The sequence below is a fragment of the Solanum lycopersicum genome, chromosome 12 (assembly GCF_036512215.1).
Source record: "Solanum lycopersicum chromosome 12, SLM_r2.1".
In the NCBI taxonomy this organism is placed as follows: Eukaryota; Viridiplantae; Streptophyta; class Magnoliopsida; order Solanales; family Solanaceae; genus Solanum; species Solanum lycopersicum.
In genome coordinates this window covers 6,554,994-6,691,464 of record NC_090811.1, presented here as the reverse complement: position 1 = coordinate 6,691,464, position 136,471 = coordinate 6,554,994, and the positions used below count along the sequence as shown (strand labels likewise).

The 136,471-nt window shown below is 33.9% G+C and overlaps 2 protein-coding genes, 1 long non-coding RNA gene and 3 pseudogenes across 3 annotated transcripts; all 6 read left to right on the top strand.

Annotated features, from left to right (window-relative positions):
- The first annotated feature begins 475 nt into the window (after positions 1–475).
- On the top strand, positions 476–1,301 carry LOC109119143 (uncharacterized). Its single transcript, XR_002026359.2, has 2 exons — positions 476–570; positions 663–1,301. It is a non-coding gene; the product is annotated as an uncharacterized lncRNA (long non-coding RNA).
- A 13,888-nt stretch (positions 1,302–15,189) lies between these two features.
- On the top strand, positions 15,190–25,670 carry LOC101246696 (serine/threonine-protein kinase STY13-like; annotated as a pseudogene).
- A 6,217-nt stretch (positions 25,671–31,887) lies between these two features.
- Positions 31,888–35,801, top strand: LOC101246407 (serine/threonine-protein kinase STY13-like). The gene is made up of 2 exons (XM_069292593.1): positions 31,888–32,013; positions 34,890–35,801. The coding sequence occupies exons 1-2, from the start codon at positions 31,919–31,921 to the stop codon at positions 35,143–35,145; spliced, it is 351 nt and encodes a 116-aa protein (XP_069148694.1). The 5' UTR covers positions 31,888–31,918; the 3' UTR covers positions 35,146–35,801.
- LOC101246114 (serine/threonine-protein kinase STY13-like) lies at positions 35,171–44,513 on the top strand (annotated as a pseudogene).
- A 14,596-nt stretch (positions 44,514–59,109) lies between these two features.
- On the top strand, positions 59,110–72,945 carry LOC101245823 (serine/threonine-protein kinase STY13-like; annotated as a pseudogene).
- LOC104644863 (serine/threonine-protein kinase STY13-like) lies at positions 72,332–90,644 on the top strand. The gene is made up of 3 exons (XM_069292644.1): positions 72,332–72,353; positions 82,342–82,777; positions 90,111–90,644. The coding sequence occupies exons 2-3, from the start codon at positions 82,436–82,438 to the stop codon at positions 90,642–90,644; spliced, it is 876 nt and encodes a 291-aa protein (XP_069148745.1). The 5' UTR covers positions 72,332–72,353; positions 82,342–82,435.
- Positions 90,645–136,471: the final 45,827 nt, after the last annotated feature.

The following is a 136,471-nucleotide window of genomic DNA, read 5'->3' as shown; positions in this document are numbered from 1 at the left end:
AAACTAGCTTTATTGTGGTAATTATGATTATATTCCTGAAATCAAAAGTGGAAAAATCATTAAATCTAACCAAATACATTCACATTTGTAGTATGACTTTTATCTACACTCATAATTCTCATTTGTAGTGTGAACTTATTGCCTGATTAACTAGAGTTAAAATAAAGGAAAAATCTCAGGCACATGTATTTTCTTTGATGTTTACTAAGCTTATAAATAATTAAGAACATTTATAATAATTATTATTGCCTGACAAAGTAATTCTTTTTCTTTTAAAATTTGAACTAAAAGTATATAGTAAAAACACAATTTCATGTGTTTGGATGTTCAATTGAAATAAACCATAATTCAAGGGTCAAAATGAAATTTATCGAACAATTCTAATACAAGTAGTCCCTATATAAACTCGTACTCACACATGTAAATCGTACTCATACATTACTCTCTCTATGTGTTCTTTTTTTTCTCATGTTACTTCTCTTAGTTTTTACTTCGATCTTTGGTCAGATCTCCAGTGGTCTGAAAATTGATCGGCGTCGGAAAACAAGTAGAGTCATAATCACAATCGAGGTAAATTAATTTTTACTTTTTTCTTCCTTGATTTTGCCTTTGATCGTTCATTTTTATGAATATTCTGTGTTTTAATTAAAGTTTAATACTAGGTGATTTCTTCCCATCTGTCCTAGCCTTGGTAAAGAGTTGCTTGGTACATGTTGGTGGAGGAAAGTGACTGGTAACCCCCGGAATCAGTCGAGGTGCATGCCAGCTATCTCGTCCTGCACTGTGTTTGATCTTGCGAAGGCTCACTTTATGGATCAGCAATTTTAGCATTAGGTCGCGATTTTGGCAAATTTAAAGCATCCAAATATTATACGGTGTCGTATATTTTGACTGAATATACAAGAGGGGGATCAGTGTGTCAGTTCCTGCAAAACCAAGTTGTGCCATTGAAGTTAGCCGTTAAGCTGGTCTTGGATGTGGAGCATGTGCATGGTCTGAATTTTATTCATCGAGATCTAAAATCCGACAATCTACGGATTGGTGCTGACAAGTCAATCAAGATTGCAGACTTTGATGTTGCTCGAATTCAAGTGGACAAGATGCTCGAGGCAGCAGGGAGACAGAAATCATGACTGATATCAGAAAGGCGCGTTCAGGTGCTGCCCTCGTCCTACGGCTACAGAGAGAGGCAAAAGACGTTGAATTGGCAAAATCTTTTTTTCATAGGCGATTAGTAATCATACATACAAAAAATATGTGAAGTAAAACATGTAAGATCTTGATAGAGTCGTTTTCTTCTATTTATATTGTGAATGAGCATAAGAGATTATATTATGAAATGTATATAAGAGATTATATTGTGAAATGTGTATAAGTTATTATGCAATCCCTTTTTCATTTATCTAAGCTTTGATGAAGAAAGTTACACGAAGATGGCAAATAGCTAATGAAATAGTTGAGGTGTGTACATATTTGCTTAATCAACACTATATTTTACATAAATATCATAGAGTAGTGATTATAAATCAGGCTTTATTTACAATCTGTTCTTAGACATGATTCTAAAATTCGTATTAGATTAATTATTTACTAGCAAGTTATTCATAATAAAGTGAGACCGACCTTCGTGAAGAATAAGATGAGAAAAGTGAGATTGAGATAATTCAGATATATGAAGAAAATATGCACAGGTGCATGCCCCAATGAAGAAGTGCGATAAGTTGGCTATAATGAGTTTAAGGAGAGATATAGGCCAACGAAGTTTTGAGAAAAAAGTGATTACACATGAAAAATAGGGAAATTTGGTCTATTCTTAAAAAAAGGTTTGTAAATACAAAAATGGGCGTTAGAAAATGGGGTGAGTATATGTGAATGTTTCCCAACTCATTAAGGAGGTCCTCATAAATTTTTTGATGAAAAAATTTTGTGTGCTTCGTGCGCCAGATCCATGGGTATACACACGAAAAATTGCGAAATTTGGACGATTATTCAAAAAGGGCTTGTAATGCGGTAATAATTATTAAAACAATGGTGTGAGTGTACTTTAAGGTTTCCTAACTAATAAAGGAGGTCCTCATAATTGTTTTGAGAAAAAAACTTCAGATGCTCAGAATGCCAAATCAATGGGCTAATACACACAGAAAATTGAAAAATTTAGGATATTCTAAAAAGGCCTGCAAAAATGAAAATGGGTGTTAAAAAATAGTGTGAGTATACGTAAAGGTTCCCAACTCATAACAGAGATTCTCATAAAGTTTTTAGAGAAAATTTTTTAGGTGCTCCAGCCGCCAAATTCATGAACTATAGTGCATAAAAATAGGTAAAATGGGATATACCTACTTCAGGGCTCGTTTGATCTTGAACATGAGTCGTTTTGGCCATCATGTCCAACTGGATCCATAGTTAAAATCTTAACGAACATCCACAAAAAATTTAGGCAAAAAAGACGACGGAATTTCGGATCACCAAAATTTCATGGACTATACATAAAAATCGATCAAATGGGGGGGGGGTTACCTGCTTTGAGGCTCGTTTGACCTTCAAAATTGATCGTTTTGGCCATTTAGGGCCAACTTGCTCCATAGCTAACATCTTAATGGACGTTAACAAAAGCTTTGGGCAAAAAAAGACGTAGGAATTTTGGATCATCAAAAAATATTGTGGACTATAGCACACAAAAATTTGTAAAATGAGGGGTTTACCTGCTGTGGGGCTCGTTTGACCTTGAAAATAGATTGTTTTGGCCGTCAAGGCCAAGTGACTCCCTAGATAACATCTTAACGAACATGCACAAAAAATTTGGGCAAAAGAGACATCAAAATTCTGGATCATCAAAAATTCATAGACTATACCACAAAAAATCGATAAAATCAGGGGTTTACGTGCTTGGGGAGTTGTTTGACTTTCAAAATAGGTCGTTTTGGCCGTCACAGACAACTGGCTCCTTATCAACGTCGTAACAGACGTCCGCAAAAGATAGGGCAAAAAAGACGTCAGAATTTTGGATCAGAAAAAAAAAAGGACTATAGTACAAGAAAATTGGTAAAATGAGAGGTTTGCCTTCTCGGGGTTCATTTGACTTTAGAAATGAAACCAATTCATCCCACAATGAAAAATAGTGCATTTTCAAGTATAAACGAGTCACAAAGCAGAAAAAGGAAGATTTTATTGTTTTTCGTATGCTATAGCCCATGAATTTTTTTAATCCAAAAATCTCATAATAAAAATTCCAAAATTTTTCCAAATCAGGCAAATACAAATTTTACCATTTTCATGTATTATAGCCTGTCGATTTTTTTAATTTGAAAATCTTGAAACAAAATGGCCGAAATGTTTCAACTACATCTATAATACCTTAGGAATGGAACTAGTTAGTTCCATGAGAAAAAAATGATGCATTTTAAAGTTAAAAAACGAGACCAAGCAGGCAAAGGTAGATTTAACTGATTTTCCTGTACTATAGCCCATGATTTTTTTTCTGATACAGAAATCCCAAATAAAAATGGCCAAATTTTTTCATGATTTTCCATTAAGACCTTAGAAATGAAACTAGTTCGTCTCACTATGAAAATGATGTATTTTCAAGTTCAAATGAGCCACAAATTAGGCAAAGGCAAATCTTACCATATTTGTGTGCTATAGCCGATGAATTTTTTTATATCCAGAAATATTAAAACAAAATAGCCGAAGTTTTTCATGGAAGTCCACTAACTTTAAAAATGGAACCAATTCGTCCCGCGGAGAAAATTAGTGCATTTTCAAGTTTAAATAATCTCAAAAAATGGTAAAGAAAGATTTTACCAATTTTCATGTGTAGCCCATGAATTTTTTTATCTAGAAATTTTGAAATAAAGAGGCCAAAAAATTTTCATGAACGTCCGTCAAGACCTTTGATATGAAACCAGTTCGTCCCGCGAGAAAAATAATGAATTTTCAAGTCTAAAGGAGTCTCAAAGCAGAAAAAGACAAATTTTATCAATTGTTATGTGGTATAACTCATGAATTTTTTAATACAGAAATCCCAAAATAAAATGACCAAAAATTTTCATAGACGTCCGTTAAGAATTTAGAAATGGAACAATTTCGTCCCGTTGGGGTAAATAATGCATTTTCTTGTTCAAACAAATCCCATAACAGACAAAGGCAGATTTTACCATCTTTTGTGTGTTATAGCCCATGAATTTTTTTAATTCGAAAATCTTAAAGAAAATGACCGAAATTTTTCATGGTTGTCCGTTAAGATCTTAGAAATAAAATCAGTTCATCTTGCGGGGGAAAATGGTGCATTTTCAAATTCAAATGATCCCCAAAGCAGACAAAGACAGATTTTATCGATTTTCGTGTGCTATATCCAATAAATTTTTTTATTCGGAAATTCCTAAACAAAATGACAAAAATTTTCATGGGCTTCCGTTAAGACTTGAGAAATGGAATCAGTTCGTCCCGCGGGGAAAATGATGCATTTTCAAGTTCAAACGAGCTCCAAAGCTGGCAAAGACCGATTTTAGCCTATCGAATATTTTGATATGAAAATCTCGAAACAAAATGACCGAAATTTTTCATGGACATTCGTTAAGACCTTAAAAATGAAACTAGTTCATCTTGCGGGGAAAATGGTGCATTTTCAAGTTTAAACGAGTCCTAAAACATGCAAAGGAAGATTTTACCAATTTTCGTGTGTTATAGCCTATGAATGTTTTAATCTGGAAATTTGAAAATAAAATAGTCAAAAATTTTCATGGACATCCGTTAAGACATTAGAAAGTGAACCAGTTCGTCCAACGGAGAAAAATGGTTCAATTCCATGTTCAAACGAGCCTCAAAGTAGGTTAAAATATATTTTACCAATTTTCATATGTTATAGCCCATGTATCTTTTTATCATGAAATTCTAAAACAACATGGCCGATAATTTTCATGGACGTTCGTTAAAACCTAAGAAATGGAACTAGTTCGCCCCGCGGGAAAAATGAGTGCATTATCAAGTTCAAACGAACCATACAATAGGCAAAGACATATTTTACTGATTCTCGTGTGCTATAGCCCATTTTTTTTTATCCAGAAATCTTGAAATAAAATGGTTTAAATTTTTCATGGACGTCCGTTAAAACCTTAGATATGGAAACAGTTCCTCCCCCAAGGATAAATGGTGCATATTAAAATTCAAACGAGTCCCAAGCAGGGAAAGACTGATTTTACCAATTTTCGTGCTAACCATGAATTTTTTTTGATACGGAAATCCCTAAATAAAATGGACGAAATTTTTCATGGACGTCCGTTAATACCTTTGAAATGAACAAGTTTCTTCCCCGGGAAAAAATGGTGTATTTTCAAGTACAAACAAGTCCCAAAAAAGGCAAAGGCAGATTTTACCGATTTTCGTGTGCTATAAAACCCATTAATTTCTTTAATGTGAATATTTCTAAACAAACTGATGCAGAAATGAACACTAAAAAGTGGTGTGAGTATACGTGAAGGTTCTACTACTCATTAAGGAGGTCTTATAAAGTCTTTTGAGAAAGAAATTTTGAATTCTCCGGGTGTCAGATGTTGAATTTATGACCCCCAAATTCGCCTTAGGAACAGGTTTATTCTATATGTTCCTTTGAGAAATTATAGCAGTTACGTTTTGTGAAGTAAATAAAATAATGACACAATATTTTATCGCGGAAAACCCCAACTCACAAGGGTAAAAACCACGACCTACACCTCTGTAGGATTTAACTCCACTTTATTAAATTTCAAGTCTCAACAAAAGATTACAAAGTTATGTAACCTAAGGAATTATAAACTCTAATTCCTAGAGGAATTATAAACTCTAATTCCTAGCTAAGAAATTATAAACTCTAATTTCTAGCTACCCAAAGACACAAAACCCCCCGATTTAATATCTTCCAATGTTCTTCAAGTTCTACAACTTGTTGAACAACTCCTACTCACAAAACTCAGATTGTAAACAAGACTCTTGAATACAATCTTACAATTTTTCCTCACAAATTGCTACACTCCCAATAAATCTCAAAAGTCAAACTTCTTGATCGTGTTTTGATATTCTCTCTATGTAAGTGCACACTTTTTTTTGATGCAAATAGCTCCCTATTTATAGATCAAAACTTCAACAAATCCTTGTATAATTAAACTTGTATTTGCCTTCTACAAATCCTTGTTGACTTCTACTTGGACTCCTTTTCTACAAAATTTCCTTAATAAATAAGAATACACAATTTCCTTAAATAGGAATTAGTTTTCCTTCTTTCACTTGGCTTTGAACTCCTTTATAAAAAGGAAACTTTTTGTACTTGTTGCTTGTCAAAAAAATAATAATTCCACAGCTTTATAACTTCTAATTCACATGGTTGACGTTCTCCTTATTCAAGTCGGATTCGTTCTGTAAGAAACACGTCTGTACAACCTGTTTCTTTCATCTGTTTCTGTATTTGTCAATTATCAAAATCATTATCATTCTAACAAATTCCCCCTTTTTGATGATGACAATTATACATTTCGAACTCAGCAAATAAGACACACATCTTCCTTCTTTTGCCATGTTACTACTACAACTCCTTAACTTTTCCATACTTCAAAACAACAATACTTTAACAAATTCCCCCTTTTTGACTATGACAAATTTTATCTGCTTGCATTGAATAGGTACACATAACTAATATGCAGCTACTTCCCCCTTTTGACATTAGGCAAATTCGATACTCTTGGCCACTGGGCTATCACTTACACAAACACTTAAAAATCAAGAACCCAATGAGCTAAAACAAAGCATTAGCATAAATATAGGAGATAGACAGTAACCTGAAACTCAAACCCAACATTAGCATTAATCAAAAAGCATATACACCACAAATGTAATCAAAATTAAACATAGAATCAAGCACTTGTGATGAAAAAAAATTGGAAGTCAAAGGCTAGAGTGGTTAGGTAATATCAAAAGATGAGAGGATAAATAAAAGTCATTTTTCAGCAGCAAAAATAGCTTTTGGATTAACAAAATTAGCAGCCTTCTCAATTTCAAAGTTAACCTTTGTCGATGCACGCTCAATCCTTTTTTTTTTCTCACTTTTGAGCAACTTGTTCAATCAATCATGTTCTTTTTGCAGAAACAATAGTTCACTCATCTTTAATTTCAATAGAGTCAGTAAGAGGAACAAATTTTCTTGAATATCACTTGTAAAAGAACATGTTCTCACAATATGTTCCTTCGACGTGTACTATCAACTGCAGCACCAACTATAAATTTTATTTATATCAATTCGAAATCCCAGTTTATATGGTTCCCAATAGAAGAACTAGGTTCGACAGATGTATCTCTCATCAATTCCCTTTTACTAGATGCACCCAAGTTGATCCTAACAAATGAACTTTGTTTAGGTATAGGGTCTCCAAATTATTCCCTCTCACAATGTAAATCCTCCAAGACTTTACTCAATACAAAATATTCCCCCTAAGAACCAGCACACTCTATTTTCTTAATCTGTATTTATAAGGCCCCAAGTAGGGGTGTCCTCCATCAAATTCATCTCAACCACAGACCATCACATTGGGATAAGGCTTTTTAAGAAGATATTTGTTTTGGTAGTATTTAGGGCATGAATATATTTTGGGATAAGTGGAAGAAATAGGTTCAAGTGCATTGACTTTATATTTAATCATGAATAATTATAGTGCACACACCTTAGATCTCTGGATAATGCTGAATTTTGCTTCAATTTTACCAAGTCTCTCTCCTATGCTAGATGCAAATACAATGTTATAGGGCATGAGTAGCATGACTTTAAAAGTGGTATAGAGACATACAACTTAATGTACAAAACTGAGCATAGAATTCAATATTAGAGGGCAGTATGCGCAATGTTCATTAGCCATTTTTGGATACTTATGCAACCTTAATCATCCCCAAGTTTCAAATTGTTCCTTTTGAAAGTGTTTTCCTTGGCTGATCATATTTTTGATTGATTGATCAACTTCGTACGCATAATTGTTAGATACTGCATAGATTGAACCTGTTTCCTTCAACATGTTTCTTCAGTCTTTCTCCATTTTTTTTCAACCAATTTTTTTCAATTTTTTCCGTTAATGTTATTCATCCATTCTTCTTCTCTTTTTTTTTTCAAGTGAGAGGATTTTTTTTAAGTTACAATCATGCATCTGAAACAACATGTTCAATTGGTGAATGTTGTCTGCTTCCTCTCACTTTTCCTGCAAATTCAAATGTTAGATTTAGGAACCCAGACTAGCTTGGGCCCTTTGTATTGACAAAAAGGATGAATAAGATCTCTATAAGCCCACTTGGGCAGATTATTTTTCCTTTGAGTATACCTGTTCCTTTGAACAGTTTTATAAGTTCCTCTTGCATTATTTTCTGCACTAGCTTTGTATTTAGGACAATATTGTTTAGAGTGACCTGAGATACCACAAATAATACAAAACATAGGATTCACATTTATGGATTGTTCATACCCTATTCCAGTTTTAATGTTCCTATTATTGTTACCTAGATGGGTTACTATCATGGAGGATTTTGTCCACTTATTTGCTCTTTCCAGATCACTTCTCATCCTAGTTAATTCAAAATTTATTCTTCTAGATTTTTCCTTTTCTAGTTTTAAAATATTTTTGAGTTTGTCGACCTCAAGTGTTTGGTCAGGCAGTTCACTCCCTTTTTCTTTACCAAGAACTTTTAATTGTAGATTCTCAGTTCTTAGTTCCAGATTGTAAGATTCAAGTTGCTTGATTTTCCCTTGAAGGTCATGTTTGTTCTTATTAAGATCAATGTGCTCAAACTTTAAGCTAGATAAGGAAGCAAGTAGTTGGCTCTTGGTGTTAACAAGTTCTTGAATTGTGTCTATGGAAGCAAGTAATAAGAATGAAAGTTTTTTCTTACAGAACTTTACTAGCTTATCTTTTAAGTTAAGAAGATTTACCTCAGTTTCTTCAGAGTCTGATTCAGGTTCAGCATCTGATTCTTCTATCGCCATCAAAGCAATGTCCTCATCATCTTTTTCATACATGTCTGAAGAACTTGTTCCCCAAGCTGCATACATTGCTTGTTCTTTTTCTTTGTTTTTCTTTTTATTAAAGAGTTCCTTCCTTTCTTTTTCAGTTTTTTCCTTTTTCCATTCTAATTCCCACATTGGGCAATCCTTGATCTGATGATCTGTCTCACCACACTTGAAGCAGCCTCCGCTCTATAGTCTCTCCAAATTTCTTTCTTTTTGGGTTGGTGATTTCTTGCTAGCATTTAATCCCCTTTTTAAGAGTTTCTTGAAGTTCTTACTTATCAGATCAAGATCATCATCATCTATGTCAGATTCATCACTTTCAGTTGCTTTAAACCCAAGATTTTTCTCCTTTTTTCTTTCACCTCTTTTGTCAACATTCATCTCATAAGTTTTGAGATTTCCTACTAATTCATCCAAAGTCATATTGGTTAGATCTTTGGCTTCTCTGATTGCAGTAACTTTTATTTCCCATGATCTAGGCAGAGTCCTTAGTACTTTGTCTACCTGTTCCTCAGTGGTATATACTTTGCCTAAGGATATTAACTCATTTACAACAGTGGTAAATCTGGTGATCATATCTTGAAGTAATTCTCCGGGTTTCATCTTGAAAGATTCATATTCAGAACAAAGTTTGGCAATTGTGAATTTACGAACTTGAGTTGTACCTTCGTGAGCATTTTTTAAAGTGTCCCATATTTGTTTTGCAGAGGTACAACTAGAGATGCGGTTAAACTCATCAGGTCCTAATCCACATACCAGAATGCATTTAGCTTTTGCATTCTTTCCTAACATCTTGTAATCTACTTCTCCATACTTTTCTATAGGTTTAGGTATCTTATTCCCTTAACTATCAGTAATAGTAGGAATTAATGGCCCATTAGTAATTCTAACCCATAGTTCGTAATCTCCAGCTTGAATGAAATCTTCCATTCTTGTCTTCCACCAAGAGTAGTATTCTCCATTAAATAATGGTGGTCTGTTGATGTGTTGCCCTTGACCATACCCAAGAGGAGGTGCAGAATTCATTATGATCTTATCTTGAGTTGTTAGACTCTTCAAAGATAACTTGCTCTGATACCAATTGTTGAATTTCTGACCCCCAAATTCGCCTTAGGAACAGGTTTATTCTATATGTTCCTTTGAGAAATTACAGCAGTTACGTTTTGTGAAGTAAATAAAATAATGACACAATATTTTATCGCGGAAAACCCCAACTCACAAGGGTAAAAACCACGACCTACACCTCTGTAGGATTTAACTCCACTTTATTAAATTTCAAGTCTCAACAAAAGATTACAAAGTTATGTAACCTAAGGAATTATAAACTCTAATTCCTAGAGGAATTATAAACTCTAATTCCTAGCTAAGAAATTATAAACTCTAATTTCTAGCTACCCAAAGACACAAAACCCCCCGATTTAATATCTTCCAATGTTCTTCAAGTTCTACAACTTGTTGAACAACTCCTACTCACAAAACTCAGATTGTAAACAAGACTCTTGAATACAATCTTACAATTTTTCCTCACAAATTGCTACACTCCCAATAAATCTCAAAAGTCAAACTTCTTGATCGTGTTTTGATATTCTCTCTATGTAAGTGCACACTTTTTTTTGATGCAAATAGCTCCCTATTTATAGATCAAAACTTCAACAAATCCTTGTATAATTAAACTTGTATTTGCCTTCTACAAATCCTTGTTGACTTCTACTTGGACTCCTTTTCTACAAAATTTCCTTAATAAATAAGAATACACAATTTCCTTAAATAGGAATTAGTTTTCCTTCTTTCACTTGGCTTTGAACTCCTTTATAAAAAGGAAACTTTTTGTACTTGTTGCTTGTCGAAAAAATAATAATTCCACAGCTTTATAACTTCTAATTCACGTGGTTGACGTTCTCCTTATTCAAGTCGGATTCGTTCTGTAAGAAACACGTCTGTACAACCTGTTTCTTTCATCTGTTTCTGTATTTGTCAATTATCAAAATCATTATTATTCTAACAAATTCCCCCTTTTTGATGATGACAATTATACATTTCGAACTCAGCAAATAAGACACACATCTTCCTTCTTTTGCCATGTTACTACTACAACTCCTTAACTTTGCCATACTTCAAAACAACAATACTTTAACATCAGATCATATAGGCTAATACACACGAAAATCAGAAAATTTGGGCGACTCTTAAAAAAGGGCATGTAAATGTCGTAATTGGTGCTAAAAGTTTGTGGGAGTGTACGTAAATGTTACCTAAATCATTACGAAGGTTCTTATAAAGTTTTTTGATAAAATAATTTTGGGTACTCTGTGCGTCAAATCCATGGGCTAATAATACACATGAAAACTAGGGGAATTTGGGTGATCCTTTAAGGAGAGCCTTTAAATTGTGGAAATGAGCCTTAAAATGGTGCGAGTATATGTGAAGGTTCCTCTACTCATTAAGGAGGTCCTTTTAAAGATTTTTGAGAAAGAAAATTTTAATTCTCTGTATGCCAGATCATGAGTTAATATACACGAAAAATTGAGAAATTTGAACGACTCTTAAAAAAAAGCTTGTAAATACGAAATTGGGTGTTCAAAAAATTGTGTAAGTGTACGTAAAGGTTCTCAACTTATTACGGAGGTCATCATAAAGTTTTTTTTTATAAAAATTCAGGTCATTTGGACGTCAAATTCATGTGCTAATATACATAAAAATCAGAAAATTTGGGCGATTCTTAAAAAATGACTTGAAAATATAAAAATGAGCGTTAAGAACATTTATAATAATAATTATTGCCTGACAAAGTAATTTTTTTTCTTTTATATTTTGAACTAAAAGTATACAATAAAAATACAATTTCATGTGTTTGGATGTTCAATTGAAATAAACCATAATTCAAGGGTCAAAATGAAATTTATCGAACAATTCTAATACAAGTAGTCCCTATATAAACTCGTACTTACACATGTAACTCGTACTCATACATTACTCTCTCTGTGTATTCTTTTTTTCTCGTGTTACTTCTCTTAGTTTTTACTTTGATTTTTCTTCAAAGCTCCAGTGGTCTGAAAATTGATCGGCATTGGAAAACAGTAGAGTCATAATCACAATCGAGGTAAATTAATTTTTACTTTTTTTCTTCCTTGATTTTGCCTTTGATCGTTCATTTTTATGAATATTCTGTGTTATAATTAAAGTTTAATACTAGGTGATTTCTTCCCATCTGTGCTAGCCTTAGTAAAGAGTTGCTTGGTACATGTTGGTGGAGGAAAGTGATAGGTATCCCCCGGAATCAGTCGAGCTGCATGCAAGCTATCTCGTCCTGCACTATGTTTGATCTTGCGAAGGCTCACTTTATGGAGAAGCAATTTCAGCATGAGGTCGCGATGTTGGCAAATTTAAAGCATCCAAATATTATATGATCTATTGGCGCATGTCGTAAAGCCAATGTGCTGTGTATTGTGACTGAAACACAAGAGGGGGATCAGTGTCTCAGTTCCTGCAAAACCAAGTTGTGCCATTGAAGTTAGCTGTTAAGCTGGTCTTGGATGTGGAGCATGTGCATGGTCTAAATCTTATTCATCGAGATCTAAAATCCGACAATCTACAGATTGCTGCTGACAAGTCAATCAAGATTGCAGACTTTGGTGTTGCTCGAATTCAAGTGGACAAGATGCTCGAGGCAGCAGGGAGACAGAAATCATGACTGATATTCTGAAAGGCGCGTTTCAGGTGCTGCCCTCGTCCTACGGGTACAGAGAAAGAGGAAAACTGGAGGCAGAAGATGTTGAATTGGCAAAATCTTTTCTTCAAAGGAGATTAGTAATCATCCATACAAAAATATGTGAAGTAAAACATGTAAGATCTTGAGAGAGTCCTTTCTTATATTTATATTGTGAATGAGCATAAGAGAATATATTGTGAAATGAGTATACGAGGGAAGGGTAAGGTCTGCTCTCTCTCTACCCACTAAAGTCACCATTGAGTGGGAGTTCACTGGGTAATGTTGTTGTTGTTGTAGCATGCTGGATTCCCTTTTTGGAACAAAACTTTTTAGAACTAAAGTGAAAAGTATGGAGGTTGATGGGCTCAAGTCCTGAATGTCCTTTTGATGGCACCTCACTGATTGTGATTATATTTTCTATTGTATACCTGCTGTTGCTAAGAGGAGAAATTATTTGTTCCAGTTAGCTTTTTAACATAGTTATGTGCCTGTTAGTGAAGGTTAAAGAGTTGATCAACTTTATTTTTTCTTTCAATTTATTTCAATCCTTTTGATCTTCCTTCTTGTCCGTGATTTGTAACCTGATTCAAGTTATTCACATCCAAGGATGTGGCTTAGCTTTCAATGAAGTAGGTGCAAATCGCGGAGATTTGAGTTGAATCACACAAGTAGTGCTTTATTCCCATATGCCTAAACCTTACACCATGGTGGGTATCTATTCATGTCTGTTTATTGATCCAAATAAATGGTAAAGTGCCTTAGTTGATAACTCTCAGCATCAGCCACATCATATTCCATGAACTTATCAGCCCAAAGTGATTATTAACAGGAAAAGAACTAATCTTTTTTTTTTTAAAAAAAAGTTCTTTTTCTATTAATAATCACTTTGGGCTGATAAGGTTCATGGAATATGACGTGGCTGGTGCTGGGAATTGTCAACTAAGATACTTAACCATTTATTTGGATGCATTCTCCTGATGAAGATGATAAGTTCCACATTGTGGTGGAAATTTTGGTCTTTTAGAGAAGCATGGGAGACTTTAGTTCAAATCTTAGAAGAGGCACAAAAACACTAGGTGATTTTACCTGATACTTGTGTTAGTGGGGTATATTGCAAGTACTTCACAAAATCATCATCGACATGCACTAGTGATCTTCGAGGATTTCTCGATTATCAAAAAGAAAAATCTAAATAAGTTCTATGCTTAGACATAATTAAGTTTAAACACTTCTATCCCTCCGAACTTGTTTATGCAGTTGTTATATTTTAGTTTCTTTGCTAGCTCTGAGTTGGAAAGAAGTTTGTTCTTCTTTGGCTGTTTCCAAAAGGAATTCCAGGAGAGGCCTTACGAAAACTAGACTCTACAATGATAATGTTGATTCTCCACTGAGTTACTACATCATAAGACCATCTCAATCTCTACTAAAATTTCACTCAATCTTTCATTAATTTTAATCATTTGTTGGAACCTTTTGTCATTCTTTACGAAGAGACCTCATTTTAAAAGCATAAAAAGCGTCTAGGTGATGTTTTGTAGAATCTACAATGATTATGTGGATTCTCTATTGAGTTGCTACATAAACTTGTTCCATCCATAAGATTATCTCAATTTCTACGGAAACGTAGAAGTGGAGTACTGACTCTCATGACCCTAAATCATTCGTTGTAACCTCCGAGCATTCTTCGTGAAATGAAGTCTTTTTAAAAGCAAAAGGCGATTCGTGGAGTTTGGTGACCTAGTGCAGTGCAATATAGTTCTTCTCTGTGTGATAATAGGCTAGTATGCATGTTAGACTTTCCTTGACTAAATAGACAGATGAATCTGTTTGCATTTGTTAATTTGATGTGATAATGAATGATCTTGCCAAAAAGAATATGATATTGAATGATCTTTGCCAAAACAGGTGGAGAGCGGATCTAAATATCTGGTAAAACTCTGTATACGTGCAGAGACTACAGCCAGTCGCTGACACTACGTGCAATTCTAGTATACTCAAATTTTGATTCTGATTAACTGAGAAATGAAGTTACTTTTCAAGTTTACTCTTGAGAAATTAGTCATTCACATTCTGCAGATCCTATCCTTTATAACAATGTGAATTTTCTGGCAATTGTGTCTGATTTCTTCTCTTTTCAGAAAAAGAAAAACGATGTTCAAAGTTGTTAACAATAGCATCCGTGTTTCGTTGTGGACCGCTAATGTTTGACTTTGTTTTGTAGGGAGATGATCCAGCACCGGTCATACACCCAGAAAGTTGATGTTTATAGTTTTGGCATTGTTCTGTGGGAGCTCATAACTGGGTTGCTTCCTTTCCAGAACATGACTGCTGTGCAGGCTGCTTTTGCTGTTGTCAACAAAGGCGTCCATCCAACAATCCCCATTGATTGTTTGCCTGTCTTATCTGATATCATGACTAATAATAGGCCAACTTTCTCTCAGTTTGTCAAGATGCTGAGACAGAAATCATGACTAATATCAGAAATGCACGTTTCAGGTGCTGCATTCATCCTACCGCTACAGGTTGATTCAGGAAAGAGGAAACTGGAGGCAAAAAAATGTTGAATGGCAAAACTGAGTTTGAGTCTGCCATGTGTATCTATCCGGCACAATTTCTTTTCAGATAGAAAAAGGGTTATAATTATGAGAAAAAACTAAACATTTGTCCTGTATTTTGTATCTTTTCCTTAAAACGGTGGATTTAAGACAGCGACTCGTTGTTAATACAGGATATCTGATGTGCATCTACGCATGTCAGATTTTGGCTGTGTTTGCTGAATTTGTTCAAATATATATCAGGTTCTGAATTACATGAAAGGCTCATCTATGCACGCAGCCTCGGTTTTTTGTGTTACACTCTGATAGTTGTATCAGTACAGCAGATATATAGGTACAGGAGAAATACAAATTGCCTCCAGAGCAGTATGGCATATCTAAGCCTCTGGCAAGTGTGCAAATTTGCTGTATTGAAGTATGGTAGCTTTTCAGATTGTATTGTTTTGATTTTGGAGACCATAACTTCCTCAGAACTCTTTTTGAAGGATGAATGTCACTCTTTTGCCTTGTTATTGAAAAATAGTCACTCTTCTAAATCTTCAATTATCTTATTACTTTTCTTCATTATCCTATTAGTGTATTTTCTTTTCATATCTTTTGTGATATGGTTTCCTAAAGTCGAGGGTCTATCGAAAAAAGTTACACTACTTTCACAAGGTAGGGGTACGACTTTATACACACCACCCTCCTTCTGACTCCACTTTTGAAATTTCACTGGGTATGTTAAAGGCTTGGAAAATAGTTATTTTTACTTGGTATTATACTCATCGAAGATAGTAGATAACTAATAAAATATTTGAGGTACGTACAAATTTGATCGAAGACATAGAATGGTTATCTATGTTTTGGGATTTTCTAGTTCCATACATCATGGCAAGGATCTATTATTTTAGTGTAATGCGGATATGATTAGACTGTAAAATCGGAAATATAAAATTATGAATGAAGATATTTGAAAAAAAATATTAAGTAATTTTTTATAATAGATGAAACGAAGAAAGTGAGATTAAGATAGTTCAAACATATGAAGAGGAGATGTGCAGATACACACACCATTGATAAAGGGAGAAGTGATTATAGATAGGACGAAATGTATTTTTAACTTATAGATCACATGATCTTAGAAACGAGGTTATGAAGGTCATAGATATTAGATCAATAAAAGGTTAGTATGTAGTTTAACGTCATCTCACTTTCTTACGGAATAAGTTTGGTGGTAATTTGGTGAACCATATATGTTTCCTCGTTCATTGGCAATATCATTATTTTTGTTAATCCTCCTTGTCTCATGCGCTTCAATTATAACATTATTTGACTGTTATTATTGTATTCCTTGTTTCTCAAATACAATGCAATGCTTTTTTTAAAAAATTATTATGTCCTGTTTACTTTCGTAGTTTTTTTTAATCAAATTGCTTTTACATGTATTGTTTGAGTCGAGGGTTTTTTGAAAATGATCTGTCTAATCGGTGTGTGTATATTTTACCCTTTCCGAACCCCCAAATTACGATAGTATGCGTTAATTGAGCCAAAGGTCTTTCGGAAATAACTTTCTACTTGGTATATGTACGTTTTACCTTTTTCAGATCCCATTCGTAAAATTACATCGAATATGTTGTTGATGTTATCGTCATAAAATTTAAGGGGTCAAAATGTATAAGAAAATAACTTAGGTGGATAATACATTAGAATGCAAAGAGGTCTAAAAGCAAACAACGTCGTTGAGGTGAAATGCTTTTGGCTATAAACGGTGGTTTTAGCACGGCGATTCCTAGGGTTTAGGCCGTAGAAGACGACGGAGTAAGATGAAGCCGGTAGTAAGAACAACAATGTCGAACGGACCTCTGATTTCATGGCTGATGATGATAAGGATGAATGCAACATCGGCGACCATGTAAATATTCTCTCTCTATATGAAAACTTGTCGATTATGTTATTTTGAGCAATATTAAAAATAGTTGATCTTCGATCTTTGTTTCAATGCAAATTAAAAAAAAGCACCTAAAATCATTGTAGATATTCATTTCATTTCGTCTGTTTGTTGGTACATGAAGTTAGTTGCTGATGTTATTTTGGTTTCTGAATTCAATTGTTTTAAAATATGGGCGTGTAAACTAGTAATATGACTCCAAAATGACTGTTTATGTCAATGAAGGATAAAGAAGCAACTAAAATTATGCATCCCTAGACTCGTTCTGAGTTTCATTTTTATCTAAATTCTTAGTTGGAAATGTGTTCCTATCTTATGTGCTTGTAAACTGTTTATGACGATTACATGAATTGGTGAATTCTCCTTATTTTCAGTTGAAACTTTGTTAAGATGTTATTACCCAGTCTTAACTATGGAGTATGGAAATAAAAGGGGTTTATGGTAGGTTATGGTCTATAATTATAGCTAAAATAGGTTGTGGTTGATTCTTTAATTGCATTTCAAATTATATTTGGAAGTGTAATATAAGTTATCATGAATTTGGGAAAGAAGGAGAGTGGTGGGATATAAGTTTTCATGGTAGGTGAAGATGTGCCAGTTCAAATATAATGGTGATTCGTCCAAATATTAATTATGTTTGTTTTTTTTCTTATTATTTAATTAGTAATGTCTAAAAATCAAAGTGGAAAAATGCATTAAATCTAGCTTAAGATATTTGATTCATCCATCTACCAAAATTCATTAAATATAATTATGTTATTTTGATTCGTCCAACCACCAAATTAGCCTTTTTTCTTCTTCTTATTTATTTGTATTTTCCCTAAATTAAAAGTGGAAAAAATCATTAAAATCTATTTTACAATATTTGATTTATCCAACCTCCAAAATTGTCTTATGTTTCTTCTTATTTATTACTTTTTTCTTGGATTCAAAGTGGAAAAATTCATTAAATCTAGCTTACAATATTTGATTCATCCGACCACCAAATTTCTCTTGTGTCTCTTTTTATTTATTTCTACTATCTTTAATTCGGAGTGCAAAAAATTATTAAATCTTGCTTTATTGTAGTAATTATGAGTATATTCCTTGAATGCAAAGTGGAAAAATTTATTAACTCTAACTTGTATCTACAACCAAATCACTTTTTTGGTGTGAACTTATTGGCTGATTAACTATAGTTAAAATAAAGAAAAAATCTCAAGCACATGTATTTTGTTTGATGTTTACTAAGATTTTAAATAATTAAGGACATTTGTAATTAATAATTGGAGAACATTTTAAAATTTATCCTCATATTTATTAGAGTCAAAATGAAATTTATTGAACACTAAAATAATTTTAATACAAGTAGGTCCCACATAATGTCTTACTCACACATGTAACTTGCGATTGAATACACCATATGCAAAAAAAAAAAAACATTATAGAGATTTTCTTTTATTTTAGCTAAAGAAAATTGTTTTCATACATCAGTCTCTCCTTGTTTTCTTCTTTTTTATCGAGTTCACTTCTCTCAGTTTTACTTCGATTTTTCTTCAAAGATCCAGTGGTCTAATAATTGATCTGCATCATTAAACAAGTAGAGTCATCACATTCTTCATATACCTCATTTCCAAGGATAGAAGTGGTTCATTTTCTTTCAATCTCAATTCAAATCGAGGTAAATTTATTTTTTTCTCTTTGACTTTGCCCTTGATCGTTCATTTTTATGAATATTCTATGGTTTGATTAAATTTTAACATTGGGTGATTCCTTTCCATCCGTCCTAGCCCTGGTAAATAGAGTTGCTTGGTACTTGTTGCGAGTGGGAAGTGATAGGTATCCCCTTGAATTAGTCGAAATGCATGCAAACTAAGCCTAAACACCACTCTTACTAAAAAAGATTTGAAATTGGAGTAATGTTTTCTCGTTCGTCCTTTTAAATCTATTTTTTTGGGACTAGTTTAGTCTTTTTCTTTATTTCTACAATGTGGAGTTCTGCTGAAAGTTGTACTATGTTTGAATTTTGGATATTTTTTTTGCCTTCGGAAGTTTGATATGGAGATAAAATTGCCGACATTTTTTCCTCTTGCAAAACCCCCAATAATCGGAAGAAAATTGTAGTGGTGAAAGTTGAAGTTGGAGATAATTGCTTCCTACCTCTAGTATGCTTATCATTAGGTTATTCATCAAAGAGGAAACATGATTACTCAGTTTCACAAGCGTTTGACCTTCTAAGTCTACATAGAAGAATTGATTTTGATGAACCTAACCGTTTCAATTTTTATGTTTTTCAGAGTTGTTGAGGTACGGCTTGATTTTAGAAATCTTCATGCAAAACAAATAAGCGGGATTGAAGCTCTTCTGCTGTACCTTATTTAACAGAAAAACTACCGCAACTCCGACATTTGTTGGACTTGTAGATTTGAATCAGAACTGTCGCAAATTTTTTATCATAAGCTTGGCGAGGGGCAAACATGTCTATTCAAGGTTATGGGATGAACAATGCTAGTGGTTCTGGTTCAATGGCAGTGGATAACAGCAGTGTTGGTTCAAATGGTTCTCACACTGATATTCTAAACCAGCAGGGTAATCACATCCACAACAACTATTCTGTTGCTGCTAGCGTAGTCGGGGGGAGAGTTTCTAGGTTGAGCGATGATGCCCTTGCTCAAGCCTTGGTTGATCCTCAATTCCCCACCACTGGGCTTGTGATTTGTGATGAGTGGACAATTGACTTGAGTAGGCTTACCATTGGACAAGCATTTGCTCAAGGCTCTTTTGGGAAGCTCTATAACGGAACTTACAGTGGTGAAGATGTTGCCATTAAGCTGCTAGAGAGGCCAGAACATGCTCTTGAGAAAGCTCACTTTATAGAGCAACAATTTCAACATGAGGTCAGGATGCTAGCAAATTTAAAGCATCCAAACGTTATACGATTTGTGGGTGCATGTCGTAAAACCATGGTGTTATGCATTGTGACTGAATATGCAAGCGGAGGATCAGTGCGTCAGTTCCTCGCGAAGCGACAAAACCGAGCTGTACCATTGAAGTTAGCAGTAAAGCAGGCCTTGGATGTGGCAAAGGGGATGGAGTATGTTCATGGTCTAAATCTTATTCATCGTGATTTAAAATCTGACAATCTATTGATTGCTGCTGACAAGTCAATCAAGATTGCGGACTTTGGTATTGCTCGGATTGAGGTGCTGACTGAAGGAATGACACCAGAAACTGGCACTTACCGCTGGATGGCTCCGTAAGCATCTAGACTCTATAGCAGCCTTGTTGTCTTGATCTTGTTTGAGCTTATTGCCAAATCCTATATTAGAGCTCTTAAGCTTTTTATCCTATCCTTTTAGGCTATTATTTTCTCTGTCTGCATTAATTTTTGTATTTAATTTTTTTAAAAATAACTTTGTTATGTGTTTCTTTAGCCAAACATCTTCCAGACACAACCTCTCTTCTTCTAGGAGGCAAGGGTAAGGTCTGCTTTCTCTCTACCCAACCCAGACCCCATTGAGTGGGATTTCATAGGGTATGTTGTTGTAGCATGTTGGATTCTCTTTATCGAATATTTTTTCTAAAAACTGTAGTGAAAAGCATGGAGGTTAAAAAGTTGATTGACCTTACTCTCTTTCAATTCCTTTCCATCATTTTCCTTTTCCTTCTTGTCCATGACTTGTAACTTGATTCAAGTTAGACACATTTAAGAGTGTTGCTTAGTTGTCAATGAAGATTAGGGTTCAATCATCCCAGTGACAGAAAACACCAAGTGTCTGCAAGTTGGATTGGATTCCATTTTCAAATAGAGTAATGTTTCGTTTGTCTGAAAAGGGGTCTAAGACATTAATTACCTCAGTGAATTTACTTATTGGATGTGTCTGAGAGATATAAACCACAATTCTATTCTTGTCAAATATGTAAATGGAAATTCTATTGGAAGTATATTAGAATAATGTATGGGTAAGAATGGGTCCCTGGCCTATGCAGTGGTATTAGTTAGGGTTTCTAAGTTAAGGTTTCTGACTAAATTTGCTGGAAAGGGTGAAACTTAAAAATGGAGCTCAAGGATGGCGTTACGAGCATTGTCACGACGCGCTAATGTTCCATTATATTTAATGAACACTAGATCATTAAGGCGTGTCCACTCAAGCCTATTTCTCTTTTTACTATGAATCTGCACATAGTAGAAAGTAATTAATAGGAGGACTTGGGATAATTAAGGTATGAATTAAATTAGTAATAATGTATTAATGTAATATGGTTTCTCACATGTTCATACACGCTCCAATTTCTCTCACAATCGGATGCGCTACAAGTTAAACTTTGCATTCTTATAGCAAACTGTTGCAAGTTTGGGACATTATGACCAAATTGCATCCACCATTCAACTATATAAGAGTAATTTTAAAATATTCATAACTTAAATGTTGAAGCTTTAAATACAATTAAAAGATGAAATTCTCACCTCGTGACCTCAAGGTTCTAGCTCTAATGGCTGATTCAATTCCAAGTAGGCCATCCGCTTTCATGTACACACCAAAACCAACAAAGTTCATGGAGTAATTTGAAGCAAAACGTGAAGCAGAATGGCTATAAGAAGTAAGTGAAGCGGAATGGCTATTAGATTCTTTCTCGCTAAAATCATTTTGCGCGTCATTTTTTAAAGTAGAACTAATCCGAAGTGCATGGCTTCAAGCAGTAATCCCATACTTCAAATTTCTTTAAGAGATGGCTTTGAACAAAAATGCGGGAGCTATGTGACACACGAGGAAATCAATGCCCGTCCTCAATGCTTGATAAGAAGAATGGCTTATTTGGTATTAAGTCTTACAACACAAGTTGCTACACCCGATTTGACAAATGCCTTATATATGTTGAACTAGATCTTTTGAAACAAAAGGAGCATTAAAACCCCATAATGATCAATCAATTAGTATAACTTGTTGAGTTAGCGAGATCGTAAATGAGGCCGATTATGACTCAGTATTCTGACATCTAACTTTTCGTGCCTCACATGCTATGTTATATTGATCCTTCGCATTACATACTTATTGCAATGGGTGTGTCATTGTTGTATGTACTCTTCAAAATACACAAATACTTTACAATAAAAATGTGCATACCTATAATGATACTTAGATGTAATTAAATTCATAGTCAATCCATACGAGAAGCGGATTTAGGATTTAAAATTTATCGGTCCCAATGATACGGGGGATTAAGCCTTCAATGAGGAGGGCAATAAAGCTTAAGCAAGTTCCCATTTATATCGTTGGACCAATAACTTACTTTGTAGATCCCAACAACTAGTTTTTATATATTTCTTACTGGATTCCACAGAACCTATACCCAATACTCTAGGGCCGCTCCGTGCAACAACATAATTAGTGCAATCCCACTTGTGGGGTTTGAGAGAGTAGCGTGTATGCAATGTTTCCCTTACCTTGTTGTGATAGAGCTTTCTTCTTAAAAGACCCTGAACTTTAAATAAACTTGCTAATTAGGAAGCAAGAGCATGCTCAATTTCCAACAAACAATTTACCTTAATACGTGACCTTTATACTCTCTTATCAAAGGCCATTTTTTCTGTGAGATCTAGATGCACTTCATCTAATCACTCCCTCACAATACTTCTTCGGCCTGACTTTACCTTTCATGAAGCCCTCCACTACAAACATCTCATACCTCCTATGAGGAGTGAGGCTTCTATACTCCTCCTCACATGTGCAAATCATCTTAGTCTCATATTCCTCATCTTGTTTAATATGGAGGCCACTCCTACCTTGTCCAGGATATCTCCATTCTTAATCTTGTCTCTCTTAGTATGCCCACAATATCTACCTCAATACTCTCATCACAACGATTTTCTTCTTATGAACATAAGATTTCTTAATAAGCCAACACTTTGCCCCATACTCGGTGGCGTATGCAGGACTTTTTCGTAAGTTGTGTCACCTTTTAGTTTTATATATATATATATATATAAATAAAAGTGAGAAAGGAGAAAATAATATAAAATGGTAAGTAATACTAAAGTAGAGAAAGAAGGAAAGAAAATAGAAAATTTGTATAAAAAATGAGGTTAAGCAGGTTCGCACACACGAGGAAATCAATGCCCATCCTCAATGCCCGATAAGAAGAATTGACTTATTTGACAACACATGTTGCTACACCCGATTTGACAAATGCCTTATATATATTAAACTAGATCTTTTGAAACAAAAGGAGCATTAAAACCCCATAATGATCAATCAATTAGTATAACTTGTTGAGTTACTGAGATCTTAAATGAGGCCGATTATGACTCGGTATTCTGACATCTAACTCTTCGTGCCTCACATGCTATGTTATATCGGTCCTTCGCATTACATACTTATTGCAATGGGTGTGTCATTGTTGTATGTATTCTTCAAAATACACAAATACTTTACAAAAAAATGTGCATACCTTTAATGATACATAGATCTAATCAAAATTCATAGTCACAAACAAGTCCATACGAGAAGCGGATTTAGGATTTAAAATTTATCAGTCCCAATGATACGGGGGATTGAGCCTTCAATGAGGAGGGCAATAAAGCTTAAGCAAGTTCCCATTTATCTCTTTGGACCAATAACTTAATTTGTCGATCCCAACAAATAGTTTTTATATATTTATTTACTGGATTCCACAGTATCTATACCCAATACTCTAGGTCCGCCCTGTTTAATAGTAGCAAGAACGTACTTAGTGCAATCCCACTTGTGGGGTTTGAGAGAGTAGAGTGTATGAAATGTTGCCCTTACCTTGTTGTGATAGATCTTTCTTCTGAAAAGACCCTGAACTTTAAATAAACTTGCTAATCAGGAAGCAAGAGAATGCTCAATTTCCAACTAACAATTTACCTTAATACGCGACCTTTATACTCTCTTATCAAAGGCCATTTTTTCAGTAAGATCTAGATGCACTTCATCTAATCACTCCCTCCCAATACTTCTTCGGCCCGACTTTACCTTTCATGACGTCCTCCACTACCAACATCTCACACCTCCTCTGAGGAGTAATGCGTCTATACTCCTCCTCACATGTCCAAATCATCTCAGTCTCACATCCCTCATCTTGTTCAACATGGAGGCCACTCCTACCTTGTCCAGGATATCTCCATTCTTAATCTTGTATCTCTTAGTATGCCCACAATATCTACCTCAATATTCTCATCACAACGATTTTCTTCTTATGAACATAAGATTTCTTAATAAGCCAACACTTCGCTCCATACTCGGTGGCGGATGCAGGATTTTTCGTAAGTTGTGTCACCTTTTAGTTTTTTTTAATATATGTATAAAAATAAAAGTGAGAAAGGAGAAAATAATATAAAATGGTAAGTAATACTAAAGTAGAGAAAGAAGGAAAGAAAATAGAAAATTTGTATAAAAAATGAGGTTAAGCAGGTTCGCACCCGCGATCTCAGGTTTGGAAAAGCTAAGACTTACCAACTAAGCTACACAAATATGTAGAGTATCACTTTGTACTATATATCTTTTTTATCTGTTTTCCCTTTTAATCACAATTTTTCCAAGTAAGCAAGCAGACTACTCTTAAATCCGCCCCTGCCCATACTACAGGGTCGGTCTAACCACCACTCTGTAGAACCTACCTGTCCATACTCCATATAATATGGATCACATGTTACCTTTAGTTGATGAAGAATAAGTATATTTGAAACCGTTCGGGTTTCTCCACTAGAACTCATCACCTCCAAGAATGATAAGAAAAACAAAAGCATTAAATCTATTTAGGGGGCAGGGGTGTCCACATGGGCTTGATTTGCCAAGTCTGTTCATATGTATTATAAAATGCCATCTGTTTATATGTATTATGATACGCCAAACTAATTTTAGATGTTGGTATATGGTATGTAAGAATATATTTTACAGTTTGTGTTATGTGTAACGGTGCTTGCTTGTATAGGCTGACTGTTTTATTAATTCATGCGTTAGTACCTGATTGTCATACTATTGAAAATTTATTGATATCGATTGGATGATCACCTTGGTTGGCACAATCTGATTCAAAAAAAGGAAAATGATGTTCAAAGTTGTTAGCAATAGCATCTGTGTTTTGTTGTGGATGTCTAAGCGTTTGACTTTGTTTTGTAGGGAGATGCTCCAGCACCGATCATACACCCAGAAAGTTGATGTTTATAGTTTTGGCATTGTTCTGTGGGAGCTCATAACAGGGTTGCTTCCTTACCCGAGCATGACTGCTGTGCAGGCCGCTTTTGCTGTTGTCAACAAAGGCGCCCGTCCAATAATCCCCAATGATTGCTTGCCTGTCTTATCTAATATCATGACCTGCTGCTGGGATTTTGACCCCGATAAGCGACCAACTTTCTCTCAGGTGGTCAAGATGCTTGAGGCGGCTGAGATAGAAATCATGACTAATGTCAGAAGGGCACGTTTCAGGTTCTGCCCTCGTCCTACGGCTACTGGGAAAGATTAAACTGGAGGCAAAAGACATTGAATTGAAAAACTGATTTTGAGTCGATAATATCTATCCGGCACAATCACTTTTCAGATGCAAAAGGGTTATAGTTATGCGAAAAAACTAAACATTTCTATGTTGTAGTTTGTTTCTTTTCTTTAAACTGTGGATTTAAGATAGCGACTAGTTGGCTTGCTGAATTTGTTCAAAGTTGTATCAGGTTGTGAATTATATGAAATACTCATCTATGCTTGCAGCCTCGTTTTCTTTGTTACACTCTGATAGTTTTATCAGTGCAGCACACATATTGTGATATGCTTTAGGGCTTATCAGAAGTAACCTCTCTACTTTTACAAGGTGGGGGGGGGGGGGTAAGACTGTGTGCACAACACCCTCTTCAAACTCAACTCTGATCGGTTTCGGCTGGAGAAGACGACGGAGTAAGATGAAGCCGATATAAGAACAACAGTGTTGAACAACGCTTACAATCGATATGTCAAATAGACCTATATATTCGTGGATCATGATGAGAAGGATTAATGCAACATCGATAACCGCGTAATATTCTCTTTCTCTTTTATATATATATATGTGTGTGTATATATATAATATTAAATCATTTTTCTTGTCAGTTTGCTGACTATGTTATTTTGATCTTTGATTCTCTGAGAAGTTTTAATTATGAGCTTACTAACTTGCAATTGGCTTCAACATAGTTGTTTCTTTCAATGCAAATCAAAAAAGCACCTAAAATTAAACATATATACTTATTGTAGAGATTCATTTCATTTTATAATTCTTGTATGTTTGTTGGTACATGAAGTTGGTTAGAAAATAGTTGTTGTCTTTATGTTGGCATGTTGTTTCTGATGTTATTTTGGTTTATGAATTCAACGGTTCTAAATTATGAGCTTGTTAACTCGCAACAAGACTACACAATGATTGTTTGTTTCAATGAAGTGTAATGAAGCAACTAAAATTATGCATCCCTAGGCTTGTTTTAGAGTTCCACTTTTTTTTAATCTAAATTCTTAGTTGGTGATGTGTTTCTATCTTCTGTACTTGTAATCTGTTTATGAGTACTTGATATTGGTGAAGTCTCCCTAATTTCAGTTGAAATTTTATTAATGATGTTATTACCAGTTCCAACTACTGATAACAAAGGGGTCTATGGTAGGTTATAGTCTGATTATGCTAAGCCTATGAAGACTAAGTTAGAGGTTGCCATGGTTAAGAGGCTTTCCATTCAGACTGTAGTTACTTTGGGATCGTGCGTGGTTTTTTTTTAATTGCATTTCGAATTAAACTACACCTTGAGCTATACATGATCAGAGAAAAGGGTAGACTTTCCTTGTGAGTATTTAGAAGTATGATATACGAAATCCACCTCTAATCGTGAGTTGAGAAACAAGGCGGGTGGTATGATATGAGTTTTTAGTGAAGGGGAAGTGTGTCAATTCAAATATAACCGTGATTCGTCCAATCACTAATTTTATTTTGTTTTTCTCTTCTTATTTATTAGTAATTTCTAAAACTCAAAAGTAGAAAAATTCATTAAATATATCTTAAGATATTTGATTCGTCCATCATCTAAATTTACCTTGTTGTTCTTTTTTATTAGTGTTTTACCTTAAATTGAATGTGAAAAATTCATCAAATATCACATACGATATTTGATTCGTCCAACCACCAAATTTGCCTTTTTTTCTTTCTTATTTATTAGTATTTTCCTTAAATTCAAGTGGAAAAATTCATTAATTCTAGCTTGCAATATTTGAGTTGTCCAACCACTAAATCGGTCTCGTGTTTCTTCTTATTTATTTCTACTTTGTTAGATTCAAAGTGGAAATACTCATTAAATCTAGCTTATAATAGTCAAACCACCACATTCATCTCATGCCTCTTCTTATTTGTTACTTCTATCTTTTATTCAAAGTGGAAAAAAATATTAAAACTAGCTTTATTGTGGTAATTATGATTATATTCCTTAAATCAAAAGTAGAAAAATCATTAAACCTAACCAAATACATTCACATTTATAGTATGACTTTTATCTACACTGATAAATCTCATTTGTAGTGTGAACTTATTGCCTGATTAACTAGAGTTAAAATAAAGGAAAAATCTCAGGCACATGTATTTTCTTTGATGTTTACTAAGCTTATAAATAATTAAGAACATTTATAATAATTATTATTGCTTGGCAAAGTAATTTTTTTCTTTTATAATTTGAACTAAAAGTATATAATAAAAACACAATTTCATGTGTTTGGATGTTCAATTGAAATAAACCATAATTCAAGGGTCAAAATGAAATTTATCGAACAATTCTAATACAAGTAGTCCCTATATAAACTTGTACTCACACATGTAACTCGTACTCATACATTACTCTCTCTATGTGTTCTTCTTTTCTCGTGTTACTTCTCTTAGTTTTTACTTCGATCTTTCTTCAGATCTCCAGTGGTCTGAAAATTGATCGGCTTCGGAAAAAAGTAGAGTCATAATCACAATCGAGGTAAATTAATTTTTACCTTTTTTCTTCCTTGATTTTGCCTTTTGATCGTTCATTTTTATGAATATTCTGTGTTTTAATTAAAGTTTAATACTAGGTGATTTCTTCCCATCTGTCCTAGCCTTGGTAAAGAGTTACTTGGTACATGTTGGTGGAGGAAAGTGACAGGTATCCCCCGGAATCAGTCGAGGTGCATGCCGGCTATCTCGTCCTGCACTATGTTTGATCTTGCGAAGGCTCACTTTATGGAGCAGCAATTTCAGCATGACGTCGCGATGTTGGCAAATTTAAAGCATCTAAATATAATACGATTTTATTGGTGCATATCGTAAAGCCAATGAGTTGTGTATTGTGACTGAACATACAAGGGGGGGGGGATCAGTGTGTCAGTTCCTCCAAAACCAAGTTGTGCCATTGAAGTTAGTTGTTAAGCTGGTCTTGGATGTGGAGCATGTGCATGCCCTGTATCTTAATTACCGAGATCTAAAATCCGACAATCTACTGATTGCTGCTGACAAGTCAATCAAGATTGCAGACTTTGGTGTTGCTCGAATTCAAGTGGACAAGATGCTCGAGGTAGCAGGGAGACAAAAATCATGACTGATATCCAGAAAGGCGCGTTTCAGGTGCTGCCCTCATCCTACGGCTTCAGAGAAAGAGGAAAACTGGAGGCAAAAGATGTTGAATTGGCAAAATCATTTTTTCATAGGAGATTAGTAATAATAATACATACAAAAAATATGTGAAGTGAAACATGTAAGATCTTGATAGAGTCGTTTTCTTCTATTTATATTGTGAATGAGAATAAGAGATTATATTGTGAAATGAGTATAAGAGATTATGTAATCCCTTTTTCATTTATCGAAGCTTTGATGGAGAAAGTTTCACGAAGATGGCAAATAGCTAATGAAATAGTTGAGGTGTGTATATATTTGCTTAGGCAACACTATTATTAAAATATTTTACATAAATATCAGGCTTTATTTACAGTCTGTTGTTAGACATGATTCTAAAAATTGTACTAGATTAATTATTTACTAGCATGTTATTCCCAATAATTAGGAATATTGAAGTGGATGTTTTAGTATTGTAGAAGAGATAAAATAATTAAGAATAAAGATACTCACAATAAAGTGAGACCAACCTTCGTACCAACCTTCGTGAAGAATAAGACGAGAAAAGTGAGATTGAAATAATTCAAATATATGAAGAAAATATGCACAGATGCATGCCCCAATGAAAAAGTGCGATAAGTTGGCTATAATGAGTTTAAGGAAAGATATAGGCCAAAGAAGTTTTGAGAAAAAGGTGGTTACACATGAAAAACAGGGAAATTTGGTCTATTATTAGAAAATGGGCGTTAAAAAAATGGGGTAAGTGTACGTGATGGTTCCTAACTCATTAAGGAGGTCCTTATAAATTTTTTTGATGAAAATTTTTTGTGTGCTTCGTGCGCCAGATCCATGGGTTAATACAGACGAAAAACTGAGAAATTTGGACGATTCTTCAAAAAGGGCTTGTAATGCGGTAATAATTATTAAAACAATGGTGTGAGTGTACTTTAAGGTTTCCTAACTAATAACGGAGGTCCTCATAATTTTTTTTTTGAGAAAAAAACTTCAGATGCTCAGAATGTCAAATCCATGGGCTAATACACACAAAAAATTAAAAAATTTAGGAGATTATAAAAAGGACTATAAATATGGAAATGGATGTCAAAAATTAGTGTGAGTATACGTAAAGGTGCCCAACTCATAACAGAATCAATGGCGGAGCCAGGATTTTCAATGAGGGGTTCAAAATTCATAAAAATAGAGACAGGAGTAACCGAAGGGGGTTCTATACCAAGGTGGCTCTGCCCCTGATTAGAATGATGACCTTTTGTTCTATCATTATTGGAAGAAAGATGTAGATGTAGGGGTGAAAGTTCAATTTGGAGTTGTTTATCACTTTCATTTTCTATGGTTTTGGGATGTTTATCATATAGTTTGGATTCTTTTGGCTTATGGTGATGTTTTGTTTTATTTGGAAATAAAAAACCCTATATTTCTTTGTGCTGTAGATAAGAATGGTGACCTTTTGTTTACTTGAAATTTACCCCCTGTAATTGGAAGAAAAATGTAGGGGTGACATTCATGAGTGTCTCAGGTTAAATACCCCAAAGAAAAAAAACATTAGGTGATTTCTTTCTATCTGTCCTAGTCTTGTTAGATAGAGTTGCTTGGTACTTGTTGCGAGTGGAAAGTTACATTATCTTGTGGAATTAGTTAAAATGCATGCAAGCTGGTACGGACACAAAGTTTATATAAAAAAGAAGAGTTGAAAGCAGTTGACCCTGTCAGTCTATGTAGAAGAATTGATTTTTGATGTACATAACCTTTAACATTTTTCATATATTTGCAGGGTCTGTGGAGGTGTGGTTTGATTTTAGAAATCCTCGTGCAAAAGAAATAAGTTGGATTGAAACTTTTCTGTTGTAGCTGCCTCATCAGAAAAAATGATGGAGGCTCCAAAATCTGTTGGACTTACAGACTTGAATCAAAACCTGTCGCAGAACTTTTACTATAAGCTTGGCGAGGGGTCAAACATGTCTATGGAGAGTTATGGGATGAGCAATGCTGGAGGTTCTGTTACAATGTCGGTTGATAACAGCAGTATTGGATCAAATGATTCTCACACTCATATTTTAAACCACCTGTTATTTGTAGATTTGATGATTTGACAAACTTAGGGACCTTGTAAAGGTATCAGTTTTCTTACTTGAGTATTGCAGGTTCTTACTTGAGTATTGCAGATGAAACAAACGCATGGACCTAGTAGTGGTACCAGGCTCTCATGATGATGATCCAGTTGACTGCCAGCTGGAGACGGTATAGAAAGTAGGTGCACACTTTCCGATGGCGTTAGAAAGCGTGACTTTTCCAGGCAATGGCAAAGAGGTTTAGGAAAGTGACTTGTCCATATAAAAGGCACTTTCCTAAACATTTTTTTGCAGTTTTTGCAACTTGATAAAAACTTTTCAAGAACTCTTGCAAAGGCTACTACAAAGCAAAGGCAGAATTATTCCAAGAACAACAACAATCTCTGGAGCTTTTCGTCTAGTTGTTTAGGAACACATTCTCTTGTTCTTAAATTGTAAACATTTTCTGAATGTATAAAGGAATCGGTGTGTAGTGTTAAAAGTCTAGGTTGTCCAGGTGGGATAGCTTAGTGGGTAGATTGTTTTCTACTTAGGCTTGTTAAGCAATAGAGGACTATTGCTTAACTGTGAGATTGATAACTCTTACTTACATTTGGTGTAATCGTGTTTTACTTTTGCTTTTGAAGATTAGTGAAAACGATTGAAAATCCTGTGAGACAGGTCGTCGTTTTACTCCCTTAAGCAAGGAGGTTTACACGTAAAATCATCGTGTTGATTTTACTGCATTTAACTTTCTGTTTTTATTCATCAGTGTTGTAAGGGACCTGGTCCATTACTTGTTAAGTGAAGGCATATATTCTATCACCACCAGTACAACCACATCCACAATAACTATTCTGTTGTTGCTAGCGTAGTCAGGGGGAGAGTTTCTAGATTGAGCGATGATGCCCTCGCTCAAGCCTTGGTTGATCCTCAGTGCAAAACCGAGTTGTGCCATTGAAGTTAGCAATTAAGCAGGCCTTGCATGTGGCAAGAGGGATGGAGTATGTGCATGGCCTAAATCTAATTCACTAGGATCTGAAATCGGACAATCTACTGATTGCTGTTGACATGTCAATCAAAATTGCAGATTTCGGTGTTGCTCGAGTTGAGGTGCTGACCGAACGAATGACACCAGAAACTGGCACTTACCACTGGATGGCTCCGTAAGCATCTAGACCCTTTAGCAGCCTTGTTAAATCCACTCTTGATCCAGTTTGGGCTTATCGCCAAACCCAATATTAGATTTCTCTCCGTCTTCATTACTTTCTGAGTTTTATTTATTTTTTAAAACTCCTTTGATATGTGTTACTTGAGCCAAACATCTTTCATAAAGAACCTATCTACCTCCACGAGGGAAGGGTAAGGTCTGCTCTCTCGTTACCCACCCAAGACACCACTGAGTGGGAGTTCACTGGGTATGTTGTTGTTGTTGTAGCATGCTGGATTCTGTTTATGGAACAAAATTTTTTAGAACTAAAGTGAAAAGTATGGAGGTTGATGGGTTCAAGTTCTGAATGTCCTTTTGATGGCAACTCACTGATTGTGATTATATTTTCTATTGTATACCTGTTGTTGCTAAGAGGAGAAATTATTTGTTCCACTTAGCTTTTTAACATAGTTATGTGCCTGTTAGTGAAGGTTAAAGAGTTGATCGACTTTATTTTCTCTTTCAATTTATTTCCCTCCTTTTGATCTTCCTTCTTGTCCGTGATTTGTAACTTGATTCAAGTTATTCACATCCAAGGATGTGGCTTAGATTTCAATGAAGTAGGTGCAAATCGCGGAGATTTGAGTTGAATCACACAAGTAGTGCTTTATTCCCATATGCCTAAACCTTACACCTTGGTGGGTATCTATTCATGTCTGTTTATTGATCCAAATAAATGGTAAAGTGCCTTAGTTGATAACTCTCAGCACCAGCCACATCATATTCCATGAATTTATCAGCCCAAAGTGATTATTAGCAGGAAAAGAACTAATCTTTAAAAAAGAAGAAGTTCTTTTTCTGTTGATATCACTTTGGGCTGATAAGATTAATGGAATATGACGTGGCTGGTGCTGGGAATTGTCAACTAAGACACTTAACCATTTATTTGGATACATTCTCCCGATGAAGATGATAAGTTCTTCATTGTGGTTGAAATTTTGGTCTTTTAGCGGGCATCTTAGAGAAGCATGGGAGACTTTAGTTCAAATCTTAGAAGAGGCACCAAAACACTAGGTGATTTCACCTGATACTTGTGTTAGTGGGATATATTGCAAGTACTTGACAAAATCATCGTCGGCATAAACTAGTGCTCTTCGAGGATTTCTCGTTTATCAAAAAGGAAAATCTAAATAAGTTCTATTCTTAGACATAATTAAGTGTCAACACTTCTATCCCTCCAAACTTATTTATGCAGTTGTTATATTTAAGTGACTTATTAATGAATTCAAAAACAAAACTGGTTACACCATAACTCAATCATGGCTCTTTTCGTTTCTTTGCTAGCTCTGAGTTGGAAAGAAGCTTGTTCTTCTTTGGCTGTTTCCAATATGAATTCCAGGAGAGGTCTTATAAAAACTAGACTCTACAATGATAATGTGATTCTCCACTGAGTTACTACATCATAAGACCATCTCAATCTCTACTAAAATTTCACTCAATCTTTCATGAATCTTAATCATTTGTTGGAACCTTCGGTCATTCTTTACGAAGAGACCTCATTTTACAAGCATAAAAAGCGTCTAGGTGATGTTTTGTATAATCTACAATGATTATGTGGATTCTCCATTGAGTTGCTACATAAACTTGTTCCATCCATAAGATTATCTCAATTTCTACGGAAACGTAGAAGTGGAGTACTGACTCTCATGACCCTAAATCATTCGTTGTAACCTCCGAGCATTCTTCCTAAAAAGAAGTCTTTTTAAAAGAAAAAGGCGATTCGTGGAGTTTGAAGTGTAAAGCTAGGAGTGAAGCATACAAGTTATGGTAATTAAATAGAAGTACCAAACACATACAAATTTAGTTGTCTTCTCATGAAACTGAATCATTTTTGAAACCTCCAATTACCGAGAGTAGTGTTTTTAGAATCGAGAAATGCAAAATATGACAAGGTCCATGATTTTGAAGCAAAAAGAGAGAAGTGAAGCGCACTAGCTACAGGAAGTAAGTAATGCCAGACATAGAAGGATTTACTACTATAAAGATGCAATGAAATGTTGTTGAAATGCTTATGATCAGAAAGGATTTAGGAGGTTGACCTTGTGAGTGGTGATAATTTTGGTGACCTAGTGCAGTCGTGAAACACCACATCCCTGCGATGGTGGATGATGTAGACTTTCTTCTCTGTGTGATAATAGGCTAGTATGCATGTTAGACTTTCCTTGGAGAAATAGACAGATGAATCTGTTTGCATTTGTTAATTTGATATGATAATGAATGATCTTGCCAAAAAAGTGTTATGCGGAATTCGAGATAATACGAGAAAATATAAACGCGAAAAACAAGACAACAGATTTACGTGGTTCACCAATAAATTAGCTACGTCCACGGAAAGAGGGGGAGCAGTTTTATTATGGAGAGGCAAGAACAGAATACAGAATAGGGTTTGCCATAGCGTCTATATATAGTGCTAAGCTACGCCCTAACAGGTTTGCCATAGCGTTCTTTCTGTTGTAACGGGTCCGAATCAAGGCATTCAACAAAAAGAATATGATATTGAATGATCTTTGCCAAAGCAGGTGGGGACCGGATCTAAATATCTGGTAAAACTCGTATACGTGTAGAGACTACAGCCAGTCTCTGACACTACGTGCAATTCTAGTATACTCAAATTTTGATTCTAATTAACTGAGAAATGAAGTTACTTTTCAAGTTTACCCTTGAGAAATTAGTCATTCACATTCTGCAGATCCTATCCTGTTTAACAATGTGAATTTTCTGGCAAGTGTGTCTGGTTTCTTCTCTTTTCAGAAAAAAAAACGATGTTCAAAGTTGTTAACAATAGCATCCGTGTTTCGTTGTGGACCGCCAATGTTTGACTTTGTTTTGTAGGGAGATGATCCAGCACCGGTCATACACCCAGAAAGTTGATGTTTATAGTTTTGGCATTGTTCTGTGGGAGCTCATAACTAGGTTGCTTCCTTTTCAGAACATGACTGCTGTGCAGGCTGCTTTTGCTGTTGTCAACAAAGGCGTCCGTCCAACAATCCCCATTGATTGTTTGCCTGTCTTATCTGATATCATGACCTGCTGTGCAGGCTGCTTTTGCTGTTGTCAACAAAGGCGTCTGTCCAACAATCCCCATTGATTGTTTGCTTGTCTTATCTGATATCATGACCTGCTGCTGGGATTCTGACACCAATAATAGGCCAACTTTCTCTCAGGTTGTCAAGATGCTTGAGGCAGCTGAGACAGAAATCATGACTAATATCAGAAAGGCACATTTCAGGTGCTGCATTCATCCTACCGCTACAGGTTGATTCAGGAAAGAGGAAACTGGAGGCAAAAAAAATGTTGAATGGCAAAACTGATTTTGAGTCTGCCATGTGTATCTATCTGGCACAATTTCTTTTCAGATAGAAAAAGGGCTATAATTATGAGAAAAAACTAAACATTTGTCCTGTATTTTGTATCTTTTCCTTAAAACCGTGGATTTAAGACAGCTACTCGTTGTTAATACAGGATATCTGATGTGCATCTATGCATGTCAGATTTTGGCTGTGTTTGCTGAATTTGTTCAAATATATATCAGGTTCTGAATTACATGAAATGGTCATCGGTGCAGGCAGCCTCGGTTTTTTGTGTTGCACTCTGATAGTTGTATCAGTACAGCAGATATATAGGTACAAATTGCCTGTACCTAAGCCTCTGGCAAGTGTGCAAATTTGCTGTATTGAAGTATGGTAGCTTTTCAGATTGTATCACTCTTTTGCCTTGTTATTGAAAAATAGTCGCTCATCTAAATCTTCATTTATCTTATTACTTTTCTTCATTATCCTATTAGTGTATTTTCTTTTTATATCTTCTGTGATATGGTTTCGTAAAGCCGAGAGTCTATTGAAAAAAGTCACAATACTTTCACAAGGTAGGGGTACGACTTTATACACACCACCCTCTTTCTGACTCCACTCTTGAAATTTCACTGGGTATGTTGAGGGCTTGGAAAATAGTTATTTTTACTTGGTATTATACTCATCGAAGATAGTAGATAACCAACAAAATATTTGAGGTACGTACAAATTTGATCGAAGACATAGATTGGTTATCTATGTTTTGGGATTTTCTAGTTCCATAAATTATGGCAAGGATCTATTATTTTAGTGTAATGAAGATATGATTAGACTTTAAAATCGGAAAGATAAAATTATGAATGAAGATATTTAAAAAAAAGTAAGTGATTTTTCATAATAGACGAAATGAAGGAAGTGAGATTAAGATAGTTTAAACATATGAAGAGGAGATGTGCAAATACACACACCATTGATAAAGGGAGAAGTGATTATAGATCAATAAAAGGTTAGTATGTAGTTCAATGTCATTTCACTTTCTTACGGAATAAGCTTGGTGGTAATTTGGTGCACCGTATATGTTCCCTCTTTTATTGGCAGTATCAATATTTTTGTAAATCCTCGTTGTCTCCTCAATTATCACATTATTTGATTGATGTTATTGTATTCCTTGTTTCTCAAATACAATGCAATGTTTTTTTTAAAAAAAATATTATGTTCTCTTTACTTTCGTATGTTTTCTTAATCAAATTGCTTTAACATATGTTGTTTGAGTCGAGGGTCTTTCGAAAATGACCTGTCTATCTGGTGTGCGTATATTTTACCCTTTCCAAACCCCCAAATTACGATAGAATGTGTTAATTGAACCAAAGGTGTTTCGAAATAATTTTCTACTTGGTATATGTACGTTTTACCTTTTTTCCGGATCCCATTCGTAAAATTACATCGATGTTGTTGATGTTATCGTCATAAAATTTAAGGGGTCAAAATGTAAAAAAAAATAATTTAGCAGTAAAGAGGTCTAAAAGCAAACGACGTGGTTGAAGTAAAATGCTTTTGGCTGTAAACGGTGATTTTAGCACGGCGTAAATATTTTCTCTATATATGAAAACTTGTCGACTATGTTATTTTGAGCAATTTTAAAAATAGTTGATCATCGATCTTTGTTTTAATGCAAATTAAAAAAAGCACCTAAAATCATTGTAGATATTCATTTCATTTTGTCTGTTTATTGGTACATGAAGTTAGTTAAAAATTAGATTTTTTTCATGGGAATGTTGTTGCTGATGCTATTTTGGTTTCTGAATTCAATTGTTTTAAAATATAGGCGTGTAAACTAGTAATATGACTCCAAAATGGTTGTTTATGTGAATGAAGAATAAAGAAGCAGCTAAAATGATGCATCCCTAGACTCGTTCTGAGTTCCATTTTTATCTGAATTCTTAGTTTGCAATGTGTTCCTATCTTCTGTGCTTGTAATCTGTTTATGACAATTGCATGAAATTGGTGAATTCTCCTTATTTTCAGTTGAAATTTTGTGAATGATGTTATTACCCAGTCTCAACTATGGAGTATGGATATAAAAGGGGCTTATGGTAGGTTATGGTCTAATTATTCTAATCCTAGGAAGACTAAATTATAGTGACACTTTTTAAGAGGATTTCCATTATGGACTCTAATTACTTCGGGATCGTGTTGTGGTTGATCCCAAAGTAATTATATGAAATACACTTCTTATCATGAATTTGAGAAAGAAGGAGAGTGGTGGGATATAAGTTTTCATGGAAGGTGAAGATGTGCCGATTCAAATATAATGGTGATTCGTCCAAATACTAATTTTTTTTCTTATTATTTATTAGTAATGTCTAAATATCAAAGTGGAAAAATGCATTAAATCTAGCTTAAGATATTTGATTCATCCATCTACCAAATTTTCTTTGTTGTTCTTATTTATAAGTGGAAAAATTCATTAAATATAATTATGGTATTTTGAGTCGTCCAACCACCAAATTTGCCTTTTTCTTCTTCTTATTTATTAGTATTTTCCTCAAATTAAAAGTGGAAAACTTCATTAAATCTATTTTACAATATTTGATTTATCCAACCACCAAAATTGTCTTATGTTTCTTCTTATTTATTACTTTTTTCTTAGATTCAAAGTGAAAAAATTCATTAAATCTAGCCTACAATATTTGATTCATCTGACCACCAAATTTCTCTTGTGTCTCTTCTTATTTATTTCTACTATCTTTAATTCGGAGTGGAAAAAATTATTAAATCGAGCTTTATTGTAGTAATTATAAGTATATTCCTTGAATGCAAAGTGGAAAAATTCATTAAATCTAACTTGTATCTACAACCAAATACATTCACTTTCAAAATCATATTTGTAATCCACACTCCAAAATCACTTTTTTGGTGTGAACTTATTGTCTGATTAACTATAGTTAAAATAAAGAAAAAATCTCAAGCACATGTATTTTGTTTGATGTTTACTAAGCTTTTAAATAATTAAGGACATTTATAGTTAATAATTGGAGAACATTTTAAAATTTATCCTCATATTTGTTAGAGTCAAAATGAAATTTATTGAACACTAAAATAATTCTAATACAAGAAGGCCCCACATAAAGTCTTACTCACACATGTAACTTGCGATTGAATACACCATATGCAAAAAAAACATTATAGAGATCTTCTTTTATTTTAGCTAAAGAAATTCTTTTCATACATCAGTCTCTCTTTGTGTTCTTCTTTTTTATCGTGTTCACTTCTCTCAGTTTTTACTTCGATTTTTCTTCAAAGATCCAGTGGTCTTATAATTGATCGGCATCAGAAAACAAGTAGAGTCATCACATTCTTCATATACCTCATTTTCAAGAATAGAAGTGGTTAATTTTATTTCTATCTCGATTCAAATCGAGGTAAATTTACTTTTTTCTCTTTGATTTTGCCCTTGATCGTTCATTTTTATGAATATTCTATGGTTTGATTTAAGATTAACACTGGGTGCTTCCTTTCCATCCGTCCTAGCCCTGGTAAGTAGAGTTGCTTGGTACTTGTTGCGGGTGGGAAGTGATAGGTATCCCTTTAATTAGTCGAAATGCACGCAACTAAGCCTGAACACCACTCTTACTAAAAAAAGATTTGAAATTGGAGTAATGTTTTCTCGTTCGTCATTTTAGATCTATTTTTTGGGACAAGTTTAGCCTTTTTCTTAAATTTCTATAATGTGGAGTTCTGCTGAAAGTTGTACTATGTTTGAATTTTGGTTTTTGTTTTTTTGCCTTCGGAAGTTTGATATGGAGATAAAATTGACGACATTTTTTCCTCTTGGAAGAAAATTGTAGTGGTGAAAGTTGAAGTTGGAGATAATTGCTTCCTACCTCTAGTATGCTTATCATTAGGTTATTCATCAAAGAGGAAACATGATTACTCAATTCACAAGTGTTTGACCTTCTAAGTCTACATAGAAGAATTGATTTTGATGAAACTAACCGTTTCAATTTTTATATTTTTCAGGGTTGTTGAAGTACGACTTGATTTTAGAAATCTTCATGCAGAACAAATAAGCCGGATTGAAGCTCTTCTGCTGTACATGCTTTATCCGAAAAACTACCGGGGCTCCGACATTTGTTGGACTTGTAGATTTGAATCAAAATTGTCGCAAATTTTTTATCATAAGCTTGGCGAGGGGCAAACATGTCTATTCAAGGTTATGGGATGAACAATGCTAGTGGTTCTGGTGCAATGGAAGTGGAAAACAACATTGTTGGTTCAAATGGTTCTCACACTGATATTCTCAGCTAGCAGGGTAATCACATCCACAGTAACTATTCTGTTGCTGCTAGCGTAGTCGGGGGGAGAGTTTCTAGGTTGAGCGATGATGCCCTTGCTCAAGCCTTGGTTGATCCTCAATTCCCCACCACTGGGCTTGTGATTTGTGATTAGTGGACAATTGACTTGAGTAGGCTTACCATTGGACAAGCATTTGCTCAACGCTTTTTTGGGAATCTCTATAATGGAACTTATAATGGTGAAGATGTTGCCATTAAGCTTCTAGAGAGGCGAAAACATGCTCTTGAGAAGGTTCACTTTATAGAGCAGCAATTTCAACATGAGGTTAGGATGCTAGCAAATTTAAAACATCCAAATGTTATACGATTTGTTGGTGCATGTCGTAAAACCATGGTGTTATGCATTGTGACTGAATATGCAAGCGGAGGATCAGTGCGTCAATTCCTCACGAAGCGACAAAACCGAGTTGTGCCATTGAAATTAGCAGTTAAGCAGACCTTGGATATGGCAAAGTGGATGGAGTATGTGCATGATCTGAATCTTATTCATCGAGATTTAAAATCCGACAATCTATTGATTGCTGCTGACAAGTCAATCAAGATTGCAGACTTTGGTATTGCTCAGATTGAGGTGCTGACTGAAGGAATGACACCAGAAACTGGCACTTACCGCTGGATGGCTCCGTAAGCATCTAGACTCTATAGCAGCCTTGTCAAATCTGTTGTCTTGATCCTGTTTGATCTTATTGCCAAATCCTATATTAGAGCTCTTAAGCTTTTTATCCTATTCTTTTAGGCTATTATTTTCTCTGTCTGCATTACTTTCTGTATTTTATTTTTAAAAAAATTACTTTGTTATGTGTTTCTTTAGCCAAACATCTTCCGGACACAACCTCTCTTCTTCTAGGAGGCAAGGGTAAGGTCTGCTTTCTCGCTACCCAACCCAGACCCCATTGAGTGGGATTTTATAAGGTATGTTGTTTTAGCATGTTGGATTCTCTTTATCGAATAATTGTTCTAAAAACTGTAGTGAAAAGCATGGAGGTTAAAGAGTTGATTGACCTTACTCTCTTTCAATTCCTTTCCATCCTTTTCCTTTTCCTTCTTTTCCATGACTTGTTCCATCAATAAGACTATATCAATCTCTATGGAAAGGTAGAAGTGGAATACTTAGCTTACTCTCCTCATGTTAAAATCATAAAGCGAACCATGGTGTTTGAAATGAAAAGCTGGGAGTGAAGCATACAAGTAATGGAAAAGTATAATGAAGTACCAATCATATACAAATTTAGTAGCCTTTTCATGAAGTCGAATCATTTGTTGAAACCTCCAATTATTAAGGGTAGTCTTATTAGAAGCGAGAAACACTGTTTTGGGAAGTGAGAAGCGGAAAAAAGAGATGAGGACTCGCTTCACGGAAGAGAAGTGTGAAGTGAAGCACACACTTTTTTTTAAAAAGTGACATTTAGTAAAAAAATAAAAAAATATTAAATAACTCTATAGATAGATAATCAATAATACTCATAAGTCATAACATATAAAACAAAAAATCAAAAACATAATTAGATCACAAAGACTCAAACTACCATTCTTCAACAAGATCCTCAAACTCTTCAAGTGCCATAACCAAGGGTTCTACTTGGTCATCATCTTCTTCATCATCAGAAGTCTCATCAACGATGTTTCGACTCGAACTAGAACCTCCAACTCCTCATTGCTTGCCCCTTAAAGTACTCTCCCTAAAATTATAAATATTCTCCTCAACACCACTTGCCATAGAAACGTCACCATAAGTGAGACTCTCCTTTGTACACTTTTTCATCTTGGTGATCTTGTGGTGCTTAAGTTAACCATTCATTTGCCTCATCAATACTATCCAACAAAATTGGATCAATGGTAGTACGAACATTGTCACGATGCGCCAATGTTCTATTATATTTGATGAACACTAGATCATTGAGGCGTGTCAACTCAAGCCAATTTCTCTTTTTACTATGAATCTGCACATAGTAGAAAGTAATTAATAGGAGGACTTGGGATGATTAAGGTATCAATTAAATTAGTAATAATGTATTAATGTAATATAGTTTCTCACATGTTCATACACGCTCCAATTTCTCTCACAACCGGATGCGCTACAAGTTAAACTTTGCATTCTAATAGCAAACCGTTGCAAGTTTGGGACATTATGACCAAATTGCATCCACCATTCAACTGTAGAAGAGTAATTTTAAAAGATTAATAACTTAAATGTTGAAGCTTTAAATACAATAAAAAGATGAAATTCTCATCTCGTGACTTCAAGGTTCTAGCTCTAATGGATGATTCAATTCCAAGTAGGCCATCCGCTTTCATGTACACACCAAAACCGACAAAGTCCATGGAGTAATTTGAAGCAAAAAGTGAAGCAGAATGGCTATAAGAAGTAAGTGAAGCAGAATGGCTATTAGATCCTTTCTCGCTAAAATCATTTTGCGCGTCATTTTTTAAAGCACAACTTATCCGTAGTGCATGGCGTCAAGCATTAATCCCATACTTCAAATTTCTTTAAGAGATGGCTTTGAACAAAACTGCGGGAGCTATGTGACACACGAGGAAATCAATGCCCATCCTCAATGCCCGATAAGAAGAATTGACTTATTTGACAACACATGTTGCTACACCCGATTTGACAAATGCCTTATATATATTAAACTAGATCTTTTGAAACAAAAGGAGCATTAAAACCCCATAATGATCAATCAATTAGTATAACTTGTTGAGTTACTGAGATCTTAAATGAGGCCGATTATGACTCGGTATTCTGACATCTAACTCTTCGTGCCTCACATGCTATGTTATATCGGTCCTTCGCATTACATACTTATTGCAATGGATGTGTCATTGTTGTATGTATTCTTCAAAATACACAAATACTTTACAAAAAAATGTGCATACCTTTAATGATACATAGATCTAATCAAAATTCATAGTCACAAACAAGTCCATACGAGAAGCGGATTTAGGATTTAAAATTTATCGGTCCCAATGATACGGGGGATTGAGCCTTCAATGAGGAGGGAAATAAAGCTTAAGCAAGTTCCCATTTATCTCTTTGGACCAATAACTTAATTTGTCGATCCCAACAAATAGTTTTTATATATTTATTTACTGGATTCCACAGTATCTATACCCAATACTCTAGGTCCGCCCTGTTTAATAGTAGCAAGAACGTACTTAGTGCAATCCCACTTGTGGGGTTTGAGAGAGTAGAGTGTATGCAATGTTGCCCTTACCTTGTTGTGATAGATCTTTCTTCTGAAAAGACCCTGAACTTTAAATAAACTTGCTAATCAGGAAGCAAGAGAATGCTCAATTTCCAACGAACAATTTACCTTAATACGCGACCTTTATACTCTCTTATCAAAGGCCATTTTTTCAGTAAGATCTAGATGCACTTCATCTAATCACTCCCTCCCAATACTTCTTCGGCCCGACTTTACCTTTCATTATGTCCTCCACTACCAACATCTCACACCTCCTCTGAGGAGTAATGCGTCTATACTCCTCCTCACATGTCCAAATCATCTCAGTCTCACATCCCTCATCTTGTTCAACATGGAGGCCACTCCTACCTTGTCCAGGATATCTCCATTCTTAATCTTGTATCTCTTAGTATGCCCACAATATCTACCTCAATATTCTCATCACAACGATTTTCTTCTTATGAACATAAGATTTCTTAATAAGCCAACACTTCGCTCCATACTCGGTGGCGGATGCAGGATTTTTCGTAAGTTGTGTCACCTTTTAGTTTTTTTTTAATATATGTATAAAAATAAAAGTGAGAAAGGAGAAAATAATATAAAATGGTAAGTAATACTAAAGTAGAGAAAGAAGGAAAGAAAATAGAAAATTTGTATAAAAAGTGAGGTTAAGTAGGTTCCCACCCGCGACCTCAGCTTTGGAAAAGCTAAGAATTACCAACTAAGCTACACAAATATGTAGATTATCACTTTGTACTATATATCTTTTTTATATGTTTTCCCTTTTAATCACAATTTTTCCAAGTAAGCAAGCAGACTACTCTTAAATCCGCCCCTGCCCACACTACAGGGTGGGTCTAACCACCACTCTGTAGAACCTACCTGTCCATACTCCATATAATATGGGTCACATGTTACCTTTAGTTGCCGAAGAATAAGTATATTTGAAACCGTTCGGATTTCTCCGCTAGAAATAATCACCTCCAAGAATGATAGGAAAAACAAAAGCATTAAATCTATTTAGTGTTACGGTGCTTGTATAGGCTGACTGTTTTATTAATTCATGCATTAGTACCTGATTGTCATACTGTTGAAAATTTATTGATATCTATTGGATGATCTCCTTTGTTGGCACAATCTGATTCAGAAAATGGAAAATGATGTTCAAAGTTGTTAGCAATAGCATCTGTGTTTTGTTGTGGATGTCTAAGCGTTTGACTTTGTTTTGTAGGGAGATGCTCCAGCACCGATCATACACCCAGAAAGTTGATGTTTATAGTTTTGGCATTGTTCTGTGGGAGCTCATAACAGGGTTGCTTCCTTACCCCAGCATGACTGCTGTGCAGGCCGCTTTTGCTGTTGTCAACAAAGGCGCCCATCCAATAATCCCCAATGATTGCTTGCCTGTCTTATCTAATATCATGACATGCTGCTGGGATTTTGACCCCGATAAGCGACCAACTTTTTGTCAGGTGGTCAAGATGTTTGAGGCGGCTGAGATAGAAATCATGACTAATGTCAGAAGGGCACGTTTCAGGTCCTGTCCTCGTCCTACGGCTACTGGGAAAGATTAAACTGGTGGCAAAAGACATTGAATTGAAAAACTGATTTTGAGTCAATAATATCTATCCGGCACTATCTCTTTTCAGATAGAAAAAGGGTTATAGTTATGCAAAAAAACTAAACATTTCTATGTTGTAGTTTGTTTCTTTTGTTTAAACTGTGGATTTAAACTAGTTGGCTTGTTGAATTTGTTCAAAGTTGTATCAGGTTCTGAATTATATGAGATACTCATCTATGCTTGCAGCCTCGTTTTCTTTGTAATACTCTGATAGTTTTATCAGTGCAGCACACATATTATGATATGCTTTAGGGCCTATTGGAAAAAACCTATCTACTTTTACAAGGTGTGTGTGGGGGGGGGGGGGGTAAGACTGTGTACACAACACCCTCTTCAAACTCAACTGTGATTGGTAGGGTTTCGGCTGGAGAAGACGACGGAGTAAGATGAAGCCGGTATAAGAACAATAGTGTTGAACAAGGGTTACAATCGATAAACGCGTGATATTCTCTTTCTCTTATATATATATATATATATATATATATATATATATATATATATATATATATATATATATATATATATATATATATATATATATATATATATATATATATATATAGTTGTTATTAAATCGTTTTTCTCGTCAGTTTGCTGACTATGTTATTTTGATCTTTGATTCTCTAAGCAATTTTAATTATGAGCTTGCTAACTTGCAATGGGCTTCAACATAGTTGTTTGTTTCAATGCAAATTAAAAAAGCACCTAAAATTAAACATATAGACTAATTGTAGAGATTCATTTCATTTTGTAATTCTTGTATGTTTGTTGGTACATGAAGTTTGTTAAAAATTAGTTGTTGTTTTTTCGTGGGAATGTTTTTTGTTTCTAATTTCAACGATTCTAAATTATGAGCTTGTTAACTCGCAACAAGACTACAAAATGATTGTTTGTTTCAATGTATAGTAATTAGAGTTCTTAGTTGGCGATGTGTTTCTATCTTCTGTGCTTGTAATCTGTTTATGAGTACTTGAAAATCGGTGAGTTCTCCTTAATTTTCAGTTGAAATTTTATTAATGATGTTATTACCAGTTTCAACTACTAATAACAAAGGGGTCTATGTTAGGTTATAGTTTGATTATGCTAAGTCTATGAAGACTAAGTTAGAGTTGCCATGGTTAAGAGGCTTTCCATTCAGACTGTAATTACTTTGGGATCGTGCGTGGTTGATTCTTTAATGACATTTCGAATTATACTACACCTTGAGCTATACATGACCAGAGAAAAGGGTAGACTTTCCTTGTGAATATTTAGAAGTATGATATATGAAATACACTTCTAATCATGAGTTTGAGAAAGAAAGCGGGTGGTATGATATAAGTTGCTAGTGAAGGGGGAAGTGTGTCATTCAAATATAACCGTTATTCGTCCAATCACTAATTTTATTTTGTTTGTCTCTTCTTATTTATTAGTAATTTCTAAAACTCAAAAGTGGAAAAATTCACTAAATATAGCTTAAGATATTTGATTTGTCCATCCACTAAATTTGCCTTGTTGTTCTTATTTATTAGTGTTTTGCCTTAAATTGAAAGTGAAAAATTCATCAAATATCACATACGATATTTGATTCGTCCAACCACCAAATTTGCCTTTTTTTTTCTTTCGTATTTATTAGTATTTTCCTTAAATTCAAGTGGAAAAATTCATTAATTCTAGCTTGGAATATTTGAGTTGTCCAACCACCAAATTTGTCTTGTGTTTCTTCTTATTTATTTCTACTTTCTTAGATTTAAAGTGGAAAAACTCATTAAATCTAACTTACAATAGTCAAACCACCAAATTCATCTCATTCCTCCTCTTATATATTACTACTATATTTTATTCAAAGTGGAAAATTATTAAAATTAGCTTTATTGTGGTAATTATGTTTATATTCCTTAAATCAAAAGTGGAAAAATCATTAAATCTAACCAAATACATCACATTTGTAGTATGACTTTTATCTACACTCATAAATCTCATTTGTAGTGTGAACTTATTGCCTGATTAACTAGAGTTAAAATAAAGGAAAAATCTCAGGCACATGTATTTTGATGTTTACTAAGCTTATAAACAATTAAGAACATTTATAATAATTATTATTGCCTGACAAAGTAATTTTTTTTTCTTTTAAAATTTGAACTAAAAGTATATAATAGAAACACAATTTCATATGTTTGGATGTTCAATTGAAATAAACCATAATTCAAGGGTCAAAATGAAATTTATCGAACAATTCTAATACAAGTAGTCCCTATATAAACTCGTGCTCACACATATAACTGGTACTCATACATTACTCTCTCCGTGTGTTCTTTTTTTCTTATGTTACTTCTCTTAGTTTTTACTTCAATTTTTCTTCAAAGCTCCAATAGTCTGAAAATTGATCGGCGTCAGAAAACAAGTAGAGTCATAATCACAATCGAGGTAAAATAAATTTACTTTTTTTCTTCCTTGATTTTGCCTTTGATCGTTCATTTTTATGAATATTTTGTGTTTTAATTAAAGTTTAATACTAGGTGATTTCTTCCCATCTGTCCTAGCCTTGGTAAAGAGTTGTTTGGTACTTGTTGGTGGAGGAAAGTGACAGGTATTCCCCGGAATCAGTCGAGGTGCATGCGAGCTAACTTGGACAGCACATTTATTAAAAAAAGAGTTGAAATTAGAGTAATTTTTCCTCGTCCTTCCTCTTAGATCTATTTTTATTTTTGACAAGTTTAGCCTTTTTTATTTATTTCTATAATTTGAAGTTCTTCTGATAGTGTTATCTTCCTGCACTATGTTTCATCTTGCGAAGGCTCACTTTATGGAGCAACAATTTCAGCATGAGGTCGCGATGTTGGCAAATTTAAAGCATCCAAATATTATATGATTTATTGGTGCATGTCGTAAAGCCAATATGTCGTGTATTGTGAATGAACATACAAGAGGGGGATCCATGTGTCACTTCCTGCAAAACCAAGCTGTGCCATTGAAGTTAGCAGTTAAGCTGGTTTTGGATGTGGAGCATGTGCATGGTCTGAATCTTATTCACCAAGATCTAAAATCCGACAATCCACTGATTGCTGCTAACAAGTCAATCAAGATTGCAGACTTTGGTGTTGCTCGAATTCAAGTGGACAAGACGCTCTAGGCAGCAGGGAGACAGAAATCATGACTGATATTCAGAAAGGCGCGTTTCAGGTGCTGCCCTCGTCCTACGGCTACAGAGAAAGAGGAAAACTGGAGGCAAAAGATGTTGAATTGGCAAAATCTTTTTTTACATAGGAGATTAGTAATCATACATACAAAAAATATGTGAAGTAAAACATGTAAGATCTTGGTAGAGTCATTTTCTTCTATTTATATTGTGAATGAGCGTAAGAGATTATATTGTGAAATGAGTATAAGAGAATATGTAATCCCTTTTTCATTTATCGAAGATTTGATGCAGAAAGAAGGCAAATAGCTAATGAAATAGTTGAGGTGTGTACATATTTGCTTAATCAACACTATTATTAAAATATTATACATAAATATCATAGAGTAGTGATTATAAATCAGGCTTTATTTACAATCTGTTGTTAGACATTATTCTAAAATTTGTACTAGATTAATTATTTACTAGCAAGTTATTCCCAATAGTTAGGAATATTGAAGTGGATGTTTTAGTTTAGTAGAAGAGATAAAATAATTAAGAATAAAGATATTCACAATAAAGTGAGACCGACCTTCGTGAAGAATAAGATAAGAAAAGTGAGATTGAAATAATTCAGATATATGAAGAAAATATGCACAGATGCATGCCCCAATGAAAAAGTGTGATAAGTTGGCTATAATGAGTTTAAAGAGAGATATAGGCCAACGAAGTTTTGAGAAAAAGGTTATTACACGTGAAAAATAGGGAAATTTGGTCTATTCTTAAAAAAAGGCTTGTAAATACGAAAAATGGGCGTGAAAAAATGGGGTGAGTATACGTGAAGATTCCCCAACTCATTAAGGAGGTCCTCATAAGTTTTTTTGGCGAAAAAATTTTGTGTGCTTCATGCGCTAGATCCATTGGTTAATACACACGAAAAATTATGAAATTTGGACGATTCTTCAAAAAGAGCTTGTAATGCGGTAGTAATTATTAAAACAATGGTGTGAGTGTACTTAAAGGTCTCCTAACATATTACGGAGGTCTTCATCATTTTTTTTAGAAAAAAACTTCAGATGCTCAGAATGCCAAATCCATGGGCTAATACAAACAAAAAATCAAAAAATTTAAGAAAAGGCCTGTAAATATGGAAATGGGCATTAAATAATAGTGTGAGTATACGTAAAGGTTCCCAACTCATAACAAAGATCCTCATAAAGTTTTTAGAGAAAAACAATTTTGGGTGCTCCAACCGCCAAATCCATGAACTATAGTGCATGAAAATCGGCAAAATGGGATATGCCTACTTCAGGGCTCGTTTGATCTTGAACATGGGTCTTTTTGGCCATGAGGTCCAATTGGCTCCATAGTTAGCATCTTAACGAACATTTGCTAAAAATTTAGGCAAAAAAGACGACGGAATTCTGGATCACCACAATTTCATGGACAATAACACACGAAAATCGGTGAAATGGGGGGGGGGGATCCCTGCTTTAGGGCTCGTTTGCCCTTCAAAATGGATCGTTTTGGCCGTTTAGGGCCAACTTTCTCCATAGCTAACATCTGAACGGACATCAACAAAAACTTTGGGCAAAAAAAGACGTCGAAATTTTGGATCATCAAAATAGATCATGGACTATAGCACACAAAAATTGGTAAAATGAGTGGTTTACCTGCTCCGGGGATCGTTTGACCTTCAAAATAGTTTGTTTTGATCGTCAAGTACAATTGACTCCCTAGATAACGTCTTAGCGGACGTGCACAAAAAATTTGGGCAAAAGAGACTTCAAAATTGTGGATCATCAAAAATTCATGGATGATAGTACACGAAAATTGACAAAATGGGGTATACCTGCTTCGAGAATCTTTGACCTTGAAAATAGATTGTTTTGGCATCAGGGCCAACTAGTTTCATAGCTAACGTCTTAACAGACGTCCAAGAAATAATTGGGCAAAAAAAAACATCGAAATTCCAAATAAAAAAAAATCCATGTACTATACCACAAAAAAATCGATAAAATCAGGGGTTTATGTGCTTGGGGACTTTTTTGACTTTCAAAATAGGTCGTTTTGGCCGTCACAGACAACTGACTCTTTATCTAACGTCTTAACAGACGTCCAAAAAAATGGCAAAAAAGATGTTGGAATTTCGGATCACCAAAAAAATATGGACTATAGTACAAGAAAATTGGTAAAATGAGGGGTTTGCCTTGTCGGGGTTCATTTGACTTTAGAAATGGAACCAATTCACCCGGCAATGAAAAATAGTGCAGTTTCAAGTTCAAACAAGTCACAAAGCAGACAAAGGAAGATTTTATTGATTTTTGTATGTTATAGCCCATGAATTTTGTTAATCCAAAAATCTCATACCAAAAATACCAAAGTTTTTCCAAATCAGGCAAATACAAATTTTACCATTTTCATGTGTTATAGCCTGTCGATTTTTTTAATTTGAAAATATTGAAACAAAATGGCCGAAATGTTTCAACTAAGTCTATAATACCTTAGGAATGGAACTAGTTAGTTCCATGAGAAAAAATGATGCATTTTAAAGTTAAAAAACGAGATCAAGCAGGCAAAGGTAGATTTTACTAATTTTCATGTACTATAGCCCATGATTTTTTTCTGATACGGAAATTCCTAATAAAATGGCCAAAATTTTTCATGGTCTTCCATTAAGACCTTAGAAATGAAACTAGTTCGTCTCACTATGAAAAATGATGTATTTGCAAGTTCAAATGAGCCACAAATTAGGCAAAGGAAGATCTTACCATATTTGTGTACTATAGCCGATGAATTTTTTTATATCCAGAAATATTAAAACAAAATGGCCAAAGTTTTTCATGGATGTCCACTAAGACTTTAAAAATGGAACCAATTCATCCCGCGGAGAAAATTAGTGCATTTTCAAGTTTAAATAATCTCCAAATATGACAAAGACAGATTTTACCAATTTTCATGTGTAGCCCATGAATTTTTTTATCTAGAAATTTTGAAATAAAGAGGCCAAAAAATTTTCATGAACTTCCGTCAAGAACTTAGAAATGGAAAAATTTTGTCCCGTTGGAGAAAATAATGCATTTTCTTGTTCAAACGAATCCCATAATTGACAAAGGCAAATTTTACCATCTTTTTTGTGTTATAGCCCATGAATTTTTTTAATTCGAAAATTTCAAAGAAAATGGCCGAATTTTTTCATGGTTGTCCGTGAAGATCTTTATAAATAAACTCAGTTCATCTTGCAGGGAAAAATGGTGCATTTTCAATTTCAAATGAGACCCAAAGTAGACAAAGACATATTTTATCGATTTTCGTGTGCTATATCCAATGAAGTTTTTTATTAAGAAATCCCTAAACAAAATGACAAAAATTTTCATGGGCTTCCCTTAAGATTTTAGAAATGGAACCAGTTCGTCCCGCGGGGAAAATGATGCATTTTCAAGTTCAAACGAGCTCCAAAGCTGGCAAAGGCCGATTTAAGCCTATCGATTATTTTGATATGAAAATCTCGAAACAAAATGACCGAAATTTTTCATGAACGTTTGTTAAGACCTTAAAAATGAAACTAGTTCATCCCACGGGGAAATGGTGCATTTTCAAGTTTAAACGAGTCCTAAAACATGCAAAGGCATATTTTACTAATTTTCATGTGTTATAGACTATGAATTTTTTAATCTGGAAGTTTCAAAATAAAATAGTCAAAAAATTTCATGGACATCCGTTAAGACATTAGAAATTGAACCAGTTCGTCTAGCAGAGAAAAATGGTGCAATTCCATGTTCAAACGAGCCTCAAAGTAGGTTAATATATATTTTACCGATTTTCATATGTTATAGCCCATGTATTTTTTTTATCATTAAATTCTAAAACAACATGGCCGATATTTTTCAAGGACTTTCGTTAAGACCTAAGAAATGGAACTAGTTCGTCCCGCGGCAAAGACATATTTTACTGATTCTCGTGTGCTATAGCCCATTATTTTTTTTTATCCAGAAATCCTGAAATAAAATGGTCGAAGTTTTTCATGGACGTCCGCTAAAACCTTAGAAATGGAAACAGATCATCCCCCAAGGATAAATGGTGCATTTTAAAATTCAAACGAGTCCCAAGCAGGGAAAGACTGATTTTACCAATTTTCGTGCTAACCATGAATTTTTTTGATACGGAAATCCCTAAATGAAATGGACGAAATTTTTCATGGACATCCGTTAATACCTTTGAAATGAACAAGTTTCTTCCACGGGAAAAATGGTGTATTTTGAAGTACAAACGAGCCCCATAGCCCATGGATATTTTAATTTGAAAATTCTGAAACAAAATGGCCAATAATTTTCATGGATGTCCGTTAAGACCTAGCAATGGAACTAGTTCATCCCGCGGGAAAAATGATGCATTTTCAAGTTCAAACGAGTTCAAAAGTAGACAAAGTCAAATTTACCCATTTTTGTGTAATATATCCCATGGATCTTTTTTATATGGAAATCCCGGAAAAATATTGCTGAAATTTTTCATGGACGTTAGTTAAGACTTTAGATATGGAACCAGTTTGTCCCGCGGGAAAAAATGGTGCATTTTCAAGTTCAAACATGTCTCAAAAAAAGCAAAGGTAGATTTTACTGATTTTCGTGTGCTATAAAACCCATTAATTTCTTAAATCTGAATATTTCTAAACAAAATGATGCAGAAATGAACACTAAAAAGTGGTGTGAGTATACGTGAAGATTCTACTACTTATTAAGGAGGTCTTATAAAGTCTTTTGAGAAAGAAATTTTGAATTCTCTGGGTGTCGGATCATATTTGCTAATACACAAGAAAATCAGAAAATTTGGGCGACTCTTAAAAAAGGGCATGTAAATGCCGTAATTGGTGCTAAACGTTCATGGGAGTGCACGTAAATGTTACCTAACTCATTATGGAGGTCCTCATAAAGTTTTTTCATAAAATAATTTTGCGTACTCTGTGCGTCAGATCCATGGGCTAATACACATGAAAAATGGGGGAATTTGGGTGATCCTTTAGAAAGAGCCTTTAAATTGCGGAAATGATCCTTAATAATGGTGCGAATATATGTGAAGGTTCTTCTACTCATTAAGGAGTTCCTTATAAAGTTTTTTGAGAGAGATAATTTTAATTCTCTGTATGCCAGATCATAACACACGAAAAATTGAGGAATTTGAACGACTCTTAAAAAAAAGCTTGTAAATATGAAAATGGGTGTCAGTCCGTGCAAAACCAAGCTGTTCCATTGAAATTAGCTGTTAAGCTTGTCTTGTATGTGGAGCATGTGCATGATCTGAATCTTATTCATCGAGATCTAAAATCCGACAATCTACTGATTGCTGCTGACAAGTTAATCAAGATTGCAGACTTTGGTGTTGCTCGAATTAAGGTGCTGACCAAAGGAATGACACCAGACACTTGCACTTACCGCTGGATGGCTCCGTAAGCATCTAGACCCTTTAGCAGCCTTGTTAAATCCACTTGATCCAGTTTGGGATTATTGCCAAACCCTATATTAGAGCTCTCTCTGTCTTCATTACTTTCTAAATTTTATTTCTTTTTTAAAACTCCTTTGATATGAGTTACTTGAGCAAAACATCTTTCAAAAAGAACCTATTTACCTCCACGAGGGAAGGATAAGGTCTCCTCTCTCTCTACCCACCCAAAACACCACTGAGTGGGAGTTCACTGGATATGTTGTTGTTGTTGTAGCATGCTGGATTCCCTTTATGGAACAAAACTTTTTAGAACTAAAGTGAAAAGTATGGAGGTTGATGGGTTCAAGTCCTGAATGTCCTTTTGATGGCACCTCACTGATTGTGGTTATATTTTCTATTGTATACATGTTGTTGCTAAGAGGAGAAATTATTTGTTCCAGTTAACTTTTTAACATAGTTATGTGCCTGTTAGTGAAGGTTAAAGAGTTGATCGACTTTATTTTCTCTTTCAATTTATTTCCCTCCTTTTGATCTTCCTTCTTGTCCGTGATTTGTAACTTGATTCAAGTTATTCACATCCAAGGATGTGGCCTAGCTTTCAATGAAATAGGTGCAAATCGGAGATTTGGGTTGAATCACACAAGTAGTGCTTTATTCTCATATGCCTAAACCTTACACCTTGGTAGGTATCGATTCATGTCTGTTTATTGATCCAAATAAATGGTAAAGTGCCTTAGTTGATAACTCTCAGCACCAGCCACATCATATTCCATGAACTTATCAGCCCAAAGTGATTATTAACAGGAAAAGAACTAAGACACTTAACCATTTATTTGGATGCATTCCCCTGATGAAGATGATAAGTTCTACATTGTGGTGGAAATTTTGGTCTTTTAGCTGGCATCTTAGAGAAGCCAGGGAGACTTTAGTTCAAATCTTAGAAGAGGAACAAAAACACTAGGTGATTTCACCTGATACTTGTGTTAGTGGGGTAAATTGCAAGTACTTCACAAAATTATCGTCGACATTCACTAGTGATCTTCGAGGATTTCTCGATTATCAAAAAGGAAAATCTAAATAAGTTCTATTCTTAGACATAATTAAGTTTCAACACTTCTATCCCTCCAAACTTATTTATGCAGTTGTTATATTTAAGTGACTTATTAATGAATTCAAAAACAAAAACTAGTTACACCATAACTCAAGTATGGCTCTTTTAGTTTACTTGGTAGCTCTGAGTTGGAAAGAAGTTCGCTCTTCTTTGGCTGTTTCCAAAAGGAATTCCAGGAGAGGCCTTACAAAAACTAGAGTCTACAACGATAATGTGATTCTCCACTGAGTTACTACATCATAAGACTATCTCAATCTCTACGGAAAGGTAGAAGTGGAATATTTCACTCAATCTTTAATGAATCTTAATCATTTGTTGGAAGCTTCGTTCATTCTTTACGAAGAGACCTCATTTTAAAAGAATCTAAGCCTCCAGAGCAGTGTGGCAAATCTAAGCCTCTGGAAAGTGTGAAAATTTGCCGTAGTGAAGTATGGTAGCTTTTCAGATTGTATTGTTTTGATTTTGGAGACCATAACTTCATCAGAACTCTTTTTGAAGGATAAATGTCACTCTTTTGCCTTGTTATTGAAAAATAGTCACTCTTCTAAATCTTCAATTATCTTATTATTTTTCTTCATTATCCTATTAGTGTATTTTCTTTTCATATCTTTTTGTGATATGGTTTCCTAAAGTCGAGGGTCTATTAAATAAAGTTACAATACTTTCACAAGGTAGGGGTATGACTTTATACACACCACCCTCTTTCTGACTCCACTTTTGAAATTTCACTGGGTATGTTGAAGGCTTGGAAAATAGTTATTTTTACTTGGTATTATACTCATCGAAGATAGTAGATAACTAATAAAATATTTGAGGTACGCACAAATTTGATCGAAGACATAGATTGGTTATCTATGTTTTGGGATTTTCTAGTTCCATACATCATGGCAAGGATCCATTATTTTAGTGTAATGCGGATATGATTAGACTGTAAAATCGGAAAGATAAAATTATGAATGAAGATATTTGAAAAAAGGTATTAAGTGATTTTTTATAATAGATGATACGAAGGAAGTGAGATTAAGATAGGTCAAATATATGAAGGGGAGATGTGCAAATACACACGCCATTGATTGGAGGAGAAGTGATTATAGATAGGATAAAATGCATTTTTAGCTTATAGAGGACATGATCTTAGAAACGAAGTTATGAAGGTCATAAATATTAGGGCAATAAAAGGTTAGTATATAGTTCAAAGTTATCTCACTTTCTTACAAAATAAGCTTGGTGATAATTTGGTGCACCATATATGTTTCCTCGTTCATTGGCAATATCATTATTTTTGTTAATCCTCCTTGTCTCATGCGCTTCAATTATCACATTATTTGACAGTTATTATATATTCCTTATTACTCAAATACAATGCAATGCTTTTTAAAAAAAATTATTATGTCCTTTTTACTTCCGTAGGTTTTTAATCAAAATTCTTTAACATGTGTTGTTTGAGTCGAGGGTTTTTCGAAAATGACCTATCTAAATGGTTTGCGTATATTTTACCCTTTTCAAACCCCCAATTTACGATAGTATGCGTTAATTGAGCCAAAGGTCTTTCTAAAATAACTTTCTACTTGGTATATGAACGTTGTACCTTTTTCGAATCCCATTTCTAAGATTACACCGAATATATTGTTGATGTTATTGTCACAAAATTTAGAGGGTCAAAATGTATAAGAAAATAACTTAGGGAGGTGCAAAAGCCATCATATAACTCATATATTATACATTAGAATGCATAGAGGTCTAAAAGCAAACAACGTCGTTGAAGTGAAATGCTTTTGGCTGTAAACGGTGGTATTAGCACGGCGATTCCTAGTGTTTAGGCCATAGAAGACGACGGAGTAAGATGAAGCCGGTAGTAAGAACAGCAGTGTCGAACGGACCTCTGATTTCATGGCTGAGGATGATAAGGATGAATGCAACATCAGCGACCACGTAAATATTCTCTCTCTATATGAAAACTTGTTGATTATGTTATTTTGAGCAATTTTAAAAATAGTTGATCTTCGATCTTTGTTTCAATGCAAATTAAAAAAAAAGCACCTAAAATCATTGTAGATATTCATTTCATTTCGTCTGTTTGTTGGTACATGAAGTTAGTGAAAGATTAGATTTTTTTTTCATGGGAATGTTGTTGCTGATGCTATTTTGGTTTCTGAATTCAATTGTTTTAAAATATGGGCGTGTAAACTCGTAATATGACTCCAAAATGGTAGTTTATGTCAATGAAGAATAAAGAAGCAGCTAAAATTATGCATCTCTAGACTCGTTCTGAGTTCCATTTTTATCTAAATTCTTAGTTGGCAATGTGTTCCTATCTTCTGTGCTTGTAATTTGTTTATGACAATTACATGAAATTGGTGAATTCTACTTATTTTCAGTTGAAATTTTGTTAATGATGTTATTACCCAGTCTCAACTATGGAGTATGGATATAAAAGGGGTTTATGGTAGGTTATGGTCTAATTATTCTAATCCTATGAAGACTAAATTAGAGTGACATTGCTTAAGAGGATTTACATTATGGACTGTAATTACTTTGGGATCGTGTTGTGGTTTATTCTTTAATTGCATTTCAAATTATATTATACTTTGAGCCATACAACACGAGAGAAAAGGGTAGAGAGTCCTTGTGAATATTTGGAAGTATAATATATGAAATACACTTCTTATCATGAATTTGAGAAAGAAGGAGAGTGGGTGGGATATAAGTTTTCATGGAAGGTGAAGATGTGCCGATTCAAATATAATGGTGATTCGTCCAAATACTAATTTTGTTTGTTTTTTTCTTATTATTTATTAGTAATGTCTAAAAATCAAAGTGCAAAAATGCATTAAATCTAGCTTAAGATATTTGATTCATCCATCTACCAAATTTTCCTAGTTGTTCTTATTTATAAGTTGAAAAATTCATTTAATATAATTATGGTATTTTAATTCGTCCAACCACCAAATTTTCCTTCATTCTTCTTCTTATTTATTAATGTTTTCCTTAAATTAAAAGTGGAAAAATTCATTAAATCTATTTTACAATATTTGATTTATCCAACCACCAAAATTTTCTTATGTTTCTTCTTATTTATTACTTTTTTCTTGGATTCAAAGTGGAAAAATTCATTAAATCCAGCTTACCATATTTGATTCATCCGACCACCAAATTTCTCTTGTGTCTCTTCTTATTTATTTCTACTATCTTTAATTCGGAGTGGAAAAAATTATTAAATCTTGCTTTATTGTAGTAATTATGAGTATATTCCTTGAATGCAAAGTGGAAAAATTCATTCAATCTAACTTGTATCTACAACCAAATACATTCACTTTCAAAATCGCATTTGTAATCCACACTCCAAAATCACTAGGTGATTTCTTCCCATCTGTTCTAGCCTTGGGAAAATGATGCATTTTAAAGTTCAAACGAGCTCCAAAGCTGGCAAAGGCCGATTTAAGCCTATCGATTATTTTGTTGTGAAAATCTCGAAACAAAATGACCAAAATTTTTCATGGACGTTCGTTAAGACCTTAAAAATGAAACTAGTTCATCCCACAGGGAAATGGTGCATTTTCAAGTTTAAACGAGTCCTAAAACATGCAAAGGCATATTTTACCAATTTTCGTGTGTTATAGCCTATGATTTTCTTAAACGGGTTTCGAGTGTTGAGTCGCCACCTAACGAAATTGAACCAGTTCGTCCAGCGGAGAAAAATGGTGCAATTCCATGTTCAAACGAGCCTCAAAGTAGGTTAAATATATTTTACCGATTTTCATATGTTATAGCCCATGTATTTTTTTATCATTAAATTCTAAAACAACATGGCCGATATTTTTCATGGACGTTCGTTAAGACCTAAGAAATGGAACTAGTTCGTCCCGCGGCAAAGACATATTTTACTGATTCTCGTGTGCTATAGCCCATTATTTTTTTATCCAGAATTCTTGAAATAAAATGGTCGAAGTTTTTCATGGACGTCCGTTAAAACCTTAGAAATGGAAACAGTTTGTCCCCCAAGGATAAATGATGCATTTTAAAATTCAAACGAGTCCCAAGCAGGGAAAGAGTGATTTTACAAATTTTCGTGCTAACCATGAATTTTTTTGATACGGAAATCCCTAAATAAAATGGACGAAATTTTTCATGGACGTCCGTTAATACCTTTGAAATGAACAAGTTTCTTCCTCGGGAAAAAATGGTGTATTTTGAAGTACAAACGAGCCCCATAGCCCATGGATTTTTTTAATTCGAAAATTTTGAAACAAAATGGCCAAATTTTTTCATGGATGTCCGTTTAGACCTAGCAGTGGAACCAGTTCATCCCGCGGGAAAAATGATGCATTTTCAAGTTCAAACGAGTTCAAAAGTAGACAAAGTCAAATTTAACCATTTTTGTGTAATATATCCCATGGATCTTTTTTATATGGAAATCCCGGAAGAATATTGCTGAAATTTTTCATGGACGTCAGTTAAGACTTTAGATATGGAACCAGTTTGTCCCGCGGGAAAAAATGGTGCATTTTCAAGTTCAAACATGTCTAAAAAAAGCAAAGGTAGATTTTACTGATTTTCGTGTGCTATAAAACCCATTAATTTCTTAAATCTGAATATTTCTAAACAAAATGATGCAGAAATGAACACTAAAAAGTGGTGTGAGTATACGCGAAGGTTCTACTACTCATTATTTGAATTCTCCTGGTGTCAGATCATATTGGCTAATACACACGAAAATCAGAAAATTTGGGCGACTCTTGAAAAAGGGCGTGCAAATGTCGTAATTCATGCTAAACATTCGTGGGAGTGTACGTAAATGTTACCTAACTCATTACGATGGTCCTCATAAAGTTTTTTGATAAAATAATTTTGGATACTCTGTGCGTCATATCAATGGGCTAATACACATGAAAAATAGGGGAATTTGAATAATCCTTTAGAAAGAGCCTTTAAATTGCAAAAATGAGCCTTAAAAATGGTGCGAGTATATGTGAAGGTTCCTCTACTCATGAAGGAGGTCCTTATAATGTTTTTTGAGAATGAAAATTTTAATTCTCCGTATGCCAGATCATAACACATGAAAAATTGAGAAATTTGAACGACTCTTTAAAAAAAGCTGGTAAATACGAAAATGGGTGTCAGTTCGTGCAAAACAAAGTTGTGCCATTGAAGTTAGCTGTTAAGCTGGTCTTGGATGTGGAGCATGTGCATGATCTGAATCTTATTAATCGAGATCTAAAATCCGACAATCTACTGATTGCTGCTGACAAGTCAATCAAGATTGCAGACTTTGGTGTTGCTCGAATTGACGTGCTGACCGAAGGAATGACACCAGAAACTGGCACTTACCACTGGATGGCTCCGTAAGCATCTAGACCCTTTAGCAGCCTTGTTAAATCCGCACTTGATCCAGTTTGGGTTTATTGCCAAACCCTATATTAAAGCTCTCTCTATCTTCATTACTTTCTGAATTTTATTTCTTTTTTAAAACTCCTTTGATATGTGTTACTTGAGCCAAACATCATTCAAAAAGAACCTAAGGGTAAGGTCTGCTCTCTCTCTACCCACCCAAGACACCACTGAGTGGGAGTTCACTGGATATGTTGTTGTTGTTGTAGCATGCTGGATTCCCTTTATGGAACAAAATATTTTAGAATTAAAGTGAAAAGTATGGAGGTTGATGGGTTCAAGTCCTGAATGTCCTTTTGATGGAACCTCACTAATTGTGATTATATTTTCTATTGTATAGTTTTGCTGTTGCTAAGAGGAGAAATTATTTGTTCCTGTTAGCTTTTTAACATAGTTATATGCCTGTTAGTGAAGGTTAAATAGTTGATCGACTTTATTTTCTCTTTCAATTTGTTTCCCTCCTTTTGATCTTCTTTCTTGTCCGTGATTTGTAGCTTGATTCAAGTTATTCACATCAAAGGATGTGGCTTAGCTTTCAATGAAGTAGGTGCAAATCGGAGATTTGGGTTGAATCACACAAGTAGTGCTTTATTCCCATATGCCTAAACCGTACACCTTGGTGGGTATCTATTCATGTCTGTTTATTGATCCAAATAAATGGTAAAGTGCCTTAGTTGATAACTCTCAGCACCAGCCACATCATATTCCATGAACTTATCAGCCCAAAGGGATTATTAACAGGAAAAGAACTAAGACACTTAACAATTTATTTGGATGCATTCTCCCGATGAAGATGATAAGTTCTACATTGTGGTGGAAATTTTGGTCTTTTAGCAGGCATCTTAGAGAAGCCTGGGAGACTTTAGTTCAAATCTTAGAAGAGGAACAAAAACAGTAGGTGATTTCACCTGATACTTGTGTTAATGGGGTATATTGCAAGTACTTCACAAAATCATCGTCGACATTCACTAGTGATCTTCGAGGATTTCTCGATTATCAAAAAGGAAAATCTAAATAAGTTCTATTCTTAGACATAATTAAGTTTCAACACTTCAATCCCTCCAAACTTATTTATGCAGTTGTTATATTTAAGTGACTTATTAATGAATTCAAAAACAAAAACTGGTTACACCATAACTCAAGTTTGGCTCTTTTAGTTTACTTGCTAGCTCTGAGTTGGAAAGAAGTTTGTTCTTCTTTGGCTGTTTCCAAAAGGAATTCAAGGAGAGGCCTTACAAAAACTAGAGTCTACAACGATAATGGGATTCTCCACTAAGTTACTACATCATAAGACCATCTCAATCTCTACGGAAAGGTAGAAGTGGAATATTTCTCTCAATCTTGAATGAATCTTAATCATTTGTTGGAACCTTCGGTCATTCTTTACAAAGAGACCTCATTTTAAAAGCATCTAAGCCTACAGAGCAGTATGGCACATCTAATCCTCTGGCAAGTGTGCAAATATGCCGTATTGAAGTATGGTAGCTTTTCAGACTGTATAGTTTTGATTTTGGAGACCATAACTTCCTCAGAACTCTTTTTGAAGGATGAATGTCACTCTTTTGCCTTGTTATTGAAAAATAGTCACTCTTCTAAATCTTCATTTATCTTATTAATTTTCTTCATTATCCTATTAGTGTATTTTCTTTTCATATCTTTTTGTGATATGGTTTCCTAAAGTCGAGGGTCTATTTAAAAAGTCACAATACTTTCACAAGGTAGGGGTACGACTTTATACACACCACCCTCTTTCTGACTCCACTTTTGAAATTTTAATGGGTATGTTGAAGGCTTGGAAAATAGTTATTTTTACTTGGTCTTATTTATACTCATCAAAGATACTAGATAACTAATAAAATATTTGAGGCACGTACAAATTTGATCGAAGACATACATTGGTTATCTATGTTTTGGGATTTTCTAGTTCCATACATCATGGCAAGGATCCATTATTTTAGTGTAATGTGGATATGATTAGACTATAAAATCGGAAAGATAAAATTATGAATGAAGATATTTGAAAAAAAGTATTAAGTTATTTTTTATAATAGATGATACGAAGGAAGTGAGATTAAGATAGGTCAAACATACGAAGGGGAGATGTGCAAATACACACGCCATTGATTGGAGAAGAAGTGATTATAGATAGGATAAATTGCATTTTTAGCTTATAGAGGACATCATCTTAGAAACGAAAGTATGAAGGTCATATATATTAGGGAAATAAAAGGTTAGTATATAGTTCAACGTTATCTCACTTTCTTACAAAATAAGCTTGGTGGTAATTTGGTGCACCATATATGTTTCCTCGTTCATTGGCAATATCATTATTTTTGTTAATCCTCCTTGTCTCATGCGCTTCAATTATCACATTATTTGACTGTTATTACTGTATTCCTTATTACTCAAATACAATGCAATGCTTTTTTTATATAATTACTGTGTCCTTTTTACTTCCGTAGGTTTTTTAACCAAATTTCTTTAACATGTGTTGTTTGAGTCGAGGGTCTTTTGAAAATGACCTGTCTAAATGGTTTGCGTATATTTTACCCTTTTCAAACCCCCAAATTACGATAGTATGCGTTAATTGAGCCAAAGGTCTTTCAAAAATAACTTTCTACTTGGTATATGTACGTTGTACCTTTTTCGAATCCCATTTCTAAGATTACACCGAATATATTGTTGATGTTATCGTCACAAAATTTAGAGGGTCAAAATGTATAAAAAAAATAACTTAGGTAGGTGCAAAAGCCATCATAGAACTCATATATTATACATTAAAATACAAAGAGGTCTAAAAGCAAACGACGTCGTTGAAGTGAAATGCTTTTGACTGTAAACGGTGGTTTTAGCATGGAGATTCCTAGTGTTTAGGCCGTAGAAGACGGCGGAGTAAGATGAAGCTGGTAGTAAGAACAACAATGTCGAACGGACCTCTGATTTCATGGCTGAGGATGATAAGGATGAATGCAACATCAGCGACCACGTAAATATTCTCTCTCTATATGAAAACTTGTTGATTATGTTATTTTGAGCAATTTTAAAAATAGTTGATCTTCGATCTTTGTTTCAATGCAAATTAAAAAAAGCACCTAAAATCATTGTAGATATTCATTTCATTACGTCTGTTTGTTGGTACATGAAGTTAGTGAAAAATTAGATTTTTTTTTCATGGGAATGTTGTTGCTGATGCTATTTTGGTTTCTGAATTCAATTGTTTTAAAATATGGGCGTGTAAACTAGTAATATGACTCCAAAATGGTTGTTTATTTCAATGAAGAATAAAGAAGATGCTAAAATTATGCATCCCTAGACTCGTTCTGAGTTCCATTTTTATCTAAATTCTTAGTTGGCAATGTGTTCCTATCTTCTGTGCTTGTAATTTGTTTATGACAATTACATGAAATTGGTGAATTCTACTTATTTTCAGTTGAAATTTTGTTAATGATGTTATTACCTAGTCTCAACTATGGAGTATGGATATAAAAGGGGTTTATGGTAGGTTATGGTCTAATTATTCTAATCCTATGAAGACTAAATTAGAGTGACATTGCTTAAGAGGATTTACATTATGGACTATAATTACTTTGGGATCGTGTTGTGGTTGATTCTTTAATTTCATTTCAAATTATATTACACTTTGAGCCATACAACACGAGAGAAAAGGGTAGAGAGTCCCTGTGAATATTTGGAAGTGTAGTATATGAAATACACTTCTTATCATGAATTTGAGAATGAAGGAGAGTGGGTGGGATATAAGTTTTCATGGAAGGTGAAGATGTGCCGATTCAAATATAATTGTGATTCGTCCAAATACTAATTTTGTTTGTTTTTTTTCTTATTATTTATTAGTAATGTCTAAAAATCAAAGTGCAAAAATGTATTAAATCTACTTAAGATATTTGATTCATCCATCTACCAAATTTTCCTTGTTGTTCTTATTTATAAGTGGAAAAATTCATTAAATATAATTATGGTATTTTAATTCGTCCAACCACCATATTTGCCATTATTCTTTTTCTTATTTATTAGTATTTTCCTTAAGTTAAAAGTGGAAAAATTCATTAAATCTATTTTACAATATTTGATTTATGCAACCACCAAAATTGTCTTATGTTTCTTCTTATTTATTACTTTTTTCTTGGATTCAAAGTGGAAAAATTCATTAAATCCAGCTTACAATATTTGATTCATTCGACCACCAAATTTCTCTTGTGTCTCTTCTTATTTATTTCTACTATCTTTAATTCGGAGTGGAAAAAATTATTAAATCTTGCTTTATTGTAGTAATTATGAGTATATTCCTTGAATGCAAAGTGGAAAAATTCATTAAATCTAACTTGTATCTACAACCAAATACATTCACTTTCAAAATCGCATTTGTAATCCACACTCAAAAATCACTTTTTTGGTGTGAACTTATTGGCTGATTAACTATAGTTAAAATAAAGAAAAATTTCATGCACATGTATTTTGTTTGATGTTTACTAAGCTTTTAATTAATTAAGGACATTTATAATTAATAATTGGAGAACATTTTAAAATTTATCCTCATATTTATTAGAGTCAAAATGAAATTTATTGAACACTAAAATAATTCTAATACAAGTAGGTCCCACATAAAGTCTTACTCACACATGTAACTTGCGATTGAATACACCATATGCAAAAAAAAAAAGCATTATAGAGAATTTCTTTTATTTTAGCTAAAGAAAATTCTTTTCATACATCAGACTCTCTTTGTTTTCTTCTTTTTTATCGTGTTCACTTCTCTCAGTTTTTACTTCAATTTTTCTTCAAAGATCCAGTGGTCTATTAATTGATCGGCATCAGAAAACAAGTAGAGTCATCACATTCTTCATATACCTCATTTCCGAGAATATAAGTGGTTCATTTTCTTTCTATCTCAATTCAAATAGAGGTAAATTTACTTTTTTCTCTTTGATTTTGCCCTTGATCGTTTATTTTTATGAATATTCTATGGTTTGATTAAAGTTTAACATTGGGTGCTTCCTTTCCATCCGTCCTAGCCCTGGTAAATAGAGTTGCTTGGTACTTGTTGCATGTGGGAAGTGATAGGTATCCCCTTGAATTAGTCGAAATGCACGCAAACTAAGCCTGAACACCACTCTTACTAAAAAAAGATTTGAAATTGGAGTAATGTTTTCTCGTTCGTCCTTTTAGATCTACTTTTTTGGGACAAGTTTAGCCTTTTTCTTTATTTCTATAAGGGAAAAGGGTCTGATATACCCCTCAACTTTGTCATTTGGAGCTGATATACCCCTCGTTATAAAAGTGGCTCATATATGCCCTTACCGCATACAAACGGCTCACATATGCCCCTGCCGTTACAAAATAGCTCATATATATCCTTCATTTAACGGAAGTTAAAAAATTAGTTTTAAATTTATATTTATACTTGTAATTTTCTTTAAAAAAATTATTTAGGGGTATATATGATTCTTCTATCAAAGTTCAAGGTATATTTTAATTTTTTTCATATATAAATTATTTTTAGACTTTTTTATTATAATTATTGAGTTTCTTATTCTTATTTTGTTTTTTTCTTTCATTCTTTAGTTTAAAGAAAAAAATTTAAACTTTTATTTTTGTGTGTATTGTATTTTAATTTCGTATTCGAAGAAAAAATTTGATCATCTACAATAAGTTTTACAAGAATATTAGTGAAACATAAATAAATTTGATTATCAAAATAATAATTATAAATTACTCATTGAAACAAAAAAAGGTCAAAAAAATATGTTTGACGAGGATTAAATTTACTCATATAGGATTATATTTTTTAGAAAAAAAAATAAAAATTTAGATTAAAATTATTATTATTTTCATTTCCGTTAGAGGAAAAGGGTATATGTGAGTCATTTGTTTACAAGTAGGGGTATATATGAGCGAATTTCATAACAAGGGGTATATCAGCTCTAAATGACAAAGTTGAGGGGTATATCAGACCCTTTTCCCTTTCTATAATGTGGAGTTTTGCTGAAAGTTGTATTATGTTTGAATTTTGGAATTTTTTTTTGCCTTCAGAAGTTTGATATGGAGATAAAATTGCCGACATCTTTTTCCTCTTGCAAAACCCCCAATAATCGAAAGTTTGATATGGATATAATTGCTTCCTACCTCTAGTATACTTATCATTAGGTTATTCATCAAAGAGGAAACATGATTACTCAGTTTCACAAGCGTTTGACCTTCTAAGTCTACATAGAAGAATTGATTTTGATGAACCTAACCGTTTCAATTTTTATGTTTTTCAGGGTTGTTGAGGTACGACTTGATTTTAGAAATCTTCATGCAAAACAAATAAGCCGGATTGAAGCTCTTCTGCTGTATCTGCTTTATCAGAAAACTATCGGGGCTCCGACAATTGTTGGACTTGTAGATTTGAATCAAAACTATCGCAAATTTTTATCATAAGCTTGGCGAAGGGCAAACATGTCTATTCAAGGTTATGGGATGAACAATGCTAGTGGTTATGGTGCAATGGCAGTGGATAACAGAAGTGTTGGTTAAAATGGTTCTCACACTGATATTCTAAACCAGCAGGGTAATCAAATCCATAGTAACTATTCTATTGCTGCTAGCGTAGTCGGGGGGAGAGTTTCTAGGTTGAGAGATGATGCCCTTGCTCAAGCCTTGGTTGATCCTCAATTCCCCACCACTGGGCTTGTGATTTGTGATGAGTGGACAATTGACTTGAGTAGGCTTACCATTGGACAAGCATTTGCTCAAGGCTCTTTTAGGAAGCTCTATAACGGAACTTATAATGGTGAAGATGTTGCCATTAAGCTTCTAGAGAGGCCAGAACATGCTCTTGAGAAGGCTCACTTTATAGAGCAGCAATTTCAACATGAGGTCAAGATGCTAGAAAATTTAAAGCATCCAAATGTTATACGATTTGTTGGTGCATGTCGTAAAACCATGGTGTTATGCATTGTGACTGAATATGCAAGCGGAGGATCAGTGCGTCAGTTCCTCGCGAAGTGAAAAAACCGAGCTGTGCCATTGAAGTTAGCAGTTAAGCAGGCCTTGGATGTGGCAAAGGTATGGAGTATGTGCATGGTCTGAATCTTATTCATCGAGACTTAAAATCCGACAATCTATTGATTGCTGCTGACAAGTCAATCAAGATTGTAGACTTTGGTATTGCTCGGATTGAGGTGCTAACTGAAGGAATGACACTAGAAACTGGCACTTACCGCTGGATGGCGCCGTAGGCATCTAGACTCTATAGCAGCCTTGTAAAATTTGTTGTCTTAATCCTGTTTGAGCTTATTGCCATATCCTATATTAGAGCTCTTAAGCTTTTTATCCTATTCTTTTAGGCTATTATTTTCTCTGTCTGCATTACTTTCTGTATTTTATTTTTTTAAAAATTACTTTGTTATGTGTTTCTTTAGCCAAACATCTTCCGGACACAACCTCTCTTCTTCTAGGAGGCAAGGGTAAGGTCTTCTTCCTCTCTACCCAACCCAGAGCCCATTGAGTGGGATTTCATAGGGGATGTGTCTGAGAGATATGAACCACAATTCTATTCTTGTCGATTATGTAAATGGAACTTCTATGGGAAGTATATTATCTCTTTCTCTCCTTCATGAGTGTCGAACTTCCTGCATCGTCTTTAGCATTACCTCTTTCTTCAAAGCAGTGAAGCTATTTTAAAATAATGTATGGGTAAGAATGGGTCCCTGGCCTATGCAGTGGTATTAGTTAGGGTTTCTTAGTTAGGGTTTCTGATTGAATCTGCTGGAAAGGGTAAAACTTAAAAATGGAGCTCAAGGGTTTCTAACCGAACTCAGCTAGTTGCAGTTGTCGATGAGTCAATCTCACTCCAAGGCAATCGCTACGTGTTCGTCCTCCATGGCAGATGGAAGCTCAATCTGGAAGGCAACCATCTCTCTTTTTGTTTTTCCTTTTGGTTAATTTCTTTAATTTCTTTCATATTTGGACAGGCTGTAGGTGTTTTGGGCTATATCACGTTATGATTTGTTTGCTTTTTCTAGACCCAACTTTAATTTTTTCAAAACGAAGTATGCCACTTTTAGTTTCTGTGAGGTGGAAAGAAGTTCATTCTTCTTCGGATGTTTCTAGATTGCATTCTAGAAGTGCCTTGCAAAAACAAGACGCTACAACAATGATATGACTCCTGTTGAGTTACTACATAGACTTTTTTCATCATTAGAAAATCTCTACAGAGAGGTAGAAGCGGAATATTTGGCTCAATCTTCTATGAATCTAAATTATTTATCAGAACGTACATAATTTTTACGGATAGACCTCTTTAAAAGCATAATAAGCGACAAGGTGATGTTTCAAAAATCTACCACATTTATGTGGATTCTGCATTGTGTTGGTACATGGACTTGTTCCATCGAAAAGACTATTGCAATCTCTATGGAAAGGTAGAAGTGGGATACTTAGCTTACTCTCCTCATGTTAAAACCATAAAGCGAACAAATTATGGAAAAGTATAATGCAGTACCAATCATATACAAATTTATTAGTCTTTTCATGAAGTCGAATCATTTGTTGAAACCTCCAATTATTAAGAGTAGTCTTATTAGAAGCTAGAAACACTGCTTTGGGAGGCGAGAAGAGAAAAAAGCGATGAGGACTCACTTCACGGAAGAGAAGCGCGAAGTGAAGTTTACACTTTTTTTTTAAAAAAAAGCGACATTTAGTATAAAAATAAAAAAAGTGGGAGCTATGTGACACACAAGGAAATCAATGCCCGATAAGAAGAATGACTTATTTGGTATTAAGTCTTACAACACATGTTGCTACACCCGATTTAACAAATGCCTTATATATGTTGAACTAGATCTTTTGAAACAAAAGGAGCATTAAAACCCCATAATGATCAATCAATTAGTATAACCTGTTGAGTTACTGAGATCGTAAATGAGGTCGATTATGACTCAGTATTCTAACATCTAACTTTTCGTGCCTCACATGCTATGTTATATCGGTCCTTCGCATTACATACTTATTGCAATGGGTGTGTCATTGATGTATGTACTCTTCAAAATACACAAATACTTTACAAAAAAAAATGTGCATACCTATAATGATACTTAGATCTAATTAAATTCATAGTCACAAACAAGTCCATAGGAGAAGCGGATTTAGAATTTAAAATTTATCGGTCCCAATGATACGGGGGATTGAGCCTTCAATGAGGAGGGCAATAAAGCTTAAGCAAGTTCCCATTTATCTCGTTGGACCAATAACTTACTTTGTAGATCCCAACAAATAGTTTTTATATATTTATTGACTGGATTCCACAGAAGCTATACCCAATACTCTAGGTTCGCCCTGTTTAATAGTAGCAACAACATACTTAGTGCAATCCCACTTGTGGGGTTTGAGAGAGTAGAGTGTATACAATGTTGCCCTTACCTTGTTGTGATAGAGCTTTCTTCTGAAAAGACCCTGAACTTTAAATAAACTTGCTAATCAGGAAGCAAGAGAATGCTCAATTTCCAACGAACAATTTACCTTAATACGCGACCTTTATACTCTCTTATCAAAGGCCATTTTTTCAGTAAGATCTAGAATCACTTCATCTAATCACTCCCTCCCAATACTTCTTCGGCCCGACTTTACCTTTCATGACGCCCTCCACTACCAACATCTCACACCTCCTATGAGGAGTAATGCGTCTATACTCCTCCTCACATGTCCAAATCATCTTAGTCTCACATCCCTCATCTTGTTCAACATGGAGGCCACTCCTACATTGTCTAGGATATCTCCATTCTTAATCTTGTCTCTCTTAGTATGCCCACAATATCTACCTCAATATTCTCATCACAACAATTTTCTTCTTGTGAACAAAAGATTTCTTAATAAGCCAACACTTCGCCCCATACTCGGTGGCGAACGCATGATTTTTTGTAAGTTATGTCACCTTTTAGTTTATATATATATATATATATATATATATATATATATATATATAAGTGAGAAAGGAGAAAATAATATAAAATGGTAAGTAATACTAAAGTAGAGAAAGAAGGAAAGAATATATTTTACAGTTTGTGTTATGTGTTACGGTGCTTGTATAGGCTGACTATTTTATTAATTCATGCATTAGTACCTGATTGTCATACTGTTGAAAATTTATTGATATCTATTGGATGATCTCCTTGGTTGGCACAATCTGATTCAGAAAAAGGAAAATTAAGTTCAAAGTTATTAGCAATAGCATCTGTGTTTTGTTGTGGATGTCTAAGTGTTTGACTTTGTTTTGTAGGGAGATGCTCCAGCACCTATCATACACCAAGAAAGTTGATTTTTATAGTTTTGGCATTGATCTGTGAGAGCTCGTAACAGGGTTGCTTCCTTACCCGAGCATGACTGCTGTGCAGGCTGCTTTTGCTGTTGTCAACAAAGGTGCCCGTCCAGTAATCCCCAATGATTGCTTGCCTGTCATATCTAATATCATGACCTGCTGCTGGGATTTTGACCCCGATAAGCAACCGACTTTCTCTCAGGTGGTCAAGATGCTTGAGGCGGCTGAGATAGAAATCATGACTAATGTCAGAAGAGCACGTTTCAGGTCCTGTCCTCGTCCTACGGCTATTGGGAAACAATAAATTGGAGACAAAAGACATTGAATTGAAAAACTGATTTTGAGTCAATAATATCTATCCGGCACTATCTCTTTTCAGATAGAAAAAGGGTTATAGTTATGTGAAAAAACTAAACATTTCTATGTTGTAGTTTGTTTCTTTTCTTTAAACTGTGGATTTAAGACAGCGACTAGTTGGCTTGCTGAATTTGTTCAAAGTTGTATCAGGTTCTGAATTATATGAAATACTCATCTATGCTTGCAGCCTCGTTTTCTTTGTAACACTCTGATAGTTTTATCAGTGCAGCACACATATTGTGATATGCTTTGGGGCCTATCGGAAACCTCTCTACTTTAACAAGGTAGGAGGGGTAAGACTGTGTACACAACACCCTCTTCAAACTCAACTGTCATTGGTAGGGTTTCGGCTAGAGAAGACGACGGAGTAAGATGAAGCCGGTATAAGAACAACAGTGTTGAACAAGGGTTACAATCGATATGTCAAACGGACCTACATATTCATGGCTCATGATGAGAAGGATGAATGCAACATCAATAACCGCGTAATATTCTCTTTCTCTTTTATATATATATATATATATATATATATATATATATATATATATATATAGTTGTTATTAAATCATTTTTCTCGTCAGTTTGCTAACTATGTTATTTTGATCTTTGATTCTCTCAGCAATTTTAATTATGAGCTTGCTAACTTGCAATTGGCTTCAACATAGTTGTTTGTTTCAATGCAAATTAAAAAAACACCTAAAATTAAACATATAGACTCATTGTAGAGATTCATTTCATTTTGTAATTCTTGTATGTTTGTTGGTACATGAAGTTGGTTAAAAATTAGTTGTTGTTTTTTCGTGGGAATGTTGTTGTTGATGTTATTTTTGTTTCTGATTTCAATGGTTCTAAATTATGAGCTTGTTAACTCGCAACAAGACTACAAAACGCTAAAATTATGCATCCCTAGGCTTGTTTTTGAGTTCCATTTATTTAAAATCTAAATTCTTAGTTGGCGATGTGTTTCTATCTTCTGTGCTTGTAATCTGTTCATGAGTACTTGAAATTGGTGAATTCTCCTTAATTTTCAGTTGAAATTTTATTAATGATGTTATTACCAGTTCCAACTACTGATAACAAAGGGGTCTATGGTAGGTTATAGCCTAATTTTATTTTGTTTTCCTCTTCTTATTTATTAGTAATTTCTAAAACTCAAAAGTGGAAAAATTCATTAAATATAGCTTAAGATATTTGGTTCGTCCATCCTCTAAATTTGCCTTGTTGTTCTTATTTATTAGTGTTTTGACTTAAATTGAAAGTGAAAAATTCATCAAATATCTCATACGATATTTGATTCGTCCAACCACCAAATTTGCCTTTTTTTTCTTTCGTATTTATTAGTATTTTCCTTAAATTCAAGTGGAAAAATTCATTAATTTTAGCTTGCAATATTTGAGTTATCCAACCACCAAATTTGTCTCGTGTTTCTTCTTATTTATTTCTACTTTCTTAGATTCAAAGTGGAAAAATTCATTAAATCTAGCTTACAATAGTCAAACCACCAAATTCATCTCATGCTTCTTCTTATTTGTTACTACTATCTTTTATTCAAAGTGGAAAAAATTATTAAAACTAGCTTTATTGTGGTAATTATGATTATATTCCTTAAATCAAAAGTGGAAAAATCATTAAATCTAACCAAATACATTCACATTTGTAGTATGACTTTTATCTACACTCATAAATCTCATTTGTAGTGTGAACTTATTGCCTGATTAACTAGAGTTAAAATAAAGGAAAAATCTCTGGCACATGTATTTTCTTTGATGTTTACTAAGCTTATAAATAATTAAGAACATTTATCATAATTATTATTGCCTGACAAAGTAATTCTTTTTCTTTTAAAATTTGAACTAAAAGTATATAATAAAAACACAATTTCATGTGTTTGGATGTTCAATTGAAATAAACCATAATTCAAAGGTCAAAATGACATTTATCGAACAATTCTAATACAAGTAGTCCCTATATAAACTCGTACTCACACATGTAACTCGTACTCATACATTACTCTCTTTATGTGTTCTTTTTTTCTCGTGTTACTTCTCTTAGTTTTTACTTCGATCTTTCTTCAGATCTCCAATAGTCTGAAAATTGATCTGCGTCGGAAAACAAGTAGAGTCATAATCACAATCGAGGTAAATTAATTTTTACTTTTTTTCTTCCTTGATTTTGCCTTTGATCGTTCATTTTTATGAATATTCTGTGTTTTAATTAAAGTTTAATACCAGGTGATTTCTTCCCATCTGTCCTAGCCTTGGTAAAGAGTTGCTTGGTACATTTTGGTGGAGGAAAGTGACAGGTATCCCCCGGAATCAGTCGAGGTGCATGCCAGCTATCTCGTCCTGCACTATGTTTGATCTTGCGACAGGCTCACTTTATGGAGCAGCAATTTCAGCATGAGGTCGCGATGTTGGCAAATTTAAAGCATCCAAATATTATACGATTTGTTGGTGCATGTCGTAAAGCCAATGTGTCGTGTATTGTGACTGAATATACAAGAGGGGGATCAGTGTGTCAGTTCCTGCAAACCAAGCTGTGCCATTGAAGTTAGCTGTTAAGCTGGTCTTGGATGTGGAGCATGTGCATGGTCTGAATCTTATTCACCGAGATCTGAAATCCGACAATCTACTGATTGCTACTGACAAGTCAATCAAGATTGCAGACTGTGGTGTTGCTCGAATTCAAGTGGAAAAGATGCTCGAGGCAGCAGGGAGACAGAAATCATGACTGATATCTAGAAAGGTGCGTTTCAGGTGCTGCCCTCGTCCTACGGCTACAGAGAAAGAGGAAAACTAGAGGCAAAAGATGTTGAATTGGCAAAATCTTTTTTTCATAGGAGATTAGTAATAATAATACATACAAAAAATATGTGAAGTGAAACATGTAAGATCTTGATAGAGTCGTTTTCTTCTATTTGTATTGTGAATAAGCATAAGAGATTATATTGTGAAATAAGTATAAGAGATTATGTAATCCCTTTTTCATTTATCGAAGCTTTGATGGAGAAAATTACACTAAGATGGCAAATAGCTAATGAAATTTTCTATAGTAGAAGAGACAAAATAATTAAGAATGAAGATATTCATAATAAAGTGAGACCGACCTTCGTGAAGAATAAGATGAGAAAAGTGAGATTGAGATAATTCAGATATATGAAGAAAATATGCACAGGTGCATGCCCCAATGAAAAAGTGCGATAAGTTGGCTATAATGAGTTTAAGGAGAGATATAGGCCAAAGAAGTTTTGAGAAAAAGGTGGATTACACATGAAAAATAGGGAAATTTGGTCTATTCTTAAAAAAGGGTTTGTAAAGACGGAAATGGGCGTTAAAAAATGGAGTGAGTATACGTGAATGTTTCCCAATTCATTAAGGAGGTCCTCATAAATTTTTTGACGAAAAAATTTTGTGTGCTTCGTGCGCCAGATCCATGGGTATACACACGAAAAATGGCGAAATTTGGACGATTCTTCAAAAAGGGCTTGTAATGCCATAATAATTATTAAAACAATGGTGTGAGTGTACTTTAAGGTTTCCTAACTAATCAAGGAGGTCCTCATAATTTTTTTGAGAAAAAAACTTCAGATGCTCAGAATGCCAAATCCATGGGCTAAAACACACAGAAAATTGAAAAATTTAGGAGATTCTAAAAAGGCCTGCAAAAATGAAAATGGACGTTAAAAATAGTATGAGTATACAGTAAAGTTTCCCAACTCATAACAAATATCCTCATAAAGTTTTTAGAGAAAAAATTTTAGGTGCTCCAGCCGCCAAATTCATGAACTATAGTGCATGAAAATCGGTAAAATGGGATATACCTGCTTCAGGGCTCATTTGATCTTGAACATGAGTAGTTTTGGCCATCAGGTCCATTTGGCTCCATAGTTAACATCTTAACGAACATCCACAAAAATTTAGGCAAAAAAGATGACGGAATTTTGGATCACCATAATTTCATGGACTATAACACACAAAAATCGATCAAATGGGGGGGGGGGGTTACCTGCTTTGGGGCTCGCTTGACCTTCAAAATGGATCATTTTGGCCGTTTAGGGCCAACTTGCTCCATAGCTAAAATCTTAATGGACGTTAACAAAAGCTTTGGGCAAAAAAAGACGTAGGAATTTTGGATCATCAAAAAGATCGTGGACTATAGCACACAAAAATTTGTAAAATGAGGGGTTTACCTGCTTCGCGGCTCGTTTGACCTTGAAAATAGATTGTTTTGGCCGTCAAGGCCAAGTGACTCCCTAGATAATGTCTTAACGATCATGCACAAAAAATTTGGGCAAAAGAGACATCAAAATTCTGGATCATCAAAAATTCATGCACTATACCACAAAAAATCGATAAAATCAGGGATTTACGTGCTTGGGGAGTTGTTTGACTTTCAAAATAGGTCGTTTTGGCCGTCACTGACAACTGACTCCTTATCAACTTCGTAACAGACGTCCACAAAAAAATAGGGCAAAAAAGACGTCAGAATTTTGGATCACCAAAAAAAAATGGACTATAGTACAAGAAAATTGATAAAATGAGGGGTTTTCCTTCTCGGGGTTCATTTGACTTTAGAAATGGAACCAATTCATCCCGCAATAAAAAATAGTGCATTTTCAAGTTCAAACGAGTCACAAAGAAGACAAAGGAAGATTTTATTGATTTTCGTATGCTATATCCCATGAATTTTTTTAATCCAAAAATACCAAAAATTTTCCAAATCAGGCAAATACAAAATTTACCATTTTCATGTGTTATAGCCTGTCGATTTTTTAATTTGAAAATCTTGAAACAAAATGGCCGAAATGTTTCAACTACGTCTATAATACCTTAGGAATGGAACTAGTTAATTCCATGAGAAAAGATAATGCATTGAAGTTGAAAAAACCGAGACCAAGCAGGCAAAGGTAGATTTTACTAATTTTCATGTACTATATAGCCCATGATTTTTTTCTGATACGGAAATCCCAAATAAAAATGGTCAAAATTTTTCATGGTCATCCATTAAGACCTTAGAAATGAAACTAATTCGTCTCACTATGAAAAATGATGTATTTTCAAGTTCAAATGAGCCACAAATTAGGAAAAGGCAGATCTTACCACATTTGTGTGCTATAGCCGATGAATTTTTTTATATCCAGAAATATTAAAACAAAATGGCCGAAGTTTTTCATGGACGTCCACTAAGACTTTAAAAATGGAACCAATTCATCCCGCGGAGAAAATTAGTGCATTTTAAAATTTAAATAATCTTCAAATATGGCAAAGACAGATTTTACCAATTTTCATGTGTAGCCCATGAATTTTTTTATCTAGAAATTTTGAAATAAAGAGGCTAAAAAATATTCATGAACGTCCGTCAAGACCTTTGATATGAAACCAGTTCGTCCCGCGAGAAAAATAATGAATTTTACAGTTCAAAGGAGTCCCTAAGCAGACAAGGACAAAGTTTATCAATTGTTATGTGGTATAACTCATGAATTTTTTAATCCAAAAATCCCAAAATAAAATGACCAAAAATTTTCATAGACGTCCGTTAAGAACTTAGAAATGGAACAATTTCGTCCCGTTGGGGAAGATAATGCATTTTTCTTGTTCAAACGAATCCCATATCAGACAAAGGCTAATTTTACCATCTTTTGTGTGTTATAGCCCATGAATTTTTTTAATTAGAAAATCTCAAAAAAAATGGCCGAAAATTTTCATGGTTGTCCATTAAGATCTTAGAAATAAAATCAGTTCATCTTGCGGGGAAAAATGGTGCATTTTCAATTTCAAATGAGCCCCAAAGCAGACAAAGACAGATTTTATCGATTTTCGTGTGCTATATACAATGAATTTTTTTATTCGGAAATTCCTAAACAAAAAGACAATAATTTTCATGGGCTTCCGTTAAGAATTTAGAAATGGAATCAGTTTGTCCCGCGGGGAAAATGATGCATTTTCAAGTTCAAACGAGCTCCAAAGCTGGCAAAGGCCGATTTTAGCCTATCGATTATTTTGATATGAAAATCTCGAAACAAAATGACCGAAATTTTTAATGGACGTTCGTTAAGACCTTAAAAATGAAACTAGTTCATCCCACGGGGAAATGGTGCATTTTCAAGTTTAAACGAGTCCTAAAACATGCAAAGGCAGATTTCACCAATTTTCGTGTGTTATAGCCTATGAATTCTTTAATCTTGAAATTCCAAAATAAAATAGTGAAAATTTTTCATGGACATCCGTTAAGACATTAGAAATTGAACCATTTCGTCCAGCGGAGAAAAATGGTGCAATTACATGTTCAAACGAGCCTTAAAGTAGGTTAATATATATTTTACCGATTTTCATATGTTATAGCCCATGTATTTTTTTTATCATGAAATTCTAAAACAACATGGCCGATATTTTTCATGGACGTTCATTAAGAACTAAGAAATTGAACTAGTTCGTCCCGCGAGAAAAATGAGTGCATTTTCAAGTCCAAATGAACCATACAATAGGCAAAGACATATTTTACTGATTCTCGTGTGCTATAGCCCGTTATTTTTTTTTTATCCAGAAATCCTGAAATAAAATGGTTGAAATTTTTCAAGGACATCCATTAAAACCTTAGAATTGGAAACAGTTCGTCCCACAATTATAAATGGTGCATTTTAAAATTCAAACGAGTCCCAAGCAGGGAAAGACTAATTTTACCAATTTTCATGCTAACCATGAATTTTTTTGATATGGAAATCCCTAAATAAAATGGACGAAATTTTTCATGGACATCCGTTAATACCTTTGAAATGAACAAGTTTCTTCCGCGGGAAAAAATGGTGTATATTCAAGTACAAACGAGTCCCATAGCCCATGGATTTTTTTAATTCGAAAGTTCTGAAACAAAATGGCCAAAAATTTTCATGGATGTCCGTTAAGACAAAGCAATGGAATCAGTTCATCCCGCGGGAAAAATGATGCATTTTCAAGTTCAAACGAGTTCAAAAGTAGACAAAGTCAAATTTACCCATTTTTGTGTAATATATCCCATGGATCTTTTTTATATGGAAATCCCAGAAGAATATTGCTGAAATTATTTATGGACGTCGGTTAAGACTTTAGAAATGGAACCAGTTTGTCCCGCTGGAAAAAATGGTGCATTTTCAAGTTCAAACAAGTCCCAAAAAAGGCAAAGGTAGATTTTACCGATTTTCGTGTGCTATAACACTCATTAATTTTTTTAATCTGAATATTTCTAAACAAAATGATGCAGAAATTCACTAATAAGTGGTGTGAGTATACGTGAAGGTTCTACTACTCATTAAGGAGGTCTTATAAAGTCTTGAGAAAGGAATTTTGAATTCTCTGGGTGTCAGATCATATGGGCTAATACACACGAAAATCAGAAAATTTGGGCGACTCTTAAAAAAGGGCATGTAAATGTCGTAATTGGTGCTAAAAGTTTGTGGGAGTGTACGTAAATGTTACCTAACTCATTACGGAGGTCCTCATAATGTTTTTTGATAAAATAACTTTGGGTACTCTGTGCGTCAGATCCATGGGCTAATAATACACATGAAAAATAGGGGAATTTGGGTGATCCTTTAAAAAGAGCCTTTAAATTGCGGAAATGAGCCTTAAAATGGTGCGAGTATATGTGAAGGTTCCTCTACTCATTCAGGAGTTCCTTATAAAGTTTTTTGAGAAAGAAAATTTTAATTCTCCGTATGCCAGATCATGAGTTAATACACACGAAAAATTGTGGAATTTGAACGACTCTTAAAAAAAGCTTGTAAATACGAAAATGGGTGTTCAAAATATTGTGTTAGTGTACTTAAAGGTTCTCAACTCATTACAGAGGTCCTCATAAAGTTTTTTATTTATAAAAATTCAGGTAATTTGGACGTCAAATTCTTGATGTGCTAATATACATAAAAAAGTCAGAAAATTTGGGTGATTCTTTAAAAAATGACTTGAAAATATAAAAATGAGCGTTAAGAACATTTATAATAATTATTATTGTATGACAAAGTAATTTTTTTCTTTTACAATTTGAACTAAAAATATATAATAAAAGCACAATCTCACGTGTTTGGATGTTCAATTGAAATAAACCATAATTCAAGGGTCAAAATGAAATTTAACGAACATTTCTAATACAAGTAGTCTCTATAAACTTGTACTCACACATGTAAATCGTACTCATACATTACTCTCTCTATGTGTTCTTTTTTTCTTGTGTTACTTCTCTTAGTTTTTACTTCGATCTTTCTTCAGATCTCCAATAGTCTGAAAAATTGATCGGCGTCGAAAAACAAGTAGAGTCATAATCACAATCAAGATAATTAATTTTTACTTTTTTTCTTCCTTGATTTTTCCTTTGATAGTTCATTTTTATGAATATTCTGTGTTTTAATTAATGTTTAATATCCCATCTATCGTAGCCTTGGTAAAGAGTTGTTTGGTACATGTTGGTGGAGGAAAGTTACAGGTATCCCCCGGAATCAGTCAAGGTGCATGCCAGCTATCTCGTCCTGCACTATGTTTGATCTTGCGAAGGCTCACATTATGGAGCAACAATTTCAGCATGAGGTCGCGATGTTGGCAAATTTAAAGCATCCAAATATTATACGATTTATTGGTGCATGTCGTAAAACCAATGTGTCGTGTATTGTGACTGAATATACAAGAGGGGGATCAGTGTGTCAGTTCCTGCAAAACCAAGTTGTGCCATTGAAGTTAGGTGTTTAGCTAGTCTTGGATGTGGAGAATGTGCATGGTCTGAATCTTATTCATCGAGATCAAAAATCCGACAATCTACTGATTGCTGCTGACAAGTCAATCAAGATTGCAGACTTTGGTGTTGCTCGAATTCAAGTGGACAAGATGCTCGAGGCAGTAGGGAGACAGAAATCATGACTGATATTTTGAAAGGCGCGTTTCAGGTGTTGCCCTCGTCCTACGGCTACAGAGAAAGAGGAAAACTGGAGGCAAAAGATGTTGAATTGGCAAAATCTTTTTTTCATAGGAGATTAGTAATCATCATATATTATTATAAGTGTGAAGCTCCAAACCTCAAAGTTGAATTACCATTTTGTCCTTTATTTAAATATTCTCTTTTTATGTACGAAATAAAAAATATATTCTAATAACTAAATACAAAACTAGATATAAATGGGAGCAATTTTAAGGTATTCAAATGTGCATTTTATTATGTATTAAAGATATTGGAAGATAGAGAGTTATTTAGTGGAAGTCCAAGCATTTTAGAATTGAAGAAATATCTTGATGACACTTATTTCACATTATTATTGTCGACTTTAATGTAATTGTTAACAATTATATATATGAGGATGTTTATGGATTATTTGATAAGCATAACTTGTGAATCAGTGAATGCAAAGATGGAGTCAAGCCACTCAAGAATTATTTTTCCATTCTCTCTTTTATCGGTAAGTTAAATCAAACAAATATATGTTGCTTCTATTTTCTTAAATTAATATTTCATATTTATGAGCATTTTCGCATGTATTCACCATCTTGAAATGTGTATGCATGTTTACTTATGAATCATGATTTGAAATATGTAGGTTAAATTATCTCATTATTTTATATCATTTCATGAACTCATATAAAAGAATTGTAAATCCTTTAAAATAAATTTTACACATTTATAAATTACAATCAAAAGTGAAAGAAAATTCACTTTTAGTTATTTTGTGTTTGTAGATAATCTTTTTATTTATTTATTTTTTATGAATGAAAATGTGAGATGTAAAAAACAAAACAACAAAAACAAAATGGATGGAACATATATAAACGAAAGGGGAAGACAAGAATTAAGTCAAAGGATACAAAATAGTAATGTTAGAGAAAACAATAATAAAGTAAGAAAAAAAAGGATAAAAAATTAAAAAATATAAAAAAATATAAAAAAAAATAACCATGATCAAACTATTGAAATTTTTGTTCATGATACAAAGAAGAATAAACACACTATGTCATGTGAATATAATATGAAGACAATTTATATACTTGTTACAAGTACATAGGTTTATTCAAACTTTGGTACAAATTGAGAAGGTATGTTATGTTTGTATTGTCCCTTTCTTAGAGAGAAATAAAAAACTAATATATTGTAGGTTTCAACCAAATAACATCAAAATGTAAATTATTTATTACGTTAAATTTTGTTGTCCAAATTTAACAGGTTACACAAATATTTTATTATTTGACATTTACATTTTACGACAAAAAAGTCATTATAAAAGGTTGATTGTTCATTTATTTCATTTATATATTTTTTCGTTAAATCATTTGTGAAATTCATCACAATGTAATTTGAATGTAACTTTTACAACATATTATATTTTTGTGGGACTCACGTGCAAAGCACGTGTTCGGGACTAGTACATACAAAAATATGTGAAATAAAACATGTAAGATCTTGATAGAGTCGTTTTCTTCTATTTATATTGTGAATGAGCATATGAGATTATATTGTGAAATGAGTATAAGAGATTATGTAATCCTTTTTTCATTTATCGAAGCCTTGATGGAGAAAGTTACACGAAGATGACAAATAGCTAATGAAATAGTTGAGGTGTGTACATATTTGCTTAATCAACACTATTATTAAAATATTTTACATAAATATCATAGAGTAGCAATTATAAATTAGGCTTTATTTACAATCTGTTGTTAGACATGATTCTAAAATTTGTACTAGATTAATTATTTACTAGCAAGTTATTCCCAATAGTTAGCAATATTTGAGTGGATGTTTTAGTATAGTAGAAGAGATAAAATAATTAAAAATAAAGCTATTCACAATAAAGTGAGACCGACCTTCGTACCAACCTTCGTGAAAACTAAAATGAGAAAAGTGAGATTGAAATAATTCAGATATATGAAGAAAATATGCACAGATGCATGCCCCAATGAAAAGGTGCAATAAGTTGGCTATAATGAGTTTAAGGAGAGATATAGGCCAAAGAAGTTTTGCGAAAACGGTGATTACACATGAAAATAGGGAAATTTTGTCTATTATTAAAAAAAGGCTTGTAAATATGAAATTGAGCGTTAAAAAAATGGGGTAAGTATACGTGAAGGTTCCCTAACTCATTAAGGAGGTCCTTATAAATTTATTTGACGAAATTTTTTTGTGTGCTTCGTACGCCAGATCCATGGGTTTTACAGACGAAAAACTGTGAAATTTGGACGATTCTTCAAAAAGGGCTTGTAATGCGATAATAATTATTTAAACAATGGTGTGAGTGTACTTTAAGGTTTCCTAACTAATTACGGAGGTCATCATAATTTTTTTTTTGAAAAAAACTTCAGATGATCAGAATGTCAAATCCATGGGCTAATACACACAAAAATTAAAAAAATTAGGAGATTAAAAAAAGGACTGTAAATATGGAAATGGGTGTTAAATATTAGTGTGAGTATACGTAAAGGTTCCCAACTCATAACAGAAACAGTGGCGGAGCCAGGATTTTCAATAAGGGGTTCAAAATTAATTAAAATAGACACAGGAGTAGACGAAGGGGGTTCGATACCAAGGTGGCTCCGCCCCTGATTAGAATGATGACCTTTTGTTCTATCATTATTGGAAGAAAGATGTAGATGTAGGGGTGAAAGTTCAATTTGGATTTGTTTATCTCTTTCATTTTCTATGGTTTTGGGAAGTTTATCATATTGGTTTATGCTTATAGTTTGGATTCTTTTGGCTTATGGTGATGTTTTGTTTTATTTTTGGAAATAAAAAACCCTATATTTGGAAGAAAAACAAAAGGTCACCGTTCTTATCTTTGTGGTGTAGATAAGAATGGTTACCTTTTGGTTACTTGAAATTTACTCTCTGTAATTAGAAGAAAAATGTAGGGGTGAAATTCATGAGGTCTCAGGTTGAATACCCCAAAGAAAAAAAACATTAGGTGATTTCTTTCCATCTGTCCTAGCCTTGTTAGATAGAGTTGCTTGGTTCTTGTTGCGAGTGGAAAGTTACATTATCTCGTGGAATTAGTCGAGGTTCATGCAAGCTGCGGACACCAAGTTTATATAAAAAAGAAGAGTTGAAACTAGATGACCCTGTCAGTCTATGTAGAAGAATTGATTTTTGATGTACCTAACCTTTTACATTTTTCATATTTTGCAGGGTCTGTGGAGGTGTGGTTTGATTCTAGAAATCCCCGTGCAAAAGAAATAAGTCGGATTGAATCTTTTCTGCTGTAGCTGCCTCATCAGAAAATATGATGGAGGCTCCAAAATCTGTTGGACTTACAGACTTGAATCAAAACCTGTCGCATAACTTTTACTATAAGCTTGGCGAGGGGTCAAACATGTCTATGGAGAGTTATGGGATGAGCAATGCTGGAGGTTCTGTTACAATGTCGGTTGATAACAGCAGTATTGGATCAAATGATTCTCACACTCATATTTTAAACCACCAATACAACCACATCCACAATAACTATTCTGTTGTTGCTAGCGTAGTCAGGGGGAGAGTTTCTAGATTGAGCGATAATGCCCTCGCTCAAGCCTTGGTTGATCCTCAGTTCCCCACCATTGGGCTTGAGATTTATGATGAGTTAGTATATAGTTCAGCGTTATCTCACTTTCTTATGGAATAAGCTTGGTGGTAATTTGGTGCACCATATATATTTCCTCGTTCATTGGCAATATCATTATTTTTTTTAATCTTCCTTGTCTCATGCGCTTCAATTATTACATTATTTGACTGTGTTGAATGCCTTGAATTGGGCCCTTAATTATCTGTCAATTCTGTATTTTGGGCCCAAGCCTGTTAGGGCGTAGCTTAGCACTATATATAGACGCTATGACAAACCCTATTCTGTAATTCTATTCTTGCCTCTCCATAATAAAACTGCTCCCCCTCTTCCCGTGGACGTAGCCAATTTATTGGTGAACCACGTAAATCTGTTGTCTTGTTTTTCGCGTTTATATTTTCTCGTATTATATCAAATTCCGCATAACAAATTGGTATCAGAGCCTCTCGGTTAATCGGTGTTCTTGGAGAATTCGAGATGTCTGCTTTGAACGTGAAAATCGACAAATTCAAAGGGAGGAACAGTTCCAGTTTATGGCAGATCAAGATGCGGGATTTGTTGAAACAACAAAGCTTCTGGGCACTGTTGTCAAAAGATAAGAACGTCGTCGTTACTCCTTAGATGACGATTCTGGAGGAAAAGGCGCATTCGACGATCATGCTGTGTCTCGCGGATGACGTCATCATGGAGGTCTCAGATGAAGAGACTGTTGCTGGTCTATGGTTGAAGCTGGAGAGTTTGTACATGACAAAATCTCTAACCAACAAGCTGCTTCTAAAACGTCTATTCGGTTTACGAATGGATGAAGGTACACAACTCAGGGAACATTTAGAGAAATTGAATACTTTGTTATTAGAATTGCGTAATATCGATGTGAAGATCGAGGATGAAGATGCTGTCTTGATTCTGTTAGTATCTCTCCCAATGTCGTTTGAGAATTTTGTTCAATCATTCATTGTTGGGAAAGATATTGTGTCATTGGAAGAAGTCAGATTGGCCCTTCATAGCAGGGAATTACGGCATAAGGCTAACGGCACAAGTACGGACATACAGCCTTCCGGTCTGTTCACCAGTAGCGGAAATGGAAGGAAAAACGGCGGAAATAAAAATAAGCCGATGTCAAAGGGTGCAAAGCCGAATGATGTTTGTAATTACTGCAAGGAGAAGGGACATTGGAAATTTGATTGTCCAAAGAAGAAGAAGCAATCGGAAAAACAATCAGTTTCTGCTGTTGTTGCTGAAGAAGACACCAATTCTGAAGAAGACATTGCCCTAGTTGCGGATGAGCAGACTCATCATTCAGATGTGTGGGTTCTCGATTCTGGGGCATCCTATCACATCTGTCCTAGGAGAGAGTGGTTCACGACTAATGAGCAGGTAGACGGAGGCAGCATCTCGATGGCCAACAATTCTGTCTGCAAGGTGGTTGGGACAGGCTCGATCAAGATAAGGACACATGACGGTAGCTTTTTCACATTGAACAAGGTCAGGCACATTCCATTGATGACGAAAAATCTGATATCTCTCAGTCTTTTTGACAGCAAGGGATTCAGCTGGTCGCGAAAAGATGGAGTTTTACGGGTCTGGAAGGGTTCAAATCTGATTCTGAAAGGTGTCATGCGTGGTACTTTGTATTTTCTACAAGGTTCCACGGTTACAGGTTCAGCCCATGTTGCATCATCAGAAGTTCACCAGGAGGATATGACTAAGTTATGGCACAAGAGACTTGGTCATATGGGTGAAAGAGGGATGCAAATTCTGTCAAAGGAGGATCTTCTTGCTGGTCATAAGGTTAAGAGCCTATAGTTTTGTGAACATTGTGTCTTTGGAAAACTACATCGCAACAAGTTTCCAAAGGCCATTCACAGAACAAAAGGCACACTTGATTATATCCATTCTGATTGCTGGGGTCCATGCCGTGTTGAGTCTTTGGGAGGCTGCAGATTTTTTGTGTCCATTATTGATGACTACTCAAGGATGACTTGGGTGTACATGATGAAGCATAAAAGTGAAGCTTTCCATAAGTTCAAGGAGTGGAAAATTTAGATGGAAAATCAAACAGGGAAGAAGATCAAGATATTGCGAACTAATAATGGGCTGGAATTCTGCTGGTCTGAATTTGATCAATTCTGTAAGGATGAAGGGATTGCTCGACATCGTACAGTCAAAAATACACCACAGCAGAACGGTGTAGCTGAGCGGATGAATCAAACACTTCTGGAGAGAGCAAGGTGCATGCTCTCTAATGCTGGGCTAGATAGAAGATTCTGGGTAGAAGCGGTTAGTACAGCTTGCTACTTGGTTAACCGCGTACCACATACAGGCATACAGTGCAAGACACCTATGGAGATATGGTCAGGAAAAGCTGCTGATTATTCAAATCTGAAAGCTTTTGGTTGTACGGCTTACTATCACGTCAGTGAAGGTAAGTTAGATCCAAGAGCTAAAAAGGGAGTATTTGTGGGCTACGGATATGGAGTGAAAAGTTTCAGAATCTGGTCTCCAGCAGAAAAGAGGGTTATTATGAGCAGGAACGTTGTCTTTGATGAAAGTTCTCTGCTTAGAACCATTGTGAAGCCTACAACTACGTCAAAAACTGCGAGTCTTGATAAACAGGTGGAGTTTCAAGTCATTCAGAATGAGAGCGATTTAAAAGAACCTGAAAAGGAGGATCAAGAGCCACAGACAGAAACTGATATTCTAGAATCTATGCCATCAGATATCCATCGGAGTATAGCTCAAGATCGGCCAAGGAGGGTTGGATTTCGGCCATCTACGAGGTATGGTTTTGAGGACAAGGTGGGTTATGCACTGCAGGTTGCTGAAGAGGTAGATACATCTGAGCCGTCTACTTACAAAGAAGCCATTTTAAGTCTTGATTCTGAAAAATGATTTGCTGCTATGGGAGATGAGATGGAGTCCCTAAACAAGAATCAGACATGAGATTTGGTCATACAGCCTTCGGGGAGAAAGATTATTACTTGCAAATGGGTTTTCAAGAAGAAGGAAGGGATATCACCAGCAGAAGGAGTCAAGTATAAAACCAGGGTTGTTGCCAGAGGTTTCAACCAAAGATAGGGAGTGGACTACAATGAGATCTTCTCACCAGTGGTCAGACATACTTCCATCCGAGTGTTACTAGCGATAGTTACACATCAGAATCTGGAGCTTGAACAACTTGATGTGAAAACAGCGTTTCTACATGGAGAGTTGGAGGAAGAGATATACATGACTCAGCCAGATGGTTTCCAAGTTCCAGGAAGGAAAATCACGTCTACAAGTTGAAGAAGTCCTTATATGGACTTAAGCAATCTCCAAGGCAGTGGTACAAAAGGTTTGACAGCTATATGGTGAAGTTGGGCTATACTCGAAGCTCATATGATTGTTGTGTCTACTACAATAGGCTCAAGGATGATTCATTCATCTATCTGGTGCTTTATGTAGATGATATGCTGATAGCTGCAAAGAAGAAGTATGACATTCAGAAGCTGAAGGGTTTACTTAGTGCTGAGTTTGAGATGAAGGATCTGGGAGCCGCTCGGAAGATTCTAGGGATGGAGATCATTAGAGATAGAGAGAGAAGGAAACTTTTCTTGTCATAGAGAAGCTACATTCAGAAGGTCTTGGCGAGGTTTGGCATGTCTTCATCTAAGCCTATTGATACCCCCAGTGCTGCCAATATCCATCTCACTGCCATGTTCGCTCCACAGTCAGAAGAAGAGAAGGAGTATATGTCACGAGTCCCTTATGCCAGTGCCGTAGGAAGTTTGATGTATGCTATGGTCTGTACAAGGCCAGATTTAGCACATGCAGTCAGTGTAGTGAGCAAATTCATGGGACAACCAGGGAAAGAACATTGGCAGGCTGTGAAGAGAATTTTCCGGTACCTTAGAGGTACATGTGATGTTGGTCTCATTTATTGAGGTGATACTCAATGCTTGGTTACTGGCTATTCTGATTTTGACTATGCTGGAGATGTTGACACAAGAAGATCGATGACTTGCTATGTGTTTACCCTTGGAGGATCTGTCGTCAGTTGGAAGGCAACTTTGCAACCTACAGTGACTTTGTCTACTACGGAAGCGGAGTACATGGCCTTGACAGAGGCTGCAAAAGAAGGGATTTCGCTGAAAGGGCTGGTTAGTGATCTTGGTCTTCATCATGATCAGGCTACGGTGTATTGTGACAGTTTGAGCGCAATTTGTCTAGCCAAGGATCAAGTCCATCATGAGAGAACCAAGCATATTGACGTTAGGTATCATTTTCTGAAAAGTGAGAAGAGAATCAAGGTGAAGAAAGTAGGAACTGCTGATAATCCTGCTGATATGTTCACAAAGCCGGTTCCACAGAGCAAGTTTCAACACTGTTTAGACTTGCTCAACATCAGAAGCTGTTAATTGCCCTACGGTGCAATTCTGAGGAAGAGGGGGAGGCCTGGCACTATCATAGTGCGTCTGAAGAATCTGTTTGGAGAATTCAAGTCAAGGTGGAGATTTGTTGAATGCCTTGAATTGGGCCCTTAATTATCTGTCAATTATGTATTTTGGGCCCAAGCCTGTTAGGGCGTATCTTAGCACTATATATAGACGCTATGACAAACCCTATTCTGTAATTCTGTTCTTGCCCCTCCATAATAAAACCGCTCCCCCTCTTCCCGTGGACGTAGCCAATTTATTGGTGAACCACGTAAATCTGTTGTCTTGTTTTTCGCATTTATATTTTCTCGTATTATATCAAATTCCGCATAACAGACTATTATTATTGTATTCCTTGTTTCTCAAATACAATGTAATGCTTTTTTTCTTTTAATTATTATGTCCTCTTTACTTCCGTAGATTTTTTAATCAAATTACTTTAACACGTGTTGTTTGAGTTGAGGGTCTTTCTAAAATGACCTGTCTAACTGGTGTGCGTATATTTTACCCTTTTAAAACCCCCAAATTACGATAGTATTCATTAATTGAGCCAAAGGTCTTTCGGAAATAACTTTCTACTTGGTGTATGTACGATTTACCTTTTTCAGATCCCATTCGTAAAATTACATTGAATATGTTGTTGATGTTATCGTCATAAAATTTAAGGGGTCAAAATGTATAAGAAAATAACTTAGGTGGGTCTAAAAGCAAATGACGTCGTTGAGTTGAAATGCTTTTGGCTGTAAACGGTGATTTTAGCATGGCGATTCCTAGGGTTTAGGCCGTAGAAGACGACGGAGTAAGATGAAGCCGGTAGTAAGGGGTCAAAATGCATAAGAAAATAACTTGAGTGTCGAATGGACCTCTGATGTCATGGCTGAGGATGATAAGAATGAATGCAACATCGGCAACCGCATAAATATTCTCTCTCTATATGAAAACTTGTCGATTATGTTATTTTGAGCAATATTAAAAATAGTTGATCTTCGATCTTTGTTTCAATGAGAATTAAAAAAAGCACCTAAAATCATTGTAGATATTCATTTCATTTCGTCTGTTTGTTGGTACATCAAGTTAGTTAAAAATTAGAATTTTTTTTCATGGGAATGTTGTTGCTGATGTTATTTTGATTTCTGAATTCAATTGTTTTAAAATATGGGCGTGTAAACTAGTAATATGACCCCAAAATGGTTGTTTATGTCAATGAAGAATAAAGAAGCAGCTAAAATTATGCATCCCTAGACTCGTTTTGAGTTCCATTTTTATCTAAATTCTTAATTGGCAATGTGTTCCTATCTTCTGTGCTTGTAAATTGTTTATGACAATTACATGAAATTGGTGAATTCTCCTTATTTTCAGTTGAAATTTTGTTAATGATGTTATTACCTAGTCTCAACTATGGAGTATGGATATAAAAGGGGTTTATGGTAGGTTATGGTCTAATTATTCTAACCTATGAAGACTATATTAGAGTGGCATTGGTTAAGAGGATTTCCATTATGGACTGTAATTACTTTGGGATCGTGTTGTGGTTGATTCTTTAATTGCATTTCAAATTATATTACATTTTTAGCCATACAACACGATACAAAACGGTAGAGAGTCCCTGTGAATATTTTGATTCGTCCAACCACCAAATTTGCCGTTTTTCTTCTTCTTATTTATTAGTATATTCCTTGAATGCAAAGTGGTAAAATTCATTAAATCTATTTTACTATATTTGATTTATCCAACCACCAAAATTGTCTTATGTTTCTTCTTATTTATTACTTTTTTCTTGGATTCAAAGTGGAAAAATTCATTAAATCCAGCTTACCATATTTAATTCATCCGACCACCAAATTTCTCTTGTGTCTCTTCTTATTTATTTCTACTATCTTTAATTTGGAGTGAAAAAAATTATTAAATCTTGCTTTATTGTAGTAATTATGAGTATATTCCTTGAATTCAAAGTGGAAAAATTCATTAAATCTAACTTGTATCTACAACCAAATACATTCACTTTCAAAATCTCATTTGTAATCCACACTCCAAAATCACTTTTTTGGTGTGAAATTATTGGCTGATTAACTATAGTTAAAATAAAGAAAAAATCTCAAGCACATGTATTTTGTTTGATGTTTACTATGCTTTTAAATAATTAAGGACATTTACAGTTAATAATTGGAGAACATTTTAAAATTTATCCACATATTTATTAGATCTATTTTTTTGGGACAAATTTAGCCTTTTTCTTTATTTCTATAATGTGGAGTTCTGCCGAAAGTTGTACTATGTTTGAATTTTGGATTATTTTTTTTGCCTTCGAAAGTTTGCCGACAATAATCGGAAGAAAATTGTAGTGGTGAAAGTTAAAGTTTGAGATAATTGCTTCCTACCTCTAGTATGCTTATCATTAGGTTATTCATCAAAGAGGAAACATGATTACTCAGTTTCACAAGTGTTTGACCTTCTAAGTCTACATAGAAGAATTGATTTTGATAACTAACCGTTTCAAATTTTATGTTTTTCAGGGTTGTTGAGGTACGACTTGATTTTAGAAATCTTCATGCAAAACAAATAAGCCGGATTGAAGCTCTTCTGCTGTACCTGCTTTATCAGAAAAACTACCGTAGCTCCGACATTTGTTAGACTTGTAGATTTGAATCAAAATTGTCGCAATTTTTTTATCATAAGCTTGGCGAGGGGCAAACATGTCTATTCAAGGTTATGGGATGAACAATGCTAGTGGTTCTGGTGCAATGGCAGTGGATAACAGAAGTGTTGGTTCAAATGGTTCTCACACTGATATTCTAAACCAGCAGGGTAATCACATCCACAGTAACTATTCTGTTGCTGCTAGCGTAGTCAGGGGGAGAGTTTCTAGGTTGAGCGATGATGCCCTTGCTCAAGCCTTGGTTGATCCTCAATTCCCCACCACTGGGCTTGTGATTTGTGATGAGTGGACAATTGACTTGAGTAGGATTACCATTGGACAAGCATTTGCTCAAGGCTCTTTTGGGAAGCTCTATAACGGAACTTATAATGGTGAAGATGTTGCCATTAAGCTTCTAGAGAGGCCAGAACATGCTCTTGAGCAGGCTCACTTTATAGAGCAGCAATTTCAACATGAGGTCAAGATGCTAGCAAATTTAAAGCATCCAAATGTTATACGATTTGTTGGTGCATGTCGTAAAACCATGGTGTTATGCATTGTGACTGAATATGCAAGCAGAGGATCAGTGCGTCAGTTCCTCGCGAAGCGACAAAACCGAGCTGTGCCATTGAAGTTAGTAGTAAAGCATGCCTTGGATGTGGCAAAGGGGATGGAGTATGTGCATGGTCTAAATCTTATTCATCGTGACTTAAAATCCGACAATCTATTGATTGCTGCTGACAAGTCAATCAAGATTGCAGACTTTGGTATTGCTCGGATTGAGGTGCTGACTGAAGGAATGACACCAGAAACTAGCACTTACCGCTGGATGGCTCCGTAAGCATCTAGACTCTTTAGCAGCCTTGTCTTTTAGGCTATTATTTTCTCTGTCTGCTTTAGTTTTTGTATTTTATTTTTTTGAATGGGATTTCATAGGGTATGTTGTTGTAGCATGTTGGATTCTCTTTATCGAATATTTTTTCTAAAAACTTTAGTGAAAAGCATGGAGGTTAAAGAGTTGATTGACCTTACTCTCTTTCAATTCCTTTCCATCCTTTTTCTTCATGTCCATGACTTGTAACTTGATTCAAGTTAGACACATTTAAGGGTGTCGCTTAGTTGTTAATGAATATTAGGATTCAATCATCCCAGTGAAAGAAAACACCAAGTGTACTCTTCCCATATAGTTACATGAAGTCGAGATGTCTGCAAGTTGGATTGGATTCCATTTTCAAATAGAGTAAAGTTGCGTTTATCTGAAAAGGGGTCCAAGATATTAACTACCTCAGTGAGTTCACTTACTGGATGTGTCTGACAGATATGAACCACAATTGTATTCTTGTCGAATATGTAAATGGAAATTCTATGGGAAGTATATTATCTCTTTCTCTCCTTCGTGGGTGACGATCAACCTGCATCGTCTTTCGCATTACCTCTTTCTTCAAAGCCGTGAAGTTATTTTAGAATAATGTATGGGTAAGAATGGGTCCCTGGCCTATGCAGTGGTATTAGTTAGGGTTTCTTAGTTGGGGTTTCTGACTGAATCTGCTGGAAAGGGTAAAACTTAAAAATGGAGCTCAAGGATGGAGTTACAAGATTAAAGTAAGTTAGGGAGTAGATCGATTCTTATATGAGTTGTTCGATCTGTATTGAAAATTACTCAATGAAATTTGTTTCCATGACATTCATGAGATTTAGAGTGCCTTCTGTGGAAACAACCGAACTCAGCTGGTTGCAGTTGTTGATGAGTCGATTTCAATCCAAGGCAATCGCTTCATCTTCGTCCTCCATGGAAGATGGAAGCTCAAGCTGGAAGACAACCATCTCTCTTTTTGTTTTTTCCTTTTGGTTCATTTCTTTAATTTCTTTCATATTTGGACAGGCTATAGGTGTTTTGGGCTAGATCAGGTTATGGTTTGGTTTGCTTTTTTTAGACCCAACTTTAATTTTTTCAAAACGAAGTATGCCACTTTTAGTTTCTCTGAGGTGGAAAGAAGTTCATTCTTTTTCGGATGTTTCTAGATGGAATTCTAGAAGGGCCTTGCAAAAACAAGACGCTACAACAATGATATGATTCTCTGCTGAGTTACTACATAGACTTTTTTCATGATTGGACAATCTCTACGGAAAGGTAGAAGCGGAATATTTGGCTCAATCTTCTATGAATCTAAAATATTTATCGGAACATTCATAATTTTTACGGAGAGACCTCTTTAAAAGCATAATAAGCAACAAGGTGATGTTTCTAAAATCTACCACAATTATGTGGATTCTGCATTGAGTTACTATGGAAAGGTAGAAGTGGAATACTTAGCTTACTCTCCTCATGTTAAAATCATAAAGCAAACCATGGTGTTTGAAATGAAAAGCTGGGAGTGAATCATACAAGTTATGGAAAAGTATAATGAAGTACCAATCATATACGAATTTAGAAGTCTTTTCTTGAAGTTGAATCATTTGTTGAAACCTCAAATTATTAAGAGTAGTCTTATTAGAAGCGAGAAACACTATTTTGGGAAGCGAGAAGCGAAAAAAAGCGATGAGGACTCGCTTCACGGAAAAGCGTGAAGTGAAGCGCACACTTTTTTTTAAAAAGCGACATTTAGTATAAAAATAAAAAAAAATATTAAATAACTCCATAAATAGATAATAAATAATACTCATAAGTCATAACATATAAAATAAAAAATAAAAAATAAAAGCATAATTAGATCACAAAGACTTAAACTCTCATTCTTCAAAATAATCTAGGGTTTTACTTGGTCATCATCTTCTTCATCATCAGAAGGCTTATCAACGAGGTTTCGACTCGAACTAGAACCTCCAACTCCTCTTTCCTTGCCCCTTAAAGTACTCTCCCTAAAATTATAAATATTCTCCTCAACACCACTTGCCATAGAAACGTCACCATAAGTGAGACTTTCTCCTTCGTACACTTCTTCATCTTGGTGATCTTGTGGTGCTCCAGTTAACCATTAATTTGCCTCATCAATACTATCCAACAAAATTGGATCAATGGTATTACCAGCATTGTCACGATGCGCCAATGTTCTATTATATTTGATGAACACTAGATCATTGAGGCGTGTCAACTCAAGCCTATTTCTCTTTTTACTATGAATCTGCACATACTAGAAATTAATTAATAGGAGGACTTGGGATGATTAAGGTATCAATTAAATTAGTAATAATGTATTAATGTAATATGGTTTCTCACATGTTCATACACGCTCCAATTTCTCTCACAATCGGATGCACTACAAGTTAAACTTTGCATTCTTATAGCAAACTGTTGCAAGTTTGGGACATTATGACCAAATTGCATCCACCATTCAACTGTAGAAGAGTAATTTTAAAAGATTAATAACTTAAATGTTGAAGCTTTAAATACAATTAAAAGATGAATTCTCACCTCATGACCTTAAGGTTCTAGCTCTAATGGTTGATTCAATTCCAAGTAGGCCATCCGCTTTCATGTACACACCAAAACCGACAAAGTCCATGGAGTAATTTGAAGCAAAAAGTGAAGCAGAATGGCTATTAGATCCTTTCTCGCTAAAATCATTTTGCCGTCATTTTTTAAAGCACAACTTATCTGAAGTGCATGGCTTCAAGCAGTAATCCCATACTTCAAATTTCTTTAAGAAATGGCTTTGAACAGAAATGCGGGAGCTATGTGACACACGAGGAAATCAATGCCCGTCCACAATGCATGATAAGAAGAATGACTTATTTGGTATTAAGTCTTACAACACATGTTGCTACACCCGATTTGACAAATGCCTTATATATGTTGAACTAGATCTTTTGAAATAAAAGGAGCATTAAAACCCCATAATGATAAATCAATTAGTATAACTTGTTGAGTTACTGAGATCGCAAAAGAGGTCGATTATGAATCAGTATTTTGACATCTAACTTTTCGTGCCTCACATGCTATGTTATATCGGTCCTTCGGATTACATCTCGTTGGACCAATAACTTACTTAGTAGATCCCAACAAATAGTTTTTATATATTTATTGACTGGATTCCACAGAACCTATACTTAATACTCTAGGTCGGCCCTGTTTAATAGTAGCAACAACATACTTAGTGCAATCCCACTTGTAGGGTTTGAGAGAGTAGAGTGTATGCAATGTTGCCCTTACCTTGTTGTGATAGAGCTTTCTTCTGAAAAGACCCTAAACTTTAAAGAAACTTGCTAATCAGGAAGCAAGAGAATTCTCAATTTCCAACGAACAATTTACCTTAATACGCAACTTTTATACTCTCTTATCAAAGGCCATTTGTTCAGTAAGATCTAGATGCACTTCATCTAATCACTCCCTCCCAATACTTCTTCAGCTCGACTTTACCTTTCATGACGTCAACCACTACCAACATCTCACACCTCCTATGAGGAGTGAGGCGTCTATACTCCTCCTCACATGTCCAAATCATCTTAGTCTCACATCCCTCATCTTGTTCAACATGGAGGCCACTCATACCTTGTCCATGATATCTCCATTCTTAATCTTGTCTCTCTTAGTATGCCCACAATATCTACCTCAATATTCTCATCACAACGATTTTCTTCTTATGAACATAAGATTTCTTAATAAGCCAACACTTCGCCCCATACTCGGTGGCGTACGCAGGATTTTTCGTAAGTTGTGTCACCTTTTAGTTTGTTTAACTATATATATATATATATATATATATATATATATATATATATAAATGAGAAAGGAGAAAATGATATAAAATGGTAAGTAATACTAAAGTGAGTAAGAAGGAAATAAAATAGAAAATTTGTATAAAAAAAGAGGTTAACTTTTACAATTACTTTAATTTAATTCTTAATATTTTTTCTATTCATTATGCTTATAAAAAAAATCTACTTTTTATATAAAAATTTATCATAAATTAATTATTTTATCTTTATTTTGGATCTTAATATACTTGAAAATAAATAAGTTTGATATAATAAATAATATATACTACATTGAAATTAAAAAAAAAGATGTTAAAAAGTAACTTAACAAATAAAAATGAATAGGATGATATATTTGTATCAAAGACACCTAAGAATAAAAATGTAATTTCGTTGTAATAAAAATCTATCAAGAATAAATAATTCTAGAAACATCTTTCTATATATGAAGTGAATGATGATCAAAGGTAAAAAAAATGTACTTTCATGCAAGTAAGAATCTACCACGAATGATAACAAGAAAATTAAATAATTCTAGAAACATCTTAAGTTATTATTATTAGTATTACCTGTTTTTGTTATTTCTTCATTTTTTATTTATTATTGTGGTATCTATTTATTATATGAAAGTATAAATAATGATTACGCTTAGCTCTTAATAATTATATATGAAGTATAATATTAGGTGGAATCAATCAAAATTAAAATCAAAATTTATGTGTATATTAAATTTTGTGTATTGAAATACTTTTTAATTTTGTGATCTTAATTATGCTATATAAAAAAATTAAAACTCAAGAGTTATTTTCTTTTTGAAATAAAATAAAAAATAAGTTCATATAAATCGAAAAGGATGGATTCATATATTAAACTGAAATATATATGTGTTATTATTAAAATAAGCTTTCATATATTTTTATTTACAAAAATTGTTTGGCTTCCTTATTAATTTGGGCATATATGTGGAGTTTTAAAGATTTGAACATTTTAATATAGAAATATAATGATTTGAAAATTTTAATTCTTTGTTTTAATTTTTAATTTGTTACATATTTAAAAATTACATTTAAAAAATAAACTTAAAAACGCAATGTAACAATTTAAGATATTTTTAGTGAAAAACTTAATGAAATTAGGTCGACTCTTTTATTCTTATCGAAACGAAAAAAAGCTGCATATATTGTTTGAAAATAAAGTAAGAACTTAAAAGTACTATGAATTACACTAAAATGACAACTAAAAATATGTGAGACTTATATAAGAAATTTTGATTGACTTTCCTATAATCACTTGTACCACATAAAATAAAATAGATGTAATAACATATATTATTTGAAAATGACACAAAAGGTATATAAATTAATAGTTTAAAATAATTTTAAAAAAACACATATAAAAATGTTAGTTCGCTTTTTCAAATTTCTTTTTTATCATATAAATTGTAAGGAAAAAAAATCAACATACGTAGGCCTGTGCTAGCACGGGCACCTAATATCTAGTACTATATAGAAGAGTGAAGTGAGGGATGACCAATAGCAAAATTGTAAATAATCTCATTTTCGAGGTTAATATAAAATTGTAATTATGATTATCATGTGTCTATCTAAAATTGTGGGACCCCATTTTTTAGAAAAGTAATTATTTTTTTTATGTTTCATTAACACCTTTTCAAATGTATCAAATGACGGTAAAAATATTTTAATTAGGGAGCATTAAAATAAAAAATAACAAATAATATAGATAGATAAACTAAACGAAAGTAAAGTAAATTAATTTTATTAAATTTATGGTAATAGTACTTTTTTTAGGGTTTTAAAATTTTACGACTCAAATATTGAAGAGAAATAATGATATTTTTCTTGTTTAATTTACTAGATTGATAATAAGAATATTTTGATGATAAAATTTTTTATATTTTAAAATTAACCAAATTAAAATTTATTTAATTATAGTAGATTATTTACTTAATATTTCTATTCTTGTGTCTCAAATAAGAAGTTAAGAATCGAAACCCATGAAATCAATACATTTGTTAGAGAAGTAAATAAATTTAAGTTGGTTACTATTTAGAAAGAGATGAAAAAAATAGCAAATTCTTAATAGTAATTTTAATAATTATGTAATATTCATATGGAAATTCGATTAATTATACATTGTGTCTAAATAAGGATTATTCGGATATAGCGATCGCTATTAAGTTTTTTTTTCATATCCAAAACTCAAAATCAAGATTTGGTAAAGAGAGAAGCAATATTACTTAATGTTGATGCACTATATTCTTTGATGGTTATATATATATATATATATATATATATATATATATATATATATATATATATATATATATATATATATATATATGTAATTATAGATTTATCCCTAATACATTAAAGAACGGAATAATTTTTTTGTATATAAAATATAGTCATTAGTGGTGAAATTAGATTTTCTTTAACTACGAAATACATTTAACTATAGAGACAATTGATTTTGTCACTGGTAGAAGTAAAATAACTAGCGACAACATAATTTTATCGGTAGTAATAATCTTTTTAGTGACAAAACATACTATTTATTACAAAAAAAATATGTGTACTTTGCACAACAATTAAATTTGTCACAACTGTTTAAGGATTTAGGGACAATTTTTCTTTTTGTAGTTAATATAATATTTCTAGTGGCGAAACACTAAATCGTCTTTATATACTTTTGGTGACGAATTATTTTTCGTCTCACAAGATTTTTATTGACAAAATATGATTTATAAATGACGAAATTATTTGTTCCCGACAATCGAATTTGTTGTAGTCTATAGGCATGAATTTTCAAGTCAAGGACCTCCGTGGGTAACATGTAGTATCCCCATTATTAGGAATATAATCCCTAAATGATTAGGAACCCAATACTCAAGAATTAGATCTTGAATATAATACTACTCTGAAAGATACTCAACTTATGAAGTTCATGCAAAATTTATGTAGATGAATGATTCGACTTGAGGGTCTAAATAACAATATGAAATTCATGTATATGATTTTTCTCATTTTCATTCTTACTTCATCAAAACTTAGCCTAAATCAATAGTTGATCTCAAAGGATTTACTATTGAACTCAAAGACTTTCTTGAACTCTACTCTTAGCTCTTTCTTGAATTTGAATTATGAATTAAAGATTTATGATTCATCATATTAAGGATCTCGATGATAATTTAGACTCAAGAATACATTTTCATCATTCTCATACTCACTTACTCGAGTCTTGAAAAACGTTATTAGAAATTAAAGAAGACCCCTCAAAAGAATCTAAGGAACTTTCTAAAAAAGATTCGAAAAGAACTCTCAAGACTTAACTCTTAGCTCTACCTTGAATTTGAATTATGAATTCAAGGTTATTATTTGTGGTAGGAAAGATATCGTTACGATTAAATGAGTTTTAGATAGAAAATCATGATGAACAGTCAAGAGAACACTGTATGGGAGTAAGTCCGCGACACAAATATGCATTTTAATATTTAATCACAAAATGATAAATTTAAGATTGAAATATTGGGCCCGTTAACGGGCCCTTTCATATCTAGTTTCTATTATATAGAAAAGTGAAGTGGTAGGAAGACCAAAGGTAAAAATGTAATTTTATACAAATAAAAATTTATTAATAAAGTCATCAAGAGAAAAAAAAATTCTAAAAAAACATCTCTTTGTATATGAAAGTGAATGGTGATCAAGGGTAAAAATGTAATTTCATACTTACAAAAATCTACCAAGAATAACAAGAAATTAAATAGTTCTAGAAACATCTTTGATTAATTTTATTTCTATCAACACATTTTGTTATAACTTCACATTTTTTATGAATTATTGTTATATCTATTCATTACTCTATTTAATTATATTTTAATTAATTCCTAATATTTTTATTTTCACTATGCTTACTGTAAATGCCTACTTTAACATAAAAATTCATTACTTAAAAATATATTAATTATTTTCACATTTATTTTGACTAATTAATGTGCCTGAAAAAAAAACAAGTATGATAAAATTAATAATATATATTAAATTAAAATTAATGAATAAATCAAATTACGGAAAAGGGCCTAAAATATCCTTAAAGTATTGGAAATGGTACAAAATTACCTTCCATCCACCTATTGGCTCTAAAATACCCTTCCAACCACCTATTGGGTCCAAAATACCCTTGTCATCCACCTTTTGGTTCAAAATTGACCACTTATTCAACAGTCTTATATTTAAACTATTTAAATTTTTTTTAAATACGTGGAGCTCAACTATTTGTTATAATTTAACTTATTAATATAATTTATAAATCAATCCACTACTCACCCATTACTAATTAAACCATTCTAAATTAATAAATCTGTCACATTATTAATGCAACAACAGATTAGCTACTACCAATTGAGTGTTTTTAAAAATTTGAGGAGGAAAAATCTATACAAGTAGATTATCATACATTCAAGTGTTTAAATAAAATTATCGATAAAATTTAAAGTCTGACTATGTTTATCTTAATTATTCTTACATCTCAATTATGTGATGTTACTTCATAGGTAACTTATTTTAAAATAATATATTAAAGATTATAAAACAAATAATAAATATTTATAAAATTATATTTTTAAAAAATGCATGAATTAATTCGGGATATATTACTTCTTTACCTTTAATCATAAATTTCTCATTCAATCTATAAAAAGAGTGTCCTCCTAAATAAGTGCCTCAACCTAAATTTAATTGGGGTTTCGATTCGGACTCGAATAATTTTAAATGTTATTTCAGGAATCTATAATTTCATAGTGTTTTAGTAGTGTTTATGATGATTTTGATATTATAATTGGATTATTAATTGGGTGAGGTTTAGTTAGTAATTAGTGGGTAGTGGGTTGGTTTATAAATTATATTAATAAATTAAATTATAACCAATAGTTGAACGTCAAGTATTTTTAAAAACTATTTAAAGAGTTTGATTTTAAAACAATTGAAAAAGTGGTCAATTTTGAATTCAAAGGTGGATAACAAGGTTATTTTGGAGCCAATAGGTGCATGAAAAGGGCATTTTGGAGCCAATAGGTGGATGAATGCTAATTTTGTACCATTTTCAATACTTAAAGGGTATTTTAGACCATTTTCTGAATTAATTTCAATATTTTAAAAATATATATTTAAAAGATGTTAAAAAGTAACTTTAAATGAATAGGATGACATATTTGTATTTAAAGTAAACTAAAAATGTTTACTAGATTATAAAAGTGTAGTTCTTTATTAAAATATATAATCAAATATGTACTTTTACTTGATTTCAAACATATTAATCTAAATATCTGTTTGATTTAAGAAGTTGAGGACACTCTACGGTAATATGATCATTTCATATATTTCATTTTAAAAACTATAAATTGTATTTTTAAACTTCATTAAAATATTTATTTTCAAGTGGTAAATTTCCTCTACAAGTTACATGACTTTTCTAAAAACTATAAATTATAAGATTTTTCTAACACTAAGCCTGTGACACAAATAAATAGACATTAATTCATCCTTCATTTCATCACTCTGTAATTCTCTTCCCTCTCATGTCTTATACCAATAAATTTTTCGTCCTTTTTTTTATTTGTGTCCTAAATATTATACACTCTGGTACAATTCTCTCTTATTAGGAAAACCAATCGGTAATTTCTTTTTCAACATTAAGAACTATATATCGATCAATTTTCTTTATAATGACTCAACTTTCAGCAAAATTCAACTAATCCGCATTTTCAAACACCCTAATAAACCAGTCAACATGTTAAATTCAATACGAATCATAATTACTCATTTTGTTATTACTTCACTTTTTTTAAGACTTATTGTGATATTTACTCATTATTCTATTTTACTATCACTTTAATTTAATTATTGACATTTTTCTATTAATTATACTTACTACAAGTGCCAACTTTAATATAAAAATTCATTATTTAAAAAATGTAGTTAATTACATTTAATTTTATTTTTGTTCTAATTAATATAGCTAAAAAGAAACAATTAAATTTAATAAATTAATAATATATATTAGATTGAAATTAAAAAATAAATAAAATTAGTTGTTATATAAGAAAAATAATATTTAAAAAAAGGTCAAAAAGTAATTGTACAAATAAAATGAATAGGATGATATATTTGCATTTAAAGTAAACTAAAAATGTTTACTAGATTATAAATGAGTAGTTCTTCATCAAATTTTAACTTTTATTTGATTTCAAATATATTAACCTCAAGAGTGAACTAACGTAAGTTTGATTTAAATTTAAAGTTGATGGGTCAAAATTTGATATCTTTCTATTATATAAAAATATGAAGTTGAGGATAATCAAGGATAATATGGTCATTTTATATATATTTCATTTTAAAATTCTATTTTTAATTTGTCAAAATATTTTTTCAAGTGACTAAATTTCCTGCATAAGTTACATGATTATTCTAGAAATTATAAATTTTAAGATTTTTTTAAAACTAAGTCCGTGACTCAAGTAAATAGACACTAACACAATCTTCATTTCATTCTTTCCTCAATTATCTCACCTCTAATGTCATATAATAATAAAATTGTCACCCTTTATTTGTAATATGCATCCTAAATAATACATATTTCGATATAGATCTCTTAATAGGAAGATCAATAACACAGTTTTTTTTTCTAACATTAAGAATATTATTTTTAATTAATTCCCTACATGATGTTCCTACTTTTGTAAAACAATTATAAGACAAAAGTAAAATTCACTATTTCTTAGTATGAGCACATCATTTTTAGACTTGTCTATGTAACAAATTTTGAACAAAATTCAATTGATCCACATTTTTCAAACATTCTTATGAATATGATAATGGACCACTTAACATGTTAAATCCAACATCAATCAGAATTGCAATTTTCAAAAGGCCTAATTCATAAGGAATTCAAAAATTTCAAAGCATGTTATGACCTTTCCTTTTGTTCTCTTTAGACTTTTAAATTTCATAGTGTTGCTTTTGTCTTTGGATTGCAAAATTAATTTTTGAAGTATTTAATTTATTTGATTTCTCCTTTTATGTATAATTACAAAACATATATGTCCTTGTCTAATTAATTGAGAAATATTTATTTATTTATTATTATTATTTTATTATCAGTTAAAATCATTTTAAGCAAGTTATATAAATTACTATTTTAACTACCTTATGTTAAATTACTATACTAAACTGTTCTTCTAATTTTAATGAATATAAAGACAAAATGTAAAGTCATAAAATATTTTTAATTCTTTTATCTTTTTGTAAAGAATGAGATGATTCATTTTAATTTTTATCAAGTAGGTCATTGTTTTTGTTTGCTAAACACCTATAAAACAAATTTATAAGTGTACTCAAAATTAATCTACAAATGGATCAGTATGAAAATTTTTAATATATTGAGACTCATAATTTTAATCTATTTTCTTGAATGATTTTCATATAAAATATAAAAAGAATATCATTTAAATTAATTATTTAATTCGAATATATATGTTTGACATGTGTTAAAATAATCACCGGAACATCTGATATTTTATTATTATTACTAATCATGCTATTTGAAAATGTCAAAAATAAATTTTATATTTAAATTTTTGAGAAAGAATTAAATTTTTGATGTATCCTTAGATTGTAGAAATAGTTTTTCGTCTTTATTAACTTTGTGCCCTCCTTGACGCCTCTCTAAAGGAGTATAACTTGAAGTCTTCACTATTAAGTATAATACTCATAAGTAGATTTTTCTCACTGTTCCTAGATTTGATCGAATACGTTGTCTTGCTTTATCTCTCTCAGACATATTCTCCATAGTAATTTATTAAATGTGGCTATGGATTTTTATTGGTTTAGCGCCTTCTATTTCAAAATGTTTAATTTCATTTTTTCTTTTTGGAATAGAAAGCAACTCTATGAAAAGTATGAAGCAACGAAATATTCTTGCCATGGACAATATTTTCCATATCCCTATGTGATTTATGTGTTCATGAAGCAAACTTCGAAGTACCAACACTGGTAGAAAAGTGATACATTGTGTTAATCATGTAGCATAGGATGGTGGATTGTGTCAATGGAGTAGCCAGAAATTTCATTAAGAATGTCCAGACTTATAATAGTATATTTTAAAATATAAAATAATAATTTAAGCTACGAAAATAAATAATCAAGTTAAGCAATATTTAATTAAATATAATAATATTTTAATAGAATTGCAAGTGTATAATTCAAAACTAACATAGAGAAAATAAACTACTATTGAAAACATAATTAAAAAATGAGGTATGCCCTTCTTATTTCATTATGAAGTTTTAGATTATGATTTAACATTGAAGTTCTTTTTATTGGATCAATTACTACAGTATTTAAATCAATATTTTGTTTTTAGAAGAATGTGACAATATCTGTAGTTGATCTGTCGTTGTTTCTTTATTTGGTTGACCTAAAGAGGTCGAACTTTTTTTTGGTACTCTGTTATAATACTTCCTCATGTGCATTTAAATTTGAAACTAAAATATTCAGTTGGTTATATTGATATAAAATAAAAGAACGAGAAGAAGAAAAAAAGAGAGAGAATTATTGAATTCTATTCTTAATAATATTGTGATATTATTTGGGTAATTGGCGTCTCCTATTTATAGAGAAAGAAAACATTATTCCATAAAAAAAAAACAATTATATTTTTAAGGAAATCTTATTCTACAAGGAAAATATATTAAATATAAGGAAATAATTCAATTTTAATTGAAAAAAAATCTACAAGGAATAATTATTAAATTTTAGGAAATCGTATTCCATAGTAAAAAGATATTAAAATTTAAGGAAGCTATTCAATTTTAATTGGAAAAAAATAATTAGTGTTAGAGGGAATTCGACCTTGGGTCTCTGGAGGGATTCATGACACAATTGACCATCTCAAGAAAAATGAAACACCCTACGGGAAATCAAACCCGGGCAAAGTGTAGGGATGCGCAGCTATTGTCAACTACATTGCGTCTCACTTAGTTATTTCATGGGGCCCACCTTTTATATATACCAATATTGAATCAAAATTTTGCGTGTATATATAACATTTTTTTCGACGAATGGTGTCCAATTGAACACCCTGGAGCCTACGTGGCTCTGCCCCTGGATAGTGTAATGAGTCAATGACAGACGCTTGGGTTTGATTTTGCAAGAATATTAAAGGAAGTAATAGATAAGTGTGATATATATGATCGTATGTAGGGGTGTAAAAAGAATATCAAAGATCAACCGAACCAATGGAACAAAATGGTATCGAACTGATTTATTAAATAAATATTATGATTCAATAAATAAATATTTAATAAAATTGTGGATTATTGTTTAAGTGTATACCAGATGAAATAAGTGGGATGACTTTTTTATTTGTAAAAGAAAATCAAAACTTTTCCGAATCGAACAATCTTACATGTGTGTCAGTATATTTATATATAAATAAAAATACTTATATTTTATATTTTTTTTCTAACATTTTTTCAAATATAAGTACAACTTAGGTCCTAAATCTCTGGTGACAATTCAAATTAGACATCAGAATTTACGTTACGGCCAAGGGCAAAAAAGTCATTTTGCTTGATAAAAAATCTTACTTACTTTTCCATAATACTTCTAGAAGAATCAAGTCTCCTCTGTTCCAAAAAAATAAATAGAAAGACATATTTTCTGTCCCAACTTAGAATAGAATTCTGTTCGAGATTTTGGTAAGTTTTTATGCTATCATTTTTTTTTTCTCTTTCAAACTTAAATTTGTGTTTGTGCTTTCTTCAACATTGAATTCCTTTATTTTATGTACCTTTTCAGTCTTTTTTTAAGGAATATGTCTTCAATTTTCTCATACAAGCGATCTAAAATGTTAGGTATCAATTGATGAATTCAACAGTTCTCAAACACCATTTTTAGCCATTTGAGAAATCTAAGTAATGAAAAAACACCGAAACTTTTTATTACTAAAGAATGAATTGTCTTATAAAGACAAACTACATAGTATATATACTTATACACAGCTGGTAACTAACTACACCTTCCAACAACTTTATCAAAATATATCCAGCTAGGACAATGAGTCCACTACCCTTAATATCTACTCTTCAAGTAATTCACATTTCATCATCAATTTGTATAAATTTTGTTCCGTGTGTGTAATGTTTATGATTTCTGCTTTTGGTTATCATGTGCAAGATCATAAGTAGCTATGTTTTACCATGTTATTACACTGTTGTGATTGTATTTAATAAAATCAAGGAGTTGCTTCTAATATAGTGTTGGAAGTTGTCAAAAAGTCTTCGTTTATGGAAAGGGAACTGTTGTTTGTTGTTTCACATCAAAGCTATTCTTTTTATTTGCACGCACATATCCATTATTCTTCGAGATACTTATCACCTCCTCCAATACACAAGTTTCAGCTAATTCTGTCCATCATTTATTGTCTCGGACCATTATTTACCTGTGGTACATTCAATAAAAAATTCCGTCTGTTCTTGATCATTAATATGATGGCGTAAATTAATAATAGCTGATATTAGCTCTACTAAACTTAATTGTTTTTGATGAATATTGTTATTGTGCTATTTGAGAGACTTGAGAGTAATTTTTTTGTTGCATTGATAACAAGTAACAAAAATTACATCCTTAAGTCCACACCTATGTTTACAGATCATGACTGTGGACTATTGTATATCTGATTCTCTCACCATCAATTCATGTAAAGAATATCTGTGTGAATTGCTTTTGCGAAGTGTTTCAATATGTCGGTTCATTCTTAAAGAGTGTGATCGTTGATTGTTACAACAACTGATTCCCGGTAATTTGCCAATGAGGTGAAACCCATTTTAACTAATATAAAAATTCTATGTGGTGTTGTCTATACTTAATTGTTATGTCTTTTGAGGAAGTTTTTCTTAGTTGTAGGCCTATAATTAGTGTTATAGTTCTTTTAAATCTGCAAAAAAATTATAGACTTCCTAATTTATACATTTGTTTTGTAAGGACTCCAACCCTTCGTTATATTTGTGTTTAAGTGGGAAAATAAAATATACCTTTGACTGATAAGAGAAAAGAGTCTATCTACGTTCAATGTTTTTTATGTTTACTTAAAATCACACCATATCTGATGTTCTTGATACTATTAAGATTAGTACACTTGTGAAATAGAACCTTAAAGTTGTACTAAGAATGCAGATTAAAAGTTATCTTTAGTGCAACGAAAAGGGCAAAGACAATGAGAAATTTTAATTCATTTCTATCACGTAAAGCATATATAAAGCTGACTCGACTTCAATATTTTGTATGGTTTTAAAATTCATGATTTTCAAAATGATACCCTCCATATATTATTTCCACTCTTCCACAACTCTGTCCGGCTATTCATGACTTTGGGTATACTCCTCCTTCCTCATTGAATTTCGTAGACGATATTTCATACTTATAAATTCTATAAATCTAGAATGTATGAAATTTACTAACGCCTACTTTTGTGTCTTTTTTTTTCTTTGGTTATAATTTGAAATTGTATATAATGCTCATCATATTGGACAATCGTCAGATTACTGATAAAATCTATGAACAACTAACACTTAACTTCTCTAAACTTCCATTAACCACCATTAGAGGAAGCTTCGATAAGAAGGAAAAGAGAGAAGAAGTGAAAATACAAACTGAATAAATTGTATTGTTACTTGATGCAGTACATACACAGTTTTCCTAACAAACTTTTAACTAACTACACCTAACAACTTTAACTAACTTGATTAAACTAGTAATGACTAATTTGCCCTCATGTCATGTTATGCCTATTTCTTCAGTCCCCCTCAAGCTGGCTGGTATGAACATATTCAACATGCCTAGCTTGCCTACTAGATATTCATGTTGTTGTCGCGATAAACCTTTAGTTAGCACATCTGCCAATTGATCTTTGGAGCATACATGCACTGTTTTGATCAATCCTTCTTGAATTTTCTGCCTGACGAAATGACAGTCTATCTCAATATGTTTTGTACGTTCATGAAAAACAGGATTTGCAGCAATCTGTAATGCAGCCTTGCTATCGCTGTGCACAATTACAGGAGTTATTACTTCACTACCCAATTCTTTCAATAGAGTAGTTAACCACACTACCTCAGAGACCGCATTTGCCATACTTCTATATTCAGCTTCTGCTGAACTTCTGGACACCACAGTCTGCTTCTATGATTTCCATGAAACAAGTGATCTCCCATGTTTGATCACGAAACCTGAAACTGATCTTCTTGTGTTTGGACAAGAAGCCCAATCTGAATCACAGAAGACTGTCAGTAAATTGGAAACCTTGTTACTCAGTAATATACCTAAGGCTGGCTCTCTTTTGATATACTTCATTACCCTTACTGCTGCATCCCAATGAGATTGTTTAGGCTAGAGTTTGTACTGCATAGCTTATGTCAGGTCTTGTAAGTGTCAAGTATAACATCTTCCCAATCAACCTTTGGTATTTTGTCTTGTCTTCCAGCATGTCATCATCTCCTCCTTGTACCAAACCATCAAATTCTAATGTAGTCAACTTGGCATTAACTTCTAGTGGTGTCCATGCTGGTTTAACAACTCTTATATCCAGTTCTGAAATGATTTCCAAAGCATATTTCCTCTGATTTATCAGAATACCTTTAGAAGATATGTGAAACTCCATTCCAAGAAAATTTTTTAGTGTACCTAAGTTTTTGATTTTGAATGTTGTCTGTAAGGATGCCTTGGTTTCCTCAATAGCAGATATACTGCTACCTGTTACTAACATATCATCCACATAAACCAAAATAATTACAATGTCATTCCCTTTCTTCCTTATGAACAATGAGTGATCCATACAACTTTGAATAAAACCTGATTGAATCAATGCCTTAGATAACTTCATATTCCATTGTCTACTAGCCTGTTTTAGACCATACAGGGATTTAACAAGTCTACAAACAATGCTGCCACCACTAGACTCCCCCTGACTTGATAAACCCTGAGGAAGTTGCATGTATACCTCATCATCTAAATCACCTTGGAGAAAAGCATTATAAACATCTAATTGATGAATATGCCAATTATGTTGAGCAGCCAGAGATAGAACAATCCTCACAGTAGCAATCTTGACAACAGGAGAGAATGTTTCATGATAATCTAGGCCCTCCTGCTAATTATACCCCTTAGACACCAGCCTAGCCTTGAACCTTTCCACTTCACCAGAAGCCTTCAACTTAACCTTATATACCCATCGACAGCCAATGGCTAACTTGCCATGAGGTAAGGAAACCAAATCCCAAATATGATTGAGCTTAAGAGCCTCTAACTCAGAAGTCATGGCATCAACCCACCTTTTATACTTAAAAAGAGAGATAAGAAATACTTGATGTGAAGGAGAGATATTTTCATAAGACAAATATGCACTGATGGGGTAAGTAACATGAGCTGCCTTTTTAGTGACATAATCAACATGCCAAAGTGGTGCTTTAGAGATTCTATGTGACCTTAATGGAACAGGATTGGACATAGGTAAGATTATATCTGGAGATGTAGGAGGAACAACAAGAGATGGAGTATGATTTGGTGAACTTTCAAGATTCATTATCTTTATTTCCCTTGTGTCGGTACGTGACACTCCGCTTCCTCATATTCATTAATCCTCTTGTGTCGGTACGTGACACTCCGATCCCCTACTACTATGTGTCGGAACGTAACACTCCGATCCCCTAAATCTACGTGTCGGTTCGTGACACCCGATCCCCTAAATCTACGTGTCGGTTCGTGACACCCGATCCCCTAAATTTATGTGTCGGTTCGTGACACCCGATCCCCTAAATCTCCTTCTATAAATTCATCAAGCCTTCTTTTATACCAAGGCTTCATCATTAACAAAGAGATTAGGGTTTTGCAAGATTTGGGATTCAATAACTTCATCATGCTTATATAATCACAATTATATAATTACATTCATGCAAGCATACAATTAAGCACATAGCAGGGTTTACAATATTATCAATACATATCATTCGCTATTAAGAGTTTACTACGAATATCGTAAGAGAAACCATAACCTACCTCCACCGAAGACTAGCGATCAAGCAAAAAAATCCCAAAGCTTTGTTCTTCTTCTCTCCCTGTTCGTTCGTTTTCTCCCTCTCTTGTGCTTTCAAATTTTCTTATTCCAACCCTCTTTCTTTTACCCTAATTAGTATATAATTAAGAATAAAAGATGGCAATAATAACCCACTAATTAACTTAAGGTTACCTCTTTTAACCCCCAAGTAATTGAGTTATTAATATTAAACCACTAACTTTATAATTATAAGCCGGAATAGTCAAAAACGTCCCTTAAAACATTGAAATCTGACCCAGACTGGGATTTTGCAGTCTGTGACGGCCCGTCGCGCCTGCGACGGTCCGTCCTGCTGCCCCGTCACAGAGTTCAGAGACGCAATTTCTCTGAAGAGTCTGTGACGGTTCGTCACACCTGTGACGGTCCGTCCTGCCATTCCGTTACGAAGTTCAGAGAGTCAATTTTCAGTACCCAATTTCAGATTTTCTAAGTGTTTTGAAACGAGACCCTGCGACGGTCCATCGTGCCCATGACGGTCTGTCGTGGGGTCCGTCGCCTCATCCTGTTTTTCCAGAAATAAAATCTGCTGTTCAAAACGACTAAACAGGTCGTTACAATTAATGAAATAATTTAAAGCTATACAAAATTTTTGATAAAACGTAACCTCCTTAATAAAATCACCATAAATTTTTCATAATGTCGGATCAAAGTAAAACGTCACAAAATGAATTATAAATGAGATTTCTAAATACTCACACAACTTAACCACCACAAATTAAGCATTTTTTGTAGTAATAATTATTATCTAAGAGAAAAATATCTAAGATAAAATACATTTATTAATAATGTGTGGATAAAACTAAGTAAAGATAAAATACAGAAAAAATATGCAATCAATGATCAACACATATACTAGTGGGATGCGATACTTGTAGAGGAGGGGTTGGGGTACAGCTGTCATTGTAACAACCCATTTGATCGTTTTGAGTAATAGATCTTCTTATTTCATAAATGACTCTTTCAATGGATTTTAAATGAGTATCTTGGACTATCTGTATAACTATGATTATTTAGTTGACGAATAATTATTAAGTAATTTATTTAGTTGATGGGTATGTATTAAATAATTAATTTTAAGTTGATTATAAATGGGTCAATCCCATAGAGGGAATAAAAGTAATAAAATTTGACAAATTTTGATTCATTATTAATTTAGGGATAGTAAATTAGGTTAGAATACTTACCTCGAAAGGAAGATTAGGAGCGAGGACCGTCAAATGCATTCAGGTAAGAGAATAGTGCTCTGTTGAATGGCATCATACTATTTCTATATCCTTATGATTTTATATCTTTATATGGAAAGAGACTAACCAATTGTGTAGTTGTATTTATTAAATTAGGGGAATCATTGTATAGGAAATTAATGGTGTCAATGATTAGGACTAAGGATAATAATAATTAATGAGCTAAGGAGGGCCAAAGAGAATGAATTGTTAGTTGGAAAGTTTCTGCGTACAAGTCCCTTTTTGTTTTATGTTTTTTTGTCCTACGTAATTGTTGCTATAATATGCAATATACATTATAGTTTTTTTTTTGTTAGAAAACAATTGAAAAGGTAGGTTCTTAAAAACATATGGTAGACGAACGGTCGTGAGTAATGTTTGACAATAATGTATAAGAATGTAGGATGGTCTTAGATTCTGCAGTTTTATTTACTTGTGGATTGACATTAATAATTCACTCATATAGTTTAGATGCTGGAAATTTTGTTATAATATTATATTATAATTTAAGTTTTAACTTATTGAGATAGATAATTAAATATTAAGTGTATGATATAATTCGAACACCATCAAAGCTATGATAATTAGAGGATTAAGACTTAACCCTAGGCTTGCAATTTGGGAAATCTTAGAGTTAACATATTGGTTGACAAAACATGGGAAAGCGATTATAGTGATATTGGTACCTATAGAATTGTTAACTTATGAATTATGTCTTCGGTTTTCCGGTGGAAGTAGGTTATGGTTTATGTTATTTGATAGTAAACTCTTAATAGTGATTGATATGCATTGAGTGATATTGTGAAGTTCTCCATGTACTTGACTGTTTGATTGTGTGACTTGGTGGTGTGGTTTGTGATTGGTCTGAAATTCTCAGACCGTTGAACCCTCTTTATAGAAGTGATGCCTTGAATAAAGAAGGCTTGATTAAATAATATAACAATGAATTGAAAGTGGTGATAATAAAGGATAAATTAACGGTATTCTTGGATCGGAGTGTCACGTTCCGACATAGTATTCTTGGATCAGAGTATCACGTTATGACACGGTATTCTTGGATCGCAGTGTCACGTTTCGACACAATTTTCTTGGATCCGAATGTCACGTTTCGACACGGTGTAATTGGATCGGAGTGTCACATTCTGACACAGTAACATTAAAGAAAGAGGATATTGAATTAATTTAATGTACTCAATCTAAAAGAACTCATTTCCCAATGAACGTGGTGTAGAGGCATGAGTCCTCGTGTGTGCTTGATATTGTGATTAATTACATACTTGCTTCAATTGTCACTTGTTCATGTTGTTTACTTCTTCTCACCCATTAAGTACTATAGTTGATTTTATACTATTATTCTTTGTATATTAATTACTTTTTTGGGTTGGCTGATGATACTTACTCAGTTTACGTTGCCTTGTACTGTGCCCTACTTGTATTTTTGTTTGTTTTCCTTATATGGACTGCAACAAGTGTACCGACGAAGTTGAATCGCCCTCAGCTCTATTTATTCCCAGCATATCAGGTTCAAGGGTGAGCTATTCATTTGAGCTTGGGTTGGATTCTCTTAGTCATTACCTGATGTCCTTAGTTTTCGGACACGTATTAATTTATTTCATATATTTTTGTGCCTTTGATACTCTTAGACTTAGTAATTAGAGATTAGATGTTCTTGTTGTGATGACTTTCAGATTTTGAGAAAAGATATTTAGTAAGTTTTAAGCTTCCGCACTATGCTTGTAGTTTGTAAGTTGGGGTCAAATTCTATTCTCCCACCTAGGGGGTTAATGTGGGTGCCACTCACGAATTGTTTTGGGTTGTGACAAACTTGGTATCAGAGTGTTAGGTTCGTGATCTCATCAAACAAGGACTAGTCTAGTAGAGTCTTGCGAAACGGTATGAGGACGCCTTTACTTTTCTTCGAGAAGCTATAGGACTTTAGGAAAACTTCATTCCTTCTTTCTTTCGTGCTACTACTTGAACTAGTTGGTATCTAGGTGATACAAATTGGTATCTGAACTTCTTTTCTTTATTTCACATATGATTAGTACTAGAGTATCAGAAGTTGAAATACTAATACCAGAAAAAACAAATGTGTTGTTGGAAATGGATATATTTCTAGATTGACTGTAGGGATTGTAATGACTAGGTAATGAACACCATTATATTGTGACATACAATTAATAAAGTTCTCATAACATATATGAGTTTCTCAGCGAATGATGAAATTACGTTGAGACAATTGAGGGTAGAATCTCTATTATGGCTTTATAGATTAAGTGTATACAAGAAAAAAAAAGGTTATGATACGACTACTACAATAATATTTATGTTTACTTAGTCAAAGTTATGATGTGTGTTATTTTTGTCATTGACATGATCTAAGAATGAATTTAATAGTATTTTGGATCTATTTAATGGATAAAAGTATGTTGGTTATTGGTGTACGATATTCTCGATAGTTAAGATATGTTCCAGTGAGGCATATAACGAACTTTTAAGGTATTGTAATAGTGTTATGTGGAAATAAATACGTTAATTATCAAGTGTGAATACTAACTGTTTAAGGAGTTATTGTTGTTTGACATGTTTAGATAATGAGATATGGTGTTACTTTCACTAGTTTATTACTACGAGCGCTTGGATTGAGCATTGTTTTAAGGCAGTTTTTAGTTGTGGAACTTTGGTACAGTATTAATTCTTTAGGTTGTGAAATGTATCTTGAGCGTTCTGAACAAAAACTAATGATTTTATTTCAAGCTTCAAAGGGTAGATTGATACTAGAATGACAAATTTATAGGGAAAGAAAGTCCTAGTGAATATACTTGGGGGAACTAAATTGAAGACTTTAGTAAGAAAATGCTTATAAAATTGAGTTAGTCCCTTAAATTTGATTGGTATACTTGAGTTTAAGGTGTCAGGTCGAGGAAAAAGTTCATTTCTTGGTGATGAAAAGGCCTAGCTAAGAATGATAGTAAAAAGAGTTTGTAAGGAGTTATAACTGGGATGAAACTATATAATAAAAATTTGTCGGTTAAATGAACTTTGTATGGTAATAAATACTGGTGAGTATCTAAGGTTTTGATTTTCTACTATTTAGTAATTAATGTTATTGTATGTCAAGTATTAGGAGACGTTGGGGAACCACTCAAATAGAATTTAAAGAAACTAGAATCATTATTAAAATAAAATAAGCGGGATGACTGTAGCCCTCAAATAGAGGTGAGGGCAATAATATTTTTCTGATTGCAAGGGCTAAAGAGGTATCTTCAATAGGTTGAGAATTGACTTCAAAGACGTGCGGTGTCATATATTTTACTATCGCTATTGTAATAGTGTCACGGATTTATCATATTGATGACTTAATAAAGGAATGTGTAAGCATTGAGCTCGAGTGTGATGATAAGTTCTCTTGTGGGTTTTAGTTTGTTAATGACTACATTTGGATTTTTAGTGAAGGCTATGATAAGGTCGATGAAGAGGTGATCAATGATAAGTTAAGATATATAACTTCATAAAATCTTCAAGGTATGAGCTATGTTGATAGAAAAGGAGATGGAGTTATAGATTTACAATTTGAGTTTTTCATTATTAGTCTACATTAGTGGTGGTATGTTTATCAAGGTATGGATTGGTAAAGTAAGAAATGACTAATCACATTTAGTATGGAGCATTTGTAAGGACTTGTGCATAATTTGAGTCAAAAATTTGGTTAGTTTTGATTGTTATAGGGCTTCCCGTAATGTTTTGATTTAAATGCTAAGGTTAAAATGTCAAGGATTTTTTTTACCAAAGAATAATTTTGGTAAGCGAGTCAACAAAAAAAAGAGAGAGTCTGACATGTTGAAGGGTTGAGATATTAAGAATTTTGCAGCATGGGAAGAATCTGAAAAAAAAAAGGTGAAAGAATAAGACTTCTTGTATGAATCCTTGGGGTGAAGCTGAAGATTGTATTGATTATAATTTTATTTTATTTTCTATGAGTTTTGATATGATTATGAGATGTGAACTAGTTTGGTACAGACTTACTAGGAACTTATCATCGACTTTTATAAAGATTGAGTTTTGATTTGGGTGACAAACAACGAGTCGTGGAAAATTTAGTGTTTTACATGGGGTTATATTGCTTAAATTATGATATATGACTTAATAATGATGTACAAGGTGAAATGTAATTCTATATGGTTATTAAGAATTTATAGTTGGGTTAACACTAATCTATCGATGGAACTACATAGAATGTTAAGATGTGTTACATAGACGTTTGATGGTGATGCACTTAAGGTGATACATGCTTTAATTAAGAGGAGACATAGCTCCTCCGTTGATTGGGTTGATGCACTTAAGGTAAGACCATGGGAGACAGAGCATGATATGCACATGTTTTTGTCGACTAGACATTGGCACGCGCGTTGCGCGTGTGCCTCGTGTATATGAGTATAAAAACTTAAAAATATAATTACACAAATACAATTAAAAATGGATTTGAATAATTGAATGATTTTCATTAAAAAAAATATAATATTTTAAAGATATGAATATATATCATATTTAGTTATTAAATAGATAAGAAACATTGTTATGCAATATTCCCATATGCTTTAGTCTTTAGTATATATAAGTGATGTATGTGCTTCAAGTGTGTAAAAAAAGTACCATATTGAGTTGAGTTATATATATATTGAACATGATAGTAATTTTGATTATTTATTTGTAATCTTAAGATTTCTTTGACGAAATTACATGCAAGTCTAAACAAGAAGTTGGAACATTAATATGCTACAACACATAATTTAAAGGTCGACATTATAGTTACAAAATATTATATATGTTAAAGCTTCTGCCTTCTTTTTAAGGAATAATAGCCTCCGCCTTTTTAAAGATGCATACATATCGATAACTTGTCGTCGAAGGAAAGTGGTGTTTTGTAATTGTTGTAGAGAAATTCGATCGACATATGTCTTCCTTAGGATGACTATAGATCACTATCAATTTCATAGTAAACACCTACAAAATAAAGGTATTTATTTGTTATAAAATAATCATTGATTAAATATGTAATTAACATATATAAATAATTGTTATATATATCCTTCGTCTTCTTTGGCTCATTCAAAATTATTAATTCTGCCATCTGTAAATTTTGACCAAAGAATTTTTTGTCAAGTTATATACATATAATTGAATTATGAAATACAACACAATCATTTGTCAATTTCAACAATATGGTAGGAAATATAAAACAATATAAACCAAAAAGTATATGACACTTTTGAAGGTACCTGCAGAACTCAATTTCCCAAATCTCCAATTCATACACCAAAAAAACTAAATAGAAGCATAAATAACACAATATCTAGATTTCAAAATAAATAGGAAAGTTAAGCTTATTGATAAAAAATTTGTTCATGAATGGATAGAAACGCATCAATATACGTTGTAAAAAATAAAAATTTAAGGTATGGTGTATTTTTAACAAAATTTAAGGTATGGTGTATATACTTGTACCATGTTTTGTCAATGAGGGCATGGAGATTTATGACAACATAAACTTCTTCCTCTCTACTAAGTTTCTGGAATTTTATGTATACATGAACTTAAGTAAACATGCAGCGACAGAACCCCACGGCATAATACCTAAATCAAAGCTAGAACTGCTATCAGGAGCAAGACATAAAAAGCAACTACAACGAATATGTATATAAAAAGTTATGGTGAGATACCTACCATTTGGACAAAATCTATCTTTTTATATCTTGTTTACCTATTTTTAGCGGCAATTAGTACTGTTAGCGATATTGGTTCTAATTACACTTCATTAATGCTGGTACAGACTTTAACACTCTTTATTAATGTCTATATTTATTACCTCTAAAAGTTATTTTTGTCGTAGTATGATCAAGTTCAACTAAGTGGGAGCGTGATTAGATCAAAAACATTTACTGGTGTGGCGGCTCTCTGCAGGAGAAGAGCTACCAAACCAAGCCAAGCTCTGCCGGAGCAGTTGTACAAGGAGTTTCACATTTTTGTAAGTCCTCGACCTGTCGATAAGATAAATTTTAGATTTTTGCGGATACAAACAAATATGCTACCCAATCAGAAATCACACTTTGGCCTCAACATAATCAATAAAACAACCAATGTAGGTTGTCCAGAGGAAATGTTGATTGAATCCAACACAACAACTAAAAAACCACTTAAAACAAGCAAATAACGAAGCTTCCCAAAACCAAACCAGCAATTACAAGATAAAAACAAGTCCTACTAGACCAAACTAAAACTTTGAGAGCTAATGACGCTATTAAAAATTCCATCCGGTTAATTTAGAATGTTGATCGAACTCAACCCTTTCAACACAAAAATATCCAAATGAGAAAAACACATACCAAAAACTCTCCCTAAAACCTCAAGAAGAGAGCCACCCACGTCAATAATATATAAATACCTAATAGAAGCTAGAGAAGGGGAAAATAGTAAGCAAAATAAAAACCAAGAAATGGACCGTGAGGGTCATTACAACATCCACTATTAAAATAACTTAAATCTTAAAAGTTAGAGAAAAAAAAGTACCCACAAGGTTAAAAAAGGTAAGGATATTTGGTCTGTATATCTAGATTAGCTTAGCAAGCAGCCTCCCTCGGAAAAACCATAGAATCAAGGACTCGTCATGTTGAACCAAATTCCACTTAAGCATGTGAGACATATTTAAACATACTGTCCCAACATAGATACATAAAAGATAAGGTCAATAACCCAAAAGTCTCAAGATAAGTCTGACTCCTAATAAGCCACCTTCATAACAAACTGCAAAAATCTCAAAAGGTTTGATGAACCTAGGGTCGAGCTTTCCCTTTCGATCAAACCTCATCATGCCTTTTATGGTTGACACCAACATAAACACTCGATCTCTCACTACAAAAAAATTGTTTTTACTGACGGACGAAATTCGTCGCTAAATAGCTTATTTCATCGCTATTTTGGTTTAGCGATGGAATAGCGACGAAAACTCATCTATCGGTATTATGCGCGTAGCTTAGAACTTAGCAACAAAAAATCATATCTGTCGTAAGTTTAGCGACTGATGGGCGACGAATCTCCTCCGTAGTTAAAACTAACGACCAAAAATACCGTCGTTATATTTGTAATTTTTGTCGCTAGTTCAATAAGCTATTTCACTGTGTCATCGTATTGACATCAAAAATTTGTCGTTAATTCCGTCGCTATTACTTTTTATACATGTCTAGCTACAAAAATATGGTTTGAAAACCGTCGCTAAGTCTGTCGGAATTACTTTTTATATTTAAGTCTTCTCATAGCAAAAAAATATTGTAGCGAATTTGTCGCTAATTTCGTCGCCGTTACATTTTATACATTTTATTATTGCGAATCGTATTCAAACATACCTTATAAAGTTGCAAAATTAACTTAATTCATAGAGACTAATAATCTTCATTATCCAGAACACATAAAAAACTACAGAGTGCATAAACAAGTTTAAAACAAACCCAACAATAATTTTCAAGCAAAAAGACAGTAATTGCAACAAAATAATATCTAGCCGACAAAACTGACTAAGAGAGATTGGAGAACCACATTAATCTTCATCCGAAACTGATGCATGAGCCTCATTAACATTAGCTGGAGTGGAAGTTAAAGGAGTCATGTGTGTGTTTGGCTGAGATGAGGTTGAAGAAATCAATCCACGTAAACGCTCAAAAAGTACAGGAACCATTTGATCAGTCAGTGAAGGAATCAATCGTGTCATAAAGTCATCCAAATTTTCTGTTGCTATTGTTTGAGCATTGGTACATGATACTGAGGATGAAGCATCAGTTCCAAAAGCTGAGGGACAAAGATTAGTCCCATAAAATGATTTATCTTGCGCTCCAAGACCATATACCCTTCTTTTCTTTTCCCCTCCAGTGGCTTGATAATATGCTTGCAAATGATCAACATCAGATTGAGTTTGTGTTTAATTCTTTAATATTTCTAGATACTTTTCTTGTAAAAGACAATGATAATCAGTGAAATTCATTAACAACAACACCAACAATAACAATAAGCCAAATCACAACAATAACAATAAGCCAAATTAAGTTTATGGCGATAGCTTAGACAACTTTTTATTTGCATATTCAAGCCTTTCTATAATATATTTTGCTCTTTTTTTTGCCCACAGAGAATGCACGACTTATGTATTTATTGTGCCATATATATCCAACAATTCTCGCCTTGGAAGCAGCCGATATATAATGAAGACTAAGAAGACATATGGTCAGACATGTGTTTGACAGCAATAGACAATATGGTATTGGACAATGAAAGCCAATGACTTATAACATATTGATGTACAGATTTAGGATCCTTTTTTTTTAAAATTCGCGGGAAGGTATAGAAAACATGAATGACTTTATAACTTTCTCAAGCATCCCATTGTCTCCATCAACTTCCATAGTAGATTGGTAAGCCAACCAAAGTGACTCAAGAACATATGCATCTGGATATGTTCAGAATGGGTGGCTCAAACGAGTAGGAAAATACACTATCAAGAGTTACTATATGTGGAGAAGGAACTCGCTCTCTAATCGACATAACTCTTTTGCCTACTCTAAGTAGTACGAGCCTCTCCTGAATCGCCCAACTTTATCCATAAGTCAGTGACCTAAGGGCCTAATTTCAAAAGCATTAAACTACCATATCAAAGATTGACCTCCTACTATATAATGTCTCAAATAGAGCCATTTGAATGCTCAAACATTAGCTATTATTATTTGCAAACTCTACCAAAGCAAAAACTAGTCCCACATACCTCCAAAATAAATTACACAAGCCCAATCCATATCTTCCACAACCTAAATAGTCCTTTTTGAACTGTCTGCGAATGAAATGTTGTGCCAAGATCGACCCAGGTACCAATTCTCTCTGAGTCAACCTCCAAACATATGATGTGAATTAAGGGCCATGATACGAAAAGATAGACATTGACACCCCTTGCAAATTTATACAATCTCATGAATGCAACCTCTCGAAAAAGTATTAAGTCTAAAGTGGTAGAACGTGAGAAGACTTGGTAAAACTATACCCAAATAACATCAAATGTACGGAAAGTTTATGGCAATCCAACCATGAAATCTATATCTATCCATTCCTACTTCACTCGAGAATGGGTAGTCTTTGAGTCAAATGACATTACCTCAAGTGCTCATACTTCACCTACTGACAATTCAAGTACTTATACATAAACTTTGCAATATATCACTTATTAAAACACCACCATTAGACTACTACTACTTTTTTTCTTTCTCCTTCTCCTTCCCATTTCCCTTTCTTTCTCATTCTTATTCTTCTTACTAGTTTCTGGAGACGTGCCTTGCACGTGTATTCCATCTTTTTTTTTTAATAAATTTGTTAGAATGATTAAAATTTTATGAAGTCATGTGTGTAATGATTAGTACAAAAATGCAACAATGTCAAAAAAATGTTATGATAATATAATCTTTTCATAGAAAATTAAATTAAAGAAGAATGATAGAGAGAAAATATAAAAAATAAACATAGAAGGAAAAGACAATATACAATAATTTTTGCATACCAAATTTATTTTGTAGAACCATACCTTAACTTCAAAAAATCAATGAACTAAATTTCAGAACAATGTCAAATGATACATAATTATATAAAAGATGAGTTGCATACTAAGTTTATTTTGGACAATCATACTTCAACTCCAAAATGAAAAAGAAAAACTTAAATCATAAGCTAACATAAAAAAGATCTAAAGAAATATATATGTCATATCTTATACTTCTAAACTTAACACTTGAACTATATTGTAAGAAAACTTCTCCCTTTAATTTTGAAGGAATATTGATTGTATTGAAGTGTTAAGGGAATACATGGGAGATATATATAGGAGATATAGGAAGGAGTACTAATCCTAATAGGACTAGGATTAAGGAGTACTAATCCTAGTTCTACTAGGATTAGTACACAGTAAATACTAATATTATTTTATACTATTTATTTAATACTATCTGTTATTATCCCCCCTCAAGCTGAGCTGAGCGGAAGCGAACGGAAGCTTGGAACTGAGGTAATCGTGTTGTCGGCTCGGGAGAGGCTTGGTGAGAATATCAGCCGATTGTTCTTCAGTAGGTACATACTACACAGTCATGGTGCCGACCTGAACTTCATCACAAACAAAGAGACAATCAGTATCAACATGCTTCATTCTGGTGTGTAGGACAGAATTCTTGGCCACACAAATGGTTGATTTGTTGTCACAATAGAGAGAAGGAACAGTGTGAGTGGCACGGAGTTCATGAAGAATATATGTGACCCACATGGTCTCAGCAGCAAGAAGAGCAAGGGCGCGGTATTCAGCTTCAGTCGAGGACCGAGAGACCTTGGGTTTTTTTTGTACACCAGGAGATCAGGTTTGGCCCCAAAAAAACGAGAAACCCCAATGTAGATTTTTAGTCATTTTTATCATTCGCCCAATCTGAATTTGAGAAACCCCGAAGCTCCAAGTCCCCGAGTCGAATGAGTAAACCACGACCAAGAGTGCCAAAAATGTACCTGAGAATGCATTTTAGATAATGGTAATCATCTTCACTTGTTGATGCATGCGCTGAGCAACTCGGTTGACAGCAAACTGGATGTTAGGACGGGTAATGGCCAGATACTGTAGAGCCCCAATGAGGCTGCGGAAGTGGGTGATATCGGCAAAGGGGGTGTCGGCTCCATTCGTAGACGAAGAGACTGCCATTGGTGTTGGTTGACTGGTACATTTTTCCAGTCCAACTTTCTGCAACAGATCTCGAGCATATTTTGACTGATGAAGAAACAAGCGCTGCCTGTCCGAGAAACCTCCATTCTCAGAAAATAATGTAACGGGCCAAGGTCTTTCATTTTGAAGGTAGTATGCATAGCTCGAGTGACATCCTGAACGAAAGATGCAGTAGAGCCTGTAATAATGATATCATCTACATAGAAAATAAGAATGGTTGTACCGTGTGCTGAATGTCGAGTAAACAGACTCGTGTCGTGTACGCAACACGTGAAGCCGAGTCCCTGGAGGAACGTTTTCAGACGCATGTACCAAGCACGGGGGGCTTGCTTGAGCCCATACAGAGACTTCTGGAGTTTGCAAACATGTTGAGGGAAGCGGGGATCAACATAGCCCGGTGGTTGCGTCATGTAGATAGTTTCATCAAGCATGCCATGAAGAAAAGAATTGGAAACATCCAACTTATTGATGAGCCAATTATTGCGCACGGCGAGTGACAGTGCCAGGCGAATGGTTTCCTGCCGAATAACAGGACTGAATGTCTCGGAGTAATCAAGCCCATACTCCTGATTGTAGCCTTTAGGAACCAAACGAGCCTTGTACCTGGAAATACTGCCATCTGCATTGTGTTTAATTTTGTACACCCATTTACAGCCCACTGGGTGCCTCCCATGGGGCTTAGGTACAAGAACCCAAGTTTTCTTATCAGTCAAAGCCTTAAACTCGTCATCCATAGCATGACGCCAATAAGCATTTTTTGAGGCAACAGAGTAGGTTGTTGGTTCACTATCGGGAAGGGTGTATTTGGTAGTATGGTAGCCTGAAAGGTTTTGAGTTTAAAGATACCGGCTTTGCCACGGGTTAACATGGGATGAGTATTAGGGGGTGGCACAAGCAGTGGTAATTAGGGGGTGGCCGGGAAGGACCCAAAACGGATCGGGCTGGAGATGTTGTGGGTATGGGGTGGTTCGGGTTGGTTGTGAGTCTGGGTGGTGGTTGCGGGTGTATTGTGGGTGACGGTTGAAGGGGTGATAAGGGGTGGTTGGGTAGTGGGTGGAGGAGTAGGGGAAGCTGGTGAGGGACCCTGTGAGTATGTTGGAAAAAGGGGAAACGCCAATGAATGATGTATTTGTGGAGGAGGAAATAGACTCGTAGGGAAACTCATTTTCGACAAATTTGACATAACGAGATATGTAGACTTTATGAGTTTGTGGGTCAAGACAGCGATAACCCTTGTTGGTAGGATGATAGCCCAAAAAAATACAAGGACGGGATCGGGGTTGTAATTTATGAGTAATATGAGGGTGTAACCAAGGGTAGGCAAGATACTCAAAGACGCGGAGGTTCGTATATTTGGGAAGTTCTTGGTAAAGGAGTTGATAGGGTGATTTGTTAGAGAGGGTGTGACTGGGCATTCTGTTAATGAGGTAGTTTGCGGTGGCTAGAGCTTCTACCCAAAAGGAGACAGGGAGATGAGATTGATGTAGAAGAGTAACCACCGTTTTAATGAGATGGCGATGCTTACACTCAGCCACCCCATTTTGTTCGGGAGTGTATGGACAGGAGGTTTGATGTATAATTCCTAGGGATTGCAGAAACTAGCCAAAGATGTTATTTACATATTCCTTTCCATTGTCACTTCGAAAAAGTTTAATATGAGAATTGAATTGTGTTTTGACCATTTTTTCAAAAGTGACAAAGGTGGTGTATGCCTGTGATTTGTGTTTTAGTGGGTACAACCAAATGTATTTTGTAAAATCATCCACAAAACAAATATAATAGCGAAAACCAGCAAATAAAGGAACAACAGTAGGACCCCATAGGTCAGAATGAATAAGTTGAAAAGGTGCAGTTATACGTTTCTCAGATAAAGTAAAAGGTAATTTATGAGATTTAGCAATTGAACAGGAGTCATAATTGTTTACATGAATGGAAGAAAAACCTAATTGAGACATTAAAGAATTTATTATTTGAGTAGACGGGTGACCCAACAACTGTGCCACAACAGACTGTGGCCATCAGCCGAAAGAGCCACCGGAGCCACAGGAACGCTTTCTGAAATTGGGTGGGCAGACGAACTTGTGCCAGGAAGAACGTACAGACCATGCTCACAGGGGCCCTGAAAAATCACCCTCTTGGTAGTATTGTCTAGGATCTTAAAATCATTAGAGGTGAACAAAAGTGAGCAATTATTGTCTTTTGTGAATTGGTGAACTGAAAGGAGATCGGTTTTAATAGAAGGGACGTGGGTAAGGTTACCTAGGTGAAAGATAGCGGTGGGGGTTTTAATGGTACCCGTGCCAGTGTGAGAAATTTTAAGGGACTCACCGTTGCCAACAGTAATACCATTGGAGCCATGATATGGATTTGGAGCGTTAAGCTTGGACAGATCAGAAGTAACGTGCATGTTGGCCCCAGTATCCAACAGCCATTCAGAGGAAGGGTCGGATTGAGATGCATAATTGGCACGGTTATCACTATTTTGGCTCTCCTCATACCGAAACCAGCAATGAACAACGGTGTGTCCTGTTTTCTGACAGATTTGACAAGTTGGACGATCCCGCTCGTAAGTGCCCTGCCCGCCGCTGGAAGATGACTGGCCGCCGCTGCCGAATGAGTGCAGGCTGTTGTTGCTGCCGTGCTGCTGACCGTCGTACGGAGGACGACTGCCCTGCCGACCGCCGCGCCGCGACCTCCGCTGTTTCTACTGTAGCCGCCGTGGCTCCCCTGCCGGCCACCACCATGCCCCCCCCTGCGATAGTTCTGGCTTGCGGTGAGGGCGGATGCCGGCTCCATAACAGCGGCTTCTCGGAGAAGAAGTTTGTTCTCCAGATCCACGTTGATTTCTTCACTTTTTAGTCACGAGGAGAGGGTAGCCAGGTCAACGGGCGTTGAACTAATGCGAACCGCCTGTTTAATGGAGGAGTAAGCTGATGGGAGCCCCCGAACGACGCACATGACGAGATATTTTTCGGGAATGATTTCGTTCACGGTGTCGAGGGCTATGATGATGGTGGAGACCTCATCTAAATACTCCGCCATAGTTTTCGTGCCTTTGGTAATTGTGTGGAGACGATCACACAATTGAAAAATATGAGAGTGGGAAATTGATGCATAGCGTGTTGCGAGGGCCATCCATAGGGATGAAGCAGTTGTATAGGATCGGACATGTTTCTGAACCGTGGGAGAGATGACCGCAATCAAACATGATCGGATCTGGCCATCCACAGCTTTCCAGGCGGCATGGGCTGGATTGGTTTTTTCTGATTTGTCCGTGGCGGTGATGACTGCCGGCGGCGGTTCTGTGCTTCCATCGACGTATTTGAGAAGGTAATTGGCCTCAAGGGCTGTAAGAACGGTGATTTTCCATGTAGGGTAATTTATGTCTGATAATTTTTTGGGAATCAGGGCATGAAGATGCCTGAGAAGGAGTTTAACGCCAGAAGGAAGTGAATCGAGAGGATCCACCTCGGTTGTCATGGCTGCCGCCACCCAAGAGAAGAGAGGGAACGATCGGTGCCCTAAAGAGAGAAAAAAAACCTAGAGAAAAGAAGATCTAGGTTTTCTGGCTCTTGATACCATGAAGGAATATTGATTGTATTGAAGTGTTAAGGGAATACATGGGAGATATATATAGGAGATATAGGAAGGAGTACTAATCCTAATAGGACTAGGATTAGGAGTACTAATCCTAATAGGACTAGGATTAGTACACAGTAAATACTAATATTATTTTATACTATTTATTTAATACTAGCTGTTATTAAATTTCATAATGAAGCTATCTGTTATTTTCTTTGGTTAGTTTTTGACGATATGTATCTATATCATTATCTAGGAAGAAGAAAAGAGACCAGTAGATGATGGAAAATACATGAATATGATGATATCAGAAACAATTTACTGATATTTAGTTGTCTTTTAACCTACCAAACTAATAGAGCACATTGAATCATAATACATAAAATTTATTTTAGTTTCAAAATTCAAAGAGTCACTGAATTGGAAGAGTCATGTATTATTAAAGTGAAGTTGTTGAACTTCATATTTCATCATTATGTAATTAAAATATTAGTATTTAATAAATAAATTAATTTTCTTTTATTTAGTGAAAGGGAAAAATGGTAATTCAACTTTGAATATTTGAGCTTCCCACTTATAATAATATATGATTCATCTTCTCCTCCTTTGGCTCCTTCTGCTTCTTCTCCTTATACTTCTGCTTCTCTTTCTCTTTCTACATTTGCTACTTCTCCTCGCTCAGCTTCGGCTACGACTTTGGCTTTGGAAATTGAGAGATTATTTTTTAGACAAAGTTTATTTTAATTATTTATTTAATTAATTAAATTAAATAGCCAAAACATTTTCAATTATTTAGTTGAGATTAACAGAAACGTTTCAAATTTTTAGTTGATTAACCCGACCCGACTCTGGTGCGTGTGACACGTTTTATTTAAAATCTTTCCCATTTTATTTAAATTTCCTACCATTTGGAAATGACTATTCTGAAAGGTTGCAACTTTCAGGAACAGTCAGGACCATTTGAAAGGTTGCAAACTTTCATTAATGGTCGTGTGGATTGTGAAAGGGTTGCAACCTTTCAGAACCTATTTCTCTTGCCTATAAATACCATTCATTGTTCAAAAAATTTCCTTACGAATTATTTTTAAAGGTTGAAATCTTTCATTAATGGTCGTGTGGATTGTGAAAGGGTTGCAACCTTTCAGAACCTGTTCCTCTTGCCTATAAATACCATTCCTTTTTCAAAAAATTTCCTTACGAATTTTTCTAATTTTTTCTTCTTCTTCTACACAAAGTTTCTTCGTGTACTTTACTGCTGTTAAATGGTTTGCTGACACCAAGGGCGGAGCCATGTTGGCTCCAGCGTGTCCAATTGGACACCCTTTGTCGAAAAGTTAAGTTATATATACACATACAATTTTGATGTAATATTGATATATATAGAATTTGGACCCCCTAAAAATCCTAAATTAAGTGCAGCGGAGTTGGTAATTGCTAGTGATATCCTACTCTTTGTTCGGGTTTGATTCCCCACAAGGGTGATTCTTTTTTCTTTAATTAATTTGACGTCTTGAATTAAATTAGGTGAATTGACATACAGAATTTTAACATAAATATTTAGCAGCTTAGTGGTAAATGTGTCTTTAATTGCTTCAGGAACCCGATTTCAACTCCCTTTTCTACTACTCTTTTTTTAAAAAAATTAAAAATGAATTATTCCTTTAAATTTTAATATCTTTTCATTGTGGAATAAGATTTCCTAAAATATAATATTTTTTCCTTGAATTTAATATTATTTCCTTGTGGGTTTTTTCAATTAAAATTGAATTATTTTCTTAAATTTTAATACATTTTCCTTGTGTAAAAGATTCCCTTAATTTTTTTTAAACAAAAAATTGTGTTATGGAATAATGTTTTCTTTATCTATAAATAGGAGACGCGATAACCCAAATTATATCACCATATTATTAAGAATAGAATCTCAATATTTCTAGACAGTTGTATAATGTCTTATGTAGAAAAGAAAAAATTTCATCGAGTACAATTGTACTAACATTTTTGAATTATGTTTTCAATAGTATTTTATTTTCTTCACGTTGGTTGTGAATTATACACTTGTAATTTTACTTAAAAAATTACTTATATTTAATTAAATATTGCTTAACTTGATTATTTGTTTGGTAGTTTAAATTATCACTTTTTTTAAAAAAAAATTACTGTTAAAAGTTTGGATAGCCTTGATGAAATTCATAGATACGCTACTGACTGACACTAGAGTTTTGAGTATCAATAGAGCTGGTGGTTGAGATAATTCTATCTTGGGAGGACATATTCCAAATCAAACCTCGGATACTAGAGGGCAATAATTTCCTTAAGGGGACATTGTGCATTGGGCTTGATCTTTTTCTGTTCTTATTTTCCAGATTATTGTACGTTTTACAGAGTTTAGTTTTTTTCTGAATTAATTTATGTTCATCTCTTTTACTGACTCATTAAACTTTGGTAACTTCGTGTTTCTACAAAGTTTTTTAAACACAGATTGGCAACATATTATGCCTTGTAAGACACGTGTGTATATTTGTACAATTTTATACAAGTATATGAGCCTACTTGTACACAATAAATGTAAGAAGATATGGTTATCCGCTAAAATCAAGTTAAAGATCATGTTTATACATTATGTCTTGCAGTAAATATGCACATGATATGGAGGAAGAGGAACCCATAGCAACTCAATTGGAAACAAGAAAGTATGGTAAGGATATTCTTAGATATCAAAGAAGTTGAAACAATCAAATAACATTGTGATGCAAAAGGAGGTAGCTAAAACAGTCAAATAACATTGTGATGCAAAAGGAGGTAAACAACTCGAAGTCTTGAATGCATATATAAATCAAACAAACTTATTTCTAAAAAAATATGATAATAAGAACAACAATGAAGAAACTGCATAAAACAAGTTTTAAAGGTTTTGTAGAGTTGTGGAAAAAACAGTTTTTATTATCCAAGAATGTGGCCTCTTTAGGTCACAATAGCTAGAAGAAGAGTTAACAATGTTATCTATATTCTTAAACCTCTCGAACATTTTTTGATCCTCAAGTATCAATGTAGGCCTAGTAACTAAGGGCGTAGTAGCGCCTATAAAAGGCAGACCCTCGAGTCTAGGAGCTACTACTGCGACTTGCTAACTTAGTGGGATCTGAAAGACATGTCTTGCATGCTGGTCAGGAGTCTATCCTCCTACCTTAGCCTGAGAACCACCAGATACACTAGGCAAAATATCAACCAGAGTCATTTTTTCCAAGAATCTGAGCATACATTCCAAAGTATTCTAAAGTTGTGTAACAACATACCTGGATGGAGCCTGACTTTGACTACATCTTCATTCTAAACTTGATCATTCTTAAAACACTGCCAAAACTGTCATATGACTTACCGAGATATAAAATACTTCAACTAAGTGGATCCACTAATTTATGCTAAAAAGCACTCAGAAATCAACTAAACAGTATGAGCCTTTATACCCACGTTGGCTACACGGTTATTGACACATTGAGTTGTTCTGAACTCGTCTCAACATCGGTGCCCAATACTACTCCCAAAATATGCTCAATCCATATGTTTAAAAATAAAACTCTTTCAGTGGTTTGAGATAATTACTCAAAAACTAGCTCAAAGACGCTCTTGGAAATCTTTATTTCCTCTATTGTTTAAATGTTAAAACATTTACTCTTTGAGAATACTTAGTTATCATATACTCTTTTGAAGAAATGAACTACATTTGTTACTTTTACTTAACTCAAGCTCAGGACTTAAAACAAGTTTAAAACAATTGCGAAAGACTTCTTCAAAGAACTTTCTAGATTTGACTCTTAATTTTGCTTGAATTTGAACTTGTGGATTCAAAGTTTAGGAGTCGTTTAAAGTAGTTAGAAACGATAAGAAGTGTTAGTACACTATAGAAAGACTAAGATGGGCTAAACGACGAAAAACAGGTCGGGGCGGACGACCCAAATGCAAAGATGGCACGCCGCGCTAGCCCCAAAGTTTAGAGAGCTATTTCTGACCCACTGCCCCAACTGCCCTGGCGCATCAGGTACGCGCCACTCCGGCTTCCCCCTGTAAAAACTGATAATTTTTTCGACTCGTTTTCTAATCTTAATTCAATTAATTTCGATTCTTTTTCTCAATTTCTCTTTAGATTGAAAAACCAAAACATATACACAAGAATCTAACTCAAACAACTCTAATAACAACACTATAATATCAAAAAAAACTCCTCAATATCATCCCAAATTCAAGAACAAAAGCAATTCAAGAATATGCATTAAGAACATTCGAACATTCAAATATATAGGACGAATTCACACTGAAAAAACATGGTTGGTGCGTAGGTGAACGAACCCAACGTTGTGTGAACTCACATACTTCGTATGATAAAATCCTTGGGAAATTTGCAATCCTCGAGAAATCGACGAATCTAGACCTTTTCTTCACCTTTCTCCTTTTGAGTTCTTTCTCTAAAAACCCTATTGTGATTTTGCAATTGTGTAAACTGAACCAATTCAGTTTAGACCCCAATTTAATTACTAAAAACAAATTTAATTAATTGGTTATGGAAAAAATAGAAATACCCCTTTAAAATTCGGTTGTCTTTCTTTTTCTAGACAGCCCCAACTTTGAATGGGCATATCTCCCTCATACGAGCTCAAAAATTAACAAACTCAGCGGCCTTGGAAGATATCAAATACCTTTCGTTCTATATCTTAAGGCACACATAAATCATCATGTATTGAGAGTTATGGTCATTTGAGGTTGACCCAAAACTCATAATTAACATAACTCTCGACAAATTTCAGATTTTCATACTTTCCAAGAATGGTTCTTTCTAATTATAGCTCCTTCGATTAACAAGGTGTTACAATATTTCTCCCTTGGAACATTCGTCCTCGAAAGAGATCATTCAAAGTAGACTAACGGTGTAACATCTAACATTCAGCTCAAATATCCAACAAACAAATCTAACACATTCGATATATCAATTAAAGAGTACTAAGAAGAGAATTAGTAACTTGATCTGGAATTTCTCCGGACTCAAAGAGATGTGGATATCTCTTCTTCATGTCCTCCTTAGCCTCACATGTAGCTTACTCAAAAAACTACTTTCTCCATAGTAGTTTGACTAATGCTACTTCCTTAGTCCTCAACTTGCGAACTTGGCGATCTAGAATATGAACCAAAATCTCCTCATCAGATAAGCTATCCATAATACTTATATCTTCCGTTGGTATAATTAGTGAAGGATCTCCCATACACTTTTTCAATATAGAGATGTAAAACACTAGATGAATTGCTGCTAACTCTTGCAGTAGCTCCAAATTATAAGCTACATTACCAATTCTTTTGGATATTTTGGAAGGGCCAATATACCAAGGACTAATCTTCCCCTTGTTGCCAAATCTAATAACGCCCTTCGTGGGTGAAACTTTTAAAAAATACCTAATCATTTACTTCAAACTCTAAGTCCCTTCTCCTAATATCAGTGCAGGACTTTTTGACAATCCTATGTTGTTTTCAACCCTTCTTGAATAACTTTCACCTTCTCCATAGCTTAATGAACTAAGTCTGGTCCTATCAACCCACTTCACCAACATCAAACCATCCGATTGGAGATCTGCATCATCTGCCATAAAGATCTTCATAAAGAGTCATCTAGATGTTAGAATGGTAGCTATTGTTGTAAGCAACCTCAATAAGAGGTAGATGATCATCCCAATTACCTTTAAAATTAATCACACAGACCCTCAACATATCTTATGAAGTGTGAATAGTGCGGTCCGCTTGACTATATGTTTGAGGATGAAAAGTAGTACTCAAGTTCACCTTTGAGTCCAAACCTTTCTGAAACGATTTTTAGAACTGTGTAGTAAATTGTGCATCTCTATCTGATATAATCAAAGTTGAGACTCCATGAAGTCTTACTACCTTTTGAATGTATAACTTAGAATAATCTTCTACTGAATGGGTAGTCTTTACTGGCAAAAAGTGGGATGATTTAATCATTCTATCAATAATCATCCAAATGAATCATGTTGCCTGTGAGACCGCAGAAAGCTAGTAATGAAATCCATATTAATCATCTCCCACTTCCATTCTGAGAGTTCCATGTTCTAAGACATACCACTGGGACTTTGGTGCTCTACTTTAACTTGTTGAAAATTCGGTCATTTAGCAACGAACTCAGGAATACCTTTTTCATACTATTCCACCAATATACTTCTCTCAAGTCACAATACATCTTTGTGGATGAATGAAATATATGTATCTATGAGCTTTCTCCATGATACACTTTTGGAGTTGGTACGTACAACCTACCTTGATACCTCAATACACCATCTCCCCCTTGTTCAGAAGCCATCACTTTTTGCTTATGAACATTTGCCTTCAATTCAAGAAAAATAAGATATTGGTCTTGTTTCTTTTTAACTTCAGTTACTAATGATGATTCAACTTTTTTCATCACCACTACTCCTCCTTCTGTGACTCTATTAATCGAACTCCTAATCGTGTAGGTCTATGCACATCTTTCGCTAACTCTCTATTTTCTTCCTCAAAATGGGCAGTACTACCAATAGACAACCTTCTCAAGGCATCAACAATTATCCTTACATGGGTAATAAATAATACTCATGGAATAATCCTTGAGTAACTCTAACCACCTTCTCTAGTTGAGATTAAGTTCTTTCTAGCTTAATACATACTAAATACTCTTATAGTCGGTGAACACATCCACATGAACACCATAAAGATGATAACACCATATTTTCAAAGCAAAATACTACAATAGACAAATCTAGATCATGCTTTGGATAATTTTTCTCGTGAACTTTCATTTTTTTAAGGCATAAGCTCTAACTTTACCACTCTGCATTAATACACAACCTAAACAATCTCTAGACGCATTAAATATACGACAAAGCCTTGCTTACCCTATGGTAAGCTCAATAATAGGTAGTGATGAACCTACTTTCAATTACTGAAACTAGTCAAAGGGGGTGAAATAGATGAGAACCCCTCGAAGAACCTTGTATAATATCCAACCAATCCCTAGAAACTCTTAAAATCAGTTGGAGATCTGGGTTTAAGCAAATTCTACACTTCTTTATTTTATGAATACTAAAATCCTATCAATGGAATAAATATGGCCTAAGAATGTCATAGACTCAAGAAACAACTCACACTTAGAAAACTTAACGTATAACTCCTCACCTTTTAGAGTTTGGAAAGTTATTCTGAGATTACTAGCATGATCTTCCTCACTCCTAAGAATATATATTAAATTGTCATCAATGAATACGATAGAAAACATATCTAAATAAGGCTTGAATACTTTATTCATAAGGTCCATGAATAATCTTGGAGCATTGGTCAAACGAAAGGACATAACTAGAAACTCATAGTGACTATAGTGGGTCCTTAAAGTTCTCTTGGGAATATCATTCTCTTACTCTCAACTAACGATACCTAAATCTGAGGTCTATCTTTGAAAAACAAATGTCACACTGAATTGATCGAATAGATCATCAATTCTCAAAAAAGGATACTTATTATTGATAGTAACCTTGTTCAACTGACGGCAATCTATACACATTTTAAGGGAACAATCCTTCTTTCTCACAAATAAGATTAGAGCGCCCCAAGGTGAGACACTTGGTCGAATTAATCCCTTCTCAGGGAGATCTTTCAACTGCTCTTCTAGTTCTTTTGACTTCTCTAGTGCCATCCTATATGGAGGAATAGATTTAGGACGAGTATAAGGAAGAATATCTACATCGAAATCTATTTTCTCTCAGAAGGGACTCTAGGAAAATCATCTGGAAAGACATCTAGAATCTAATCACGACTGGAACTTACTGAATAAGAGGTGTCTCAATACTAGAATCGTTAACTTGGACAAAGTGATAGACATAACCCTTGGAAACTAAATTTATCGCCTTAAGGTACAAAATAAAACGAATCGTAGGCACTGATGAAATATTCTTTCACTCAAAGAATGGCTCATTAGGAAAATCGAAATTAACAACTCAATTTCTACAACCGAATGAGGCGTAACAAGCATAAAGTTATTCCATACTTAGAATGACATCAAAAATCTATCATGTCTAACTTAACTTAATCATCTATGGTGATCTTGTGATTGACGAAAATGGTACAATCAAGATAGACTCTCAAACTCACCAACAAGTGTAGAAATATTGAAGAGCTCAATAAGTTTCTCAAGAAGAACATAAAATTTCATTGTAACATAAGGAGTTAAAAAATATAGATACGCTCCAAGATCTAGAAAATCATAAGCATCAAAACTAAAGACATTGATCATGCCAGTGACATCATATTCTCTTGCTTTGTAGACTAGTGATAACATATAGACACTTTGCTCCTCCACCAGGCCCTGAACTAGATCCTCTAGGTGCATCCCTGTCCACTAAGAAGATTGGGATTTATTGCCTCTATTACCATTACATTGTCTTCTCTTAGGGCACTTTTTCATGAAGTGTCCCTCTTGACCACATTGAAACAACCAGTAGAGCCATCGTCACAAACACTTGGGTGTTTCCTACCACACTTAGCACATGTAGTATCTTAATTACCTACTTGTGCCACACTACCCTAGACTGAGCCAGTCTAGCTCTAAAATTCTGCAAATTCTGACTATTGTACGCACCTTTATTCCTGAGTGCAGGTGCACTAGTGGATGATGAAGCAAGTCCCTTTTATTTTTGTTTGAAAGAAGACTGGTTCATATTACTCTTTTACTACCCGAACTCATTTCCTGTCTTAGCTTTCATGTTTCTAAATTCTTCTATATCCATCAAATTCTCATCCATAACCTATTGCACATGAATCGTGAGTCTCACTATGTCCATGTCTCCTATTAACATAGCTAACTTGCCCTCTTTAGTTCACAAACGAGACAATCCAGAAACAAACAGACTCATCATGCTCCTTATATCAGCAACCATCTCCGAAGTATATTTAGAAAGTTCGGTGAACTTTAAACTGTATTCATGAACACTTATAATTTCCTTCTTAAGGGTAAGAAGTTCTCGTACCTTGGGTTTTTTCAGTTAACAGGGAAAGAAACGCCCCAAGAAGTTATTCTCAAACATACCCCAACTCAAAATTGGTGCACCCTTAGCTCTACCCTTCTTCCACTGGTTAGATCAAGTCCTAGCAACACTCTTCAGTTGATAGGCAGTTTGTTCTACTCGCTCAGCATTGACAACGTGCATAACCTCAAACACTTTCCGTAGTTCCTCTACAAAAATTTTCAGATCCTTAGTGACACTTGAATTAATGAAGCTTTGAGGATTCACCCTTAGAAACTCACGAATCCTTGAAGTATTTGCCACTCCCTATCAATTCTCTTTCTATCCATCTTGATTGATCAAAGCTTGACTTAACATTCCGATCACCTCTCTGAACTCAGTATTGATAAACTCCTATTAGGGTTGAATTTCTGGTGCACGAGGTACCCTCGCTCTTCAGTATTTAACTCAAGTCTTAATATAAACAACTGAAAATGAAAGACTAATGAACTATAACTATCCGTCTATGAAGCCTCTAAAACTATAAGAGATGTGGGAACACGACCTTTGATCATCCTAACAACTGTAATACTAAAACAATATAAAAAGGGAACCTTTGGAAAGCAATCAGTCTTACTAAATGACTCTGAATGCTCAACAGGATCAACGAAGCGCTAGATATTGATCTTGGTTAGTTGTACCTACATCATAAAATAATGCAGGCCAAATGATATCAGTACATTGAATGTACAAGCATGTGAGGAGAATTCTAAGCAAAATGTAAGCTTGTATGGAATCTCAAAGAAATACTTACCTCAACTTTACTCATCTCATGGATAACTTAACTCAATGTAGAAATAAACAACAGTAAAGATGTAGTTTACATAGATCATTTAAAATAGTAGATAATATCACAAAGTATTGGAAAATACTATAATATCTTAGTCGTGTATAAGAATACAAAAATAAACTTTTTTTGGAAGATTCTCTAATCGACAACCATCACTATGAGCTATGTGATGAAACACGGTCTCACCCATTCTTACAAAACTGTCCTATAACCTATCGGGATATAAACGCCTCAATTAAGTGGATCCACTAGTCTATGCTAAAAAACATTAAAGAATCATCTAAAAAGTATGACCCTTTCTACCCACATTTGTTACATGATTTATGGAGACATTGAGTTGTTATGAACTCGTTCCCCCCGGTGCTCAATACTACTTTCAAAATGTACTCAGTTCATATGTTTAAAAACCACAACTCTTGGAAATTGGTGTTTCCTTTCTTTTTTAAATGTGGAAACATTTACTATTTTGGAATACTTAGCTCCCGTATACACTTTTGAAGAGATGAATTTCATTTGTTACTTTTATTTAACTCCAAACTCAAGTCTTAAAACAAGTTTAAAATATTTGCAAAAGACTTCTTGAAATAACTCTAAGAACTCTCTAGACTTAGCTTTTAACTTTCCTTGAATTTGAAATTATGAATTAGAATGTATGATTCTTGTTTCTAGATGATTTCTAGATGTTTAGAAGTCATTTAGAGATTTATAATCGTTAGGAAGTATTAGTACACTTTAGAAGGACTCAAACGTGCTCAACGACGAAAAACAGGTTGGCGCGGACGACCCTGGCGCACTGTTGGCACGCCGCGTCTGCCCATACTTCAGAGAGACATTTATGATGCACTGCTGGCGCGATGCCCCAACCTCCTGGCGCATCCGAGGTTGCCGCTCCAACTTCCCCCTAGTTAAATCTGACTAACTTTCCAACTCGTTTTGTGATCTTAATTCAATTAATTTCGATTCTTTTTCTCAATTTCTCTTTAGATTTAGATACCCAAAGCATATAAACAAGAATCCAACTCAAACAACTCTAGTAACAACACTATAATCTTAAGAAACTCATCAATATTATGCCAAATTCAAGAACGAAAGCAATTCAAGAACATGCATCAAGAACATTCAAACACTCAACTATTTAGGTCGAATTCACATTGAAATAAACATAGTTGGCGCGTAAGTAAACGAACCCAACGTTGTCTGAACTCACATACCTTGTAGGATGAAATCCTTGGGATAATCCGCAATCAATTCCTTAAGAAATCGACGAATGTAGACCTTTTCATCTCTTTTCTCCTCTTGGGTTTTTTCTCTATAAACCCTAGAGTGATTTGGCAATTGTGTAAACTAAACAAATTAAATTTAGAGCCTAATTAATTTACTAAAAACGAATTAAATTAATTGGATACGGAGAAGACCAAAATACCCCTTTAAAATTCGGTTATCTTTCCTTTTCTAGACAACCCCAACTTCGAACGGGCATATCTCCCTCATACCAGCTCAAAAATTAGCAAGCTCGGCGGCTTTGGAAAAATAATTCAAATGCCTCTCATTCAATATCTTATGGCACACCTAGATCATCATGTATTGATACCTAACTTAACTCTTGTCCCAAACCTCATACTAACATAACTCTTGCCAAATTTCAGATTTTCATACTTTCAGAAAATGGTTCTTTCTAATTCTAGCTCCTTCAATTAGCGAGGTGTTATAATAAATTATGTGTATACTTTTTACCTTCACACTTCTATTATATCTATGAAAGCTTTGAGTTTTAAGACTTCATTTTGCTAATGTTATTATTTATGTATGATAGTTTGATACTAATTTTGGTGGAGGGTTGACTTACCTACCAATGGGATAGTGCAAGTGCCATCATGCCTTATGATTTTGAATCATCACACTTCTGATTTTTGAAAAAGGAATTATTCTTCTTTAATAATTCTCATCACATATATAAAAACATATTTCATTCGATATATTATTGTCAATCTTTAACGAAAAAAATATTATAATTAATCAGAAGTACTCTTATATTTTCCTACACCATGCTTGACGTAAAAAATTTTATCGGTCGAAATATTGAAATTTGATGCAAAAATGTTTTCTAAGGATATATAAATGTCTTTTGTAAAGCATATATTCAATAAACATTTTCAACCAAATAAGCCCGTGTAAAAAGGTTAGAGTAATTGTTTTATTATCTATATATCTCCAAAAATAATCATGGAATATGACCTGTACAATTTCAATTTGAATATTAACAATATTCATCCTTTTAAGGAAAAAAAATAATAATTTCCTTAAAATCAGATTACACTA

What these genes read in the sequence shown, in the direction of transcription:
- LOC104644863 (XM_069292644.1), top strand. Translation starts at nt 82,436, where the DNA reads ATGATGGAGGCTCCAAAATCTGTTGGACTTACAGACTTGAATCAAAAC. An exon ending in TTGAGATTTATGATGAGTTA is followed by an intron (nt 82,778 to 90,110) that starts GTATATAGTTCA and finishes ATTTGTGATGAG; the next exon opens with TGGACAATTGACTTGAGTAG.
- LOC101246407 (XM_069292593.1), top strand. Translation starts at nt 31,919, where the DNA reads ATGTCAATCAAAATTGCAGATTTCGGTGTTGCTCGAGTTGAGGTGCTG. An exon ending in ACTTACCACTGGATGGCTCC is followed by an intron (nt 32,014 to 34,889) that starts GTAAGCATCTAG and finishes TTTGTTTTGTAG; the next exon opens with GGAGATGATCCAGCACCGGT.